The sequence below is a fragment of the Phyllostomus hastatus genome, unplaced genomic scaffold (genome assembly GCF_019186645.2).
Source record: "Phyllostomus hastatus isolate PE091 unplaced genomic scaffold, TTU_PhHast_1.1 phas_scaffold_46, whole genome shotgun sequence".
Lineage (NCBI taxonomy): Eukaryota > Metazoa > Chordata > Mammalia > Chiroptera > Phyllostomidae > Phyllostomus > Phyllostomus hastatus.
In genome coordinates, this window is record NW_025334032.1 from 2,446,947 (window position 1) to 2,591,125 (window position 144,179).

General features: G+C 38.2%; 1 protein-coding gene and 2 pseudogenes across 2 annotated transcripts; 1 reads left to right on the plus strand and 2 right to left on the minus strand.

Annotated features, from left to right (window-relative positions):
- Positions 1-3,966: 3,966 nt before the first annotated feature.
- On the minus strand, positions 3,967-113,154 carry CDADC1 (cytidine and dCMP deaminase domain containing 1). Of its 2 annotated transcripts, XM_045821700.1 has the most exons (10): positions 112,964-113,154; positions 111,195-111,292; positions 78,037-78,214; positions 69,039-69,608; positions 63,378-63,427; positions 47,014-47,183; positions 44,460-44,649; positions 38,276-38,336; positions 23,227-23,307; positions 3,967-5,177 (listed from the first exon to the last, which is right to left on the minus strand). In XM_045821700.1, the coding sequence occupies exons 1-9, from the start codon at positions 113,043-113,045 to the stop codon at positions 23,267-23,269; spliced, it is 1,440 nt and encodes a 479-aa protein (XP_045677656.1). In that variant the 5' UTR covers positions 113,046-113,154; the 3' UTR covers positions 3,967-5,177; positions 23,227-23,266. The 2 variants fall into 2 exon arrangements, with proteins under 2 accessions (XP_045677656.1, XP_045677655.1); XM_045821699.1 differs by lacking the exon at positions 23,227-23,307.
- Positions 8,322-8,745, plus strand: LOC123807712 (annotated as a pseudogene).
- LOC123807713 lies at positions 73,469-74,687 on the minus strand (annotated as a pseudogene).
- Positions 113,155-144,179: the final 31,025 nt, after the last annotated feature.

Consider the following 144,179-nt stretch of genomic DNA (forward strand, 5'->3'; position numbering starts at 1 on the left):
AAACAAATGACTAAATTCTAGCAAAGGCAGTACAACTACTTTAGAATACCAGTAAAGGGTTTTCTGGTACGTCACTCAGGTAGAATTTTGAATAACTTATAGCTTTAAATTTGCGCTAGGAGGTAAAGGTATATTGTCAACTTTAGAATGTAAAACAGTTTTTTACTGTTATTGAACACATTTTTTAAACTTCTCAGAATTCAATTTATGAAATTTGACATTTAAATTTTTAATTTCCCCTATTTTAAAAAATCTCCAAAGTAAATTTGGCATCTATGTGCTCAGGAGTTGAATAAATGGTACCACACATTTACATGTTGGCCAGAAATAACAGAGGCCTAAGTTCCATGGTCAATAAGTTATAAAAGTGTCCTAAGCCATAACTCAGAATCACCTTCTCAGGTGGCTGAGGCAGTCCTCCATTACTCAAGTTAGGACATTTTCTTCAATATGTTGTACAACTGGTAGGAGACCAGTGTGCTCAGCTACAAAGAAGTTAGATATCCCTTAAGAACTGGCCCAGATAATCAGAACCATGTCACCCAGATTAGAGCAGCTGGTGTTCTTTTCCTACTAGGAAAACTATTTCAGGCTAAGAAAAATGAAGAAATTTAACAAACCAAAGGTAAAAAAGTAAATAAAACCAATTGGCTATATAAAGTCGCTCTTAGAAAGAGGCACAATCAGCTTTCTTGGTAATGGTCCTAAGGGGCCCTTTGGCCCCTGAAAGAGTGATCCTGCAGAAAGTGTGGACCTTCTTTCAGGAATCCAGGATGTGAGCTTGGAAAAAAAATGTAGAAAAGATGCAAAATAAGGCTCTAACCTAGATCTCAAAAAATAACTAAATTACTTATGATAAAGACTCTAATGGTCAGTATATATTAATTCTTCATATTGGGTACACAAGTATTTGTTATATCTGTATACTTTCTTATGTCTGAAATATGATATAATTAAAAATGATACCAAAAAAAAGATAGACTTCTGTGATGTTACACATGAAACAAAGGTATTAAGCTGATGCTTAATCCTTAAAAGCAATAGTAACAGCTTCAGTTAAATGCCAAGTGGCCACTATTGACAAAACTAAAACTTAAAAGAAAATTGGTGTTTAATGCCAATTGTTTTATAGTGTGTACAGAGAAGATTGTTGTGGCAGTTCCCAAAGCAGAACTGTTCATGCTTAAAATCAGGAAAATTTATGAGACAGGGGTATATTTTCAAACTAATTGAGGAATAAAAACTCCCAGAAAAGCCAGAAAAAAGAAAAGCATCAGCAGTAATACAATACAAAGCAATACACATAAACCTGTGTGTAGTCTACACTGCAGTCTACACTGCAGTCTGAACCAGGCCTATGCTTATCCAACCTTATGTCAGCATATTCTTTCACTTGGTAGTAAACAAATGCAGAGATATTCTTTATAAATTATGGATTTATTATTATTCTCTCAATTTTTCAAAAGAAGACATTATGTTATTAAAGTGAAAATTCTGATTTCTCAGGCTAAGAGATAAAAGCTCTTAACTGTGAATTACTAGATCTTAGTCAATATGGCTATCCCAGGGACTTGGGTACAGTTTAACAATCTTTTCATGCACCCTCAGTCACTGACCTTTCCTGTTTTCCAGCATGACCACCTATCTCTATTACTTTCTCTCAGAAGGTCCTCTCATCTCCAGTTTGCTGGCAGTCCCCTGGGCCCCTTCAGAACCCACTGTAAGCACCTCCACTTCTACAAGGCCCTTTCTCCATGACTCCCCAGGTTCTACGCTTCTCCACCTTTGTGTCACAGCTGCTCCTACAGTAAATTCACAGGGTGGTTCTCAGTCGTGAAGGTCATGAGAATCACATGGAGGACCTGTGAAGAAAACAGACTTCCAAGTCCCACTCCCAGTGTCTGATTCAAGGTCTGGGTGCACCCTAAGTATCTGCATTTCTAACAAGTCCCCAGGTGACATAAAGCTGTTGGGTCAGGGACCACATTCTGAAAATCCTATTCTACTATCTGATTACACATTTGTATCTTATTAGGCTGTGAGCTTCTTGAAGGCAGGGAGCATTTCTCATACATCTCATCTGCAGCGTCTAGAAGGCGTCCAGCAGCCATTTGATCAGATAGTAAATAGTGAATGCCTATTATGTGCCAGGCACTGTTGTAGGCAGTGGATTTAGCAGTTAAAAAAAAATCTCTCTATATATGGGGTCTGTCCAGAAAAGTCCAACCATTGTTAATATAACAAGAATGGTTTATGCAACATTGATATAACCTGGCAGCCAAGGGGAGTGGACTGGAATGTGCATGCGTGAATAATGAAGACTTCATTATACTAGTCAGTGGGGGTGGTAGATGCTATTGACTGAGCATGTGTACTGTGTGACTATCACATTCAAAATGACTGAGGGAGCAGAGCAACAAATCTGCATCAAATTTTGTATTAAGTTTGACTATTCCTCCATGGAAACTACTTGGATGATTCAGAAGGCTGCAGCTATGGGCAACTGGTGATTGGCAGCTTCATTACAACAATGTATCTGCTCACGTATCACATCTCCTGCAAAGTGTTTTGGTGAAAACACCAAGTCACCCAGGTGAACTCAGCCCCTTTACAGCCCAAATTTGGTGCCCTGCAACTTCTGTCTTTTCCCAAAACTAAAATCCTCTTTGAAAGAATGTTGATGAGATTCAGAAAAATATGAGGGGAAGTTTATGGACATTGGGAGAATTGTATGAGGTCCCAAGGTACCTACTTTGAAGGGGACCGAGGTGTGATTGTCCTATATATAATGTATCTTGTATCTTCTTCAGTGTTTCCATTTTTCATATTATGTAGCTGGATACCTTCTGGACATACCTTGTATATCTATATGTATATATGTCACTGACCACAGAAAGCTTTCCTTCTGGTACTACACAGTAAACGCTCAATAAATTCTGAAATCTGACCAGTTGTACAGAAGAAAAAATGGCATTATCCTGATCATTTTAATAGTGCTATAGAAGTATCAATTTTTAATTTCCTAATCATACTTTTTCCATTTTTATGTTTCTCCCTTCTGATATCCATCCCCCAAACACCCAACACATGAATCCATAAACCTGGCAATATTCCAAGATTTTGGGTCCTACAAAATACTTACTGATTAATAAAATATTTGTTGGACTTGTCCTGGTTGGAGTGGCTCAGTGGATTGAGCACTGGCCTGTGAACCAAAGGGTCACTGGTTTGATTCCCAGCTAGGGAACATGCCTGTGTTGTGGGCCAGGTCCCCAATTGGAGGCATACAAGAGGCAACCAATCTATATTTATCTCACATCAATGTTTCTCTCCCTCTCTTTCTCCCTTCCTTTCCCTCCCCTCTCTAAAAAGAAATAAATAAAATCTTTAAAAAGTTTTTGATGGACTTGATGTATTAGTAAAAAAATAAATCCAAGAAAAAAATTTCAGTATGTATAATTAATGTATAAACACAATTGGAGAAATGTAAGCAAATCTCAGTGTTTTCATACTGATGAGTAAATATTAAAGAAGAGCTTACTGTAACCAATGATTATCTCTAACCAATAATTACCTCTCCTCCCTTCCCTCTCTATTCCAAATCCTGTATCTTATGTTAAAATGTTTATGACAGTTCTTCACTGCTTGCTATGAATTTGAATTCCCAGTGGACCTAAGCAGCCTGTTATATAAGCAGGGCATCTGGTCAATATTTCAAATGCCCTGCATAATTCTGAGAGGCCTTTGAAGCCATATGATGTCATGGAAAGGCAATATAGAGGCAAAACTGATTACCTGTCTGTAGCCAGTAGAGTCATTTTTCAGGATGGCCTGCCACAGGCCTGAGGGCCATTGACCACTGCAACTGCCTCTCTAACCATAGGAAAGTGCAAAACAGAAATCTTTATCTTTGGACTAATTTTCTGCAAGTTTCTCACGAAAAAACTTCTGAAGAGCAGTTTGGACTGTAACTGAACTACCATAATGTTTACTTCCAGTATGCTTAAGGTTTGCAAATGTTTTTAAAAGGCCTTGCACTCAAAGCCATGAGACACTTCATGTTAATTATATGGAGGGAAAAATGGGCAGCATTATGTACAGACTTCTGAAAAGTTAGGTTCAATATTACAGACTAAATATTTCTCATCTGTTAAGATCAAAACCAAATTTAAGATTCACTGTAGCCCTGGCTGGCGTAGCTCAGTGGATTGAGCGCGGGCTGTGAACCAAAGTGTCACAGGTTCGATTCCCAGTCAGGCCACACACCTGGGTTGCAGGCCACGGCCCCCAGCAACTGCACATTGATGTTTCTCTCTCTCTCTTTCTCCCTCCCTTCCCTCTCTAAAAATAAATAAAGTAAAATAAAATAAAGAAATATTTGCTTTAAAAAAAGATTCATTGTTAGTGATTTCAGGAGTAAGTGCTATGAAATACTAATACTGTCTCAGAATAATCTTTTCCCATTGCTATCCCAAATTAGTGATACAATATCATAGTCAAACAAATCATTATGATTTCCACATATCAACTTAATAAAAATAACCTTTTAAAAATATACTTTTAATAATGCAGACTAGTTCCACCAACTTCATTTTTATGATTCAATCTTAAATCAGTTCTGGTTATTAGAAAGCTTTGGGTATAACTGTGAACTTCTGGTGATCTATACATTGATTCTTAAAAATGGCAAAGTTGTTATTTACATTCCTAGAGCAGTTTACTAACTGTCCCTGTCATAATCCAAAGGAATTAATATTTCTTAAAATATGTGCATTTCTCTGCTGAAATGTGACCTCCAGTGAACTGGCTAATATAAAGCAAACAGAGGGAGAAATCAACCCCTCTGGGCAATTAAATTGGTCTCATTAAATCACCACTACCCCATTTAGTATAATAAAAGAGCATAGTTTTATATTTTGAAAAACAAATATATCGCAAATAAAAATATTTTCATTAACATCATTCATATACTAGTAATAAATTAGCTTTCTTAAAATTTCAACTATTTACAAAATCCACCCTTATTTTCTGAGTTAACAAGGCTGACTTTTAAAAGTGTAATAAAACTTCTTGAAGTCTTCCCTCCAATTTAGATGGGACTTCTTAGTGGTTTCCAAGACAAAGCTTCTTGTTCTGGTGCAGCTCTTCATTCAGAGGGATGGGTCTCATCACACCATCTAGTGTTCAAGGATAACAATGTTAGAAAAAAGTCACTTCAAATATGTGGGTATTTGTTGAAGTCATATAGGTTGCAAGATCAAAATGATGCTTAAGTTAAAAATAAATATCCATTTATTTTCTCTTAAAATTCTCAATTGTTGAGAAACAGATCTAGGTAACTCACTCAGGTCATACAGTATCTGACCTTTAAAAAACCAGGTTCACTCTACAGTGTGAGGCTAGCAATCTAGCAATTCATCAAGTATTTTTTAAGGTGGTGACTGATGAGGGGGCCAACATGGAGGCATAGGCAGAAACACTTCACTCCCTTGCACAACCAAAATAAGGAAAGCAACCAAATTAATAACAAAAAACAACCAGAACTGCCAGAAAAAACATTTGCATAGAAGTCCAACAACCAAGGAGTTGAAGAAACATTCAACCAGGTAACAGCACCACAACACAGCAAGAAGGGTTTCCTGGCCCTGGTGAATACCCAAGGCTCTGCCCCTTACATGTAACATGTGCCAAGACAAAGAAATATGGCCCAGATGAAAGAACAGATAAAAACTCCAGAAAAAGAGCTAAGCAATGAGGAGATAGACAACCTATCTGATGCAGAGTTTAAAGTACTGGTAATCAGGACGCTCACAAAATTGGTTGAACTCGGTTTTAAAATGAACAAAGAAATGAAGGCTCCCCAAAGTGAAATTAAGGAAAATATACAGGGAACCAACAGTGAAGGGAAGGAAACTGGGACTCAGATCAATAATTTGGAACAAAAGGAAAAAAATAAGCATCTGACTAGAACAGAACGAAGAAACAAGAATGCAAAAAAAAAAAAAAATGAGAGGCTTAGGAACCTCCAGGACATCTTTAAACCTTCCAACATCTGAATCATACAGGTGCCAAAAGGAGAAGAGCAAGATATTGAAAACTTATTTGAAAGAAGAAAAACTTCTCCAATCTGGCAAAGGAAATACACTTCCAGGAATTCCAGGAAGCTCACAGAGTTCCAAAGAGGTTGGACCCAAGGAGGAACACACCAAGGCACATCATAATTATGTTACCCAAAATTAAAGATAAGGAGAGAATCTTAAAAGCAGCAAGAGAAAAGGAGACAGTTACCTACAAAGGAGTTTCCATAAGACTATCAGCTGATCTCTCAGAAGAAACCTTATAGGCAAGAAGGGGCTAGAAAGAAGTATTCCAAGTTATGAAAGGCAAAGACCTGTATCTAAGATTATTCTATCCAGCAAAGCTATCATTTAGAATGGAAGGGCAGATAAAGGGCTTTCCAGATGAGGTCAAGTTAAAGAAGTTCATCATCACCAAGCCCTTATTATATGAAATGTCAAAAGGACATCTTAAAAAAGAAGATGATCAAATATATAAACAGTAAAATGACAACAGACTCATAACTATCAACAAACTGAACCTAAAAAAACAAAAACTAAAATTAAGCAAACAACTAGAACAGGAACAGAATCACAGAAATGGAGATCACATGGAAGGTTATCAGTGGGGAGCCAGGGGGGGACAATTGGGGGAAAAGGTACAGGGAACAAGAGGTACAGGTAGGAACAAACTAGACAGGGGGAAGTTAAAAATAGTATAGGAAATGGAGAAGCCAGAGAACTTATATGTACAACCCATGGATATTAACTGGTATGGGGGGCGGGGTATGCTGGAGGATGAGGGGGATAATGCAGTGAGTAGGGGGATACAGGGGAGGAAAAAATTTGGGACAACTGTAATAGCATAATCAATAAAATATACTTAAAATATTTGGGGGGCAGTTATTATTTTTTTTTGGTGGAAGAAACAAAATGTATCTCCTTATCCTTCAGGGAGAGGAAGGAACTGCCTATAGGGCTGGGAGAATATGAGAGAATGCTGTCCCGCATTCCATACTCCTCCACTGGAAGACAGTCTTACCTCATTGTTCAGACAGAAGAGCTTGGCTTCAACCTCTTTCTGTATTTTGATTTTAATAGCTTAATTGGTCCAATAATTGCATTTGTTTAAAGTATACAATTTGATGAGATTTGAAATTAGTATACATATGAGCAACCATCACAGAAGTCAAGATGATAACATATCATGTCCAAAAGTTTCTTCCTGCCCCTCTGCATCTTTTTGGGTATCTGCCTGCAATCCAAACCTGTATATCCTGCTCTGCCCTGTCTTCCTAGTTATAAAGACACCTGGATCAGGTATAGTCTTGCCTTCATGAGGCAGATCTGGAAAGCCTATTCCCTCTCTTATTATGTAATACTTGAAACATAAAAAATATATATGTAATACTAATGGAAGTTTTAAAGTCTAATAATAAAATGAGTTATCAAGAACTTAATTCACAACCTAAAACTTAGAACAAAATTACTTCCTGTGTGCTTCCTGTGTGTGATCTTATCCCATCCCTCTTTATCCCCTTTAGAAGTAACTGCTATCTTAAATCCTGTGTTTATCATCCCATTGCTTCTTAAAAATAATTTTACCACATATAAACATATTATTTGGCTTCCTTTTGAACTTTATATAAAAGTTGTATCATAATGAATTTAGTCTTCTGCAACTTTATTTTTCATCAATATTACATTTCTAAGATCTATCCATGTTTAAAAATAGATGTAGTTCATTTATTTTCATTGCCATATAATATTCCACTGTAGGAATATACCGTATTTTTATCTAATCTCTGGAGATAAACATTTGTGTTAATTCTAGTTTTTGTTTTTAAGAACAATGTTGCTCTTTGTCTAAAAGACAAACTTTTATACAATATGTTGAGTCACAGAGTATACGATGTTCATCTTCACAAAGATAATGTCAAATTGGTCTCTAAGGTGGTTGTATACATTTTCAGTCCAACCAGCAATACATTAAAATTCCTAGCTGCCAGGACTGGGGCCATGGGTGCCCAGAGCTGCAGGCTAGACTCTTGTCTCCCGGGCCATGGCCAATCTCTATTGTCCCTCAGTGGCCTCCCTGCAGCCACCTCCAGCCTTCTTGAGCTGGGCCTTCCCTGCAGGGCTGATCCCGAGTTTTCTTGAGCATTCCTGGTGGGAGCATTGTGTGTGGACAGTTCAGTTCCCTGTAAAAAGAAACACAGGCTAGAGGAGGAGATGACTGTCTGATAAAAAAGAAAAGGCTAACTGATGCAGGGCTCTGTGCTGGTCCCAAAGACTGGAGAACTGCAGTGTGAAGTGGTCAGGAGGCTTGAGGAAACAGGACAGGATAATTGATGAAGAAGTCGAAGGTGACAGAAATACTAACCATTTCCCCAGTCTTGTCCTTTCTGATACCATGAAAACAGGTTCAAAGAGGGAATTTGATGAAGTCTACAAAGAAACTGATCAAATCCATGAGCCGTCCTTCCATGGAGTTTGTGCTCTGGAAACCTCTCCCTGAATTCCTTCATCTAATGCTAAGAACTACACAGGAGAGAGCCAAACTAAGCCTGCCTCAGCTGGCACTTCCTTCTCTAGAACCGAACTGTTTTTGGAACCTTGGCAAGCAGGGATGCCTATTTACAATAGTTTAGAGACAGCTGCTTGCACAGAGAAAGAACTGGAATTCTAGAAACCTGTTTCTATATTAAAGTTGTCAAATTTTAGAAGGGTCATGTGTTCAGTGGTGAGCCTACTTATATAATATAGGGACTTGAAAATTTTATGAAATGGGTGCAAGAATATCTCTGTCTGTGATTTGAAGTGGGACTCACATTTTGGGTAGCCATGTCTTAAATTCAACTTTCGCCAAGGAAGCTTGCCTCAAGGGAAAGCTGTTTTCTAGAGGGGTTATTATTGTGAGATTACAGTCTGTAAAGGCAAGTATGGTAAGTATATGTTTAAGTGTGGCTTAAATCATGTCACAGCGTAAACCATTCAAATAGTTGGAGAATACTCAGACATTTGAGATGAAAATGATGCACTAAGAAGGAAAGTGCTACTAAAATTGTACCCTGATGGTTGAATCACAACTTCATCTATAGATGTAAGCTCTGTTTATAGTGGTGAATGTCTATGCTCAGAGAGGAGGGAAGAAAGCAGTGGTTTAAGTCTATTGCTAAGAAAGTTAATAAACACTCTGACACTTGAACATTAGTTGTCAATTCAACATAGTTTAATTGATTAAAAGTCAGTAGCATTGTGGCTCACCTCTTTGCCTCTGAAAATACAAAGAAAAGCTTTTCCCTCGGGCTTTTTTACTTTGTGCTACTGTTGTTCCTTGGATTCCCTTGCATACTGATAAGCTGACCTATTCAGTAGTATTTACAACTTAATTAACTTTGAATGATAATTTAAAAGATTTTTTAGGTAAGCCATATGTAAAACGGCTATAGGAGAAGAATCTCCTAGGTAATACTGAGAAACTGCTTTGTCAGCTATGCACAGAATTGATAACCGGTAATTTTAAAAAATGTACTTGTATTAGCAAGTTGAGTTTTTAATGTTAATTTAGAAAACAATGATGAATAATTAACTGAGAACATATGAGCAAGTGATGTTGAGATTTACTGAAATAGCCAATTTGGTACTTCCTGTTACCAGGAAGTCTTCCTCTTGCAGACTTAAACCAACTCAAGGTATCCTTTGGGGATAATTAAAATTCTATTTTTTTTTTTTTTTTTTTTTTACTTCTCAAGCAGAAGTCTTCTGTATGGCAAGGACTCAGTAGTGCTAAGTGAAATGACAATTCCCTTAATGCTACAGAATATTCACCCTAACTTATTAAATGAGTGTAACTGTAATATTGGCACTTTCCTCACACAACAGGAAACAACCCTAGTTCTTTGTTTTCTAGGTTTCCTAACTCTTTGTAGGTGTGTAAAAAAAAAATGATTTAGGCCCCATATAGCTCCCAGGCATTTTTGGAACACATTCTGAAATAAATCTCCCTGCTTGCGGGAGATCGCATAAAAGTCACAAGCCTGTTTATTGGACTGCTTCTTCTGTTGCCTTTTGTTCCTGCTTTCTCTATTTCTGTCTGGATATTTTTAAAAAAAGATTTAATGTTTAATATTTAAACAAAATATTTAATGTCTATACAGTAAAATTACTCAAACTTTAAACCAGTATTGAAACCAGTTGGAAACCTACAAATTGTTTCTTAATCACAGATTTAGAGATGAATGTAAACTGTATTCAGTTGAAATCTGCAAGAGTTTGATTCACGCCATTTGTAGAACTCTTGCCTTTAGGTCATTGTTTAATGGGACCAATTTGCAAAATTTGTAGCCTTAAAGAAATCTCAATGCTAAAGAAATTTGTTTTAGTACAACCCCAAAACATGAAGCAACAGCCAGATTTTGGAGTTAGTCCCAGGGTCAGGGTCAAAGGGGATGATGTAACAGCTTTCCCACAAGAACCAGCAAACATACTGATTATCTTCTATAGGAATTGTTGGTTAGGCCTCTGATGAAAGGTCTGTGTGATGAAAAGGAAAAAGAAGAGCCCCCAAACAAGGCTCTGATACCAATGGTTAACATAGGAGATAATTAAGAGCTGTTAATTAAGATCTAAACAACTTGCTTCAGGAGTCAAGCTATCTGACATAATAATTTCTGTAGGAAAATGGATGTTTAATGCTCCTTTTTAAACTTCTTACATATGTTTGCATAAAAATTATCTTCGTCTTTGTGGTACTTATTCATCTGAGTTGAGTCCACAGTCCTCATGCTCTGCTTTGTTTTCTTTTGTAGCACAAGGCTTTTGCCTTAAGGTTTCTCTAGGGGAAAAATGGGTCTTTTCATTTTGTACAGCTTTTGCAGCATGTATCAAACACTGGCTTTCGATGCTGATATGTGAAAAGAAAAAATTATCTAAAGCAGGTGAATTCTTTGTTTTGTTTGTTTTTTTTTAAAATATATTTTATTGATTATGCTACTACACTTGTCCCATTTCCCCCCTTCACTCCCCTCTACCCTGTATACCCTCTCCCATCCATATTCCTCCCCTTTAGTTCATGTCCATGTGTCATAATTATAAGTTCTTTAGCTTCTACATTTCCCATACTATTCTTACCCTCCCCCTGTCTATTTTCTACCTACAATCTATGCTACTTATTCTCTGTACCTTTTCCCCCTCTATCCTCCTCCCACTCCCCTGTTGCTAACCCTCCATGTGATCTCCATTTTTTTCCTGTTCTAGTTGTTTGCTTAGTTTCTTTTGGTTTTGCTTTAGGTGTGGTTGTTAATAATTGTGAGTTCGCTGTCCTTTTACTATACATGCTTTTTAAAAAAATCTTTTCTTAGATAAGTCCCTTTAACATTTCATAAAATAAGGGCTTGGTGATGATGAACTCCTTTAACTTGACCTTATCTGAGAAGCACTTTATCTGCCCTACCATTCTAAATGAAAGCTTTGCTGGATAGAGTAATCTGGGATATAGATCCTTGTCTTTCATGACTTGGAATATTCTTTACAGCCCCTTCTTGCCTGCAGGGTCTCTTCTGAGAAAGCAGCTGACAGTCTGATGGGAACTCCTTTATAGGTTACTGTCTCCTTATTTCTTGCTGCTTCTAGGATCCTCTCCTTCATTTTTACCTTGGCTAATGTAATTATGATGTGCCTTGGTGTGTTTCTTCTTGGGTCCAACTTCTTTGGGACTCTGAGCTTCCTGGACTTCCTGGAAGTCTATTTCCTTTGCCAGAATGGGGAAGTTCTCCTTTATTATTTGTTCAAATACATCTTCAATCTGTTGCTCTTCCTCTTCCCCTTCTGGTACCCTTATAATTCGGATGTTGGAATGTTTAAAGATGTTCTGGAGGTTCCTAAGCTTCTCATTTTTTTGAATTCTTATTTCTGCATTCTTTCCTGTTTGGTTGTTTCTTTCTTCCTTCTGGTCCACTCTATTGTTTTGAGTCCCAGTTTCTTTCCCATCACTATTGGTTCCCTATGCATTTTCCTTCATTTCTTTTATGGTGACCTGCATTTGTTCATCTCATTTGCAACCAAAATCAACCAATTCTGTGAGCTTTCTGATCACCAGTGTTTTGAACTGTGCATCTGATAGGTTAGCTATCTCTTGGTCGCTCAAAAGGATGAGTTCTGGGGCATTGATTTGTTCTTCTGTTTGAGCCATCTCTCTCTCTCTCTCTGTCTCTCTCTTTTTTTTTTGGTCTGGTCGCTCCTGTTGTGGTGAGGGGCAGAGCCTTAGGTGTTCACCAGGGCTGGGCACCCCAGTCGCTAGATGGTGATGTTGTGTGTGACGGTGGGGTTGAGAGGGAACAATGGCGGTAGCTCCGTTCTCTGTGGGACCTCAGTCCCTTCCCTGGGATCCTTGGTTATGTGCTCTTCCCTGCTCCACTATTGCCGCCTCACTGGGTCTGCCAGCTGCTGCTTGCGTACTCAGGGTCCACCCGCTGCGATCTTGCTCGCCCCAGATGCCTTATGCACTCCCAGTTGCCTTATGCGCCCAATTCTCCCAGTTCTCCGCACCATGACCAGTGTCCAGCTGTTCTTCTCCGCCCCTCCTACCGGTCTGGATGAACGGGTCTATTTCAACTTCTTGGCTGTCTGACTTCCATTCAGATAAATTTTCTGTCAGTTCTGGGTGTTATTCTGCCTCTAAGTTGTTGTTCCAATCTTGGTTGTGCATGGAGGTACAATGTGTCCACCTATGCCTCCATCTTGGCCGGAAGTCCTAAAGCAGGTGAATTGTAATGAACAAATGTATATTTTCTCTGCATTTAGTAAGGGGTGTGTGTGTATGTTTTAATATGAAGAAAGTAAGTCCAGTTCTCACAAATATTAATAAAAAATTTTAAAAACCTTCAGTATTGAAAAGGTGCAAGTGTAAAATTCAGAAAAATAGCTAGAATGATAAGAATAATGCTTTCCATCAAAATTCATTAATTATTTTGGATCCGAAACTTGGTTTTGTTTTCTAGTAGTGATAAGAATGGTGAGGTACTAGGAACATTCTGCAAATGCTGTCAATTTTACTTTAAAATGAGAACTGATGCTTCTGTATATTATTGTTTCCAATGATACTTCATAAACATTTTTGGACTTTTTGAAAAAAATTCTTAATGATCTACATCCTGATCAGCACTTGATACTGGCAAACTTTAGTTTTGCAACTCTAATGGGTATAAAATATTGCTGCAACATGATCTCATGATCTTCATTTGCATTTCCCTTACTACTTATGATTTGAAGCATTTTTCTTGTTTATTAGACAAATGTGTTTCTTCTGTTGTGAAATACCTGTAATTATCCATCCTCTATTAGATTTTCTTCCTTATCAATTTATAGGAGTTCTTTATATGTTACGAAAAACAATTCATTGTCATGTGTGGAAAGTATATTTTTCCAATGGATGGCTGGTCTTTTCACTTTATAATGTCTTTTGGAAAAGAAAAGTCCTTAATTGTAATGTATTCTAATTTCTTAATCTTTTCTTCTGTGGTCAACATTATTTGCATCTGGTATAAGGTATCCTTTCTACTCCAGAACAGAAAGACATTCAACAATTTCTTCTAAAACTTAAAAAAAATAATCACTAGACTTCTTGTTTCTGTTCCCACATGCAATGAGTACAGAAGTTGCAATGCAATTCTAAGGTCAAGTAAAAAGCTAAACAGACTGAAAAATCACAATTTTCTTAGATACCCAAGAGAGGGGAAGACCCAGGACAAATCCCTGCCCCCAAGATTGGAGAGACAGACAGAAAGTACAGGGAGCTGTGGCTTACAGAAGCAGAGGCTCATGAGGGAAAACCATAAGAACCAGAGTGGAGGTAGGAAAACCTGAGCTGTAACTGGTGAGCTGTTGGAGACACAGTGCAAATCAGTTGCGGGGGCACCCACAGTGTGGTAAGATTTACCTCCAGGACTTTGACCAGGTTTTCACAATAGTATTGGAGAATAATTACCTCATGCTTCTGGCAAAATGATAAAAAGGAACCATTTTGAAATATGCCAGAGAACTCTGTTCTTCTCAGCAAGGTCTGTCCTCAGGGAGAAACTAGTTGACCAGAGCCTAACCTGCTAGGGTTTTATCAGAGCCTAACTTACCAAGCTGAAGGGAAATACCCAGCTCTAGCCCATTCTAGCAACCTTGTCCCATCTAAAGGAGAGGAAAAAAACTGAGAAACTCTTGTGAAACTCACTATCCAGAGGCATCGGCTCCATACAAAACTGAGACCTAATCAAAGGATTATAGAATGCTTACTCTCCTCTTACACTTCACGAACACATTATTATAGGACTATTTATAGCTGTTCCTTTTACCTGATACATCATATCTGGCTATCAAGAGAAAATTACAAGGCATAGTAAAAGGCAAAAAAACACAATTTGAAGAAATGGTAAGCATCAGAACCACATATGGTAGGGAAGATGGAATTATCACACTGGGAGTTTGAAACAACTATGATTAAAATGTTAAGGGCTCTGATGGATCAAGTAGACAGCATGCAAGAAGAGATGGACAATGTAAACAGAGAGATGGAAGTCTAAAGAACTAAAAAGGAAAGCTAAAGATGAAAAAAATACCCCATTGTAACAAAAATGAAGAGTGCCTTAGGCTTAGTAGTAAATTGGACACAGCTAAGGAAAGAATCTCTGAGCTGGGAGATATATCAACAGAACCCTTGAAAAGAGAAAAGCAAAGAGAACAGAGACTACAGAAAATAGCAGAATATCCAGTAACTGTGGGACAAATACATAAGATGTAACATGCATAATGAGAAATACCAGAAGGAGAGACAAAGAAACAGAAGAAATATTTGAAACAACTGAGAATTTACCCATTAATGTCAGACACCAAACCACAGATCTAGGAAGCTTGGTGAACAGCAAGTGGGATAAGTGCAAAAAAACTATACCTAGGCATATCATTTTTTTCATCTTTAAAATATTATTGTTGTTCACATACAGTTGTCTTCATTTTCCCCCCACCATACTCCCCCATTCTACCCCTTCCTACCTCCCACCCTTGATCCTATTGCCTTAGGCTTTGTCCATGTGTCCTTTATATGTGTTCCTTGACGGCCCTCCCCGCCCCATTATCCCTCTCCTCCCTCCCCTCTGATTACTGTCAGTTTGTTCTTTATTTCAATATTCCTGGTTATATTTGGCTCATTTGTTTGTTTTGTTAAATTCCACTTTTAGGTGAGAGCATATGGTATTTGTCTTTCATTACCTGGCTTATTTCACTTAGCATAATGCTCTCCAGATCCATCCATGCTGTCATGAAGAGTAGGAACTCCTTTCTTTCTGCTGGGTAGTATTCCATTGTGTAAATGTACCACAGATTTTTGATCCATTCATTTACTGATGGGCACTTAGGTTGCTTCCAACACTTGACTATTGTAAATTGTGCTGCTATTAACATTGGGGTGCATAAATTCTTTGGAATTGAAGTTACAGGATTCTTAGGGTATAATCCCAGCAGTGGAATTGCTGGTCAATTTTTAGTTTTCTGAGGAAATTCCATACTGTTATATTTTCCTTCTCTCTAAAGAACTGCTGTTAACATTTCTTGCAAGGTAGGTCTGTTGACAATAAAGTTCCTCTTTTTCTTGTCTGAGAGAGTCTTTATTTTTCCTTCACTTTTGTTCTTTTTTTTTTTTTAGAATTTATTGATTTGAGGGGGAGGAAGAGAAATATCGATCTGTTGTTCCACTTACACATTCATTGGTTGCTTCTTATATGTGTTCTGACTGGAGACTGAACCTGCAATCTTGGTATATCAGGATGATACTCTGATTAACTGAGCAACCTGGCCATGGCTTTCCTTCACTTTTGAAGGATAATTTCAGAGTATAGAACTCTAGGTTGGTGGTATGTTCCCTCTCAATACTTTGTTTCACTCCATTTTTGCTCTTATGGTATCTGGAAGTCAGATGTAATTCTGTTTGTTCCTCTGTGAGTAAAATATCTTCCTCCACCCACACCCATGGCTTCTTTCAGAATTTTTAATCTTTGATTTTCTACAGTTAGAATATGATATGATATGCGTAAGTGACTTGGATCTACATAAAGTAAGGCAGAACATCAGAGGGAATAAATGAAGGTGAAATAAAAATTTCTCTCATTCTTTTCCTTTTTCAAATTATATTTTATTGAGTATGCTATTAGAGTTTTCCTGATTTTCACCCTTTGGACCCCCTTCCACCCAGGATCCACCACTTCCTCATGTAATCTCCCCTCCACTTCTATGTCCATGGGTAATTCATATAAATTCTTTGACTACTCCATTTTCTATACTGTACTTTACATGGATATTCTGTAACTATCCATTTGTATTTCTTAATTCCCTCACCTCTTCACACATTCCCCCACATCCTCCTCCCATAGAACAAAAGGCTGTCTGTATCCATATTTTGTCTCTGTTCTTCTTGTTTACTTAGTTTGTTTTTTTAGATTTCATTGTTGATAGATTTGTACTTTGTCATTTTACTGTTCATAGTTTTGATCTTCTTTTTCTTAAATAAGTCCCTTTAACATTGGTAATGATAAACTCCTTTAGCTTTTTCTCATCTAGGAAGTTCTTTATCTGCCCAATTCTAAATGATATCTTTGTTGGGTAGAGCATTCTTGGCTATAGGTCCCTGCTTTTAATGACTTTGAATATTTCTAGCCAATTCCTTTTGCCTACAAAATTTGAGAAATCAGCTGACAGTCTTATGGGAACTCCCCTGTAGGTAACTAACTGCTTTTCTCTTGCTGCTTTTAAGATTCTCTTTATCTTTAACCTCTGGCATTTTAATTATGATGTGTCTTGGTGTGGGCCTCTTTGCATCCATATTGTTTCTGACTATCTGCACTTCCTGTCTATTTTCTTCACCAAATTAGGGAAGTTTTCTTTCACTATTTTTTCAAATAGATTTTCAATTTCTTGCTCTTTCTCTTCTTTCTCTTCCCCTATGATGTGAATGTTGGACCTCTTGAAGTTGTCCCAGAGGCTGCTTATACTATCCTTTATATATATATATATATATATATTTTTTTTTCTTTTTGGTTGTTATTTAGTTCCTTATGTTCCATATCATTGATTTGAATTTCGGCTTCACCCCCTCTACTGTTGTTTCCCAGTAAATTGTTCTTTATTTCAGTTAGTGTATCCTTCGTTTCTGACTGCATCTTTTTCAAGCTGTTGAGGTCCTCACTCAGTTCCTTGAGCATCCTTATGACTAGTGCTTTGAACTCTGTATCTGATTGCTTATCTCTATTTTGTTTAGCTCTTTTTCTGGTTTTGACATGTTCTTTCATTTGGGCAATGTTTCTTTGTCACCTTGTTTTGGCAGCCTCCCTGTGTTTTTATGTATTAGTTAGAGTTGCTTTGACTCTGTGTCTAGTAGTGTGGCCTAATATAGTAGGTGTCCTTTAGGGTCAAGAGGCACAGCCTCTCCTATCACCCAAGCTGGGTACTCAAAGAGCACCTTTTGTGTGGACTGTAAACAGCCTCCTCTTGTAGTTGAGCCTTCCTTGCTGTGTGAAGACCAATGGGAGAAATTTACCCAGGCCACTCAGCTGCAAGGATTGGCTGTGACCCCTTACCACCAACTTCCACCCTCTGTAGATGAGAAGTTGTGCAGAGGCAGAGTGGTGTTGCTCTGGTGTGGTCTGTAGCTGTTCACTGGGTGCACTGGCCATGGAGTTTACCAGGTGGTGCAGGCCTCGGTCAGCCCCAACCTGTTTTACCCGGGGTGGGGGGGTGGGGGGGTGGTGCTGCCCTTACTGAGCTATGGAGCAATCTGAGATGGCTGCCACGTGTGCTGGGCTTGGAGATTTCCAGGTGAAACTTGTGAACCAGTGCTGTGCCTGGGTTTCACTGAGGCCAGCTGTTGTCTGTTTGATAAGATTTAGGAAGTTGTGAAGCATGAAGCAAGACCAACCATTCGTATGGAAAAGCAGCTTGGGTGGGCTCATAAGTTGGGTGGGGTGGAGTGTCTGGGGAGCTCCCAACAGTTTTAGCCAGGTTGATAGAGTTTCAGATATGGCACCAGCTTGCCGGCTCTGTAGGGGGAGGGTTTAGAAAAGGGAAAATGTCCTTTGCTTGCCTTGATGCCATACACTTTAGTTCCTCCCTGTATGTAACTGGTGCCTTTCAAGCTGCCACCCTGGCACCGGAGCTCAGAGGGAGTGAGTTTGAGTAGATGAGTGAATGTGTGGGTTCTTTACAAGGAACTGTTTAGAGCCCCAGCATTTTCTTCCACCAACTCAATCCTTGCTGGTTTTTGCAGCCAGAAGTTGTGGGAATTTATCTTCCTTGCACTCAAACCCTGAGCTGGGAGGCCTGGTGTGGGGCTGGGGCTCCTCACTCCTGAGATATCACTCCCAAATTTTTATTCACCACACATGGGTGAGGGACCAGCCTGTTCTGTGTCTCCACCATCCTATCAGTCCTCATGTATGTGGTTTCTTTAATTCTGTACTTGTCAGAGTTCCATTCAATTCGATTTCTGATGGTTCTGAGTGATGGCTGCTCTATATTTGAATTGTAATTTTGATGTGGTTGTGTGAAGAGGCAATCTGTGTCTATGTATGCTGCCATCTTGACAGAAAGCCCTATGTCTCTTATTCTTGATTGATATAACAGATGAAAGTTTATTCCAAGTAATAAAAGCAACAATGTTTTCAATTATAGATGCTTATGTGTATATTTTATGAACACATTTATATGCTTATGTATGCTTATATATAAGTGAAATAAATGGCAACAATGATATAAGGGATGGGAGGGAGGAATTAGGATTATTTTGTTATTATAAAATACACTAACTTTAAAGTGACTACTTAGAAGTTGATTTGGATTAGCTGTAAATATATATTACAAATTTTTTTCCTTTAAAAAGTAAAAAATGAAGCATAATGAGTACATTAAGAAAGGAGGAAAAATGGAACCATTTAAATTGTTCAATTACAACCACAAAAAGGCTGAATAAAAGGGAGAATAAAAATAAGAACAAAGAATGGCAACACAGAGAAAACAGCAATGAAACTGGTAGCTATTAATCCAACAACATCAATAATCACTTTGAACATCAGTGGTCTAAGTTCACCAATTAAAAGGCAGTGATTGTTACAGTGGGTCAAAAAAATAAGAGTTAACTATATATTGTCTACAAGAAACCCATGTTAGATATAAAGCCACATAAAAATTTAAAGTAAACAAATGGAGAAAAATATACCATGGCAATACTAATCAAAAGAAAGTAGAAGTAAGACCCTGGTGGGGTAACTCAGTTGGTTAGAGTATCAACTGTATATACCAAGGTTGCAGATTCAATCCCCAGTCAGAATACATACAAAAATCAACCAATGAATGCATGAGTAAGTGGAACAATAAATTGATGTTTCTCCCTCTCCTTCTAAAAATCAATAAATAAAAATATAAAAAATGGAAGCAGGAGTAGCTATATTAATTTCAGGCAGAGAAGACTTCATAACAAAGTCACCAGGACAAAAAAGGCATTACATAATGAGAAAGCCATTATTTTATGCTGGGAACTGCCCTGCCTGGTTTCAGAAGCTATAACCCCCCATGGCTAAGGCTGAGTAAAGAGACCTTGGGACCATAAGGCACTAAGGAGACAAAGCTTATCTCCCTCACAGAGGCACAGCCTCTGCCAACTTTTACTTCACCCTACTTGGCCCTGGGCAGATGACTGGCTAGCCAATGATGGGTAAGATTCCTCAAGGGAGCGATGACCTAAGATAGGCATGGTCATGAAGGGGCCCTCAGGGAAGGACTTGGGGGACTACAGAAAAAGGGGGTGATGAACCCTCATCTCACAGTTTTGACATAGCCTGAGTCCTCATTCTGTCGGAAAGCAGTCTCCTAATCTCCTGGCTGCCTTACTTCCCCTGCCTGACTTAAGCCTGCAACAATGCCAGAGCATAGTACAGCCCTGGGCAGGAATGGGCAGTTCTCGGGGGGGATCAGGCCTCAGAAAGAACGCATAAAATCCTGTGAAACCTGCTTTGCTAAATATGTCCTCAATTTTCTGATAAGCATCCAAGCATGAAATGAGTTTGTTACCCAAAGATTTATAGCCCTTTAACTAACTGACCCTGACTCAGAATAAGCCCTCATAGTTCTTTGAATGTTATCTATTGTTTGATCATTACTGCCTGACAATGATTGATGACCTGTCCCTGTGCAGACTGAACCCAATGAAAGCCCATTGAGGAACAGGCTCCTGGCCCTTCTCCTTTGAGAGATTAGCCACCTTTCCTCTCCAAGCAGATCATGTCTTGGTAGACTTATTCTGATCCATGGTGGGAAGGGGGGCCCTACAGGTGGAGCCCCTCCACAATTTTATCTTCCCTAAGACACAATATTCTTTAATGTATATCCACCTAACAACAGCATCAAACTACATGAGGCAAAACTAATAGAATTGCAAAGAGAATTAGATGACTTCACTATCACAGTTGGAGACTTCAATATTCCTCTATTAGAAATGGATAGATCCAACAGGCAGAAAATCAGTAGAAGCATAGTTGAACTGAATATAATCAATATCTATAGACTACTTGATCCAACAAGAGCAGATATACATTCTTCTCAATCTCAAATGGGACATTCATGAATATAGAACACATTCTTGGCCATAAAACACACCTTTGTGGTCCTGGATGTTTAGCTCATTTGGTAGAGCACTGTCCATATGCCAAGATTGCAGGTTTGATTCTTAGTCAGGGCACATGCAAAAATCAACAAATGAATGTATAAATAAGTGGAAAAACAAATCAATGTTTCTCTCCCTTCCCTCTCTCTCAAATCTATAAATTTAAAGCAAAACACTTTCATAAGTTTAAAAGAATGAAAATCATACAATGTCTGCTCTCAGGCAACAATGGAATTAAACTAGAAATCAAAGACAGAAAGGCAACTGGATAATCTCAGATATATCATTTATAAAACACACTTCTACATAACACATGAGTTAAAGAAGAAATCTCAAGAGAAAGTTTAAAACAGTATGACCTAAATGAAAATGAAAACACAGACAGGCTTTTCCAAGACAAAAAAAAAAAAATGACCCAAATGAAAGAACAGTTTAAAGCTCCAGAAAAAATACAACTAAGCAACGAACAGATAGCAACCTATCAGATACACAGTTCAAAACAATGGTTATCAGGATGCTCCAGGATCTCACTGGTACTTCAACAGCATAAACAAGAACCATGCAGCATTATGGTTGCATTATGTGAAATAAAGAAAAATCTACAGGGAATGAACAATGATGGCAAGGAAACCAGGGCTCAAATCAAAGGTTTGGAGCAGAAGGAAGAAATAAACATTCAACCAGAACAGATTGAAGAAACAAGAATTAAAAAAAAAAAAAGAGGACAGGCTTAGAAACCTCCAGGATCTTTAAACCTTCCAACATCTGAATCGTAGGGGTGCCAGAAGGAGAAGAGGAAGACCAAGAAACTGAAAACTTATTTCAACAAATAATAAAGGAAAACTTCCCTAATCTGGCAAAGGAAATAGACTTCCAGGAAGCCCAGAGAGTTCCAAAGAAAGTGAACCCAAGGAGGAACACACCAAGGCACATCATAATTACATTAGCCAAAATTAAAGATAAGAAAAGAATTTTAAAAGCAGTAAGAGAAAAGGAGACAGTTACCTACAAAGGAGTTCCCACAAGACTATCAGTTGATTTCTCAAAAGAAACCTTACAGGCAAGAAGGGGCTGGAGAGAAGTATTCAAAGCCATGAAAGGCAAGGACGTACATCCAAGATTAATCTATACAGAAAAGCTGTCATTTAGAATGGAAGGGCAGATAAGTGCTTCCCAGATAAGGTCAAGTTAAAGGAGTTTATTATCGCCCAGCCCTTATTATATGAAATGTTAAAGGGACTTATCTAAGAAAAAGAATATAAAAAATATGAACACTAAAATGACAACAAACACAGCTATTAATAACTGAACCTAAAACAAACAAACTAACTAACTAACTAACTAACTAACTAACTAAGCAAACAACTAAAACAGGAACAGAATCACAGAAATGGAGACCACATGGAGGGTTATCAGCTGGGGAGTGGGATGAGGAGAGAAGGCGAAAGCTACAGAAAATAAGTAGCATAACTGGTAAGTAGAAAATAGACAGGGGGAGGTTAAGAATAGTATAGGAAATGTGGAAGCCAAAGAACTTACATGTATGAGATGGACATGAACTAAAGGGGGAAAATGTGGGTGGAAGGGGGTGTACAGGGTGGAGGGGAGTGAAGGGGGCAAATGGGACAACTGTAATAGCATAATCAATAAAATATATTTAAAAAGAAAATGAAAACACAACTTGTTAAAACTTGTAGAATGCAGTGAAAACAATAGTTAAAAGTAACTTATAGCATTGACTGCATACACTAGAAAAGAAGAAAGATATATCAGTAATTTAAGTCTCCATCTTAGAAAACCAGAAAAAGAGCAAAATAAATCCAAAGTAAGCAGAAAAAAAGCAATAATAAAAATAGAAACAAATCAAAGAAATTAAAAACAGGAAATAGAGAAAATCAATGAAACCAAAGCTGATTCTTTGAAAAGATAAATAAAATTGACAAGTGTCTAAACAGGCAAATTCAGAAAAAAAAAAAAACAGTGAGTATACAAATTACTAATATCAGAAATTAAAAAAAGGGACATCACTATAGATCCTATGTACATTAAAAGGTAAATAAAAGAATACTATAAACCATTCTATGCCCACAAATTTGAAAACCTTGATGTAATGAACCAATTCCTTGAACTACACAATTTGGCAATACTCAGACATGAAAAGACAATCTGAATAGGCCTATATCTATTAAAGAAATTGAATCAATAATTACTAACCTTCCAAAACAGGGTTCACTGGTGAATTATATCAAACATTTCAGGAAGAAATGGGTACCAGTTCTCTACAATCTCTTTCAGAGGAGAAAAGCAGAAATAATAATTCTGAACTCATTCTATAAGGCCAGAATTACCCTAATACCAAAATCAAAGACATTACAATAAAACTACAGACAAATATCACTCCTAAATATAGAGGCAAAAATTCTCAATAATATATTAGCAAATCAAATCCAAAAATGCATAAAAAGAATTACATACCACAATCAAGTGGGATTTATCCCAGGTATGCAAGACTGGTTCAACATTGAAAGATCAATTTATGTAATCTATCACAACAGGCTAAAAAAGAAAAATCACAAATCATATTAATAGATGTAGAAAAAAGCATTTGACAAAATTCAGTACCAAAGAGTCATAATAAAAACTCTCAGTAAGGATGCGGAACTTCCTCAGCTTAATAAAGAATATTGACCAACCCCCCCCAAAAAAAACCCACAAAAAACTACATCATACTTAATGGTGTAGCACTAAAATAAAGGCTTTCCCACCACCATGAGGTACAAGGCCAGAATGCCTTCCTTTCTTACCACTCTTTCTTTACATCATAGTGGAATTTCTTGCTAATGCAATAAGACAAGAAAAGGTATTCAGATTTGGAAGGAAGAAATAAAATTGTCTTTGTTCACGGGTGACATGATCATCTATGCAAAAAATCCAAAAGCTTCCAGGAACTAAGAAGTGATTTTATCAAGGTTGCAGGAGAGAAAAGTCAATATTTAAATAAGATAAAGATAGCAAATAAGCATATGAAAGGACATACCATGTCATATGTCATCACGGAAAAGCAAATTAAAACAAGATTCACTACACACGTATAAGAATGGCCAAAATCCAGAACACTGACAACACTGAATGCTGGAGAGGATGTGGAACAACAGGAACTCTCATTCATTGCTGGTGAAAATGGGAAACAATACAGTCTTTTGGAAGACAATTTGGCAGCTTGTTACATACTCTTTACCATATGATCCTGTAGTCATGCTCTTTGGTATTTATTCAAAGTAGGTGAAAATGTGTTCACATAAAAAATGCACACGTTTATAGTAATTTTATTCATAATCACAATAACTTGGAAGCAATCAAGATGTCTTTCAGTAGGTGAGTTGATAAATAAACTGTGTACATCCAGACAACGGAATTTTTTTTAAAGAATTAAAATTTTAATAAAAAACCCCCCAAAAGTCTCCAAGGCAAGATAGAGAATTATACAAATTATTTTTTTTCTCTTTCTTTATTGTTCTTAAAGTACAGTTGTCTCCCTTTTCACCCCACCATGCCCCACTCATCCCGGCCTCCCACTCTTAAACCTACCCCCTTTGTCTTCATCCATGGGTCCTTTATACATGTTCCCTGATGGCCCTTCCCCTATTATCCTTCTCCCCTCTCCTCTCTGGTTACTGTCAGTATGTTCTTTATTTCAATGTCTCTGGCTGTATTTTCTTTGCTTCTTTGTCTTGTTGATTAGGTTCCACTTATAGGTGAGATCATATGGTATTTGTCTTTCATCGCCGGATTATTTCACTTACGATAATGCTCTCCAGTTCCATCCATGCTGTCACAAACAATAGGAGTTCTTTCTTTCTGCTACATAGTATTCCATTGTGTAAGTGTACCACAGTTTTTTGATCTACTCATTTACTGAGGGGCACCTAGGTTGCTTCCAGCACTTGGCTATTGTAAATTGTGCTGGTATGAACATTGGGGTGCATATGTTCTTTTGAATTAGTGTTTCAGGATTCTTAGAGTGTATTCACAGCAGTGGAAATGCTGGGACAAAAGGCAATTCCATTTTTAGTTTTCTGAGGAAATTACATACTGTTTTCCACAGTGGCTGCTCTAGTCTGCATGCCCACCAACAATGCACTATGGTACCCTTTTCTCCACAACTGCTGTAACACTTGTGTGTTGATTTGTTTATGATGGCCATTCTAACCAGTGTGAAGTGGTATCTCACTGTGGTTTTAATTTTTATCTCTTTGATGACTAGTGATGCTGAGCATCTTTTCATATGTTCTGGGCCCTCTGCATGTCCTCCTTGGAGGAGTGTCTGTTCAGTCCTTTGCTCATTTTTTAATTGGCTTGTTTGTGTTCAGGGAGTAGAGTCACATGAACTCTTTGTATATTTTGGAGATCAAACACTTGTCTGAGATACCACTGGCAATATGTTTTCCCATATGGTTGTTTTTGTTTTAGTGCTGTTTTCTTTTGCCATGCAGAAACTTTTTATTTTGATTAGGTCCCACTTGTTTATTCTTTCATGTCCCTTGCTCTAGGGGACATATTGGTGAAAATACTGCTACAAGAAATATCTGAGATTTTCCTGCCTATATTCTCCTCTAGGACTTTTATGGTGTCACAACTTATATTTGTCTTTTATCTACCTTGAATTTATTTTTGTGTATGGTGTAAGTTGGTGATTGTGTTTCATTGTTTTGCATGTAGCTGTCTAGATCTCCAACACCATTTGTTGAAGAGGCTATTTTTACTCCATTTTATGCTGTTGCCCCTTTGTCAAATATTAATTGACCATAGAGACCTAGGTTTATTTCTGGGCTCTCTATTCTGTTCCATTGGTCTATGTGTCTGTTCTTATGCCAGTACCAGATTGTTTGATTATGGTGGCCTTGTACTATAGTTTTTTATCAGGTGCAGACAACACAATCTTATTCAGTACTAAAAAGAAATGAGCTATGAAGCCAAGAAAAGACATGGAAGAACCTTAAATGCATATTACTAAGAAAGTAGCCAGTCTGAAAAGGTGACATACTGTATGATTCCATGTCACATTCTTAAAAAGGCAAAACTATCATTCATAAGTGGTTGCCAAAGGTTGGAAGGAGGGATGAATAAGTGGAGCACAGAGGAATTTTAGGGCAGTAAAAATACTCTGTATGATGCCATAATGATATATATATATATTAAATATTTATCCAGACCCATAGTATGTACAACACCAAGATTCAACCTTAATGTAAACTATAGAGTTTGAGTAATCATGATACATCAATGTTGGTTCATCAAGTGTAACAAATGTACCACTCTGGAGAAGATGTAGCTAATAGAGGAGGCTATACATGTGTGGGGACAAGGGGTGTATGGGACCTCTTTTTATCTCCCCCTCTGTTTTCCTGTGAAACTGAAACTGCTCTAAAAAATAAATCATTAATTTAAAAATTACTTTTTCCATTTAAGTTCTTAATTTTTGTGTAATTAACTTTTTATATCATGTAAAGTGTATCCAATATCATTTCTCTACACGGATAACCAATTTTTCAGCATTATAAATTAAATATCCGATTCTCAGCCTGTAATGTGCATTGCCATCTCTGTCAGAGATACTAAATGTTCCACAACTCATGGATCAGTACCCCATAAAGACTTGTACCACTCAAATAACGAATAGTGTGCCATTAATATACAGTGGTTTAAGTCAGCTACTGAATTTTTTAACAAACTTTTTTATTCCTCTAAATTCTGATTCTTTTCAAATTTGCCTGGACATTTTTCATAATTGTTTGTTCTGTGCTGCTTTTTCAATAGCATCTTTTACTTCATAAACATTTTAGAGCCTATATTTCATAACTCCAAAACATAAAGTACTTGGGGGTCTAAATATGCTACTTGTTACTTCTGTACGCTGTTACCCACAGTGGCATATTTGTGTTTGGTGATTTTTTAATTATGAGCTCATACTGTATTATATCTTGTGGGTCTAAGTTGGGATCACTTTCTTTCTGAGGGAATTTGCATTTGCTTCTGCCAGAAGGTATATCCAAGTAGGAGCATTTTAGCTTCCTTGGAGGACCCCAAGCTTCCAAGCTTAATGTGGGAGTCTCACACTTAGGTTCCCCATTTTGCAGCAGGCCACAGACTTACCCTAAAGATCCCAACTTATATGAACATTTGTCCCCAGAATAACCTGGCCTTGTGTTTACTGACTGTTGCTATTTGGATTCTAACAAACTATTCCTCTTATTTTCTCCCCAAGGGGAATAGGAATACATGGGTATTTCCTTTATTTTCTTCAAAACCCTGTGATTGCCTAAAAAGAATGTTATTGGTTATCTGAATTCTAATTATACTGAGTAAAGGCCACTTCAGAATAGTTAGTCACACTTCCTGCCTCCCTTCTATTTTGTCCCCTCTGGTGGAACTGAGATGGTATAAATCAAGTCCCCTAGAGCTGGACAGACTGTCATTGAGAATCCTTTTCAAGGTCTAGGCTTGTAACAGGTAACACATACCCCTGGAGTGGGGGAGGGGCTTGAGGGGTGAATATGTGACTGAAGACTGCCTCCTTGCTCAACAGGGAAGACAGGAGAGGGAAAAAGGCAAACATGGCAAACACTAGCCCTCTTTAGTTGGAAGGCTGGACACTCCCACTGGCTTTCAGCAAGCATGGGGATCTGGGAGAGGCCTTTTGAAACAGAGAGCTCCAAGAAGTGAAAAATTAGTTGGTTTTCTTCCCCTCCCCCAGCAGGGTGCGTATCAATGGTAACCAGCAGACCTGCCAACAGTGGCCAGTGCCTGCCTGTGAGTGGATGCCTGGGGGCACAGACTCAGAAAGATGCCTGTCGCTGAACAGCAACTGGAGACCAGCTAAGGCACCTACATTTATGATACTTTTGGGCGGGAGAAGAGCTTCCTGGTGCAATATTGAACTGAGCTGGCAGAAAGTGATAGGGTGCTTTTTCCTTGGGTGTCCTAGAGGGAATGGGCTTTGAGGCAGAAACTTGCCATTATTTCCAAAGATGTTGGTGGTAATAGTCAGCACTGTGAACAGATATTTCTTCTTGTGTTATTTTCAGTTCTTGAACCTATATAGGTAGTTGCAATAATAATATTTAAATAGCTATTTTTGATGTCATACTCCGACTTTTCCTTCCCCTTTACTTTTTAAATTCTTTTTTAAAAAGTATATTTTATTGATTATGCAATTACAGTTATCCCACTTTGTGTCCCCCTTTATTCCCCTCTGTCCTGTACCCCCCTCCCATCATCGTTCTCCCACTTTAGTTCATGTCCATGGGTCATACATATAAGTTCCTTGGCTTCTCCATTTTTCCTATATTATTCTTAACCACCTCCTGTTTATTTTGTACCTACCACTTATGCTTATTCCCTGTACCTTTTCCCACATTATTCCCCTCAACCTCCCTACTGATAACCCTCCATGTGATCTCCATTTCTTCCAGTCTGTTCCTGCTCTGGTTGTTGGCTTAGTTTGTTTTTTTGTTTGTTTGTTTTAGGTTCAGTTGTTGATAGTCATGAGTTTGTTATTATTTTACTGTTCATATATTTATTCATCTTCTTTTTCTTAGATAAGTCCCTTTAACATTTCACAAAATAAGGACTTGGTGATGATGAACTCCTTTAACTTTACCTTACCTAGGAAGCATTTTATCTGCCCTTCCATTCTAAATGATAGCTATGCTGGACAGAGTAATATTGCTTGTAGGTCCTTGCCTTTCATGACTTTGAATACTTCTTTCTAGCCCCTTCTTTCCTGCAGGGTTTCTTTAAAAAAAAAAACAAAAAATGCTGGTAGTCTTATGGGATCTCCCTTGTAGGTAACTGTCTCCTTTTCTTTTGCTGCTTTTAAAATTCTCTATCTTTTAAAAAAATGTTGTTTTTAGAAAGAGAGGAAGGGAGGGTGAAAGAGAGGCCGAGGAACACCAGTGTGTGGTTGCCTCTCACATGCCCCCTATTGGATACCTGGCCCTGCAACCCATGCATGTCCCCTGACTGGGAATCTAACCAGTGATCCTTTGGTTTGCAGGCCAGTGCTCAATCCACTGAGCTACACCAGCCAGGACATCTCGTTATCTTTAGTTTTGGGTAATGTAATTATGAGGTGCCTTAGTGTGTGCTTCCTTAGGTCCAACTTCCTTGGGACTCTCTGGGCTTCCTGGAAGTCTATTTCCTTTGCCAGATTAGGGAAGGTCTCCTTTGTTATTTGTTCAAATAATTTTCCCATTTTTTTTCTTCTTCCTCTCCATCTGGCACCTCTATGATTCTGATGTCGGAACATTTAAAATTGTACTGGAGGTTCCTAAGCCTCTCATTTTTTTTTAGTTCTTGTTTCTTCATTCTGTTCTGGTTGAATGTTTATTTCTTCCTTCTGCTCCAAACCATTGATTTGAGTCCCAGTTTCCTTCCCTTCACTGTTGGCTCCCTGCATATTTTTTCTTTATTTCATTTTGCATAGCCTTCACTTCTTCTGTTTTAGACCATACTCAACCAATTCTGTGAGCATCCCGTTTACAAGTGTTTTGAACTCTGTATCTCATAGGTTGGCTATCTCTTCATCAGTTAGTTCTCTTTCTGGAGTTTTGATCTGTTCTTTCATTTGGGCCATATTTCTTTGTCTCAGCACACCTGATACATGTAAAGGGTAGAGCCTTAGGTATTTACCAGGGCGGGGCAACCTACGTCTCTACATTGTGGGTCTATATGTGGGTGGTAGGCCCAGAGAGGAAACAACGCTGCTTCCTCAGTTCTCACCAGCTTTCAGTCACTTCCCCCTACACACAAGCAAATCAGGCCCTTCTGGTGCTGATTCCTGGGTGAGTGGGTTTGTGTATGTTCTAAGACCCTGTGGGTCTCTCCGATGAACTCTCCTGTGAGGCTGGAAGTTGCTCCTGCCGCCTCAACCCCTACAGGTTTTTCCAGTCAGAGATTTTGAGGCTTTCTTTCCCCATGCTAGAACCCTGGGTTGCATGGTCTGTCTCACTCCCCAGTTGTTCCTCCCAGTCTATCTTCATACAAATGTGGGACCGCCCAGTTCACCCCATTGCCTTACCCTGCATTCCTTCTGCCCTGGCTGTCTGTCTCCATCCCTTCTACCAGTCTGAATGAATGTTTCTTCTTTAACTCCTTGGTTATTAGACTTCCATGCAGTTTGATTTTCTGGTAGTTCTGGTTGTTTTTTGTTTTTAAATTTATTGTTGTCCTTCTTTTGGTTGTGTGAGAAGGCAAAGTGTATCTACTTACTCCTCCATCTTGGCTGGAAGTCCCCTTTCCTGTTACTTTTGTTACCCAAAAATTTTAGGTAGAAACTTGACATTAAATACAATGTTCTTTTCCACTGAACTGTCTTTTGACATTTCCCTGGTAGGTAGGTGGTGAGTGGTAGGACCCCCTCACCTGGTTGGGTTTGGTAACAGGCTTGGTTGGGCAGGTTGGCAGGAAAGGTAATGAAGGACAAATACCTTTACTAAAACCTAATCTGGCAAAGGTCAAACCCAAGTCTAGTAATAAAGTTGGTGTTTTAATTTTCATCTGTTTGATTCATATGTCTGTTTTTCAGCTGATTACAGAATTAGAAAGAACTCCATTTATATGAAATGGTCAGAATATACAACTTTATAAAATCAAAGTAGATTAGTGGTTATTTAAGGAAAAGGGTAGTGGAAACAGGAGTGACTACAAATGGGTAAGAGGTTACTTTCTGAGATGATGAACATATTATAAAACTAGGTAATGGTGAGGTTGCATAACCCTGTGCATACACTAGAAACCAGTGAATTCTACACCTGTAAGGGGCAAATTTATGATATGTGAATTATACCTCAATAATGTTGTTATAACATTGAGAAAGACAGGGATATTACTTCTTGATATAAAACACATCTTCAAAATGCATATAAAACATAAAATTAAAGTTCAGTGAATTGTCACAAAGCAAATATACATTTAACCATCATCCAAGTCAATAAATAAAACTGCTAACAGAGCAGATACACCTCTCTTGCTTTCTTATAATCATGTACCACTCTCTCCAATTGTGGAACTTCTAACTACAGCATATCTTCCTTTTCTTTAACAATCTAGGAACAATAAATCCTGAATAAAAGATGTTTTCTAATTATGAGTGGCAAGTATCTTCTCATATTCCAAGGCTTATATTTCTGCTCTTTTAATGGTACCTTTTGATGAATGATGTTCTTAATTTTAACACAGATAAATTAATATATTTTTTCATGATCAGTGCTTTTTGGGTCATTTCCCTAATAACAGAGAACTATTAAATGATTCCCTCAAATATTGTTATTGAATACATATTCTTTAATGAGATCCATGAACACAGTGGGGCAAAAGAAGGTTTATAGTTGTTCATATGGAAAATAATAGAAGAATTAATAAATAATAATACAAAAATAAACTGTTTTGTGTACTCACAACTGCAAACCTACTTTTGCCACACCCAGTATCTTTTTTTCCTTTGTTATTTTTCAAGACAAATTTTAAAAAAGAGGATATCTATTTTTCCCAGATTAGTACTTGAATAAAGTGAATTCAGATAAAGAAAATCAGATGTTTACTTAGAAATGAAATTGATAAAGATATTTATATTTCCTCATTTTTAGGATAATCAAATCACTGTTATTATCAAGAAAATATTACTTTATACATTAAATTTCTATTTACCTAGAAAAACCAAACAATGAAAAACTAACATACCTCATAATTAAAAATAATATTGTGTACCAATAACTGATGTTCAAAATTATGTGCCTAGGAAATTGCAAAGTTCCCAAAGACTCTTTTACGTTCAAAATATGTGTCAATATTTCAATAATAAAACTTTGAATAGAAGTTTTTATTTTTCTGTTTTTTCTTTTCTTTCCTTCCTTCCTTCCTTCCTTCCTTTTTTACAAACCCTTGTGTCGAGGGCTGACTTTCAAAATAGATCGCAGCGAGGGAGCTGCTCTGCTTTGTAGGAAACCCCGACCCAGAAGCAGGTCGTCTACAAATGGTTTAGCACCAGGTTCCCCACGAACGTGTGGTGTGTGACGGGCGAGGGGGCGGCCTCCTTTCCTGTGCCCCATTTCCCGGGGAAGAGGGGCTCTCTGTACCGGAGCGGTCCCGACACACGGGGGCGGGGGTGGCACGCGCGATGGCCCACTGGCCAGCGGGGACTGGAGGGGGACCAGCTATCCGAGGCCCACCGAGGCTCTGTGGCACTGCCCTATGTTCTGCCTGGGCGGGATTCTGATTTAGAGGCGTTCAATCATAATCCCACAGATGGTAGCTTTGCCCCATTGGCTCCTCAGCCAAGCACATACACCAAATGTCTGAACCTGCGGTTCCTCTCATACTGAGGATTACCATGGCAACAACACATCATCAGTAGGGTAAAACTAATCTGTCTCTCCAGGGTCTAATCCCAGCTCATGTTTCCTATTAGTGGGTGAATAATCCAATGCTTGGTGAATTCTGCTTCACGATGATAGGAAGAGCTGACATCGAAGGATCAAAAAGCGACGTCGTGAATAGCAGTTTTTTAACATTATATTTTGATTATGCTATTAGAGTCGTCCTGATTTTTTCCCCTTTGCCACTCCTCTACCCAGCACCACCCATTCCCTCAAGAAATCCCACCACAGGTCCATGGGTCGTGTGTGTAAGCTCTTTGGGTACTCCATTTTTCTACACTGTACTTTATACCCTCATGGCTTTTCCATAACTACCTATTTGTAATTCTTAATCCCCTCACTTCTTCACAGATTCCTCCACACTCCCCTCCCATCTGGCAACCATCAAAATTATATCTATATCCATGACTCTGTCTCTGTTCTTCTTGTTTGCTCAGTTTGTTTTTTACATTCAATTGTTGATAGATTTGTAATTTTTTGCCATTTTATTGTTCATAGCTATGATCTTTTCTTTAAAAAGTCCTTTTAACATTTTATATAATAATGGTTTGGTGATGATGAACTCCTGTAGTTTTTTTCTTGTCTGAGAAGTCCTTTCTCTGCCCAATTCTAAAAGATATCTTTTCTGGGTAGAACATTCTTGGCTGTAGGTCCCTGTTTTTAATGACTTTGAATATTTCTAGTCAATCTGTTTTGCCTACAAAATTTCTTATGAGAAATCAGCTGATAGTCTTATGGGAACTCCCCTGTAGGTAACTAACCTCTCTTGCTGCTTTTAAGACTCTCTCTTTACTTTATTTTTGACATTTTAATTATGATGTATCTTGGTGTGGGCCTCTTTGCATCCATCTTGTTTCTGACTATCTGTGCTTCCTGTACTTTAATGTCTATTTCCTTCACCAAATTAGAGATGTTTCCTTTCATTATATTTTCATGTAGATTTCCAATTTCTTGCTCTTTCTCTTCTCCTTCTGGCACCCCTATGATGCAAATGTTGGACCGCTTGAAGTTGTCCCAGCGGCAGCTTATACTATCTTCATTTTGGGGGTTTCTTTTTTCTTCTTGTTCTGATTAGTTATTTTTTGCTTCCTTATATTCCATATCATTGATTTCATTCTAAGCTTCATCCACGCTACTGTTTTTTTCCTGTAAATTGTTCTTTATCTCAATTAGTGTATCCTTTGTTTCTGACTAGGTCTTTTTTATGCTGTTGAGGTCCTCACTAAGTTTCTTGAGCATCCTTATAACAGTGTTTTGAACTTTGCAATCTGCTAGACTTCTTATCTCTATTTTGTTTAGCTCTTTTTTTGAAGTTTTGATCTGTTCTTTCACTTGGACCATGTTTTTTTGTCTTTTCATAATGGCAGCCTCCCTGTATTTGTTTCTATGTATTAGGTAGGCTGCTTTAACTCTGTGTCTTGATAGTGTGGCCTAATATAGTAAGTATCCTGTAGGGTCCGGTGGCACAGCCTCTCCTATCACCCAGGCTGGGTACTTCAGGTGTACCCTTCGTGTAGATTGAGTACACCATCCTCTTGTAGTTGAGCCTTGATTGATGTTGAAAGAGTGATGGGAGGGATTTATTCAGGCTAGTCAGCTGCAATTATTGGATGTAACCACTTAGCACTAACCTCCACATCTCCATGGGGATCAGCTGTGCAGTGCAGGAACAGGGTGGTGGTGCTCCAACATGGTATAGCTGTTCACTGGGTGTGCTGGGCCTTGGGTTTCCAAGGAGGTTCAAGCCAAGATCAGCCCCCACTTGTGTTTTCCCTGGGACCACCCTACTTGAGGTTTATTTATTTATTATATTTTAAAGACTTAATTTATTTATTTTTACAGTGAGGGCAAGGGAGGGGGAGATGGAGAGAAACATCATTGTGTGGTTGCCACTTCCATCCAAGAGGAGGTGTAGATAGGTACACTGTGCCTCCTCGCACAACCAAAAGAAGGACAACAACAAATTTAAAAATAAAAAACAACCAGAACTGATAGAAGATCAAACTGTACGGAAGTCTGACAACCAAGGAGTTAAAGAAGAAGCATTCATCCAAACTGGTAGGAGGGGTGGAGATGGGCAACCTGGCAGAGAGGACTCGTGGCAAGGCAGCAGCTGGTGGAAAGGGAGAAAAGGTGGCTGGCAGATCAGGAAGTCCTACATTTGTGTGCAGATAAACTGGGAGGAACAAATGGGGAGTGAGACAGATTGAGCAACCCAAGGCTCCAGTATGGGGAAGTAAAGTCTCAAAACCTTTCATTGAAAAAAACCTCTGGGGGCTGAGGCAGTGGGAGAAACTCCCAGCCTCATAGGAGACACCCACAGGGTCCTAGAATGTTTGCAAAATAACCCACCCAGGAATCAGCACCAGAAGGGTCCAACTTGCTTGTGGGTAGCAGTGGAAGTGAATTGAGAGCTGGCAGAGAGCTGAACAAGTGGCATTGTTGCCTCTCAGAACCCTCCCCCACATACAGCCCTACAAGGCAGGAACATGGGCTGTCCTTCCCTGGCAAATACCTAAGGCTCCACCCCTTACTAAATAACAGGTGCGCCAAGACAATAAAATATCGTCCAAATGAAAGAATAGATCAAAGCTCCAAAAAAAATACAACTAAGTGATGAAGAGATAGCCAAACTAGTTCAGATGTACAATTCAAAACACTGGTAATCAGGATTCTCACAGAATTGGTTTAGTATGGTTGCAAAACAGAGGAAAAAGTGAAAGTTATGAAAAATGAAATAAATAAAAATGTACAGGGAACCAACAGTTACAGGAAAGATGCTGGAACTCAAATCAATGGTTTGGGGCAGAAGAAAGAAAGAAACATTAAGCGAGAACAGAATGAAGAAATAAGAATTCAAAAAAATGAGGAGAGACTTAGGAACCTCCAGGACAACTTTAAATGTTCCAACAGTCAAATCATAGACATGCTAGAAGGAGAAAAGGAAGAGCAAAGAAACTGAAAACTTATTTGAGAAAATAAGGAAGGAGAACTTCCCCATCTAGCAAAGGAAATAGACTTCCAGGAAGTCCAGGAAGTTCAGAGAGTCCCAGAGAAGTTGGACCCAAAGAAGCACACACCAAGGCACAACATAATTACATTACTCAAGATTAAAACTAAGGAGAGAGTCCTGGATGGTGTTGCTCAATGGACTGAGCATCAGCCTGTGAACCGAAGTGTTGCTGGTTTGATTCCCAGTCAGTATACATGCCTGGGTTGCAGGCCAGGTTCCCAGTAGGGGGTGCACAAGAGGCAACCACACACTGAGGTTACTATCCTTCTCTTTCTCACTCCCTTCCCCTCTCTAAAAATAAGTAAAATTTTTATAAAAGATAAGGAGAGAACCTTAAAAGCAGCAAGAGAAAAGGAGACAGTTACCTATAAAGGAGTTCCCATAAGACTATCAACTGATTTCTCAAAAGAAACCTTACAGACAAGAAGGGGCTGGAGAGAAGTATTCCAAGTCATGAAAGGCAAGGACGTACATCCAAGATTGCTCTATCCAGCAAAGCTATCATTTCGAATGGAAGGGCAGATAAAGTCCTTCTCACATAAGGTCAAGTTAAAGGAGTTCATCATCACCAAGCCCTTATTATATGAAATGTTAAAGTGACTTATCTAAGAAAAAGAAGATCAAAAATACGAACAGTAAAATGACAACAAACTCACGACTATCAACAACTGAACCAAAAAAAAGCCAAAAACAAAAATGAACTAAGCAAACAACTAGAACAGGAACAGATTCACAGAAATGGAGATCAGTTGGAGGGTTATCAGCAGGGCAGGGGAGGGGCAGAAGGGGAGAAAAGTATGGGAAATAAGTAGCATAAATGGTAGGTAGAAAATAGACAAGGGGAGGTTAAGAATAGTATAGGAAATGGAGAAGCCAAAGAACTTTATATACGACCCACAGACGTGAACTAAGGTAGAGGGAATGTGTGTGTGTGTAGGGGGCTGTGACGGTGATGGGAAAAAAAGAAGGTGGGGAATGGGACAACTGTAATAGCATAATCAATACAATATATAAAAACAAAGTTATAAAAATCATAAAAAACAACTGTGGTACATTTATACAATGGAACACTTCTCAGTCATAAAAAGAATTTTACCCTTTGTGACAGCAGGGATGAACCTGGAGAACATTATGCTAAGTGAAATAAGCCAGTCAGAGAAAGACAAATACCATATGATTTTAATCTAATGAACAAACTGCACTAAAAAGCAAAACAAAGATGCGTAGATGGAGAGAAGATGACAGCTGGTGGAGGAAAGATTAGGGGGTGGAGGGATTGATCAAAAAGGGAAAAGGACTCATGGACATGGCCAACAGTGTGGTGATTGCTGGGGGCAAGGGGACATAAAGGGATTAAATAGAATAAAATACAATGAAGATAAATAAAAAGATGCAAAACAAAAAATGTCTGGCTGCCTCTCCTGCTTTCCCTACTGGGGACCTGGCCACAACCCAGGCATGTGTCCTGGCTGGCAATCAAACCAGTGACCCTCTGGTTCACAGGCCAGCACTCAATCCATTGAGCCACATCAGGCAGGATGAGCTTTGAAACAATCTGAAATAGCTCCTACTTGTGCTGGGCTTGGAGATTCCCAGGCAAAGCCACACTGTGAATCTAAGATGGCTGCTGCTAGTTAGGGCCTGGTACTCACTGAGGCCAGCTGTTGCTTGTTTGACAGGATTTAGGAAGTTGTGAAGCATGAGGCAAAACCAACCATTCAAATGGAAAAGCAGCTTGGGTGGGTTAATAAGTTGGGTAGGGCGGAGTCTCTGGAGATTTCCAGGGTAGAGCAAACAGTGGTAACCAGGATGATCGAGTTTCAGATATGGCACTAGCTTGCTGGCTCGGGGTGGGTGGGGAGCAATGTTTAGAAAAGGGAGAATGGCCTCTGTTCTCCTTGATGCCAAACATTTCAGTTTCTCTTTGTATACTACTAGTGCCTTTCATGCTGCCACCCCGTTGCTGCAGCTCAGAGGGAATGAATGAATGGGTGAATCTGTGTGTGGGTTCTTTAAGAGGAATTGCTTGGGGTTCCAGCAGTTTATACCACTGACTCCATCCCTGCTAGCTTTTGCAACCAGAAGTTGTGGCTACTGGAACCCTGGGCAGGGGGTCCTGTGTTGGGGCTGGGACTCCTCACTCCTAAGATATCCCTCATGAATTTGTATCCACCACACATGGGTGAGAGACCAGCCCTTTCCACATTCGATCCCCTCCTACCAGTCAGATGAATGTGCTTTCTTTAATTCCATTTTAATTTAATTCCTATTTCTGACATTTCTAAGTGTTGGTTGTTCTACACTTTATTTGTCATTTTGATGCAGTTGTGCAAAGAGGTGAGCCATGTCTGCCTACACCACGATCTTGACTGGTAGTCCTGAAGACTAGCAGTTCATTTAAGCTGTGATGACTGATAATTAACTAGATTATACAAATAACTAGAACATTTCCAGTCTCTGACAAATCTAAACAAATGTGGCTTTACTCTAATAAGAATGTATATATCTTTATAATTTGGCCTTGGGTCCATCTGTATTAATTACATGTAGTTTTCTTTTCAGACTATCCAAGAAGCTTGTGTTTTGGTATGGAAGAGCACTGTTTACTGTTTCATATAAATTTAATTTATAAAATCAATTTCTATGAGTATTTGAATTAAACTGCAGATTCTGCAGGACTAATTCTTAGCCCGCACTTTCCATCAATCACACCTAGCACATGGTAGACACACAGATGCTTATGAGCAAACTGAATAGCAAAAATTGAACCTGCAAGAAGTGTATGCTCTATGACAAGGGTGTCAAACTAATTTTCACCAGGGGCCACATCAGCCTCGTGGTTGCCTTCAAAGGGCCAAATGTACTTTCAACTCCTTAACAGTTAAGGAGTAGTTACATTTATACAGTCCTAAAATTATTTCAGCCCTGTGAAGGCAACTGCAAGGCTGGTGTGGCCCCAGTGAAAATGAGTTGGACATCCCTGCTCAATTCCCAATACCTGATCATTAAAATTCACAATGTAATTTTTCTTCTCAGCAATAAAGTTAACCTCAATACAGTACTTATAAATACTTACTCTCTTTGCTTTCAGGCTCGTTTTGTTCAAGAACACAACTTCCTGATGGATTCAGTTGCCACTGCAAAAAAGCACAAATGTTTTCTTTATATATTTATGAAAGTTTTAATAAATAGTATTATTAAATACTATTATTTAAATACTGCCACCTGCTTTCAAATATTAAAACAACTTTAAAAATGTAAGAAAAAGAGTTAGCATGTCTATACCAACCAAGCCCTAATGATGCCAAAAGCCCCTGGATGATAAGACTTCTGGGATCAGAATCAAAATTCTTAGAGAAGAAATGAAGTTTAAAGATCATTTATATTATTTTATAGGTAAGGAAGTGGAAGACTAAAAAAATGTAGCAACTTGCCCAAGGTTACACAGTAGCAATAGAATTAGAATTTGGGTCAACCTGTGCCCAATACTACAGAGTCTCTACCACCTCATAATCTATTTCCAGGTCCTACACATCTTGTAATAACTACAGAAGGCCTGGATATTAAAGAATGAAAATAGGGCCAAGATTATCTTACCTTTTAATAGAGTTTTATCATGTAATATACAATATTAATTATATCATATCACATCACATCTCTGATTAGCTTTCCATCTTAACTATTCACAAAGAAATAGCAAAGACTAAAGATTCTCAGATATTACAGAGAAGACTGAAGCAGCAGATAAAGAAACCTCAGTGTAGTCAGAATCTCATAGCATATCCCTTCCTTACTTCCTTGGTTAGAAATCCCCATCATCAGAATCACTTAATGACTTAACCAAAAAGATCCCAATAGGGCATTATTATCTCCAGAAAGACACAATTAAGTGTTTAGCATCTGGGAGATTTCTCCCACAGCATCAGTTAGTTGGTTCATTAGATAAACAAGCTAATATCATGGGCTTCAAAGGGGGAACAAAGACACAAGACTTTGTCATGTGAAATACAAGTCCTTGGAAGTGGAGCACATCAAGAACTAGTCGGTCACCTATAGAAATGGGATGGTTAGGTTTAGCACCAGGAAAAAGACTTATAAAGGATGGGAAGTTAGATATGACAAGTTTTCTAAAAGACATGTTTTAAAACATCAAGCCACTAATATCTATTAATTTTGGGGGAAAAAAGGCCCTAGTAACCCTGACTTTACATTTAAAGATAATCATACAAAGACTATTTACAACTGTAAAACTCAGAAGTAATGTAGGTGTCGAACAACAGAAGAATGGTTAACTAAGTAATATCTGTAAATTGAAATATATAATTATTGAAAATTATTTTTGGAGCCCTGGCTGGTGTGGCTGAGTTGGTTGAAGCCTTGTCTCATAGACCAAAAGGTCACAGGTTCAATTCTAAGTCAGGGCACATGCCCAGGTTTTGGGTTCAATCCCCGGTTGTGGGTTTGATCCCTGGTTAGGGTACATAAGAGATGGTAGCCATTTGATGTTTCTCTCTCACATCAATGTTTCTCTCTCTCTCTTCCTTGCTCTCCCACCTTCCATCACTCCCTTGCCCTCTCTCTCTAGAAGCAATGAAACAATGTCCTGGGGTGAGGACAAATATAAAAAAAATATTTTTGAACAATTTTCAATGACACATAAAATATAACTTTTTAACAATAGTATCTATGAGTTGTGGGCTAATATCAGTTATTTTTTATTTTCTTAGTCCTCTACAATGAGCAAATATTACTTTTATAATATAAAAACTGATATGACCTAGTAGAGAAAAATTCACATTTATTAAATTAAAGGAGTTTATGAGTAAATGGGCGTGGATTTACACTAGCAAAATCTATTCTTGAACATACTATTGCCCAACCCTAGTCTATAACCCTGGCAATAACCCTGTAGAACAGAACCACTTATCTTAAGGTGTATGGTGATACCTAAAAAACACACAAACATTTTTCTTTCAATTAATTGCAATATGCTTTAATTTGTAAAATTATCAAATTTATTGATACTCTTAAACTACTTTTGACACTATAAAAGTATAATAATTATTAAAATTCAAACTTGGAACAAATACAAGATCATGTTAGTTAGTGGTATTTACAAAATTAGGTGTTTAGTTAACTAGGTAGTTTAAATTATTTACATAATATTGTAAGCCAACAGAGATGAGGGAAAAGAAGTGAGGGTAGAAAGCTACTATTCACTAGGAAGAGTACAGAAAAATCATGTGTACCCAAGTGAGTGTGTTCCTGAGTGTTTCTGTAGGCTCTCTACTCAGAGAGCCTTTACTCCCTTTGTCTTCCTGGTTCCTTTCTCTTCCATTGTCCTATCTTAAATTCATCTGATCTCTTTTATCTTTTTATAATTGAAATACTACTAAAATCCACCCATAAAGAAGATATTTCAGAATTCACTTAACCCACCACACACATTCCTGAAATGCTAGGTTACTTAACCTTTATGAAGAGAATCTGAAAAATTCTTCCCAGCCTCAGAAGGAATGAAGAGAGAGAAAACAAAAACACAGAAGTTGAGATTTCTCCTTATTTGGATGTAAGTTTTTGTTTAGTTTTACAAAAGAGGTATCTTCTCATCTCTCCCTCCTTTTAGAGCTGCCCCCTTTTCTTTGTAAAGTAGTGATAAACTTTAAATAAAACTGGAGATAAATAAAATACAAGACAAAAATAAAAACGATGAAAATTTATGAGACCTCATACATGGATAGAAACTAAATAATATGTTGTTATTATATTATATTAAATAATATTATATATTATATAATTATATTATCTATTATATTATATTAAAATACTTATATTTTTAAAAATGTAAGTATTATGGTAATAGAAATATCTCTTTAGATGCTTTACAGAGGGACAGAAGTAGGTTAAATTACCAGTCACTATTACCTAAAAGATAAATTATAAGTAAGGATATGAAATAATAACAACAACAATAATAATAATAAAAACAAGACAAATAATACAAATTATTAATATAACAATTAACAAGTAAATAATAATACAAGAATAAACTGTTTTGTGTGCTCACTACTGTAAACCTACTTTTGCCTACCTGTATATATATTCCAGGCACACTGGCTCAAAACAGAAATGAAAAGTTGAAATTTATAAATAGTTCTATTATAGGCCTTTTTACCCACTGCAAATTTTAATATATAAATGTTACATTAAATTCCAGAATAACTGTTAAAAAGCAACATATGATTCCAGACAGGACCTTTTTGCTATATAGAACATTATTGAGACAACTGATGACTCTGGAATCTCTGGATGAAATGGCAGTGAGGTATCAATGATAATTTCCTGACATATGTGGTTGGATTATGGTCATGTGGGAAAATATACACAATAAAGTATTTAAGAGTGATTTGGGCCCTGGCTGGTATGGCGCAATGGATTGAGTGATGGCCTACAAACCAAAGGGTCGCCAGTTTGGTTCCCAGTCAGGGCGCATGCCTGGATTGCGGCCAGGTCCCTGGTAGGGGGCACATGAGAGGTAACCACACATTGATGCTTCTCTCCCACTTTCTCTCCCTCCTTTCCCCTCTCTCTAAAAATAAATAAATAAATAAAATCTTTAAAAAAAAACAGAGTGATTTGGTTTCATACCAACAACTTATTCTCAAATATTTCTGGTAAAAAGTTTCTTATAGTGTTTTCAAAACTTTATGTATATCTGTGATTGTTTCTAAAAAGATTAAGTTTTAAAAACCTAATAGTGACTTCCAGTCAACATGGAAGTATTCATACACACACTTCACTCCTTGCACAACCACAAGAAGAATCACAACTAACCTCAAAACAAAAACACCCAGAACTGCCCCAAAATTGAACTGTATGGAAGTCCAACAATCAAGGATTTAAAGAAGCTACATTCATCCAGACAGATATAAGAGGTGGTAAAAGGGAGCCACAGTGGAAAGGACACAGTGCAGTGGAACAGGTGGTCCCACATTCCCATGTTGTGGATAAAAATTGGGAGGGATACCTTGGGAGCCAGCAATCCCAGTCCCAGGACAGGATGCATAGCCTGGAGTTCCAATGCCAGAAAGATAAAGCCTCATAACTTCTAGCTGTAAAAATCAGTGTGGGTTGGACTGGTAGAAGAAACTGCTGGTTTCTCATAAGAGTCCATTTAAAGGGCCTGCACAGTCCTAGAATGTGCACAAAACCACCCACTCTGGGAATCATCATCAGGGCAGAAGCAAGAAGGGCGCTGGTCACATATGGGAAGTGGGTGAAATGATTGGAAAAGGGGCAAGTGCCAGACAAGCTTCCAGAAGCCAGGCAGCTGTCATTGTCTCTGACTCCTCACCGCAGCATAGCACCAAAAAGCAGTGAAGTAGGACGGCTCAACCTGACAAATACCTAAGGCTCTGCCCCTTACAACTTAACAGGTGTGTTAAGACAGAATCAAAGCAGCTCTACCTAATACACAGAAATAAACACAGAGAGGCTTTCAAGTTGGCAAGACAAAGAAATATGGCCCAAATGAAAGAAAAGAACAAAACCCCAGGAAAAAAAAAACACTAAGCTAAATGGAGAGAGCCAATTTATCAGATGCAGAGTTCAAAACACTGGTGATAAGGATGCTCAGAGAAATCACTGAGTATGGCAAAAACATATGGGAAGAGATGAAGGCTATACTAAGTGAAATAAAAATCCAGAGGGAACCAACAGTGAAGGGAAGGAAGTCAGGATTCAAACCACCGATTTGGAACATAAGGAAGAAATAAACATTCAATCAGAACAGAATGAAAAAATAAGAATTCACAAAAACAAGGAGAATATAAGAAGACTCTGAGACTTTTCCAAATGGGCCAACATCCGAATCATAGAGATGCCAGAAGAAGAGGAAGGGCAAGAAATTGAAAACTTATTTCAAAAAATAATGAAAGAAAACTTCCCTAATTTGGTGAAGGAAATAGACATAGAAGTCCAGAAAGCACACAGAGTCCTAAACAAGATGGTTGCCAAGTGGACCACATGCAGACATATCATAATTAAAATGCCAAAGGTTAAGAGAGAGAATCTTAAAAGTAGCAAGAGTAAAGCAGAGGCTAATCTATAAAAGATTTCCCATAAGACTATGAGCTGATTTCCCAAAAGAAATTTTGCAGGCAAGAAGAGACTGGCAAGAAGTATTCAAAGTGATGAAAAGTGATGAAAATCCAAGATTACTCTATCCAGCAAAGTTATCATTTAGAATGGAAGGGCAGATAAAGTACTTCCCAGACAAGGTAAAGCTAAAGGATTTCACCACCAAAACATTACTACATGAAATGTTAAAGGGACTTATTTAAGGAAAAGAAGAACAAAACTATGACCATTAAAACGAAAACAAACTCACAACTATCAACAACTGAATCTAAAAAAACAAAGACAAACTAAGCAAACAACTAGAATGGGAACAGAATCATAGATGTGGGGATCATTCAGAGAAGGGATGGAGAAGGGGGCGAATGGGGGATAAAGTACAGAGATTAAGAGACATAACTGGTAGCTACAAAACAGGGGGATGTTAAGATAATATAGGAAATGAGAAGCCAAAGAACTTACATGCATGACCCATGGGTGTGAACTAAGAGGGGGACTGCTGGAGGGAAGGGCAGTACTGGGTAGAAGAGGGCAAAGGGGGAAAATTGGGACAACTGTAATAGCATAATCAATAAAATACACTTGAAAAAACCTAAATAGTAAAAAAGCATAAAGAGTTAAACTTGAGTTTTACAAGAACTACCTCAGTACTTTTTTGATACGTCAAATATTAAATCCCTGGTAACCATTTCTGATTTTTCCATTGAAAAATGTGTGCACGTGTGTATACATGTTTATGTCCCCCCATCTTTTGGGCAACCTTAAACTATTTTTGCCTCTGTTGACCATTCTATCCAAGCCAGAAGGAAGGGTAAGGGAAGAGGAGGGTCACAGATTTTCTTTTGTTAAGCCACCAGATAGTACATCAAAGGGCCCACTAATTCAAGATCTGTAAGGTCAATATACAACTCTCACATATAGAAATGTAAATTCATAAGACAGAGACCCTAAACTAAACATATATGTAAATAGGCAACTGTTTTTTTGCACATAAAAATAAACTCAATGATAACAGTTTGTGGAAACTCTTTAAAACGGTGCGAATTATTAATTTAAAACATGAAGCAGGGTACCAAACAACATAATAGAAAGTACACTTGAAAAAAATTTTGTATCTTACTTACTGTAAATTTGCTAATACCCTGAAGTTCTCCAAATCGCATGTAAGAGATGTCTGCCTTCTTTTTTCCAACATCTATATCCCCTGTATAGATTTGTTTTATGCCTGCACCTTTAATTAAAGGTACACACTCATCACATGGGCATTTTGTCACAAAAATCATACTTTTTTCTTCTGGTTTTATTTCTTGACACCTATAAAAATTCATAAAATATTATGAAGGCAGTTTCTGAAAGGGTAAGATATATTTCAGAGAAATCTTTGAAAAACTAACACTGAGCTGCTTTAAGAACAGATTTACAACACTATGAACAATAATAAGTAAAACTTATTTTTGCTGAATTAGTGACTGTTCAAAATATATAAACTCATCACTGCAAAAATATAACCTGAACACTACAATTATTATAAGTAAAATTTATTTATTCTAACCAATTTGGCAAGGTTTCAGTATTAGATTACAAAATTAATTAAAACAGAAAGAGGCAGACATTTTCAGCACCAGAGAGAAAGAGAATACAATGTTTTCTAAGTAAGAACTTCTTTATAATGCCAGAATTAGGGGTGAGAACACCCTCCTTAAAAGTTTATAAGTATGTAAAAATGGAACTGCCTTTTGACCCAGCAATTCCGTTGCTGGGATTATACCCTAAGGGCCCTGAAACACCAATCCAAAAGAACCTATGAACCCCAATGTTCATAGCAGCACAATTTACAATAGCCAAGTGCTGGAAGCAACCTAAGTGCCCATCAACAAATGAATGGATCAAAAAACTATGGTACATTTACACAATGGAATTCTATACAGCAGAGAGAAAGAAGGAGTTTATACCCTTTGCAACAGCATGGATGGAACTAGAGAGCATTATGCTAAGTGAAATAAGCCAGGTGGTGAGGGACAAATACCATATGATTTCACCTTTAACTGGAACATAAGCAATAAATGAAAAAAGCAAACAAAATATAACCAGAGTGATTGAAATTAAGAACAATCTAATAACAGGCTGAGGGGAGGGAGAGGGGACAGTGGAAAGAAGGGTTTTCAGAATCTACTATAAAGGACACATGGACAAAACCAAGGGGGAGGGTGGAAGCAAGGGAGGGAGGTGGGTTTGCAGGGGGTGGGGGGAAAATGCAGGCAACTGTAATTATAACAACAATAAAATAATTTAAATAAAGAAGTTTACGAAGTATGATTAGAGATTAATTTATCATGGGAGCCAAAAGATCTACCCCTTTATTTAATGGAGTAGCATTTATTTAATAAATGCTAACTAAATTGATAAATTAATATTAAAGTTTTGGATCGGGTTATAATTCCCTTATACCCTCTCTAACACAGGATGATTTTATTTAACATTTAACAAATGATCCATATTTCCATACAAAATGAAGCAAGTATATCAGTAATGAGGAGCACAAAGAAAAGAGAAAGGAGTTGTTTGATGGGGGTAGTGTAGGACTAATGGATACTCTCTTCTGAGGCTACAGGGGCTGTACTTCCTGGATTTATAGTTTACTCTGCTCAGAGTCAGCTGTCTTACATCACCTCTAGCCTTCCATATTCATCTCTCTAGATCAGACTCTTACTCCATTCACCTGGACTACGGCAACATAATTTTATGCACCTAGTCTATTCAAACAATATACCCACAACCTAAGCAATCAGTAGTGTGGCTCTGGTAATGCTGTTCCATTTCCATACTAACTACCAAATGAAATGTAACCTCACAGTCTTCCCTATACAGTCCCAATCTAGTCCCAGCTATTCCATGGTTCAGCCTAATTACAACATGCATGTTCCTACACACAGTTTGCCTACTTCTAGACCACTGCTATGTCTGAAGCTAGAATGACTTCCCCACGAGTATATTCAATTGCCACCATCCTACCAATCCTTTAAAGATCAGCTTGAATTCTAGTTTCTCCATAAAGCTTTTCCCTCCCACTCCCACTCCATCCATAGCAGCCCTTCACAGCACTTGTGTTGGCTTTTCCCACACAACCAATTACATTAGGTTGAACGCCCTGTTATATCCCCTACTATATTATAAGCTCCAGAGGTCAGGAGCATATTTTAATCAGTTTTGAATACCCTAAAGTCACCCCCATAATGGTTAAGGCTGAGAAATGTTAGTGAAAATAATCTAAATTAACAATATAGGAGGCAATTCCAGTTACAATCTCTAACAAAAACTATGTTAAACCAATTTAATAAAATCTGTATATTCATAAATATAAAATATGTACTTTTGATTTAGAAAACAAAGGAGAGCTTACATTCCAGAAATATACAAGACCCTAAGGACATACTTCATGCAGTTTTATATTGGAGAGCAAAGGAGAAAGGGGAAAAAAGATTGCTCAATAAATCTGAAGGCTCATAGGATCTCTGATAACGGCCTGAGGTCAGGCAGCAAAAATCAAGTATGAACAAAGCTGGAAGGCTGGAATAAAGCTGCAAAACTAAAAATAAACAAACAAAACAAAAAAAAAAAAAGAAAATTTCAATAACCCTTGTTACATTTCAAAGAAATGTGTGCAAATGAATTTCATACCTAAATGTCAAGGCATTCTGTTCCGCATGGACAATGTATCTAAATTTCCTTATTTCTCTGTCTTTCTGTTTGTCATCCATATTGGGGAAGTCAGCATACTCAGATCCAACAGGAAAAGCATTATAACCACATCCTATGAAGTACATCATACCTGTCCCATCACAATTTTCCTGCGAGAGGGAGAAAACAACAAAGCTATTTCCAACATTCTGAAAAGGCAGCTTAGTACCATACTTAATACATTCAATTTTGTACAAAATATATAATACACTTAACTTCTATGAAACTGAACCATCAAAAAGTACAATCTTAGGGGGAAAAGGTGTCAAGGAACATGTATAAACAACACACAGACAAAACCAAAGGGGGGTTAGGATACAGGGTGGGAGGTTGGGATGGCTAGGGTGGGGGGGAGTGGTGGGGAGAAAATGGAGACAACTGTACTTGAACAACAATAAAAAATAAATAAAAATACATTTTGACAGTGAAAATAAATATTAGACCCTCCTACTGCAGTATGGTCTTGTCAAAGTTAAATTTCAGAAAGGCTTATCATCTCTCTAACATATAATCTCAAGGAAGACATTGGTTTTAGCAGTTAATTAAATACTAGCTTGTATAATTCACATAGTTTCACTTGATTCAAACATCTTTCCTGGAACAGGTTATAAGATTCTGTATAACAGAAACCATGACTTATTCTTTTTTATCCCTTACAGTATACCTATTAGAGAGTTTCATACATAACAGATACTCAGTAAATGATTGTTAATTTCTTATATGCTCTGTGCTGTGGTACTGGTTATCAAGCCAGAAATTTAAAATATATTTTGAACAATTTCTGTTCTTGTGCTAAAAATGTGCCATTGTGATATATCTAGAAAATAAAACATTCACTTATCTATAGTCTTCAATAATTGAGCCCTTATATATTATCATAGGACTTCTTACCTCAATGGCTCTCATGGTCAATGGCATTTTAGGTATTAATGTGAATGCTTTGTCAATTATTAGAGTGAAATATTTTATAAATCATAACTGTTTACAATAGCTTGGAATATGCTATAATAAACCTCACTACATTTCAATATATCATAATTACTCATGTGATAGTATCAACAGACTCATTACTATAGCAGCTTGACAAAAATCAGTTATAATAAGCCAACAGAAGCTTACAAATAAAATACTATCATATTAATACATAAATTAGTCTTGAGTACTTACTAAATGTCCAACAACACGCTCAGTTCTATATGTATTATTTCATTTAATCAACACAGACGGAAATTTAAGCCCAGAATGCCTGACTCCAAACCTATATCTTTCTAATTTACCATATTAAGTACATACACTGTAGATAACTTAACTGAAAACTTAAATTCTCCACAAAGTAGTTGAGAACAACCAGATTATAAGCCAAGGCCTGCTGAGCATTCATAGAAATACCAGTAGGAGTTCCAACCATAGGCCAGGCACTATGCTAGATGCTAGGAATATAGCTGTAAATAAGACAGAGAATCTCTGTCCTTGAGAACCTAATAATCAAGAGATTCTAAGAAACTGGAGACTTCTGGCCACAATGGGGGCATAGGCAGACACACTGTGCCTTCTCACACAACCAAAATAAGGTCAACAAAAACTTAGAAACAAAGTAACAACCAGTACTGACAGAAAACTGAACTGTATGGAAGTCCGAGACAACCAAGGAGTTAAAGTAGACACATTCATCCAGTCCAGTAGGAGGGCCGGAGCTGGGAGGTGGCGGGAAGAGAGGTTGAGGCAAAAAAAAGTAGTGGCTGGTGGACCCTGGGCACAGAGGTGGCAGTGGGCAGACCCAGCGAGGCGGCAGATTGTGGAGGGTCACAGGATACAAGGTTGCTTGTGGAACCTGGCGGCCCCACATTTGTTGGCAGATAAACCAGGAGAAACTGGGGAGCAACCCAGGGTCCCAATGTGGGGAAATAAAGCCTCAAAACACCAATTGAAAACACCTGTGGGTGTCGAGGTGGCAGTGGGAGAGACCCCCAGCCTCACAGGAGAGTTCATTGGAGAGACCCACAGGATCCTAGAATGTACACAAACCTACCCACATGGGAATCAGCACCAGAAGGGCCCAGTTTGCTTGAGGGAAGTGGAGGAAATGATTGAAATCCAACAGAGAGCACAGCAAGCACCATTGCTCTCTCACAGACCCCTGCCCCACATACAGTGTCACAAGACAGCAACTGGGTTGCCCTGCCCAGGTGAACACCTAAGGCTCCGTCCCTCACTACATAACAGGCTTGTCAAAAAAAAAAAAAAAGGCCCAAATGAAAAAACAGATCAAAGTTCCAGAAAAAATACAACTAAGCATCAAAGAGATAAACAACTTACCAGATGCACAATTCAAAGCACTGGTGATCAGGATCTCACAGAATTGGTTGAATTTGGTCACAAATTAGATGAAAAAATGAAGGCTATGCTAAGTGAAATAAAGGAAAATGTACAGGAACCAATAGTGATGGAAAAAAAACTGGGACTCAAATCAATGGAGTGGACCAGAAGGAAGAAAGAAACAACTAAACAGAAAAGAATGAAGAAACAAAACTTCAAAAAAATGAGGAGAGGCTTAGGGACCTCCAGGACATCTTGAAACCTTCCAACATCCGAATTACAGGGGTACCAGAAGGGGAAGAGGAAGACCAAGAAGTGGAAAAGTTATCTGAACAAATAATAAAGGAGAACTTCCCCATTCTGGCAAAGGAAATAGACTTCCAGGAAGTCCAGGAAGCTCAGAGAGTCCCAAAGAGGTTGGACCCAAGGAGGAACACACCAAGGCACATCATAATTACATTAGCCAAGATTAAAATGAAGGAGAGAATCCTAGAAGCAGCAAGAGATAAGGAGGCAGTTACCTACAAAGGAATTCCCATCAAACTGTCAGCTGATTTCTCAAAAGAGACCTTGCAGGTATGAAGGGGCTGGAGATAAGTATTCCAAGTCATGAAAGGCAAGGACGTACATCCAAGATTGCTCTATCCAGCAGAGCTTTCATTTAGAATGGAAGGGCAAATAAAGTGCTTCTCAGATAAGGTCAAGTTAAAGGAGTTCATCATCACCAAGCCCTTTTTATATGAAATGTTAAAGGGGCCAACTAAGAAAAAGAAGATGAAAAACATGTTCAGTAAAATGACAGCAAACTCACAATTATTATACCTAATAACCACACCTAAAACAAAAACAAAAAGAAAGTAAGCAAACAACTAGAACAGGAATAGAACCACAGAAGTGGAGATCACATGGAGGGTTATCAGCAGTGGAATAGAGGGAGAGAGAGGGGAAAAGGTACAGAGAACAATTAGCATAGATGGTAGGTAGAATATAGACAGGGGGAGGGTAAGAATAGTATGGGAGAAGTAGAAGCCAAAGAAGTTATATGTATGACACATGGACATGAACTAAGGGGGGTGGGAGGGGGTTTGCAGGGTGGAGGGGAATGAAGGGAGGGAAATGAGACAACTGTAATAGCATAATCAATAAAATATATTTTAAAAAAAGAGATTCTAAGAAACTGGACACATAACTGTGATGAATGTTACAAACGAGCTATAAAGAATACTATGGGGGATTTCCTCAGGGGAGCCTATTCTAGTAAGTGTTAATAGTTGAGATAGAAATAAGTCAAGTCAAGAGATACTTTGAAGGTGGAATCCATACTATTTGGTCATTGATTGGATGTGTAGAATAACAGGGAGTGGGATGGTGACCACTGATAAAGAAATAGGTCATCAGGGAAAATACTGGACATATTGGCTAGGATGAGCTTGAAGTATTTATGAAACATCCAGGCAAAAAATAGTCAAAATACTTGCTGTAAAATCTATTAAGGCAAAATTTAGGTTCTCACACATAGTTATTAAGTATCTCTTAATTCCATGTTCTCCTAACCCATCTCCATAATTCCAGGCCTTCATCATCTTTTTAATTAATGTACCTAATTTCCTGTCTAGCTCCACTTCATTCTTTTTATAATGCAAATCTGAAGCAATTATTTTCCCACTTAAAATATTATTGGATTTCACTGTCCATTATAGTTAGGTACCGCCACGTGTGGTTAGTCTGAATTGAGAAGTATGGTTAAGTATAAAACATACAAGATTTTGAAGACTCCCCAATATGCAGAATACTTAATTAATAATATTTTACATTGATTACATTTTGAAATATTTCTGCTCGTTAATTAAAATGTATTCTTAATATTAGTTCATATGATTTCTTTTTCAATATGGCTCCTATAAAATCTAAAATTAAATACGTGGCTTGCTTTTCATTTCTACTGGTTAGTACTGTGCTAGTGTATCCCACTGTCTAAAGGATAAAGTCCAAACTCTCTACATGTTTTACATGAAGAAATACAGTTCTTCAGGATCCAGACCAATTTTTTTTTGCAACAGTATAAACATAGGACTCTGGACTCCAACATGCACTTTCCCACATTGTCTCTCACACTTCCTACCTCTGCATGTTATTCATAGTCCCATGGACTTATTCTGCCTGGTGAATTCCTATTTATTTTTCAAGACAAGTGGCATCTTACATCCACCAAGAATATTTTACTCATTCCTCTAAGGAGAGTTAAGATTCCTCCTCTGCTTTCATGGTATCATGTTATAATCACACATACCAGTCTATTTTCTACTTTTCTGTGTACATGACTAAATTACAGAAGGCCATGAGGGGCAAAAAAAAAATGTGGTCTTTAGCTCCCCACTGTATACTGTGGCATAGTGTCTACCCTATAGAAAGTGTTTAATAAATGTTTGCTAGATCAATAAAGGGGACTCCAGAATGGCTGCAAAGTAGATGGAAGCTGCATTCACTTGCTCCCAGCCCCAAACTGGATTTACAGCTAAATTGCAGAGCAATCAACTTAAACTAACTAAAAGCTAGCTAATATTATAACCAAAAAGTACAGAAGATGCTATACAGACACTGTTAAGAATGGTTGAGAAGCAGGAAGGGAAATCCCCCCCCCCGCCACACACACACACAGGTACAGTGGCAGCTGAGAAGTTGGAGAGATATTGTGGCTGCGGAACTCCCTTCCCCTAGGAGGGAGGAGTCTTAACCCTATGCAGAGTTCCCCAACCCACAGCAACAGAGACAGAAAGAAGAGACTGAAGCATCTGGCTGTCGGAATCAGTGGGGATTCACCCTTCCTGGGAGATTCAGAGCGCACCTTCTCAAAGTAGAGTACTCTTACTGTTATAGCACCGGTCTGGAGAGTTCCCAGTCCAGAGTCTGCTGAAAAGTCTGTGCTGCTGTGGACGGGTCTGCTAGTTATACATAGTGGTCACTTTAGGGGGCTCTCTATTTTCTGGAGAGGATTTAGGTAGAGACCCAGACAGTGACTTAACTGTGTATCTTGAGAAAGAGGACCAGTCTCCCCTACCTTGAGTACACAGTAGGCACCCCTGCCCCTACCTGCTGCTGAGTTTGGAGGCACAAGGGAGCTGTGCAGGGTTGGGATTTTCAGCCCACCCTATTATATTACGTGGTGTGCTGTGCCAAGCTTGGACTTTTGGCCATGACCAGCTGAGTTATGAGCCCCTGCAGAGTGTGGACTTTCAGCTCTGCCCCACTGAGACCAGCCATGTGGAGATACTGGAGTGCAGTGTAGGGATGAGATTTTCAGCACCATTCCAAGCAGTCTGGCAGCAAGCTAGGGAGCCATACAGAGCTGAGATTTTCAGATTGTGTCTCCTAGGGAAGCTTCTTCTATCTGGAAGCCAGACATGCAGTGGTAGGCTATGTGGCTACATTGTGGGAAGGCAAATCCAATCTCTCCTGTGTTCAGCCCATGCTACCTGGGGAAGGGGAAAAAGTGCCCTCTGCCTTCCTACAGGTTTGAGGGCACCACTCCTAACAGAAAACTGTTTAGCTTAGCCCTGCCAAATCCTGGACACTCCACTGGGTGCAGATTCTCCACAGGGGGGAAGGAAAAGCAGCTCAGAACAGGGACTTTCAAAGTGTGAGACCCCCAGAAGCTAGTGTCTGGGCATGAGACAGACAGCCTAGCCTCCTCCTGTGAGCTGGGCTGGCATCATCCCCAGTGAGATATTCTTTTGATTTATCCCTTGAGCCCAGGGTGGCTGGCTGTACCCAATCTGAATCAGCAGCAAAATACCTAAGGGAACTAGAGTTGGAGACTTTGGTAGAGATTGAGAAGTTTAGCTTTGAATCAGGGTCTGCTTTCCCCTCACTGAATACCCCACTGAGTGACCCCCAGGTAATAGACCCACTAGCCCTATCTCAACTAGCCTGGGCTCATCCTAGAATTTCTCACTGAAAGGCTCCGAAGGAAAGCCAGGCAAGCTTAGGAGGAGACAGAATAGGGGAAAGGTGAAGGTTGGACTTCAGGGGACCTTGGTCCATTTACAGAACTGCCCCTAAACCTAAGCAGGAAAAAGCTGACCCTTTTACACAGATTAGCCCCTCACCCACACACTCAAGTCCAGTAGACACTGGCACAAACAGTGAATAGATTGGTAGCTACAGACAGGGAGCCCAAGGCCAGTTACACACAATGTCTGACAGCTACATTTTCCTGAACTCCACCCATGTGAACCCAGAACCAACAAGGTCAGTGGTGAGCTTCAGACCACATCAGAGCTCTACCCAACTAGGCACACAACAGGAATACCCAAAGAGGAATTCTCAAAAGCACCAGACTCTGCTGGAAACAATGTCAAGGGGCAGTTCCTGCACACTGGCTCATACATGGTGGTCAAGGTTTACCCTTACAGTCTCCCAGCTTGAATGGTTAACTCTACCCACAAAAGGGCCAACAGCACTCAAGATTCAACTACAACAGGGGGTGCACATAATCCAAAAGAAATACACCTAAAGCATGGAGTTCAGGTGATCTGTAAGATTGTGCCACTGAGCCCGACAAGCCACCTTCATCATGAAACCATCAAAATAAGTTGAGGAGACATAGATGTACCCAACACAGAGAGACCAAATGGGGAGACGAAGAAAAATGTCCCAAACAAAAGAACCAGAGAAATTCTCAGAAAAAAGAATTAAAAGGAATAAATGAAATGGAAGCAACCAAAATACCAGATTTAGAGTTTAAAATAATCATTATAAGGAAGCTCAAGGACCTTAGGGGAAGAATGGATGACCTCAGTATGAACTTAAACAAAGAGATAGTAAATATAAAAAGGAAACAGAAACCGTAAAGAAAAAGAACCAGTCAGAAATGAAGAATACATTAGAAGGAATCATTAAAAAAAAAGAGAACTAAGAGAAATGAGGAAGGTCTAGGGAACCTGTGGGACAACATCAGTGTAACAACATCCACATCACAGGGGTACCAGAAGGAAAAGAGAGTGGGCAAGGGATAGAGAGCCTATTTGAAGAAAATAATGGTGAAAATTTCCCTAACCTGGTGAAGGAAAAAGTCACACAAGTTCAAGAAGCACAGAATCCCAATCAAGACGAACCCAAAGAGACCCACACCAAGGCACATAATAATTACAATGGCAAATGATAAATACAAAGAGAGAATCTTAAAGGCAGCCAGCAAGAGAAGACTGTTACCTACAAGGGAGTTCCCATGAGGCTGTCAGCTGTATTCTCAACAGAAACACTTCAGGACAGAAAAGACTGGCATGAAAGATGCAAAGTTATGAAAAATAAAAATATGTAACCAAGACTACTCTACTCAGCAAGGCTATCATTTAAAATTGAAGGTGATTAAAAAAAAAGCCAAAGGAGTTCATTAACACCAAATTAGCATTTCAAGGAATGTTAAAGGAACTGCTTTAAGAAGAAGAAATAAAGAGAGAGGATATAGGTATAAAGGAAACAATGGAAATAAATAAGCACCTATCAGTAATAACCTTAAATGTAAATAGGTTAAATGCTCCAATCAAAAGACATATGGTTGCTGAATGGACAAGAAAACATGACACTCATCCCAAAGCCACAAAATATACATTCTTCTCAAGTGCACAGGTATCATTCTAAAAGACAGACTTCATGTTAGGACACAAAATATCTTAACAAATTCAGGAAGACTGAAATCATATCAAGCATTTTCTCAGATCCCAATGGCACTAAACTAGAAATCAACTTCAATAAAAAAAAAACTCAAAAATATTCAAATACATGAAGGTAAAATAGCATGTTATTCAATATGAATGGGTTATCAATGAGGATGAGGAAGAAATAAACAATTACCTGGAAACATATGAAAATGAGCATACAATAATCCAAAATCTTTGAGATACTATAAAAGCAGTCCTGCCCTGGCTGGTGTGGCTCAATGAATTGAGCACTGGCCTGTGAACCAAAGGGTTGCCGGTTCAATTCCCAGTAAACATACTTGGGTTGCTGGCCAGGTCCCCAGTAGGGGGCATGTGAGAGGCAACCACATATTGATGTTTCTCTTCCTCTCTTTCTCCCTCCCTTCCCCTCTCTCTAAAAGTAAATAAAATAGTTTTAAAAAATAAAAAAATAAAAGCAGTCCTGAGAGGGAAGCTCATAGCATTACAGGCCTACTTCAAAAAGGAAAAAAAAAAAAAATCTCAAACAATCCAATCCCATACATAAAAGAACTAAAAATAGAACAACAAACAAAGCCCAGAGTAAGCAGAAGAAAATAATAAAGATCAGAGGAGAAATTTAAGAAATACAATACAAAAGCTCGATGAAACAAAGAGCTGCTTCTCTAAAAAGATTAACAAACCATTAGCCAGATATATCAAGAAAAACAGAGGACCCAAATAAATCAGAATTGAAAGAGGAAAAATTACAACCAATATCATAGAAATAAAAGGACTGTAAGAAAATACTATGAACTATACACCAAAAAAATTGGACAATCTTGGCAAAATGGATAAATTTCTATAAATGTACAATCTTCCAAAACTAAATCAGAATCAGAAAATCTGAACAGACCAGTAATAACTCATAAAATTGAGGCACTAATGAAAAAACTCCAGCAAACAAAACTACTAGACTAGACAGACAAATTTTACCAAACATTCAAAGAGAACTAACACCTATCCTTCTCAAACTATTCTAAAAAATTCAAGAGGAGGGGAGACTTCCAAGCTCTTTTTATGAGGCCAGCATTATCCTAATTCCAAACCAGATAAAGACATTACAAGAAAGGAAATTATAGGCCAATATCCTTGATAAACTTAGATACTAAAATCCTCAACAAAAATTAGCAAACCAGATCTAGCAACACATTAAAAAGATCATACCATGATCAAATGAGGTTTTTACCAGGGATGCAAGGTTAGTACGATATTTGCAAATCAGCAAATGTGACACATCACATAAACAAAATGACAGATAAAAATCACATGATTATATCAAATAAGCAGAAAAAGCATCTATAAAATTTAGCACCCATTTATGATAAAAACTCAGCAAAGTGGGAATAGAGGGATCTTACCTCAACATAATAAAGGCCATATATGAAAATCTACAACCAACATCATACTCAAGAGGGAAAAATAAAAGCCTATAACTTAAGAACAGGAACTAATCAGAAATATCTGCTTTCACCACTCTTATTCAACATAGTACTAGAAGTCCTAGCCACAGTGACCAGACAAGAAATAAAAGGCATCCAAATTGGAATGGAGGAAGTAAAACTGTCATTATTCACAGACAACATGGTATTGTACATAGAAAACCCTAAAGACTCCACCAAAAATATACCAGACCTAACTTGGTAAAGTAGCAGGATACAAAAGCAATATTCAGAAATGGATATTTTTATACACCAATAATGAACTATTTGAAAGAGAAACTAAGAAAAAAATCCCATTAACTATTGCAACAAACTAATTAAGTTACCTAGAAATAAATATATTTTTCTATCACACAGACAACCTCCACACCATTGTCCATGTCCATGGGCCCTGTGTATATGTTCTTTGGCTATTCCATTCCCTACGTTGTACTTTACATCCCCGTAACTATTCCATAACTATCAATTGTACTTCTTATAATCCCTTCACCTTTTTCACCCAATCCTTTGGCAATCATCAAAATGTTCTTTGTATCTATAATTCTGTTTCTGTTCTACTTCTTTATTTTGTCTCTTTTAGATTCGATTGTTGATAGATATGTAACTATTGCCATTTTATTTTTCACATTTTTGCTTTTCTATGCCTTCTTAAAGAAGACCCTTTAACATTTCATATAGTACTAGTTGGTGGTGATGACCTCCTTTAGCTTTTTCTTGTCTGGGAAGCTCTGTGTGTCCTCTGATTCTAAATGATAGTTTTGCTGGGTAATCTTGAGTTGTAGGTCCTTGCTTTACATCACTTTCAATACTCTTGCCAATCCCTTCTAGCCTGCAATATTTGAGAAATCAGCTGACAGTCTTCTGGTAGCTCCCTTGTAGATAACTAACTGCTTTTCTCTTGCTTTTTTTATGATTCTCTCTTTGAATTTAACCTCTGGCATTTTAATTATGATGTGTCTTGGTGTGGGTCTCTTTGCACCCACCTAGTTTGGGACTCTCTGTGCTTCCTGGACTTGTATGTCTATTTCCTTCACCAAGCCAGGGAAGTTTTGTTTCATTATTTTTTTGAATGTGTCCAATTTCTTGCTCTTTCTCTTCTCCTTCTGGCACCCCTATGAGGCAAATATTGGTATACTTGATGTTGTCCCAGAGGCCCCTTACACTATCCTCATATTTTGTATTCTTTTTTCTTCTTGCTGTTCTATTTTTTGCTTCCTTATCTTCCAAATCCTTGATTTCAACTTCAGCTTTATCCCCTCTACTGTTGTTTCCCTGTAAATTCTTCTTTATTTCAATTAGTGTATCCTTTGCTTTTGAATGGATCTTTATGCTGTTGACATCCTCACTGTATTCCTTGAGCATCCTTATAGCCAGTGTTTTGAACTTTGTATCTGCTAAACTGCTTATCTCCATTTTGTTTAGTTATTTTTCTCAAGTTTTGACCTGTTCTTTCATTGGGGCCACATCTTTGTCTCCTCATTTTGATAGCCTCCCTCTGTTTGTTTTTATGTATCATGTAGAGTTACTATGTCCCCCAGACTTGATAGAATGGCTTAATTCTGTAGGGTTCAGAGGCACAGCCTCTCTTATTACCCAAACTGGGTACTCAAAATGTGCCCACTGCCTGGGCTGTGTACACCCTCCTTTTATAGTTGAGACTTAATTGCTGTAGGAATGTCCAACTCCAGCCACTGCCTATGTTCTGCCTCAGGTCACACAGCATTAGCTACAAAGTGATCTGCAGATGGCTGCTACTTGTGCTGAGCTTGGAGGTGTCCAGGAGAGGCCAAGCTGTGAACCAAGGCCAGCTGCTGTTAGTGCCAGGTTTGGGGCAACGTAGCAAGAGGTTTGCTTGTTTGAGAGAGTTTAGGAAAATCTAAAGCATAGGTCAAGACAAGCCATTCATATGAAGAAGCCACTGAAAACAGCTTGGATGAGCCTGAAAGATGGGTGGGGCAGGTCCTCATGGAATCACCAGGGTGGAGCAAACAGTGTGAGACAGGTTCATGGAGTCTCAGATATAGCCCTCACCTGCTGGCTGTGTGGTTCTGTGGGGGAAGGGCTCAGAAAAGGAAAATTACCCTCTGCAAGTGGTTCTGTCTAGGAGAAAGGTGCCCCTCAGCTCGACAATTCAATTCTTCCCTGTTTGTGTCCAATGTGTTTTAATCTGCTGCCCCAGCACTGGAGGGAATGAGTCCGAATAAGTCTGTTCATGGGCCTTTTAAGAGGAACTGCCTGGGACTCTAGCAGTTTGTCTTCCACAACACCAATCCCTACTGGTTTTTACAACTAGAAGTTATGGAGACATCTTCCTGGCACCGGACCCCTGGGCTGGGGCACCTGGTATAGGGCTAGGACCCCTCACTCCTTAAATAAAAATCTCAATTTTTATCCATGACACGTAGGTGTTGGAACAGCTTGTTCTTCATCTTTGCCTCTTCTACAGTCTCAATGACGTTTCTTCTTTAATTTCATAGTTGTAGGAATTCCATTCAGCTCAATATCTGACAGTTCTGAATGATTCTTATTCTCTAGTTTAGTTGTAATTTTGATGTGGTTGTGCAAGGAGGCATGCCATATTTACCTATACTGCCACCTTGACTGGAAATTGCACGGAATTATTTAACAAAGCTGTAAAAGACCTGTACTTAGATATTATAGGATACTGAAGAAATAAATTGAGGAAGATACATAAGTGGAAGGAGATATTGTGATCATAGATTGGAAGAATTAACATCATTAAAATGTCCATACTACCAAAACCAATATACAGACTCAATGTGACTTCCATTAGAATACTAATGGTATTTATCACAGATCTAGAATAAATATTCCAAAAATTTATATGGAATCAAAAAAGACCCCACATAGCTTCAACAATCTTGAGAAAGAAGAACAAAGCTGGAGGTATGACAATACCTGATATCAAACTATATTATAAAACCAATGTAATGAAAACAGCCTGGTACTGCATAAGAACAGGCATACAGATAAGTGGAATTGAACACAGAGCCCAGACATAAGTCCATGCCTTTATGGTCAATTAATATTTGACAAAAGGGGCAAGAGCATATGAGAGAGTACAGAGAATTTCTTCAATAGTGTTAAAAAATAGAAAGAAAGAAAGAGAAAGAGAGAAAGAGAGAGAGAGAGACAAGGAAGGAAGGAAGAGAAGACAGGAAGGAAGGAAGGAAGGAAGGACGGAAGGAAGGGAGAGAAAGAAAGGAAGAGAAAGAAAGAAAGGCCACCAACTTAAACCATACAAAACAATAAATTCAAAATACTTCTGGCCAAGATGGGGGCGTAGGTAGACACACTTTGCTCCCTTGCACAACCAAAAGAAGGACAACAACAAATTTAAAAACAAAAAAATAATCAAAACTGCCAGAAAATCGAACAGTATGGAAGTCCAACAACCAAGGAGTTAAAAAAAGAAATATTCATCCAGACCAGGAGGAGGGGCAGAAATGGGCAGCTGGGGTAGAGAGAATGCATGGCAAGGCAGGAGGAGGGTGAGTGAGGTGGCAGCTGGCAGACTGGGGGAGGGGGGCCCATATTTGTGTGTGGATTAACCAGGAGGAGCAACTACGGAGCAAAACGGACCACACAACCCAGGGTTCCTGCACAGAGAAATAAAGCCTCAAAACCTCTGACTGAAAAAAAACCTGTGGGGGTTGCAGTGGTGGGAGCAACTCCTGCCCCACAGGAGAGTTCATTGAAGAGACCCACAGGATCCTGGAATATACACAAAATCACCTACCTGGGAATCAGCACCAGAAGGGCCCAATTTTCTTCCAGGATTGGGCGAAGTGACTGAAATACTGCTGAGAGCTGAGCAAGCAGAATTGTTCCCTCTCTGACCCCTCCCCCAGATACAACGCCACAACACAGTGAAGTGGGTTGCCCCACCCTGGTGAATACCTACTGCTCCACCACTTAACAGGTAACAGGCTCACTGAAACAAAAAAAAAATATGGCTGAAATGAAAGAACAGATCAAAGATCCAGAAAAAATACAACTTAGTGATGAAGAGATAGCCAAACTATTAGATGCAGGTTTCAAAACATTGGTAATCAGGATGTTCACAAAAATGACTGAGTATGGTCACAAAATAAAGGAAAAAGTAAAAGCTATGAAAAGTGAAACAAAGGGAATTAACAGTGAAGGAAAGGAAACTGGGACTCAAATCAATGGTGTGGACCAGAAGGAAGAAAGAAACATTGAACCAGAACAGAATGAAGAAATAAGAATTAAAAAAAATGAGAGGCTTAGGAACCTCCGGGGCAACTTTAAACATTCCAATATCCAAATCATAGAGACGCTAGAAGGAGAAAAGGAAGAGCAAGAAACTGAAAATTTATTTGAGAAAATAAGGAAAGAGAACTCCCCCAATCTAGCAAAGGAAAAAGATCCAGGAAGTCCAGGAAGCTCAGAGAGTCCCAGAGAAGTTGGACCCAAGGAAGCACACACCAAAGCACATCATAATTACATTACCCAAGATTAAAGATAAAGAGAGCCCTGGATGGTGTTGCTCAGTGGATTGAGCACCAGCCTGTGAACCAAAGTGTTGCTGGTTGAATTCCCAGTCAGTACACATGCCTAGATTGCAGGCCAGGTCCCCAGTAGGTGGCGCACAAGAGGCAACCACACGCTGATGTTACAATCCTCTTTCTCACTCCCTTCCCCTCTATAAGAATAAGTAAAATTTTTATAAAAGATAAGGAGAGAATCTTAAAAGCAGCAAGAGAAAAAGAGACAGTTACCTATAAAGGAGTTCCCATAAGACTATCAACTGATTTCTCAAAAGAAACCTTACAGGCAAGAAGGGGCTGGAGAGAAGTATTCCAAGTCATGAAAGGCAAGGACGTACATCCAAGATTAATCTATACAGAAAAGCTATCATTTAGAATGGAAGGGCAGATAAAGTGCTTCCCAGATAAGGGCAAGTTAAAGGAGTTCATTATCACCAAGCCCTTATTATATGAAATGTTAAAGGGACTTATCTAAGAAAAAGAAGATCAAAACTACAAACAGAAAAATGACAACAAACTCACAACTATCTCCAACCGAACCTAAAAAAACAAACAAACAAAAAACAACAAAAACGAACTAAGCAAACAACTAGAACAGGAATAGATTCACAGAAATAGAGATCACATGGAGGGTTATCAGCAGGAAGGGGGAGGGGGAAGAATGTGGGAAAAGGTACAGGGAATAAGAAGCATAAATTGTAGGTACAAAACAGACAGGGGAAGGTTAAGAATAGTATGGGAAATAGAGAAGCCAAAGAACTTACATGCATGACCCATGGACATGAACTAGGGTGGGGGGATGATGGTGGTTGGGGGTACGGGGTGGAGGGGAATAAAGGGGAGGAAAAAATGGGACAACTGTAACAGCATAATGAATAAAATGTATTTTAAAAAAGAGAATGAACTAAAAATGAATAACAAACTTAAATGTAAGTTGCAAAACAATAAAAATCCTAGAAGAAAACACAGGCAGTAAAATTTCAGATATCTCACATAACAATAGTTTTGCTGATATGTCTCCCAGGGAAGGTAAACAAAGAAAAAATAATCTACATCAAATTTAAAAGCTTTTGCACAGCTAAAGAAACCATCAACAAAAGGGAAAAGGAACCCATTATATGGGAGAACATATTTTCCAATGGCAGATCTGAAAAGGGTTTAATTTCTAAAATGTTTAAAGAACTTATAGAACTCAACACCAGGAAGACAAACAATCAAACTAAAAAACAGGCAAAGGACCTGAATAGACTCATCTCCAAAGAGGACAAACACATGGTCAATAGACATATGAAAAAATGCTCAATGTCACTAATCATCACAGAGATGCCAATTAAAACCACAATGAAGTATCACCTTACATCTGTCAGAATGACTACCATCAATAAATTGAGTCCTGGAAAGCATGTGGAGAAAAGGGAACCCTAGTGCACTGCTGGTGGGAAGGTAGACTGGTGCAGCCACTGTCCTAAACAATATGGAGTTACCTCAAGAAATTAAAAATGGAACTGTGTTTCAGCCTAGAAATCCTACTTATGGGAACATGTTGTAAGAATCCCAAAACATCAATTCAATATGCACCTCTATGTCATAGCAGCATTATTTATAATAGCCAAGTCTGGAAACAGCCAAAGTGCCCATAAAAAATGAGTGGTACAAAAGCTGTGGAACAGTTACACAATGGAATGCTACATGGCAGTAAAAAAGAAGGAATTCACACTGTGTGTGACAGCATGGATAGACCTGGAGATTATTATGCTAAGTGAAATAAGCCAGTCAGAGAAAGACAAATATCATATGATCTCTTCTATATGTGGAATCTAAAGAAACAAAATAAATTAACGTACAAAATAGAGGTATAGATACATGGAACAGACTGACAGCTGTTGGAGGGGAGTGGAGGGACTAGATGAATGAAGGTGAAGGGATGAGTCAAAGAACATATATACATGACCCATGGACATGGACAACAATGTGGTGATGGTCTGATTTGGGGGGGTCAATCTGGGTGAATGTGGGCAAGGGGGGAAATAGTGAGGGCAACTGTAATAGTGTAAATAATAAAAAAATAGGAAAATAATTATGAACCTGAATAAAATATAATAAAACATCAAAGAAATGTTTGCTAAATGAATGAATCTATCCAGAAAATTGTTGAGAGTTTAAAGAAATGCTTATAGAACATAATAAAATCACCAATACAAAATATTAATGCAATGGGTCAATAAAATATATTAAAGGCTGAACTATGTTTAAAGAAAATCAAGGTTACATGTTTAAAGAATTATTTTAATACTTACAGATTTTCTTTCTGCCCAAATTACTGCTCCAACTCCTATTTTATGATCCTCTAAAAGATAAATGGCATTTAACTCAGAAACAGTCAATGATTTGTTAATTTCAGAAATAACATTTTTCCAAAAATAATAAAAACATTTATTGAAACATATTTTCTAAATGTAGCTGCAATTTTTGACACTTCCCAAATTACAGAAAACCACTAAAATAAACACTTTTAAGCATGGAATATGGAAATTAGGTAATAAATAACTAGACAGTGTCACTACCAACCCAGTTACATGGGATCTATATGCGAAGATCATTAAATTGGCAGCGTCCATGGTCAGGTCACTTCAGAGCTGTAACCAGAATTGAATGTAACTATCAATTCTCCACTCAGAAGTCAGTTTGTAAATAATTGGTTCTAACAGATGATAAAATTGATTAACACACAAGTTTCTGATTTAATATAACTGTTCACAACAATCAAATCTGTTTTCTACCAGTTTTTATCACTCTGATCACAGAAAACAGATTTCATGCAAATGTTCTTGCTAAGAAAAATGTCCAGATTTATAATACAAACATAAATAAATCTTTATGAGCTTTCATATATTTATATTGCTGGTAAATGCATGAAAGGGATTTTGATTTAAACAATATGTTGTCCTTTCCCTGATCTTCATAATTTGCTTTTAGGCGAGTTAAAAGCCAAGTTAGTGACATGTTTATTTCTAAATCAATTATAAGATTATAATTTTCCTGTAAAACTAAAATCTCTGCAACAAGATATACTTCTGAAAACCATTAATATGAAACAGAAAATTTAGTAATCAAAATAGAAATTCTGCATATAAAGAATTTACTTTTTCCTTGTACCAACATAAGGGTGAGTTCCAAATGTCTAGGACAAGTATACATTAATTATGAAAACCAAACTATTTATCCAAATTTTAATAAGGGACTAATGTAGTTAAGTAGGTACATTTACACAGAATACATAACAATCATCGGTCAACTTAGTCTAGAATAATTTAATATTGGTGAGGATTAAATGAAACTGTGGCTTCACCCTACAATTTCCTTAAAATTAGTCCTTGCAGTGATAACATATTTAAATACTTATTTTTATAATAAAAGTACAAAGAAACTTTATTACACTTATGCATTAAAAACTAGGATGCTCCATAATTTTTAAGCTATGATACTATAATAAAATTCTCCAAATTCAGTTCAAGCAAACTTGGGTTTTCAAAATTATATTACAAAGTACTTGTGTAATTTATTTTAAGCACTTTTTATTCATCTTCTTTTTACCCAAAGGTAAAGCAGATACAATTTCCTTTTCTAGATGAGAAAACAGGTAAAGAAATTAAGTGACTAAAATTTAGTCCTCCAGACCCAACCTATTTGCCTTTCTTCTACCACTCCCTTTGATACTATTAAGAATTTTATAACAAACATTTCCCTTTATTGAATACCCAAGTATACAGTGGTGAGGGAAACAGAAGTCCCTATATCACAAAACTTACAGTCTGATGATAGATGAAGACAGGAACAAGAAAACACATATGCGCTGTGCAGGAAATTAACACAACCCTGAGGAATGGAGTGAATGAGAGGAGGGCTTACTCTACAGAGTGGAAACTGTCATGAAAGGGATTTTAGTGTAACCAAAATACTGTTTCTTGTAAGACCTTTATAATAAAACATGTGGGGGAAAGAATAAAATTATGGATTTATGATAATTTCTAAGGCAAGTGGCAGAAGTTATAAACATAAGAGTATATTTGTCTGCAAAACCAAAGCCTTTACTGGAAGTAAAATTGTGCTCAATGTATGTATAAATTAAAAACAAAAAATGAAAAACTGAAATAGAAATTCTTCATATTAAGAGCCTACTTTTCCTACCATCTACACTGAGTGTTTTTCATCTTGTGGGTTTTTTTTTTTTTTTTTAAGTCTCAGGAGTCACTTTTTCTGTTTTCAGTTCGGAGACAGACTAAACCTTGTCAAGAGGGGAAAAAATGTGATTTTTGATCAGCATGCTGCTCTACTGCTATCTAAGGTAAGTATACCAAGATAATATTCTTTCCAATGTATATTTTAAAATTAAAATGAAATCTCATCCATGTTAGATGGAGTAGATTTCACACAGCCCCAACACTAGCTGACAAATTAGGTAGTTTCTCAAAAATCTTTTCATATATGTAATTTTTACAGAAACTGCTCTAGTCATTCTCAGGTTGTTCCTGTCTTCATTAGTGTACCACTGAAGGAGATCAACTTATAATCATGAACCAAATTCCTGAGACTCTGACCACTAAAAGTTAGAGAACTCTTTATCCTTTGGTTCTAGAACACAGGCGTCGTTATCTTAGCTCCCAATTCTGTCATGTCAGGGTTTGTCCATGTGGTCCACAGGCCACTTGTATCAGAACCACTGGTTGCTTGTTAAAAAGGCAGACTCCTACCTCTCCATGGAAGTGCCCTGAATCAACTTCTCCATGGAAGTTGGGCAGACACAGGAATTTGTATTTGCGTAAGCATCCCTCTGTACTAAAGCTGAGAACCACAAAGTTATAATTTGAAACATTAAACTTTCTTGGCTACTCCAATCTACTTTTGTCATCAACACTGTGGTTCAGGAGGAAGGTATAATCCTCAGCTTTGTAAAATGTTAAATCTAATGGGAAAATAGGACCCAAATCAGAGATTAAAGTATCACACTTAAACCAGGTAGATTAGATATAATCCCCTCCTAACTCTTTTTCCCCCTAGAGCCTAAATAAATTTTGTCACTGTTTTGCTACCTCAAAGCATCATAGATACATACTTATAATGAAACCTTTGTGGATCGTATTTACTCAGCATTCAAGAGGCAATTCTTAAGCACGTACCATCAATTACTTTTAGAAAACTCTATTGGAGGTTTTACAATTCACTTTAATCATAAGTATATTTTTAAATGAAATGGTTTAATAGAATGATTTCTTCATCTACTAAGTAGAATAAAATAATGCCATCAAAGCAAACTGAACAGTGTGAAATGAAAAGTCTGAGTTATTAGAACACTCTATCGTGGGGATACTTACCTTGCAGGATTGTCCTCCATGTTAAACAATATCAGTATATAAATAGCCTAGCTCTGTACCTGACATATAGGTGTTCAATAAATTTTTATTGTTACTATTTATCATCAATGAAGAGTATAGGTCTAGAATTCCTTACCTGAAATCCCTTACATCAAGATTTTTTTGGACAGCTTGATGCATTTATTTTGTGACCACACCTGACCAAATGTTTAATGCAAACATTCACACATTTTACTCCATTTGTGTAAATGTGTTTGATTACATGGTATTTTCCCAGATCCCCCAGAAGTGCTAGTTAATATATAGTATATATACCATAGTACCTTTCTAAAATCTGAAAATCTCTGAATTCCTTTTCATCTGGCTCCAAGGCTTGTTTTAGATAAGGGATTGTGAACCATTTATCTTCGGATATATAAAGATTTCCTTTATTCATTCAACACATTGCACTTAGTGCTAAGGAAAAAATGGCAATGAAGATGTGATCTCTTCCCTGGAAGAACTCCCAGTGGAGTGGTGTGCATGCCACAGTTGAATTCTATTTAGGATTTGGATTCCAGGCAAAAAAGTCACACATGATAAAAAAATTAGCCTTGAAAAATCTTTTAAATTGCCCATCAAGTGCAGAAGTACAGCTTTATGTAAAAAACTGCACAGAAATAGCACATAAATTTATAATTAGAGTATCTAATAAAGAATATATAGCCCTTGACTGGCATAGCTCAGTGGATTGAGTGTGGGCTGCGAACCAAAGTGTCACAGGTTCGATTCCCAGCCAGGGCACATGCCTGGGTTGCAGGCCATGACCCCCAGCAACCGCACATTGATGTTTCTCTCTCTCTTTCTTTCTCCTTCCCTTCCCTCTCTAAAAATAAATAATAAAAATAAAATCTTAAAAAAAAAAGAATATATACACAAACTTATATCAACATTTCTGCATCTTTAAACACTGGAATCATACACTATATGAACTAATTATACATAGTTCTATGAGAAGCAAGAAATACTGAGATCAAGTAAAAGAACAGCATATTCATATATCCCACCTTATGTTCACTTTGGAATGTTCTGAATTCTAACTAGCAAAGGGGAATTTGTGAATTATAGCTGTAACAGCTGTTCCCATTTATGTTTGTCTTTCCTGGTTTAGAGAAGAATTATTTATAAAGTTGGTTTTGACAAAGAGACTAATGAATTGCCCACGTACAAAGTAATTACATTAAGCCCTGGCTGGTGTGGCTCAGTGGATTGAGTGCCAGCCTCCAAACCAAGCGGTCACTGGTTCAGTTCCTAGTCAGGATGCATGACTGGGTTGTGGGCCAGGTCCCCCGTTGGGGGGCACTAGAGAGGCAAGTGCACACTTATGTTTCTCTCCCTCTCTTTCTCCCTCCCTTCCCCTCTCTGTAAAAATAAATAATCTTTAAAAAAATAATTACATTAAATCAGACTGTTATGCTAGAGTTGTTTGGCAGCATACAGCTTTTGCCTGTTGTAGTAGAATCAAATTCTTTAATCAGAACTGAGTGCCTATTAACCTTCCTGAATGTCAGAATTCCTCCTATAACTTTAAAACTTCATTAGCCTAGGCCACACCCTTAGGGACTTGGTTTAGTCTGAGTTGGAATTTGAGCATTTGTCCTCTAATAAAATTTCCATGGTGATTCTGATATGCTACCAGTTGAGAACTTCAATTCTACTGAAATTACTTTGACCTGTGGTCTTTGTCTAGAATACACTACAGACTACAGCCCAGTGGCATTTATCTGAACCTTTTCTGAAGATTTTCTCTCTTTTCCTTCTTTTTGGGGAGAAGTTTAAAAAAAATCCTATTATAGCCCACTCATCAAAGCTTACTCTACTGCTCCTCCTGCCTGCATTTTTTCCTTATTTCAAACCTGCATTTTAAAAAGTGATTCTTCTTCTACTTTGGAAAATTCTATATCTGGTAAGATGTAAAAACAATGCTCTGCAATTGGAAATACAAAGGCCACATTTTATCACAATAAAGAAAATTCCCCCAAAATATTTTCTTTTCACAAATGTGCCCATATATAATTTAATAAAGTAAAAATGTTTGATTTTTCTACTTGCTGATTGAATACATACTAGCAATCAGAAAAAAAAAATCTGCCAGTGTTTCTTTACTTTGATTCTTTTGGTTACTTTGAATTCATATATTGTAAAGATTTTTAAAGTTTGTATTAATATTACATACACATAAAATATTGAAGAGTTAACAAAAATGAATGATTTGCTTCTCTCTCTTTCTCTTTTGTCCCATCTCTAGTAGAGGAATCAATGAACAGTGAAATGATAAAAACAAGAAGCAGAAAAGAAGGGTCTAGACAATCAGGCCCTGATTTATAAATGTAGCACCAAATTATAAGGCCACAAAAAAATCTGAAACTGCTCTAAGAGTTGTCTACTCAAGGGTCTCACTAAATTCTCTATATTGTACAGCCAGCAAAACTTTAGGATCTGAGAGTAAATGAACTGTACCATAGATGAGATGAACCCCACTTTACTTCTGAGATAAATACAACCCATCCAATAAGTCCCAGTGTATCAATTAAACACATAACTTACCAGTTCGATATGCCAATAACCTGGCCTGAACCATGCAGTGTCTTGCAATTTCTTGTGGCAAACACTGATTGTGAATTTCATTAATCTGTTCAGGATTGTCACAATAAAATCCATAGTGTTTAAAGTTAGGCACACTGGAAGCTACTGTAGCCAAAAGCAGGATAAGGTCTTTCATGTTTTGCCTTAGATTGCTAAAGTATGGATTTTCACATAGATTTTCCAAACCTATAGTCATTAGTATCTGCTTATGTAGTTCTTCATTTGAAATCAAAAATAACATTTCATATTCTTTTACTCTTTCTTGTCTACATTCAGAATAAAAGTCAGTGTTAGCATCTGGGAATGCCTTTGCAATTTTTTGAATAAAATCACATTTGTAAGAGGTTTCCTCTACAAACTGCATCATATAGCACACCAAAGGCTGAAGCAAGACACACACATGGGCCCTACTGTTCGATTTCAATCTTTCCACTGCTTTGGCATCTAACTTTGCATCTTCAGAACTACAAGCCTCAGAAAGCAAACTTATTTCTGGATCAGCAGGCCAATATGAAATTCGGTTAACTCCAGCTGAAATATAAAATATGAAAGGTAGTTATCAGATACATGCTGAAATTAAGAATTTTCTTAATAAATCCACCATATCATTGCAGTAGATCCAGAAGTCCCAACATAATAAATGTCTATTACCAAGTCAGCAATAATACAACCTATGACAAACCATAGCTCATAAGCCACATCCAACCCATTGCCTATTTTTGTATGGCTTGCAGGTTAAGAATGGATTTTATAGTTTTAAATTCTTGGAAAATAAAAAACAAGAATATTTTTAACACAAAAATTACATGAAATTTAAATTTCAGTGTCTATAAATAAAGTTTTATTGGAACATAGGCCCATCATTCATTGACATAGTCTCTGGCTGCTTTGGTACTGCAATGGAGTAGCTGAGTTGAGAGCTGGGTAGATGTATAGACACCATGTGGCACACAAAGCCCAAAATATTTATTATCTGGCCCTTTACAGGAAAAGTTGTCTAACCCCTAACAAAGCCCATGGGAAGTATTTGTATTTGTGGAATCATTGGCCTTGCTAAGTGTGAACCCAAAGCCCAGTGCTGGGACTATATGCCAGAGTGGTAGAAGTAAAAAAATGGCTGCTTTTAGAAATATATCTGACAATTGATAGTGTCTAGTTTTGTTTCTGAAATAAACTATTCAACCATGCTTTTAAAATATGAGGTCTGTCCAGAAGGTATCCAGTCATGTAATACTGAAAAACAGAGACATCTATTGAAGAAGATAGAAGAACAAGAAACACTGTACACAGGACAATTACCCCTCAGTCACCTTCAAAGTAGGCACCTTGGGACGTCACATAGTTCTCCCAATTGCCATCAGCTGCCCCGTCATATTTTCCTAAATCTCATCAACAGTCTGAAATCTCTTCCCTTTCAAAGATGATTTTAGCTTAGGAAAAGGCAGAAGTTGCAGAGTACCAAATCTGGGGTATAGGGGGGCTAAATCATCTGGGTGATTTGATGTTTCACCAAAAAACTGCACAAGAATGCGTGCGCTGTCGTGATGAAACTGCCAAACACCAGTTGCCCACAGCTGCGGGCTTCTTAGTCATCTGAATAGTTTCTGCAGAGGAATGTTCAAGCTTAATGCAAAATTTGATGCAGATTTGTTGCTCTACTCACTCAGTCATTTTGAATGCAATAGCCATACAGTACACATGCTCAATCAATGGCAGCTACTACCCCCACAGACTAGACAGTGAAGTCATCATTGTTCACACATATGCATTCCAGTCTACTCTCCTTGGCTGCCCAATTACATCAGTGTTGTGCAAAATCCTCTCATCATATTAACAATGGTTGGACTTTTCCCAGACAGACCTTGTAAACCTGTACTCTGAATTTTTCCTCTGGGAAGCTATTCTGTGAAAATATTCTAAATAGAGACAAAAAAGAAAACATGCATGGCTAGTGCAGCACTGTTTAAAACAGTAAAAACATAGAAAAATCTAAATGGACAAAATAGGGGAATGGTTAAACAAATTAGGATCCTCCTCATAATGAAATATTATGCTGTTATCCAAAATGTCCACAAAGAACTTATAATGTGAGAACAGCAATGGGGGAGGGGCATGATATTATTTTTTTTTAAGTCCACAGAATTAAAGACAGAACAACAAACTAGAAGGATCATTTTTCAATCAATGTGACAGAAGAAAGGTTAGTAATATTTAACATACAAATTGAATGTTAATTCATTAAAAGCATATACAGGTATCAATGGATAAGAACAAGGCCTCAAAAGAGCCCCAAAGAGATGAACAATTTACAAAAGGAAAAACAAAACTGGATAGCAAACATACGGAAAAATATTTTAATTTGTATTTAAGATCAAATGATGAGAGAACTCTTATACAGAGTTAGGCACCCAAATATTCATCAATTAAAGGTATTTTACAACAGAGATCCCTTTGCCAGTATCTCATGTAATTGCAGCTAAGAGAGACTTTTTAAAATTTTATGTTTCTAATCTCACCTGAGCACATTTTTTTCACTGCTTTTGGAGAGAGGGGAAGGGAGAGGGAGAAACATCAATATGAGAGAGAAACATCAATTGTTTTCTCACACGCACCCTGACTGGAGATCGAACCCACAACCTGGGTATGTGCGGTGACGAAGAATCAAACCTGCAACCCTTTCAGTCTATGAGACAACGCTCCAACCAACTGAGCCACACTTGCCAGAGCAAGAGTCATTTTTTATGATTCTGCCCTGAAGTGACTAAACAGATGGCACACAGGGTGTTGTACGTTCAAAGTAATAGATAAACTAAAAAGTCTTAGTTCAACAAACACACATTTTTATCCATTCCCTGCTACTTCTGACTCTTACTGTGGCTTAGGCTGTGATGCAATTTGAAAGCCTCAAAGCTACTATCAGAATGTGTCCTCTGCCTCCATTTCACCTACTTTCTATTGGCATTTTCAAAATTCATTTCCTAACCAGCAGTAATGGTCACTCTTTCATTGAAACATCCCAATTCAAGTAGAAGGCATGACCAATCTCTAAACAAATATTCATATACCAGTGATAAATGCTACCACAGTTCTCTAGTTTTTCTTTTTTGTCTCAGACCCAATCACACTCTTTAAAATTAATAAGGACTCCAGTGAGCTGTGGATTGTATCTACTGATACTTACTGTATTGGAAAATTAAAACAAAAATTTAAAAATATTAATTCACTAAAAAACAATGAGGAATTTATTATACATTAATATAAATGATACAGTTCAATGAAAAACAACTACTTTCCAAAACAACAACAAAAACTAGTATAAAGGAGTGATATTGTTTTAAATTTTTAAAAATCTTTTATTTTCTGGCTCAAGAGAAGATATCTGGATTCTCAAATAGGTTGCTGCTTTCAATCTGCTGCAATAGGTTGTTTTCTTCATTGACGTACTTGCAAAGTATCCAGCCTCATACAGATAAATATGTAATTGAAAAGGAGTATTTTAACAGCAATTTCAGATAGTTGTGAATATTCTCCTTTGACACCATATAAAAATTTGACAAAGAATAGTATCTTAAAGGTTAGTTACAATGTAGAATCTGAAATTATAACATTTTTGTAGTTATGTTAAAGTCCATTATTTTTTTAAGAATTCTATTCATTAATATTATCACCAATTTCATTCAGAAGAGTCTTTAAGTACTGAGAAGCTATAAGCTCATGATAGTTGATACTAGTTTTTCAAAATTTTAATTTTCACTTGAAGACTCTTATTTTATCATTGGCAACAAATACTGTCAGTTGTCTTCCTGGAAGTGACAGGTTCACTTAATTTATCTCTGAGACAATGTCTGCTAAATAGCCAAGTGTAAATAGTTACAGTTCGTCAGATCATGGTGTTCCATGAAAAAAAAATGGATAATTCAGTTCATAACTCAAACATTTGTAGAGGTGGTTTTTCACAAGACAACCTTCACACTTTGGATTGTAGCAAAAGTGCTTTATGTCTACCTCCTATTTTCTCATGCAGAATATTATAAAGATGTGTACTCAAGGATTGGAATTTAATAAAATGAATAATTTTTACTGTATCATCAAAGACATTCTTACATGAAACCTTTTTTTTTTTGAAAAGTTAAAAATTCCTTAATTTTTTATTCTTGGTACCATTATTACAATTTACAGGGCAATATACCTGATGTAATGAAAAGAAAAAGAAAAAGCTACAACAGATAAAAGACGTCAGGAATGTACATCTAATTGACAGTACATTGCATTAATCAATAGCTGTACTTTTTGCGAACTGTGGCTATGACAGTCCTAAACAAGAAGGGTTTCCTGTGCAAGCTGCAGTAATTTTTCTGACTATGGATCATCATTCCTTCTGTGGCAGACTTTTACAGTTCCCCTAATGTATTTGGGATGACTGTCTTAAAGTAACCTGCAAGTTTCCTGACAACTCCTCGCTCTCCTAAGAGCTGTAGCCCTTTTCTGCTGAGTTTTTGGAACCTTCTGCTACCGTATCCACCACTTCCACCACCAGATCCATAACCACCACCATAGGGGCTGCCCAAGCTTCTTCCACTAAAACTGCCCCCTATCATGGGTCCATAGTTTAACTGCTGTTGTCCACTATAATTTCCAAAATCATTATAGTTCCCACCACCACCGTAGTTACCACCAAACTTTCACCCTTCATTGTAAGCATCATATCCTCCACCACCACCATATCCACCACCACCACCTTGGTTTCCATATCCCAGTCCACCACCACCATAGCCTCCTCTACTACTATTACCAGGTCCACTGCTATAGCTGCCACCATCACCTCCAAATCCACTATATCCACCATCACCTCCTCCATAACTACCTGTGCTGCCACCTCCACCATAGCCTCCTCTTCCACCAAAGTTTCCACCACAGCCAAAGTTACATCTATCACCTCCAAAGTTTCCTCGATGACCCATAAAGTTGCTAGATCCACCTCCACGGCCTCTTTGCAATCCAGCAGACTGCATTTCGGCCCTTTTCACTTCACAATTATGCCTATTATTAGTGTGGTTATTTCTGAACAACAATTTTATCAACTGTATCATGATCATCAAAAGTTATAAAAGCAAATCCTCTGTTTTTCCCCACTCTGCCTATCTTCCATAACTCCTTTGGTTTCAATCTTGCCATACTTTTCAAAGTAGTCTCTCAAATTATACTCTTTAGTATCTTCTTTATGACCACCAACAAAAATTTTCTTCACCGTTAGATGGGCACCAGGCTTTACAGAATCCTCTCTAGAAACAGCTCTCTTTGATTCCACTACATGCCCATCAACCTTGTGTGGTCGAGCACACATTGCTGCATCCACCTCCTCAACACAAGAGTAAGTGACAAAACCAAAGCCCCGGAACTTTTTGTTTGGGGGTCTCTCATCACCATACAATCTGTGAGTGTGCCACATTTCTAAAAATGTTCTCTTAAACTATCATCTGTAGTTTCAAAGCTCAAATGACCAATAAACAGTTTTCTCAATTGCTCTGGTTCCTTTGGACCGTGGTCCTCCTTCCCCTGGCAACAGCCAAAGTCGGGCTGGGGGCAACTGGGCAGTGGTTTTACCTCCATTTTGAGACCAGACTCACCTCTTCCAACTCAAGTTCAATGAAACCTTTTTGTTTTTTAATTCCAAATACGTAGCCACAAAGAGTACAGTGACCACTACTGCAGTTTGGCCATGAAAAGTACAATGATTTCTACTGCCTTGATTCTTACTAGGCAACAGTAGTTTTACTCACCACTGTTCTGCTACTATTAGTGTAAATGCAGTAGTATTATGAAAATAGATTTGACCTTGTGGAACATCAGGAGTCCACAGACCACACTTTGAGAACCACTGTGCTTTGGAAATGTTTGCTATGTAACAATAACTGTAATTTAAATAATTTAGCAATAGCACGGAGTTAAACTAAGCTGCTTCCCAAAATATATATAAACCTAAACTAACATAGCAATTTTATTTATATATGGGTCTAGCTCTAACGTAAAAGCATTTCTGTTGTAGGTTCTTTCTGATTTTCCCACATTTCATTCTTTCTCTTGGCTGGTTTAAGTATCTTAACACAAAGACATTAAGCAGTTGTCAGTAACTTGCACTTCACTACTTTTCTTATGCTTGGAGGCTAATAAGAGTGCTCATAGCATAGCCAACTCAGCACAAAACACAGCTATCTTTTACTAACTTTTTTCCCTTGACTCTAGAAGAGACCAGTTAAAAAATGTTTTGGTTCTTTCACAGTCTTCCTTTTTATATCAATGTCAACCTCTGAATCCTATTTTATACCCTGCCTAATGCAACAGTCTCCTAATTAGGTTCTCAACCTCTTGTCCTTTCATGCTCCAATTCAATAACAAAAAAGAATAATAATAGTTTTAATCTTGTTATATCCTGCTCAAAAATCTTCAATGGCTGACTCCACATTATCTGTAATAGGATTTATAGATCAATTAACACAAGTGATACAGCAAATATCCAGTCTGCCCAGTTAATTGGGAAAAGAAGAAAAAAAAAGCCATCACCACCTTAAATATTTTCTGTACTTGTAACTGCAGGGAAAAGACTATAGAATCTAACAACTATCATAGATACCCTACCTGCTTGAAAAACTTGTTGCAGGCCAGGAGGTTGTAACCACCTGACCATTTCTTCTGCAAGTGCTTCCACTTGTAGCTCAAGGGCACAGCCTTCACCATTGACCTGGATCATTACTCTGAAGACATTGATGTAAATAAAAATAGTTCATTCTCAAAACAAGTTTAGGAACTCTGTTCCACAAGATAAAGCCAAAGGGCCATACAGTTTTCCAAAGTTCTCAACTAAAACCCCAACTTACTATAATCCATCTGCCACTCTTATCCCCAAGAATAATTATCTATTTGAAACAATGACCCTCCCCAGAGCCTTACATCTCACATATGCTGCCCCCCTGACCAGGGATGTGTTCCTCTTCCTCTACCTCTGACCCATCAAAATGCAGCTTAAGCCCTAGCCTTTCATAACATGCCAACCTATAGGGATCACTATTTCTCCTCTACTCTCCTGTCACTTATAGCCTGTATCACTCATTTGGTACTAGAAGATGTACTGCATTATTATTTTTGGCCCCCAATAACTCCGTAAGGAAAAGGATTAGGTACTATGTTATCCTTTTTATCCAAAACACTCTCTGAAGGCATGATTGATTAAATCACTGATTTTGGTAACTGAACTCAAATTCTAGCCCCTCTCTCCTTCACAGAGGTCTAGAATGTAAGGCTGAAAAGTTCTAATCCTCTAATTACCTGGTTGGCTCCCCTGGCTACCAAGTCCTATCCACAAGGGCTTTCCGAAAATCACTTCATTAACAGAAAGTCGGGTGTGGTTGAAAGGAGCTTGTTATGCCCATGGCCAGGTAGCTCAGCTGGTTAGATCACTGTTCCAATACACCGAGGTTGTGTGTTTGATTCCCAGTCCAGGCACATACAAGAGGCAATCAATGAATGCATGAGTAAGCGGAAAAATGAATCAATGTTTCTCTCTCTCCTTTCCTCTCTCTACCTCTTGCTCTAAAAAGCAATCATAAATAAATAAACACCTTTTTCACTCTTATCACTCAGAAAATTCCAAGGGATTTTACTTGTGCTGTGACAGAAACAGGATGAAGAACAAATATATAATTCATATTATGTCACAATATCACAGTACCTATGTAAAAGATATAATTTTTAAAAAATAGCAAAATGGTCTGCATACATAACTGGGGACAAAAAATATCATAAGCACAAGGAAGTTTAGTGAGTAGCCTGATATGACAGAGATGGATAGATATACATTAATAATTTGTGTTCCTCTTTTCAAAATCTAAAATAGTCATTGGGAGGCAGCTGCCCAGTCAGGAACTACAGTTCCCTCAATGCATACGAACAGAGGTAATGTATGTGACTTATGGGCCAGGATTTTTAAGAGCAGGTATGCCTTCTCAATTTTTCTTTCTCAGTCTGGATGAAGAGGACTCAAGGTCCTTGGGGATGACAGCAGCAATACCACAGAAGATGCCTAGACCCATGAATCAACCACATGGAGAAAGTTATCTGCTGTTCAGCAATATCTGTATTGGGATATTACAGTTGTAACCCCTTATCTGCAATTTCACTTTCTGTGGTTTCAGTTACCCATAGTCAACCATAGTCCACAAATATTAAATAAAAAATTCCAGAAATAAACAATTCATAAGTTTTAAATTGTACACCATTCTAAGTTGTGTAATGAAATTTCTCCCTGTCCCACTCCATCCCACCCTGGATGTAAATCATCCCTTTCTACAGCATCTCCACACTGTATACACTGCCCACTAATTAGTCACTTAGTAGCCACCTATGTTATCAGATCGACTGTTACAGAATTCCAGTATCTATCGCAGTGCTTGTGTTCAAATAACTGTTATTTTAACTTAGTAATGTCCGCAAAGTGCAAGAGAGATGCTGGCAATTCAGATATGCCAAAGAAAATTGGTAAAGTGCTTCCCTTAGGTGAAAAGGTATGTATCATAGAAAAAAAACAACAAAACAAAACAACATATGTAGGGTTCAGTACTATCTGTAGTTTGAGGCCTCTCCTGGGGGTCTTTGAATATATCCCCCATCAATAAAGGGTTACTACTGTACAAGGGTTATAAATGCCTAGTATGTTAAGCCACTGAAATGTTACAGTTTCCTTATAGCAGCAAACATTAGTCTACTAATACATAAAACATCATCTAACTAGTTAGTGACAGAGATGAGACCAGAATCCATGCTTTCTGACTCACAGTATATGAGACTGTCTTCAGATACATTATATATTTCTAAATTACCTCTGTGGTATTTATTCCATTTGTTTTCACTAACTATTCTCAAGATAGATGCTAGTAATCCCTAACAAAGCTTTATCTGCACTTACCATTTACGATCATTTTCAAACAAGCAGAACATGGTTTTCTAGAAAAATAAAGATCACAGTTTTTCAGCCTTGACCCATGTTTTATAAGAGCAATTTTCCCAGCATGTAAATCTTCACTCGAACAGTGAAGATCAATAATTTTCATGTTTTTCACCACCACAAGACCAGTTTTCTTCACCTACATTAAGATACAAAATAATAATTTATTAATTATAATTTCTAATGACTGTATCATGGACTATATTTAATTTATTAATAAAATGAAGTTTTTGTTTAGTTCTTTATCTGAACAGTTTAAACAAAAGCACATTTTCCACTAGATCCTCATTTGTTTCTGAATGTTTAATGTTGACTTTAAACATTATACCAGAAATGTTCTAAATTTGGATTTCTTAATCAATTAAGTATCTATTTATCATTAATTTGTCCTAGTAAAAAGTGAATATATTTTGACGTAGTAAATTATAAAAACCAAGGCAATTTGACTTTTTTTTATAGGATCTAGTCTAGGACTATTTAATATTAAGTTTCTAGGGGGAAATAAAGAAAAAATTGGAAAACTCTGACTTTACACGTGAATATGTGAAACCCAGAAAATTCAGGTGACTTTCTGAAAGACCCACAGACTGTAAAAGGCAAAACTAAAGCAGAGGTAGTTTTAAATTTTAAAATATTTAAAATACTGATTAAAATAAAAATAATTTTCAACTTCATTCTTAAAAACAACTTTTAGCACATTGGAAGTCTAGATTAATGTGGTTTCACTTCAACAAATATATTGGTTATGTATAATAAAAGACTTTTTAGACTTCTGGTCAAGATGGTGACATAGGAAAACATGGTTCACCTTCTTGCACAACCACATCAAAATTATAACTAACATACAGAAAATTCATCACTCAAAATGTAAGAAATTGAGTTGAATGGAAGCCTGACAACTATGGAATTAAAGAAACCACACCCATCCAGATTGGTAGGATGGGTGCAGATGTGGAACTGTCTGGTCCCACATCCACTTGTGGTGAATAAAAATTTGGACAGGGTATCTTGAAAGTGAGGAGTCCTAGCCACACAGGAGCCCCTCCCCCACCCCCCACCCCAAGCAAGGTTTCAGTGCCAGGAAGATAAGTCCCTATAACTTCTGACTGCAAAAATAAGCAGGGATTAAGTCAGTGGAAGAAACTTCTGGAACCCCAAGCAGTTCCTCTTAAAGAAACCACATATGGACTTATTCAGACTCACTCCCTATGAGCTCTACCACCACAGTAGCAGCTTGAAAGGCACCAATCATGTACAGGGAGAAACTGAAGTGTCTAGCTAGCATCAAGGCAAGAGCTAGGGGACAGCTTTCTCCTAGACAGAAAGGTGGGCAAAGACAATTGTCCCTTTCCTGAACACACAAATTTCCTTTGCAGCACATACCCTGGGTTCCAGCAAAGGTGGAAACAGAGTGGGTTAGAGACACCTGAGGAAAGACTAGGGATAGAGGCTTCAGGAAGAGAACTGAGTGAGTAGCCCCTGGGATCCTGGTGCTGAGTCATCCCCCATATGGCAGTAGCCACTGTGTTTAGGCAGGCCACTGCCCTACGAGTGGCAGCAGCCTGAGGGGAAACAACAGCCCCCACCCCAAGAGGGACTCTGCCCTAGCTCTGTGGTGCTTAAGTCTCACTGCTGGGTGCAGAATGAGTAGATTAACAACCAAAGTAGTCAGCCACAGAGAGTAGATCACTGACAAAGGGAGGGAAGAGTAGGCTAGAGACACTTGAAGAGAGACTGGGGATGGAGGCTTTGGGGAGAGAACAGAGAGAGTAGCTGCAAGGATCCTGGTGCTGAGTCATCCCCCATATGGCAGCAGCCATTCTGCTTAGGCAGACCACTCCCCTTCAAGCAGCAGCAGCCTAATGGGAAACAGTAGCCCTGACCTCAGGAGGAATTCTGCCCCAACCTATGGGGCTTAAGCCTGACTGCTAAGTGCGGAGTGACCACATTAACAATTGAAGGTGACAGCCACAGACAATACATCCTTGGCAGTCTCAGATCAGGCTACTTAAGGTCAGACAGGGTCAACATTTGACATCACCGGAGGGGGATCAAGAAAGAAAAAACAGGTAAATACTAAAGGCTACTGAGATGAAATCCACTGTGGTCTTCTCCATGATTTACGATATTTTTTTCCTCCCTAGCTTTTTAACATTCACTTCTTGTCCTTCAAGTTTGTACATATTAAGTTACTAGATTTTATACTATAGTTTATTTTTCTCATTTCTTATAATAGTTTTCTCTCTTTATACCCTTATAATACTGTCTCATTTGCTGTTCATGATGGGATCTCGTGGGGAAGAAGTGATTTTTATGGACATGGGTTTGTTTCCTGGGCTTTATAGTTTTCTTCTGGCAGCATATGGACAAGAGCATACAAGACATTGTGGGCAGAATGATCGTCACTCAACAAGCTAGAGGGAAGGACCCACCAAAGAACAACCCAACAACTATCAAAACCCAATTACATCCAGAGAGCCGACATAAATGGCATAAAGTGTCTACCAAGAGAATCAAGTTCAGGAGATCAAGGACACTGCATCACTGAATCTCACAGTTCTTCTACCATAGAAGTTGATACCACAAACTCAGGGAGTCAAAACAGATCAATTTATGAAGGAGAAGCAAACAAAAAGAGTCTCCCAAATAATGGGAAGATAAAGAAACAACCCCCAATCCAAAGGAAAGGAGGAATCCTCAGAAAGAATGCTAAATGAAATATAGGTAAGTCAACTATCAGGTATTGAGATTAAAACAATAGTTATAAGGAGGCTAAATGAGCTCAGCGAGAATTACCAAAAACTACAGAGAATCTATGAGGAACTTACTGCAAACTATATCAGCATGAAAAAGGACACAGAAACAAACAAGAAGAGCTAGGAGGAGACAAAATATAAAATCTCTTCATTAAAGAACATAGCAGAAGGAATCAAAAGCAGGCTAGATGAAGCAGAGGATCGAATCAGTAAGCTGGAGGAAAAGGTAGAAAAAACCTCCCAGAAAGAGCAAGGAAAGAAAAAAAGACTCAAAAAGAATGAAGAGGGGTTAAGAGAACTACAGGACTGCATGAATTATAATAATATCCATATAATAAAGATACCAGAAGGAGAAGAGAAGAACCAAAAAATAGAAAACCTGTTTGAAAAAGGAATGATGGAAAACTTCCCTAATTTGATGAGAAAGAAAGTCACACAAATCCAGGAAGCACATAGGGTCCCAATCAAGAGGAAATCAAAGAGACCTACTTCAAGACACATAATAATTAAAAGAGAAAAATTCAGTGACAAAGAGAGAATCTTAAAGGCAGCAAGGAAGAAACAGAAAGTAACACACAAGGGAGTCAAGACAAGGCTAGCAGCTGATCTCCCAACAGAAACACTACAAGCCAGAAGGGAATGACAAGATATATTCCAAGTAATGAAAAGCAAAGACCTGCAACCAACATTACTCTACCCAGCAAGGCTACCAATTAATATGGAAGGCAAGATAAGGTCTTTCCTAGAAAAAAGAAAGCTAAAAGACTACACCTCCACCAAACTAGTACTGCAAGACATGATAAAGGGACTACCTTGTGAAGAGGAAGAAAAACAGTGTGAGAGAGAGGAACACAGGAACAAATGGGGAAAATGAATAAGTACCTACCAATTATAACCTCCAATGTAAATAGATTAAATGCTATAATCAAAATACATAAAGTAGCTGAATGGATAAGAAAACCTGACCTATACTTATCTTGTCAACAACAGACACACCTCAGAACAAAGGACCTACACAGACTGAAAGTTAAAGGTTGGAAAAAAATATTCCAAGTAAATGTACAGGGAAAAAAAACCAGGATAGCAACTTATATCAGAAAAACTAGACTTCAAAACAAACACCATAAAAAGAGACACAGGACATGTTCATTATATGTAAGGGAAGAATCCATCAAGAAGTCATAAACATTGTAAACATATATGCACCCAACATAGGAACACCCAAATATATAAGGAAAATCTTAGAGGACTTCAATAAGGATAGAGGCAGTCATACACTTATACTAGGGGATTTTAATACCCACTGTCAAAAATGCACAGAATTTCTAAAGGAAATATCAACAAGGATATTGCAGCATTGAACAACGCCCAAGAACAAATGGACTTAACAGATATATAACATTTCATCCCAAACAAGCAAAATATACTATCTTTTCAGATGGACATGGAACATTTTCAAAGACAGACCATATGACGGGACACAAAACAAGCCTCAACATATTAAAAAAACTGAAATCATATCAAGCATCTTTTCAGACCACAAGGGCCTGAAACTAGAAACCAACTTCAAGGAAAAAACTCAAAAACACTCAAAACATGGAGATGGAATAGTATACTATTAAAAAATGAATGGGTTAATAATGAGAACAAAGAAGAAATCAAAAAGTTTCTGGGAACAAATGAAAATAAACACATAATAGTCCAAAACTTATGAGATGCAGGGAAGACAGTCCTGAGACATGAAGTTTATAGAGACAGACCCTACCTAAAAAAGATACAAACATTTCAAATAAACAACCTAACCCTGCATCTACAAGAACTGGAGGCAAAACAACAAACAAAGCCCAGAGCAAATAGAAGGAAGGAAATAACCAAGATCAGAGCATAATCAAACAACATAGAGAATAAAAGAACAATTCAAAGGATCAATAAATCAAGAAACTGGCTGTTTGAAAATATAAAAAAAATGGGCAAGTCTTTCAGTAGATTCATCAGGAAAATAAAGAGCATCTAAGTAAATAAAATCAGAAGAATGAGGAGAAATTACAAGTGATACCACAGAAATACAAAGGATTTTAAGAAATTACTGTGACAACTATTTGCCAAGATATTTGAAAACCTGGGTGAAATGGACACATTTCTAGAAAAATATAATCTTCTAAAACCGAATCAAGTAAAAGCAGAAATCTTAAACAGAGAAATAACAGCTGATGAAATTGAAGCAGTAATCAAAAAACTCCTGGCACACAAAAGCCCTGGACTGGACACTTTCACAGGAGAACTTTACAAAATATTTAAGGAAGAACTAACCCCTATCCTTCTCAGACTATTCCAAAAATTAAAGAAGAGGGAAGACTCCCAAATTCCTTTTATGAAGCCAGGATCATTCTAAACCCAAAACCAGACAAAGACACAACAAAGAAAGAAAACTATAGGCCAATAATTGCTGATGAACACAGATGCTAAAATCCTCGATAAAATATTGTGAAACCACATCCAGCAATATGTTAAAAAGATCATACACTGAAATGCACTAAGATGCAGAAGATAGTGGTGAGGTAGGTGGGAGTGGAGCCCAGTTCTCCCTGTGCACAGCTGGAACACCTAGCTGATCTTCTGAGGAACAGGGTCAACAGCCAATGGCATCCCAGCATAGAAGACATTGAAAAACAGACAGTGAGGAGATTGGGCTGGAACGGTAAAGTCCCTGGGATCTGCACAGGGACCTAGGCCACTGTGGTCCCCGGCCCAGTACCTGCCACAGGATATGGGGAGGAGAGTTTGATCACGAGCTCCCTACCATACCAAAGCAGGAAGGTAGCCCAGCACAGGAGGACCAGGATGCTGGAAGTCACTGGGAGGAATAGGGTCAAACTGGGAGACAAACAGAGGCAGTATACATCCACTGGGACTGTGGACAAAGGCACCAGAGAAATTGGGGTGCTGGATGACATCTGGAGAAGGGAAAAATTGGGCCATGTTGGACCCTGACTCAGATAGTCTCTGGACTGGTTGGAAAGTCGGGCTGTGTAAAGCTATGCACTTACTAAGAACCGCGGGGAGCTGCTTTGTAAGCAACTCTCAAGCAGCAGCTGGCTCGCCCCTGGGTGATTTCAGCAGCATGTGCAGAGACTGAGTAGCTGAGAGGAACTGAACATCCAAGCTTGCTCACACTGAGCATTCAGAGCCTGAGTGGCTGAGTGGAAGCACGCGTGCAAGCTTGTCACATGCTACGCACCCAGAGGCTCAGTGATTTAGTGGAACAGTGCACCTGAGATTGATTCTTGCTGCATGCTCAGACACTGAGTGGCTGATTAGCCACGCACCCGAGACTAAGTGGTTGAGTGGAACAGCATGCCCAAGATTGACTCATGCTGTGCACCTAGAGACTAAGTGGCTGATTTGACCCTGGCAGCTGACAGAGGACCTGGGCCAGAGGCTGGCCAACTGTGAATATTGTGGCCCAGACCTAGTCCTAATCCTCTCAAAACCGTAGGAAGGGAGAAAAGCGAAGGCCCACCACTTCCTGTGCCATTGATGAAGAGCAGCAAAACTTGCTGAATAGCTTTAAAATCAGCAGAAGGCTTATTTTTTTTCCTCTTTTTTTCCTTTTCTTTCTTCCCCAAAATGAAACAATAAGACAGGAGCTACGAAGAGTCCAGAAACAGATCCAAAGGGACAGCACAAGGCTAACCCCTGAAAATGAGAAACTGAGACAAATGTCACTTTGCTATCCCATAGAGCTGGCATTTTATTGTTTATGTGTATTGTTATTATTTTTTTCATTATTTTACCACTTTTATTTTATTAGTATTTTTTAAATTTCTCTTTAGTTTTCCTCATTTTATTTGTCTATTCAATTGCATTGCTTAACTGGTTTCCCTTATTCTCTCTTTATTGTATTTTAATTTTCCTTCTTTCACTTCACTCATGTTCCAAACACACTACTCTTGATCATGTATTTTCTATTCTGGTTATTCAAATCATATATTTCTCATCATATTACTGTTGTTCCAGTACTACTGTAAATAGTTGTTGTTCCATACAATTGTACATACTACACACCAACCCTTCCTGATCTTAGCCCACATCACTTTATTCCTCAGCATTATTATCATTCTGATTAACTCTATTTTCTCGCACACTATGCCTATTTCCCATTCTTTATTCTCACAATATCTCTTCATCTAACCTTGCAAAAGTTCTGTTTTCTGGATTCAGCTCACAATCCTCCTCCACTCTAACAAGAGTCTTATCTCTCTTTTACCTTTGATAAAAAGTGGCTAGTTGGGTGAAATAGCACAGTTAATGCTATATTTAACCAAAGAATCACCTGTCTCTTCCCTACTTCCTAGTACTTTAAATCTCAAAAAATACTCTCCTGCTGTCTTAATCCATTTTGCCTACCCCCTGCCACTGATCACATATAAGAATAGGTGGGAGCTGCAAACATCAATACACCTATTGGAGGAGAGAAACCACCAACAAAGGAAAAACCAAAAGGTAAAAACACAAGTACAACAACAGCCCACACAAACAGAAGAAAGGGCAAACCTAGAGCATCCAGACAAGGAGATCAAAGAGACCACACCCCTGTACCCCATAGAATTCCTACCTAGAAGTTCACCCTACAAAGACAGCTAGCAAAGCAAAAATCAGTAAGAGTAGAAACAAACAAAAAGAATCATCTAAAATGGGGAGACAAAAAAGAACATGCAATCAAAAAGACTGGAAGACTCCCCACTGAAAGAGCTAAATGAAATAGAGGTAAAGCAAATTATCAGACATAGAATTCAAAATAATGGTTATAAAGTTGCTCAAGGGACTCACAGACAACTACAAGGAACTGAGTGAAAACTACAACAGTATGAAAAAGGAAATAGAAACTACAAACAAAAACCAGGAGGAAATGAACAATAAAATCTTGGAAATACAACACATTAGAAAAAATTACAAACAGGCTGGATGATACAGAGGATCAAAACAGTGAGCTGGAGGACAAAGTAGAAAAAAATAACAGAAAGAGTAGGAGTTGGAAAACAGACTCAGAAAGAATGAACAAGTGGTGAGGAAACTGCAAGAAAACATGAAATGTAATAATATATGCATAATAGGGATACCAGAAGGAGATGAACAAGGGATAGAAAACCTGTTTGAAAAAGTAATGATGGAAAACTTCCCTAATTTGATGAGATAAAAAGTCACACAAATCCAGGAAACACTGAGAGTCCAAATCAAGATGAACTCCAACAGGCCCACTTCAAGACAGACCATAATTAAAATAGCAAAATTCCAAGACAAAGAGAGAATCTTAAAGGCAGCAAGGGAGAAACAGAAAGTAACATACAATGGACCCTGATGAGACTAGCAGCAGACTTCTCAGTGGAAACACTCCAACCCAGATGAGAATGGTAAGAAATATTCCAAATTATGAGAACCAGAGGCCTTTATCACGACTACTCTATCCAGCAAAGCTCTCAATTAACATGGAAGGCCAAATAAGGAGTTTCCTAGAAAAAAAGAAGTCTAAAAGAGTACACCTCCATCAAAGGAGCTCTGCAAGAGATGCTAAAGGAATCCTTTAAGAAAAGGAAGGAAAAGAGTGAGAGAAAGAAACACAGGTACAAAAAACTGGCAATGAATAAGTACCTATCAATAATAACCTTAAACATAAATGGATTAAATGCTCCAATCACAAGACATAGAATAGATGAATGAATAAGAAAGCATGGCGCACACATTTTCTACCTCCAGGAGACCCACCTCAGAAAAAAAGACTTACACAGACTGAAAGTGAAGGGCTGGAAACAAATTTTCCAGGTAAATGGACAGGGGAAAAAAGCCGGGTTAGCAATACTCATATCACACAAAATAGCTTTCAAAAAAAGGGCCATAAAAAGAGACCCAGAAGGTCACTTCATAATACTCAAGGAAAGAATCCACCAAGAAGACATAAACATTGTAAATTTATATGCACCCAAGATAGGAGCACCCAAATACATAAAAAAAAAAAATTGGAGGACTTCAAGAAATATATCGACAGCAACACAATTATGGTAGGAGACTTCAACACTTCACTATAAAAAACGAATAAATCTACCAAACAAAATATGAACAAAGACATTGCAGCACTGAACAATGTCCTAGATCAAATGGACTTAACCAATATATATAGAGCCTTTCATTTCAAAGAGGCAAAATACACATTTTTTTAAACACACATGGAACATTTTCAAAGATAGACCACATGATAGGACACAAAAGCCTCAACACATTCAAGAAAACTGAAATCATATCAAGCATTTTCTCTGGCCACAAGGGACTGAAACCAGAAACCAACCTCAAGGAAAAAACATCTAAAGCACTGAAACTCATGGAGCTTGACTAGCATACTATTAGACAATGAATGGGTCAAGAATGAGATCAAGGAAGAAATCAAAAAATTTCTGGAAACATGAAAATGAACGCACAGGAACACAAAATGTATGGGACACAGTGAAGGCAGCTCTGAGAGGGAAGTTCATAGTGATACAAGCCTACCTAAAAAAGATAGAAACATTTCAAATAAATAACCCAACCCTATGCCATAACTCGAGGAACAACAACAAAGACAACCCAGAGCAAGTAGAAGGAAGGAAATGACCAAGATCAGATCAGAACTAAATGACTTAGAGAGTGAAAGCACAATTCTAAGGATCAATGAATCCAGGAGCTGGTTCTTTGAAAAGATAAACAAAATGAACAAGCCTTTAAGCAGGTTCATGAAGAAAAAAAGAGAGGGAACGCAGATAAATACAATCAGATATGAAAAAGGAGAGATTAAAACTGATACCACAGAAATACAAAGGTTGGAAGAAATTACTATGAAGACCTATATGCCAAGAAATTTGAAAACCTAGGTGAAATGGGCAACTTCTAGAAAAGTATAATCTTCCAAACTGAATGAAGAAGCAGCAGAAAGCCTGAACATACCAATAACAGCATATGAAATTGAAGCAGTAATCAAAAAACTCCCAAGATACAAAAGCCCTGGACCAAATGCTTTCACAGGAGAATTCTACAACGCATCTGAGAAACAGCTAACCCCTATCCTTCTAAGATTATTCCAAAAATCCAAGAAGATGGAAAACTCCCAAACATTTTTTATAAAGCCAGAATCATCCTAATCCGAAAACGAGATAAAGATATAACAAAGAAAAAAAACCCGTCAGGCCAAAATTTCTGATGAACATTAACACTAAAATCCTCAAAGAAATATTGGCAAACTGCAAATGCCAATACTTTAAAAAGATCATACACCATGACCAAGTGGGATTCATCCCAAAGGTACAAGGATGGTACAATATATGCAAATCAATAAATGTAATACATCACATTATGAAAAGGAAAGTCAAGAATCACATGATCATATCAATAGATGCAGAAAAAAGCATTTGATAAGGTACAGCACCCATTTATGATAAAAACATTCAGCAAAGTGGGAATGGAGGGAACATACCTCAACATCATAAAAGCCATATACGAGAGACCTAGACCCAACATCATTATCACTGGGTAAAACTAAGAGCTTTCCCACTAAGTTCGGGAACAAGACAAGGTTCTCCACTTTCACCACTTCTATTCAATATAGTATTGGAAGTCCTGGTCACAGCAGTCAAACAAGAAAAGGAAATAAAAGGCACCCAGATTGGAACAGAGGAATCAAAACGGTCATTGTTTGCAAATGACATGATAGTGTACAAGGAAAATCCTATAGACTCCATCAAAAAACTACTCGACCTTATAAATGAACTTGGCAAAACAGCAGGATACAAAGTCAATATTTAGAAATCAAAGGCATTTTTTGTATACCGTCAATGAAATATCAGAAACAGAAATCAGGAACAAAATCCCATTTGGTATAGCAACAAGAAAAATAAAGTACCTAGGAATAAACCTAACCGAGGAGATAAAAGACCTGTACTCAGAAAACTACACAACACTAAAGAAAGAAATTAAAGAAGGCACAAACAAATGGAAGCATATCATGTGTGTGAATTGGAAGAATTAATATTGTCAAAATGTTCATACTGCCCAAAGCAATTTATAGATTCAGTGCAACACATATTCAAGTACCAATGACATATTACATAGATATAGAACAAACACTTAAAAATTTATATGGATCCATAAATACCCTGAATAGCTGCAGCAACTTTGAGAAAGAAGAACAAAGCAGGAGGGATCACAGTACCTGAAATGAAACTGTATTACAAGGCCACTATAATGAAAACAACATGATACTGGCATAAGAACAGACACATGGACCAATGGAACAGAATAGAGAGCCCAGAAATAAACCCAGGTCTCTATGGTCAATTAATATTTGACAAAGGGGGCAGCAGCATAAAATGGAGCAAAAATAGTTTCTTCAACAAATAAACAGTGTTGGGAGATCTGGACAGCTACATGCAAAAAAAATGAAACTTGATCACCAGCTTACGCCATACACAAAAATAAATTCAAGGTGGATAAAAGACTTAAATATAAGCCGTGACACCATAAAAGTTCTACAGGACAACATAGGCAGGAAAATCTCAGATATTTCATGCAGCAACATTTTCACTGACATGTCCTCTAGATCAACAGACATAAAGGAAAGAATAAACAAATGGGATCTCATAAAAATAAAAAGCTTCTGCAGGGCTAAAGAAAACAGCATTACAATGAAAAGAGAACCAACTATATGGGAAAACATATTTGTCAATGATTCCTCGGACAAGGTTTTGATCTCAAAAATATATAAAGAACTCACGTGACTCCACTCCAGGAAGACAAAAATCCCATTTAAAAAAATGGGCAAAAGACTTGAACAGACACTTCTCCAAGTAGGACATACAGAGGGTTGAAAGGCATATGAAAAGGTGCTCAAATATCACTAGCCATCAGGGAGATTCAAATTAAAAGCACAATGAGATACCACTTCACATTAGTGAGAATGGCCATCACAAACAAAGCAACAAACAAGTGTTGTAGAGGATGTGGAGAAAAGGGAACCCTAGTGCACTGTTGGTGGGAATGAAGGCTGGTGCAGCCACTGTGGAAAACAATATGGAATTTCCTGAAAAAACTAAAAATAGAATGTTCTTTTCTCCCAGCAAATACACTCCTGGGATTATACCATAAGCATCCTGAAACACCAATTCACAAGAACCTATGCACCCCAATGTTCATAGCAGCACAATTTACAATAGCCAAGTGTTGGAAGTAACCTAAGTGACCATCAGGAAATGAATGGATCAAAATAGTATGGTACATTCACACAATGGAATACTTTTCAGCAGAAAGAAAGAAGGAGAACCGATCCTTTGGGACAGCATGAGTGGAACTGGAGAGTATTATGCTAAGTTCAATAAGCCAGCCAGTGAAAGACATATACCATATGATCTCACCTGTAAGTGGAACCTAATCAACAAAACAAACAAGTAAGCAAAGCATAGCTAGAGCCATTGAAATAAAGGAGAGACTGACAATGGGTAAAATCATGGGTGGGAGTCGGGGATGGGTGGTGTGGGGGGTAGTGGTGCAGTGAAAATGGAGACAACTGTACTTCAAAAACAATAAAAAAAGAAAAATAAATATATAAATTTTGAAAAGAATTAATTTAAAAAGTAAGGAATACAGACACAAAAGTCTGATATTGATACTGCATGTATATGAAATGCACAGAATAGGCAAATCCAAAGATACGGAAAGCAAATTCATGGTTGCCCGGTACTGGGGGAGACTGCAGTGGAAAGTAATTGCTATTGGGTGTGGGTTTCTTTGTGGGTGATGAAAATGGTCTAAAATGTATTGTGGTGATACAATTTAGTATGTGCTTAGGTCTGTGATCATACTAAAATGCAGTGGATTGAATACTTTAAAATGGTGAATTTTATGCTATGTGAATTATATTTCGATTAAAAAAAAAAGAGCCCTGGCCAAGTAGCTCATTTGGTTAAAGCATTGTTCTGATACACCAAAGTTGCAGGTTCAGTCCCCAATCTGGGCACATACAGGATTCATGGACATGGACAACAGTGTGGTGACTGCTGGGGGAGGTGGGTAAAAGGGGACTAAAAGGTAATGTAAAACATACAATAAAGATTAAAAAAAATAAGTACACATAAGTAGTTACAGAATAGCCATGGGAATGTAAAATACAGTATAGGAAATGGAATAGCCAAGGAATCTATACATGACACATGGACATGATCAATGGTGTGGGGTTTGCCTGAGGGAGAGAAAAAGAGAGTGAGAGAAACATCCATCAGTTGCATTTTGCCCACCTGCAAACAGGCACCCAGCTAGCAACCCTGGCATTGTACCCTGACTAGTATTCAAACTGGCAAAATATTGGTTTGCAGGATGATGTCAAATCCATTGAGCCACACCACGGTTAAATTTAGTTTTAGATTTTCTATTAAAGGCACAGAAAGAAAGCCAGAAACCAAGACCACTAGAGACTTAAAAAAAAATGTTCCTCATATATGGGAAACATATTCATCAATTTATTTTTTTGTTTCTCTTTTCAATTTCATTGACTACTATTATACTTGTGATTTTCCCCCGTTGCTGCTCCTCCATCCAGCAGTCCCCACTTTCTCAGGCAATCCCCCAACCATTTTCACATCCATAGGTTATGCATAAAAATTCTTTGGCTACTCCATTTTCTATACTGTATTTATATACCTATGGCTATTCTTAACTATCTATTTATACTTCTTTTTTCTCCTTTTTTCTATTGTTGTTCAAGTACAGTTGTCTCCATTTTCCCTTCAACTATTGCACCCCCATCTCAGCCATTCCCACTTCCCAGCCTTGATCATATCCTCCTTTGGTTTTCCCATGTGTCCTTTATACATGTTCCTGAAAATCATTCCCCATTTCCCCCCATTATCCCCTCCCACCTCCCCTCTGTTTACTGTCACTTTGGTCTTAATTTCAATGACTCTGGTTATATGTTGCTTGCTTGTTTGTTTTGTTGAATAGGTTTCACTTGTAGGTGAAATCACATGGCATTTGTCCCTTACCACCTGGCTTATTTCACTTAGCATAATGTTCTTCAGTTCCATCCATCCTGTTGCAAAGGGTGAGAGCTCCTTCTTTCTTTCTGCTACATAGTATTACATCATGTAAACATACCACACTTTTTTCATCCATTCATTTGCTGATAGGCACTTAGGTTGCTTCCAGCACTTGGCTATTGTAAATTATGCTGCTTGCTATGTGCATAACATTGGGGTATATAGGTTTTTTTGAAATGGTGTTTCAGTGTTCTTAGTGTATAATCCCAGCAGTGGATATGCCTGGTCACAAGACAGTTCCATTTTTAGTTTTCTGAGGAAATTCCATACTATTTTCCACAGTGGCAACACCAGTCTGCATTCCCACCAACAGTGCACTAGGATTCCCCTTTTCTCCACATCCTCTTCGACACTTGTTGTTTGTTGATTTATTTATGATGACATTCTCATGGGTGTGCAGTGGTATCTCAGTGTGGTGTTCATTTTTAAAAATTTATTTTGAGAGAGAGAAAGGGAGGGACAAAAGGAGAGAAACATTAATATGTGGCTGCCTATCACACGCCCCCTACTGGGGACCTGGCCAGCAACTCAGGCATATGCCCTGACTGGGAATGGAACCTGTGACCCCTTAGGTTTGCAGGCTGGCACTCAATCCACTGAGCTACACCAGCCAGGTCTCACTGTGGTTTTCATTTGCATCTCTCTGATGGGTAGTGACACTGAGCATTTTTTCATATGTGTCTGGGCCCTTTGTATGTCCTACTTGAAGAAGTGTCTGTTCAGGTCCTTTGCTCATTTTTTAATTGGGTTGTTTGTCCTCCTGGAGTGGAGTCACGTGAGTTCTTTATATATTTTCGAGATCAAAACCTTGTCCGAGGAATCATTGACAAATATGTTTTCCCATATAGTTGGTTCTCTTTTCATTGTAATGCTGTTTTCTTTAGCCCTGCAGAAGCTTTTTATTTTTATGAGATCCCATTTGTTTATTCTTTCCTTTATGTCTGTTGATCTAGAGGACATGTCAGTGAAAATGTTGCTGCATGAAATATCTGAGATTTTCCTGCCTATGTTGTCCTGTAGAACTTTTATGGTGTCACGGCTTATATTTAAGTCTTTTATCCACCTTGAATTTATTTTTGTGTATGGCGTAAGCTGGTGATCAAGTTTCATTTTTTTTTGCATGTAGCTGTCCAGATCTCCCAACACTGTTTATTTGTTGAAGAAACTATTTTTTGCTCCATTTTATGCTGCTGCCCCCTTTGTCAAATATTAATTGACCATAGAGACCTGGGTTTATTTCTGGGCTCTCTATTCTGTTCCATTGGTCCATGTGTCTGTTCTTATGCCAGTATCATGTTGTTTTCATTATAGTGGCCTTGTAATACAGTTTCATTTCAGGTACTGTGATCCCTCCTGCTTTGTTCTTCTTTCTCAAAGTTGCTGCAGCTATTCAGGGTATTTATGGATCCATATAAATTTTTTAAGTGTTTGTTCTATATCTATGTAATATGTCATTGGTACTTGAATATGTGTTGCACTGAATCTATAAATTGCTTTGGGCAGTATGAACATTTTGACAATATTAATTCTTCCAATTCACACACATGATATGCTTCCATTTGTTTGTGCCTTCTTTAATTTCTTTCTTTAGTGTTGTGTAGTTTTCTGAGTACAGGTCTTTTATCTCCTCGGTTAGGTTTATTCCTAGGTACTTTATTTTTCTTGTTGCTATACCAAATGGGATTTTGTTCCTGATTTCTGTTTCTGATATTTCATTGACGGTATACAAAAAATGCCTTTGATTTCTAAATATTGACTTTGTATCCTGCTGTTTTGCCAAGTTCATTTATAAGGTCGAGTAGTTTTTTTGATGGAGTCTATAGGATTTTCCTTGTACACTATCATGTCATTTGCAAACAATGACCGTTTTGATTCCTCTGTTCCAATCTGGGATGCCTTTTATTTCCTTTTCTTGTTTGACTGCTGTGACCAGGACTTCCAATACTATATTGAATAGAAGTGGTGAAAGTGGAGAACCTTGTCTTGTTCCCGAACTTAGTGGGAAAGCTCTTAGTTTTACCCAGTGATAATGATGTTGGGTCTAGGTCTCTCGTATATGGCTTTTATGATGTTGAGGTATGTTCCCTCCATTCCCACTTTGCTGAATGTTTTTATCATAAATGGGTGCTGTACCTTATCAAATGCTTTTTCTGCATCTATTGATATGATCATGTGATTCTTGACTTTCCTTTTCATAATGTGATGTATTACATTTATTGATTTGCATATATTGTACCATCCTTGTACCTTTGGGATGAATCCCACTTGGTCATGGTGTATGATCTTTTTAATGTATTGTTGGATGTGGTTTGCCAATATTTTGAAGATTTTAGCATCTCTGTTCATCAGAAATATTGGCCTATGGTTTTCTTTCTTCGTTGTGTCTTTGTCTGGTTTTGAGATTAGGATGATGCTGGCTTCATAGAAAAGTTTGGGAATCTTCCATTTTCTTCCAATTTTTTGGAATAATCTTAGAAGGATAGGGGTTAGCTCTTCCTTAAATGTTTTGTAAAAATTCTCCTGTGAAACATCCAGTCCAGGGCTTTTGTCCTGTTTGTACTTCTTAATCCCTTCACATCTTCACTTATTCCCCTACACGCACACCCTCCCATCTGACAACCATCAAATTGTTCTCTGTATCCATGATTCTGTCTCTGTTCTTCTCACTTGCTTAGTTTGTTTTTAGATTCAGTTGTTGATAGATTTGTATTTGTTGCTATTTTTTTGTTCACAGTTTTGATCTTTTTCTTACATATGTCCCTATAACATTTCATATAGTAATGGCTCAGTGATGATGAACTCCTTTAGTTTTTTCTTGTCTGGGAAGATCTTTATCTGTCCTCTGATTCTAAATGATAGCTTTGCTGGGAAAAGCAGTATTGGCAGTATGTCTCCGTTTTGCTTGATTTTGAATATTTCTTGCCAATCACTTGTAGCCTGCAAAGTTTCCTTTGAGAAATCAGCTGACAGTCTAATGGGAAGTTCCCTGTAGATAACTAACTGCTTTTCTCTTGCTGCTTCTAAGATTCTCTTTATTTTTAACCTTTGGCATTTTAATTACATATTTTGGAGTGGGACTCTTTGCATTCATCTTGTTTGATACTCTCTGTGCTTCCTGGACTTGCACAACTATTTCCTTCACTAAATTAGGGAAGTTTTGTTTCATTATTTTTACAAGTAGATTTCTAAGTTCTTGCTCTTTCTATTCTCCTTCTGGCATCTCCTATGATGTGAATGTTAGACCTCCTGAAGTTGTCCCAGAGGCTGATTATACTATCCTTATTTTCTTGAATTCCTTTTTCTTCTTATTGTTCTGATTGGTTATTTTTTGTTTCCTTATGTTCCAAATCATTGATTTGATTCTGAACTTCATCCATCCCACTATTGTTTTCCTGTAAATTGTTCTTTACTTCAATTAGTGAATCTTTCATTTCTATCTACAACTTCCTTATTCTGTTGAGGTCTTCACTAAGTTCTTTGAGCATCCTTATAACCAGTGTTTTGGACTATACATGTATAGATTCATTTTCTCTATTTTGTTTAGCTCTTTTTCTAGAGTTTGATCTGCTCTTTCATTTGAGCCATGGTTCTTTGTTTCTTCGTTTTGGCAGCCTCCCTGTGTTTCTTTCTGTGAATTAGGTAGAGCTGTTATGACTCCCTTTCTTGGTAGCATGGCCTAATGTAGTAGGTGTCCTGTAATGTCTAGTGGCATAGCTTCTCTATCACCAGAGCTGGGTCCTCAAGGTGCACCCTTTTTGTGGGTTGAGTATACCCTCCTCTTATAGTTGAGCCTTGACTGCTGTTGGTAGATCAGTGGGAGGGATTTACCAAGGCTAGTCAGCTGCAAGGACTGTCTGTGACCACTGACCACCTACTTGTGATTTCCATGGAGGATCAGAGGTGTCAGGTCAGGGTGATGGTACTCAACATGGTCTGTAGCTGTCCACTGGGAGCTCAGGCTCTGGGATTTCTCAGGTGGTGTACCCAAAGCCAATCTCTACCTGTGTTTTGCCTGGAGTCACCCTTCCTAAGCTATAAAGCAAACTGAGATGGCTGCTACTTGTGCTGGGCTTGTTGATTCGAGGCAAAACCAAGCTGTGAATTTAGCCTGACTGTTGGTAGTGGTGGACCTGGGGCCAATTAGCAACAGGTACAAGGGCTAGGGCATTACTGAGGCTAGCTGTTGCTTATTTGAGTGGACCAAGGAAGTTGTGAAGCATGCAACCATCATATGGAAACATAGCTTGGGTGAGACAGTAAATTGGATGGGACAGAGTCTCTGGGGATCTCCAGGGTGGAACAGCATTAGCTAGGTTGATGCAGTCTCAGATATTGCAGCAGCCTGCTGGCTCTGGGGTGGGAGGGTTCAAGAAATAGATAATGGCTTCAGCCCATTTTTTTCCTGGGAAATAGCTGTCCCCAACACTTGTCTCAATGCCAGACACATCAGTTTCTCCACTGGTGCCTTTTAAACTCTTACCCCAGTGCTGGGGCTCAAAGGGAGCAAGTCTTAATAAGTCTCTGTGTGCATTGTTTAATAGGAACTGTTTGGGACTCTAGAAGTTTTTCCCACCGATTCAGCTGTTTTTTGCAGCCAGAAGTTATGGGGACTTATCTTCCTAGCACTGGAACCCTGGGCTAGGAGGTCTGGTGTGGGGCTTGAACTCCTCACTCCCAAGATATCCTTTCTGATCTGCATCTACCAAACGTGGATTTAGAACCAGCCTGTTTCACATCTGCACCCATGCTGCCAGTCTGGATGGATGTGGTTTCTTTAATTCCATAGTCGTCAGACTTCCATTCAACTTGATTTCTGACAGTTCTGAGTGATGGTTGTTCTATATTTTAGTTGTAATTTTGATGTGGTTGTGTGAGAGGGAGAGCTGTGTTTACCTACGCTTCCATCTTGACCAGAAGTCTAAAATCAGAATAGTTTTGAGCAGTGGAAAAGTCCAGAGTATGGCCAGCACTAAAAAGGACTAGAGGGGAATCACTATTCCCCTTTATCAGTGTAAATTAACTCGATTTGGAAAAAAACTATGTAGTAAAAGCATTAGATATGGATTGTGGTTGGTAGAATAATGGCCTCTCAAAGACCTACTTGTCCCAATTCCTGGAGCCTGTGCCTGTGTTATGTTACCTTGGCAAGTTTTACAGATGGAAATAAGGCTGCTAATCATCTGGCCTTGAGTTGGAGAGATTATTCTGTATTATGTGGGTCAGCCCAATGTAATTACAGAAGTCCTTATAAGTGAAAGAAGGAGGCAGAGAGTCAGTGTCAGAGTGATGAAACATAAGACTTGTGCTTGCTATTGCTGATTTTGAAGATGGTGTAAGGGTTCCATTGTCTAAAGCATGTGGACAGCCTCTAATAGCTGGAAAAGGCAAGGAAATGGATTCTTCCAGAACTTCCACAATAAATGAGCCTGCCCATATTTTGACTTTAGCCTAGTGAGATCCATTCTGGTCCTGACTTCCAGAACTAAATAGGTGTTGTTTTAAGCCACCAACTTTTTTGGTCATTTGTTATAGAGGCAATAGGACACTAATACAGATATGTCCATAAGTCTCCTCTAAAGGCAGAACTTGAAGTAGAAACCTCTGAGCCAGGGCCAAACTCCTTAATCTATTAATTCAACAAACATTTATTGAACACTTGCTATATGGCAGCCATAGACCTAGTTGCTCAGGATGCAGCCCTTATAGAGCTTATAATTTATGAACACAGGCAAGTGACTATGAAGTAAGTAGGTGATTAAGACAGGATGATAAAGCAGAATTCTGTAAGTCCCAAAGTAGAGAGTATTTGTAACAAACTCGAGAAAGTTTGAAAGTTGGAATGTCAAACTTGGTGAATTTCTTAGTCTTATGAAACAAATGCTGGATGCTAGAAAAGGAGTAACATCTAAGTAGTCTATAAGAAAGGCCATGTCCTGGGAATGAGGTTTCTGTTCCAAAAGAAGAGAAGATGGAAGTGATAATGTTGGTAGTGAAATGATAGGGCTGTCGATATTAGTAGTGGTGATGATTATATGAGTTATAATAATAACAGTACTTAACATTAAGTGAGTATTTACATGTACCAAGCCCTAAATCAACTCATTTAATCCTGACAACTTTACAAAGTAGCTACTACTGTTCCCATTTTACAAACAGAAAATTGTGACTGAGAAAGTTTAAATAACTGAACCATGGTCACATAGCTAATAAGTGGATAAGCCAGAATCTGAGCCTCAAATCTGTTGCCTTACTCATTATGCCACACTGCTTCTGTTTTGGAAAATTACAGTAAGACCCTTAATAATGAAAATAAAGTAGCAGAGGGAAAAATGAGAAGAGTTGGGAGAGAGGGACAATGTGTGATATATACAGAAACAAATGAGGAAACAATGAAGTTACCCTATTCTATTCTATTCTATTCTATTCTTTTATTGTTGTTCAAGTACAGTTGTCTCCATTTCCCCCCACCCTGACCCCACCCATCCCTGCCTCCCACACTTGATCCTATCCCCTTTGGATTTGTCCATGGGTCCTTTAATTATATTCCTTGATGTCCCTTCCCCTATTTTTCCCTGTTATTCCTCTCCCCACACCCCTCTGGTTACTATTGGTTTCTTCTATATTTCAATTGCTCTGATTATATTTTACTCACTTGTTTGTTTTGTTGATTAGGTTCCACTTACAGGTGAGATCATATGGTATTTGTCTTTCATTGCCCAGGTTATTTCATTTAGCATAATGCTCTCCAGTTCCATCCATGCTGTCCCAAAGGGTCAGAGTTCCTTTTTACTTTCTGCTGCAAAGTATTCCATTGTGTAAATGTACCATAGTTTTTTGATCCACTTGTTTACTGATGGGCACTTAGGTTGCTTCCAATACTTGGCTATTGTAAATTGTGCTGCTATGAACATTACATTAGGTTGTTTTGAATTGGTGTTTCAGGGTTCTTAGGATATAATCCCAGTAATGGAATTGCTGGGTCAAAAGGCAGTTCTATTTTTAGTTTTATGAGGAAATTCCATACTGTTTTCCACAGTGGCTGCACTAGTCTGCCTTCCCACTAACACAGTTATCCTAATTCTTATGCTACAGTAATATTTAGGTAGTTTAAATACTCTAACTTTACTAAAATAAAACACTATAATCCTTACGAGAGAGAATTACTTTTAAGTGACAGGCATTTTCAACAGTGCTTAATTTCCAGTCCAAATCTTTTCATTATGTTTTTCCCCCAGATGACTCAAAAATACTTTCTCTCCCACTCATTTATCTACTGTTGCACAGGATTCTTAAAAGTTATTAGTTTTTATACTTGGTATATATCTTCCTGAAAAATCCCCAAGGAGCACCCATACAGTATATATATTTGACAACAGAAAATCACAGATCTCAGTTATACAGTAGTCCCCCATTTATACATAGGAGATATGTTACACGATCCCCAGTAGATGTCTGAATCCACAAATAATACCAAACCCCATATCTACTATGTTTTTCCTGTATATACATTCCTAAAATAAAGTTCAATTTGTACATTTGACACAATAAGAGATTAACAACAATAATAAAATAGAACAATTATAACAACATTCTTTAATAAAAATTATGTGAATATGGCATTATTAAGTAAAATAAGGGTTATTTGAATGCAAGCACTGTGATACTACAACAGTCTATCTGATAACTCAGATGGCTATTAAGTGACTAACAGGAGGGTAACATATGCAGCATGGACCGATATTCTAGGCAGGGTGGCAAGAAATTTATCATGCTACTTAAAACAGCATGTAATGGTTTTTTCTGAAATTTTCATTTTCATTTTTTTCTTTTTAAAAATATTTTATTGATTATGCTATTACAGTTGTCCCATTTCTCCACCTTCACTCCCCTCCACACTGCACACCCCCTTCCACCCACATTCCCCCCTTTAGTTTATGTCCATGTGTCATAAGTTCTTTAGCTTCTACATTTCCCATACTATTCTTACCCTCCCCCTGTCTATATTCTACCTACCATCTATGCTACTTATTCTGTGTACCTGTTTCCCCTCTCTCCTCCTCCCACCCCCCGTTGGTAACCCTCCATGTGATCTCCATTTCTGTGGTTTTGTTCCTGTCCTAGTTGTTTGCTTAGTTTCTTTTTGTTTTTGTTTTAGGTGTGGTTGTTATTGATCATGACTTTGCAGTCTTTTACTGAACATGTTTTTTATCTTCTTTTCCTTAAATAAGTCCCTTTAACATTTCATATAAAAAGGGCTTGGTGATGATGAACCCCTTTAATTTGACCTAATCTGAGAAGCACTTTATTTGCCCTTCCATTCTAAATGAAAGCTTTGCTGGGTAGAGCAATCTTGGATGTAGGTCCTTGCCTTTCATGACTTGGAATACTTCTCTCCAGTCCCTTCTTACCTGCAAGGTCTCTTTTGAGAAATCAGCTGACAGTCTGATGGGAACTCTTTTGTAGGTAACTGTCTCCTTATCTCTTGCTGCTTCTAGGATTCTCTCCTTTACTTTTACCTTAGCTAATGTAATTATGATGTGCCTTGGTGTGTTCCTCCTTGGGTCCAACTTCTTGGGGACTCTCTGAGTTTCCTGGACTTCCTAGAAGTCTATTTCCTTTCCCAGAATGGGGAAGTTCTCCTTTATTATTTGTTCAGATAACTTTTCCACTTCTTGGTCTTCCTCTTCCCCTTCTGGTACCCCTATAATTTGGATGTTGAAACATTTCAAGATGTCCTGGAGGTTCCTAAGCCTCTCATTTTTTTTGAAGTTTTATTTCTTCATTCTTTTCTGTTTGGTTGTTTCATTCTTCCTTCTGGTCCATTCCATTGATTTGAGTCCCACTTTCCTTTCCATCACTATTGGTTCCCTCTGCATTTTCTTTCATTTCACTTAGCGTAGCCTTTATTTGTTTATCTAATTTGTGACCATATTCAACCAATTCTGTGAGCATCCTGATCACCAGTGCTTTGAACTATGCATCTGATAGGTTGGGTATCTCCCGGTCTCCTACATGTATTGGCTCTGGGGCTTTGATCTGTTCTTCCATTTGAGCCATCTTTTTCTGGGTGGGGAGTCTGGTCATGCCTATTACGTATGAGGGGTGGAGCCTTAGGTGTTCACCAGGATGGGGCAACCCACTTTGCTGGGTTGTGATGCTATATGCGGGGACAGAGTTTGAGAGGGAACAATGGTGCTTGCTCCTCTCTCTGTTGGATTTCAGTCCCTTCCACCGCTTCCCCCAGGAAAATTGGGCCTTTCTGGTGCTAATTCCTGTGTGGGTGGGCTTGTGCACATTTTAGGACCCCATGGGTCTCTCCAACACACTCTCCCGTGAGACTGGGAGTCTCTCCCAGCGCCTAAACGCCCACAGGTGTTTTCAATCGGTGTCTGAGGTTCTAATTCCTAGTGCTGGGACCCTGGGTAGCACGGTGTGTCTCACTGTCCAATTTTGCCTGGTTTATCTGCGCTCGAATGTAGGACTGCCTGGATACCCAGCTGCCTTGCGTACAATGCCTCGCTTCACAATCGCCGCCTCGCTGGGTCTGCCCATTGCCACCCCACTTCTGGGGTGTGCCAGCCACTTGCACGCCTAGGGTCTGCCTGCTGCAGTCTTGCACCCGGGATACCTTACGCACCCAGTGTCACCACTTTTTGTGCCCTGATCCCTCTCCGCCTGGCTGTCTGACTCCACCCTTCCTACCGGTCTGGATGGATGTGTATATTTTAACTCCTTGGTTGTTCGACTTCCATACCGGTTCAGTTTTCCATCAGTTCTAGTTATTTATCTTGTTTCTAAATTGTTGCTGACCTAAAAAAGGTGCCTTTAGGTTGAGAAGAAAAAAGAAATGTATGGTTCCATTACAACTTCCAAAGGTCTGGGTAAAAGGAGGTGGCAAAGAGAGAAGATGGCAGCGTGATAGGAGGGAGCAGATTCCACTTCCTCCTACACATGGGAGAAAACCTAGCCGATCTACACAGGAACAGAGCAAACAGCCAACAGTACCACAGCATATATGAAAATAGGAGATCAAAAATTATATCAAACATTGAAAAACCAGATGGTAAAGAGAGAGCTTCAGGATAATAAGGGCCCAGGGATCAGAGCTGGGACCAGGGAGTTTGTAGCCCCAGGCTTGGCGCTACCAGGTTTGCCTCAGGGGACTCGGGAGAGTTGGGTCAACTGCTCCCTCCCTGGCCAAACAAGGATTGAGCAACACCGGGGGAGGCCTGGTTGCTTGAAGGCACAGAGAGGGGAGTGAGGACTGAGTGACAACCACACAGGGACTGTGAGCATCCACGAATAGCCCTGGGAAGAGCGTGCACAGGAGCCCAGCCTGTGCGATAAAGGGTGGCCTGGAAGTGCGCCTCTGTCCACAACCTAGGGAGAGTGTGTTTTGTGGAAGACCCGAGTTCACAGCTGTGAACTCGAGGGAGTGTGCTTAAGAGGGCCTGGATTCCACACCCAAGGCCCTGCGGAGAGGCACCAGATGGGCTATGGGGAGAATGTAAGGCTAGCCCTGGGAAGAGTATGCACTGAATGGGAAGGGAGAAAAGCAATACCAACTGCCCCTCAGCCTGCTGAAGCCAACAAGACCAGAAAAACTGCTTTGGCCAGTTTGAAACCAAGAAGTTTTTTTGTTTGATTGTTTGATTTTTTAAGTAACTTTTATTTTTTAATTCTTATTATTTTTATATATCTCAATTCCTTTTGCTTCTCTTTCCTTCTTTCTAGTGTTATTCCTTCTTCCTTTCTTTACAATTTTATCTCTTCTTCCTTCCATCTTCTGCTTTTTTTTTCAAACCTGCAAGTTATTGCATATTGGTATTATCATTTTTTCATTATTCATACATTTTTTATTTTAATAGTATTTTGGTATTCCTCTTCTTTCTGAATTGTCTTCTTTGCTTGGCTGCTTATACTGTATCATTTGATAGGTTTCCCCTATTATCTTATTTACAGTGTATTGCTAATTTACTGTCCTTCATTGCATTTGTGTTCCATTAGTGCACCTCTCAAGGTTCTATTCTCCCTATTCTTATCTAGATCTCACAGATTCTGTCATGACTGTTGCTCTACTATTACTGTAAATAATAGCTGTTGCATACAATTGTAAACACTACATAACACCCCTCCCAGATCTTACCCTATTTCACGGTTTCCTGAACTTTATTACTGTATTGGTTAACTCTATTCGCTCAACGCACTACACCTATTTACTATCATTTACTCTCACCTTACCTCAGAATCTGACCTCCCACAACCTCAGTGCTTTCTAGATCCAACTCACAATCCTTCCCGCCCCAACAAGAGTCTTATCTTCTTTCCATCCTTTCTAAAAAGTGGCTAGTTAGGTGGAAGATCATGGTTAACACTATACATAGCCAAAGGATCTCCTATCTCTTCTCTACCAGCTGCTACAGTAAATATCATAGAATACTGTTTTGCTGTCTTAAACCATTTTGCCTTACTCCTCCAACTGATCACAAAAAAGAGTAGGGGGAAGCTGTGAACACCAGGATACCCGAAGGAGACTGCACCGCTGAATCTCACAGGTATTCTACCACAGATGTTCACACCATAATCACAGAGAACCAGAACAGATCAGTTTAAGAAACGGAAACTAACCAGAAGAATCTCACAGACAATGAGAAAACAAAGAAACAATCCGCAAATGAAGGGAAAGGAGGAAGCCTCAGAAAGAATGCTAAATGAAATACAGGCAACTCAACTATCAGATATTGAGTTAAAGCAATGATCATCAGGCTCAACAAGCTCAACAAGCTCACAATGAGCTACCAGAAACTACAGGGAAACTACAATGCACTCACTGCAAACTATATCAACATGAAAAAGGAAATAGAAACTATCAACAAGGCCCGAGAGGAAATTAAGAATACAATTTCTGAACTGAAGAACACAGTAAAAGAAATCAAAAGCAAGATCAATGAAGCAGAAGATCTGTTCAGTGAATTGGAGGACAAAGAAGAAAAAAACAACCAGAAAGAGCAAGAGAAGGAAAAGAGGCTCAGAAAGTATGAAGAGGGATTAAGACAAATGCAAACAATGTGAAATGTAATAATATCCGTATAATGGGTATGCCAAAAGGAGAAGAAGAGCAAAGGATAGAAAACCTATTTGAAAAAGTAATGGTGGAAAACTTCCCCAATCTGATGAGAGAAAAAGTCACACAAATCCAGGACACAGAGAGTCCCAATCAAGAGGAACCCAAAGAGGCCCACCTCAAGACACATCATAATTAAAATGGCAAAATTCCAAGACAAAGAGATACCTTAAAGGCAGCAAGGGAGAAACAGGAATTAACATACAAGGGACCACCAATAAGGCTAGCAGCTGACTTCTCAATGGAAATGCCCCAAGCCAGAAAAGAATGGCAAGAAATATTCCAAGTAATGAGAACCAGGTCTGCACGAAAGGCTACTTTACCCAGCCAGGCTCTTAATCAAGACAGAAGGCCAAATAAGAAGCTTCCCAGAGAAAAGAAGTCTAAAGAATACACCTCAACCAAACCAGCTCTGCAAGGGACGCTAAAGGGACTACTTTAAGAAAAGAAAGGAAAAGAGAGAGAGAGAGAGAGGAACAGAGGTACATAAATGACAATGAATAAGTACCTATCAATAATAACCTTAAATGTAAATGGATTAAATGCTCCAATCAAAAGACATAGAATAGCAGAATGGATAAGAAAGCATGACCCACACATATGCTGCCTACAGGAGACCCACCTGAGAACAAAAGACCTATGCAGGCTGAAAGTGAAGGGCTGGAAACAAATTTTCCAAGCAAACGAATAGGAAACAAAAAGCTGGGGTATCAATACTCATATCAGACAAAATAGACTTCCAAAAAAGGGCCATATAGAGAGACTCAGAAGGTCACTTCATAACAATCAAGGGAAGGATCCATCAAGAAGACATAAATATTGTAAATATATATGCACCCAACATAGGAGTACCCAAATACATAAAGAAAATCTTAGAGGACTTCAAGAAAGATATTGACAGCAACACAATTATAGTAGGGGATTTTAATATCCCACTCTCAAAAATGGACAGATCTTCCAAACAAAATAACAAAGATATTGTGGCATTGAACAATGCCCTGGATGAAATGGACTTAACTGATATATATAGAGAGAGCCCTCCATCCCAAAGAAGCTAAATACACATGGAACATTTTCAAAGATATACCACATGATAGGACACAAAACAAGCCTCAACAAATTCAAGAAAACTGAAATCATACCAAGCATCTTCTCGGATCACAAGGGACTGAAGCTAGAAACCCACCCTAAGGAAAAAAAACCAAAATACTCAAAATCATGAAGATTGAATAGCATGCTATGAAACAACGAATGGGTCAAGAATGAAATTAGGGAAGAAATCAAAAAGTTTCTGGAAACAAATGGAAATGAACTCAAAACAACCCAAAACTTATGGGACATAGTCCCATAAGGCAGTCCTGAGAGGAAAGCTCATAGCGATACAGGCCTATCTAAAAAAGATAGAAACATTTCAAACAAACAACCTAACCCTACGTCTACAAGAACTCGAGGAACAACAACAAAGACAGCCCAGAGCAAGTAGAAGGAAGGAAATGACCAAGATCAGATCAGAACAGAACTAAATGACATAGAGACTAAAAGCACAATTCTAAAGATCAATGAATCCAGGAGCTGGTTCTTTGAAAAGATAAACAAAATGAACAAGCCTTTAAGCAGGCTCATCAAGAAAAAAAGAAGACCCAAATAAACACAATCAGAAATGAAAGAGGAGAGATTACAACTGATACCACAGAAATACAAAGGATTGGAAGAAATTACTACCAAGAACTGCATGTCAAGAAATTTGAAAACCTAGGTGAAATGGTCAAAGTTCTAGAAAAATATAATCTTCCAAAACCGAATAAAGAAGAAGCAGCAGAAAGCCTGAACAGACCAATAACAGCAAATGAAAGTGAAGCAGTAATCAAAAAACTCCTGACACACAAAAGCCTGGACTGGATGGTTTCACAGGAGAATTCTACAAAGCATTTAAGGAAGAGCTAACCCCTATCCTTCACAGACTATTTCAAAAAATCCAAGAAGATGGAAGACTCCCAAACTCTTTTTATGAAGCCAGCATCATCCTAATCCCAAAACCAGATCAAGACACAACAAAGAAAGAAAACTTCAGGCCAATATCATTGATGAACTTTACGCTAAAATCCTCAACAAAATATTGTCAAAAGACATCCAACAATATGTTAAAAAGATCATATACCATGACCAAGTGGGATTCATCCCAGGGATGCAAGGATGGTTCAATATTCTCAAATCAATAAATGTAATACATCACATAAACAAAAGGACAAAAATCATATGATCATATGTATAGATGTGGAAAAAGCATTTGATAAGGTACAGCACCCATTTATGATAAAAATACTCAGCAAAGTGGGAAAAGAGGGAGCATTCCTCAACATAACAGGACCATATATGAGAGACCTACAGCCAACGTAATACTAAATGGACAAAAACTTAGAGCTTTCCCCCTAAGATCAGGAAGAAGACAAGGATGTCCACTTTCAGCACTCCTGTCCAACACAGTATTGGAAGTCCTAGCCACAGCAATCAGACAAGAAAAGGAAATAAAAGGCATCCAGATCAGGAAGGAGGAAACAAAACTGTCACTGTCTGCAGATGCCATGAGAGTGTACATAGAAAATCCTGCAGACTTGGCCAAAAAACTGCTTGACCTAGTAAATGAATTTGCCAAAACAGCAAGATACAAAGTCAATATCCAGAAATCAAGGCATTGTTGTACACCAACAATGAAACAGCAGAATCAGAAATCAAGAAAAAAATAAAGTATCCAGGAATAAACCTAACCAAAGAGATAAAAGACCTGTTTGATATAGCAAGAAGAAAAATAAAGTATCCAGGAATAAACCTAACCAAAGAGATAAAAGACCTGTATTCAGAAAACTACATAACACTGAAGAAATCAAGGAAGACACAAACAAATCGAAACATATATGGTGTTCATGCACTGGAAGAACTAACATCATCAAAATGTCCATACTACCCAAAGCAATTTACAGATTCAATGTAATACCTATTAAAGTAACAATGGCATATTTCACAGACATAGAACAAAGACTTCCAAAATTTATATGGAACCATAAATGATCCCGAATAGCTGCAGCAATTTTGACAAAGAAGAACAAAGTAGGAGGGATATAATACCTGATACTAAACTGTATTACAAGGCCACTGTAATCAAAACAGCCTGGTACTGGCATAAAAACAGGCACATGGACCAATGGAGCAGAATAGAGAGCCCAGAAATAAACCCAAGTCTCTATAGTCAATTAATATTTGACCAAGGGGACAACAGCATAAAGTGAAATAAAAATAGCCTCTTCAACAAATGGTGTTGGGATAACTGGACAGCTACGTGCAAAAACATGAAACTCGAGCACCAACTTACACCATTCACAAAAATAAATTCAAGGTGGATAAAAGACTTAAATATAAACCATGACACCATTAAAGTCTGAGAGGAGAACATAGGCAGGAATATCTCAGATATTGCACACAGCAACATTTTTACTGATATGTCCCATAGAGCAAGGGATATAAACAGAAGAATAAAGAAATGGGATCTCATAAAAATAAAAAGCTTCTGCAAGGCTAAAGAAAACAGTGTCAAAATAAAAAGAGATCCAACTGTATGGGAAAACATATTTGCCAATGATACCTCAGAGGAGGTTTTGATCTCCAAGATATATAAAGAACTTACACGACTCCACTCTTAGAAGACAAGCAACCCAATTAAAAAATGGGCGAAGGACTTGAACACACATTTCTCCAAGGAAGGCACACAGAGGATCCAGAGACACATGAAAAGATGCTCAATATCACTAGCTATCAAAGAGATGCAAATTAAAACCACCATGAGATACCACTTCACACTAGTGAGAATGACCATCATGAACAAAGCAGCAAGAAACAAGTGTTGGAGAGGTTGTAGAGAAAAAGGAACCCTAGTGCACTGTTGGTGGGATTGCAGACTGGTCCCACCACTGTGGAAAACAGTATTAAATTTCCTCAGAAAACTAAAAATGGATCTGCCTTTTGACCCAGCAATTCCACTGCTGGGATTATATCCTAAGAACCCTGAAACACCAATCCAAAAGAACCTACACACCCCAATGTTCATAACAGCACAATTTGCAATAGCCAAGTGCTGGCAGCAACCTAGGTGCCCATCAGCAAATGAATGGATCAAAAAACCATGGTACATTTACACAATGGAATTCTATGCAGCAGAAAGAAAGAAGGAGCTCCTGACCTTTGTAACAGCATGGATGGAGCTGGAAAGCATCATGCTAAGGGAAATAAGCCAGGAGGTGAAAGACAAATACCATATGATCTCACTTTTAACAGTAACCTAAACAACAAAACAAACAAGCAAAATATAGCCAAAGACACGAAAATAGAGACAGGCAGACAGTGACCAGAGGGGAGAGGGGAGGGAATTTCAAGGGAATTTCAGGGTAGAATCGGAAGGGTTTACTGTAACAAATATAAAGGACACATGGACAAAAACAAGGGGTGGTGGAAATGGGAGGGAGGTGGGGAGGAATGGGTGGGTGGGCTGAGATGGTAGTAAAGGACAGAAAACTGTACTTGAACAATTATTAAAATAAAATTTTTTAAAAAAGGAGGTGGCAAATTGTGAGGGACACCACACACAGTAGAAACTCCCTGTGCCAATGTGAAGAGGACATATGTGAACTTATATGTGACTCAGGAGAAAAGTAAAATGTTTTTAACTCACCTGAAAAATAAATAAATAAATACATACATAAATAAATTGTTGCTGACCTTATTTTGGTTGTGCGAGGAGGCACAGAGGGTCTACCTACGCCTCCATCTTGGCTGGAAGTCCATTTAATATTTTTAAACTTTGGTTGACTGTGGGTAATTGAAATTTCAGAAAGCAAAACCATGGATGAGGGGGGACTACTGTATTTAGAAGTGGCTGTTAGTTAATAATACACTAAGGCTGGTAAATATTACAATTTAAATGTCCAAGAATAAAGGAATATTTATGGTACATTCACACAATAGACTCTTATGAAATCATTAAAATAATAACAAACACATACATACACACACACATATATATTATACTAATATATATTCAATACAAAAAATTTAAATGGGATCAAATCTTGATATTAAAAGGTTTCTTCAAAATTAGTACTCAATCTCTATGAAGGGTTCAGAACAGGCCTCCCCAAGATATGTCACTTTGGCATGTAAATTATTTTGAGCTGAAGGCAATCGAGACCCTGAGGGCTCATGAGAAACTTCTACCTCACCCTTAAAGAATTTAAAATAGGGGCCTTGCCAATAATACAAGTTATCACCAGAAATTACTTTTTATGGACCATCTACAGGGTAAACTTCTAATTACTGAGTATTTTCTCTTATAATCTTGAGAATGACCTTCCTCCCTTCTGATACCCCAAGGCATCTTATAGCATCCTTAGCTGAGAATATTATATATGTACTTCTGTCTCTGAAATTCTCATGTATGTGGAATTCCCGTGTGTGTGTGTGTGTGTGTGTGTGTGCGTGTGTGTGTATAAACATATATAATTAAATTTGGTCATCTTCTCGTTAGCCTGTCTCATATGTATGTTATTTTTAGACCAGCTAAAAGAACATAGAACATCAAAGCTTTTACTTCCTTCACACTAAGAAACCCAGATTTTCAAATATATTTTTAAAAAGTCTTAAGTTTATAAACTATTTGCTTCTGTCTCTTAAAAACAAATTTTTTCTGCAAAGAAACAGAGACAAGCCAAAAAACCCCATGAGCCTGAAAATCTTCTACTTACACAAAATATTATGCTATCAAGAAGTAAAAAGAATAAAGAACTTCAAAACCATGAAAGAAAAAGGATTTTGTCAAAGCTATTAATGACAATGTAGAGCCAGGATAAATACCAACTCATTCTTCATGTACCCTGTGAATCCTTCCCTCATTTCCACATTTAGAAACTGCCCCTCAGTCTCAATCTTGGTAGCATCTTGTATTTTTAATTGACTCCACTGCCTAATTGTATCTTATTTGTTTAAATGCTTTGTTTTTGTCCCCATTAGAAAGTAAAGATTATGTCTTTTCTTTTTGTATATCCAGTGGCAAGCACACAAATTCATCCACAGTGAAAAATGAAAAAGGAAAGAGGATGGTTATGAATGGCCTCATAATGTGAGAATTTAAGGATTTACAAAGTTTTTCTGTGGAAAATCTGAAAAAACCTTTCCATAGAATTATTGGCAAGTTGAAAACTTCAATAAGCATATGCAGAATACAAGTACAATTTCATAAAAGGAAAAAAACCCTTATACTTAAAAAAGATTGAAGAGAAACACCAAAATGTTTAAAGTGATGTTGTTAGAAGCCATAGGTAATTCTTCCCCCTTTTCTTGTTTTCAAAAATGTCTTAAATGCTTAATCTAATCTATACTATTTTCCATAATGACTTTGGCTCCCTAAAAATTAATGACAACATTCTACACTTCCAAATCTATCAAACCAAAATGGTGAGAACCATGCTATTCCATACATGGAGGAAAATGATGAGAACAGAGTACCCTGCCACCCTAAGGGCAGGAGAAAGAAAAGATATAGACTGACTATATTTCTAATACATTAGCTTTTATTATTATTATTCCGGTATATTCCTAACCTGTTTTGATCATCTCTTTTGAGATCCCAAAAAGAAAAGAGACTATTTACATGGAGCAATCACATTCTTAGATTACCTATTATGACAGTATATGCTTATTTTACCAGGTAAAATAAGTCATGGTCTCTATTTTCAAATAATTTACAGTTTGGTGAGAGAAGGGAAAAACTACCCAGATGAAATGCAAACGTATACATCGGAGTGATAAATTATGTGGTATAGGTAATAATCTAACTGGCCTAATCAACATATAAATACCATTAATATCTGATAAACAGCACAGCCAGAGACAGTAACTATTCTATTTTTAGATTGGATAGATGAGCTATTTCAGCTAAGAGTTACAAATATCACACTCAACTGTAAAGATATTTTACAAATTGTAAAGTTTTTTAGTTCGTTTTTGACATAAACTAGAGCAATAAAACCAAAATTTAGACCATATCTTTTCTAAATGGTTAGAATTATCTAAGAAAAAAAAATATACCTGAGATTTTTGTCTTCGAGCTTCTACTGCTGGGAAGAGCTCCATCCAGAGACTGAGCAGAGTGAAAAGGTTAACTTTAGAAAGCCTTGGTATTTGACCTACAAAAGAGAAGGCAGACACTTTAAAATGTTGCTAACGACTTAAATAGGAACTAAGCTCCGTGCCGCTAGGGTGCTGCAGCTTTAGCTCAGCTGCTTTAGCAGGAAGAGAAGGATAAAAGGACAAGAGAATCAAAGTGCTTTTTTATCAGGAAACTGGCCACCATCTCACTTGTGGTGACCTCCTCTGGCACTTCCCAAAGTTAAGACCTCTTACTCCAGCCCTCACACAACTGGGGAGACAAAAAGATACCAGCTATGGGAACAATCCAAGGAAGTTATGAAAGGTCCTTGCATCTTATGTCATCACGGAGCAAGCTTTTCTTTTTTCTTGAAATTGTTGACACTATTACAGATGTACTCCATTTCCCCACCCCTTTTTCCCTCTCCACCCAGCCCCCTCCACCTCACCCCAACCTTCACCACATTGTTGTCTGTGCCCATGGGCTATGCATATATGTTCTTTGGCTGGCTTTTCTTTGGACTGTGGTGTTGCAAGGGCAGTGGTTACAGTATGGTACTGCAAATGCAGTGATCTCTGAGGGTAAAGCAGCTGAAATATAGGAAAGTGAGATGTGTGGTTATGGACAGCAGGACCAATAAAATGGGGTTGTTTGGGTCGAGATAGGATAAAGTATATAAAATAAGAAGGCATCACTCATGTCAACCAAGATGGCTGCCAACCAACCATGACATTTTAACTCAAGAAGGAAATTAAGTCAGCCAGGCAACATGCCAAATGCCTGCCAGGGCACCACACCCAAGATGTGGGCACACCTACTCACAGAGCGCTGGGAGCTTTTGGCCGGGAGCCATGGTATTTCCCAGCTTAAATGCCATGTTTTCAGGTATAATTGGGGTGGACTTCAAACGACCACGGAGACAGCTGAGCTCCACATACCAAGGTGCTGTACCACACCGTAATGATCTCCAGACTGCTGTGCCGCCCACTTGGCTCCAGAAATTCTGCCTTGTAAGCCACGGACGGCTCCCCAGCCTGCTGTGGTGTCTCCCCTGTGCCCTCTCCCCGGCCGTGGGCTAAGACTCTAGGATCCAGGTTCCTTAACCCCCAATTCTCTTGTGTGATGTTACTATTGTTACTAGATTAGTACAGGTTTGGATTGACTCTACATTAATAAAAGCTGAGTGAATAGCATAGTCACCTGCGTTGGTTCCCTGTTATTTCTCCGTGCCAAGGTCACCTGTGGGACTAGTGGTCCTACAGGCGACTGGGCGCTTTCGGTTCTTAAGGCCTGGATCAGACCACAGGAGAGGGAATCAAAGCCTGGCTTACAGGAAAGATTCTGTGGCGAAAACATTTGCTCGCGCAATTTGGAAATCAAGTCAAAAGCACGGCTTGGGGAATTTTCAGGCTCGGGGAATTTCCAGCCTCGTCATTTTCCCAGATGCCAGCTATAGGTCCAGGGAGGAAAAGTAAAGTGAGGCGGTGGGGCAGTGGAGCGGTGGGGGCGAGCGCGCGATTTTGAAAACAGGTGCATCCAGGCTAGGCAATCCCGCTGAATGAAGCACGGACACGCCCAGGAGGTCATAAAACATCCAGGGGCAGAACTGCCAGTGAAGGGGAAGGCAGGGAACCCGGAGTTGAACGGACTGCAGAAAAACAGGACAGAGCAAAACGCTGCGGTGGTGGGAGCAGTCAGAAGCACTCACCGATCATGCTGTCAGTCTGGGTGCTGACTGACCGCCCGGGCCCCGCGCTCTCCAGATCTTGCATCTGCCCTGCTTCTTTCATCCCAAACCTAGCGGTCCCTGCAGCCCAGAAAACCTCTCGCTATTAGGCATGATCTATGTCCCAGAAGCTCCACCTCCCTCCTCCTCCGAGGTGCTGTATAGCAGGAGCCAACTGGTCTCAGCAAGATGACATAAGCAGCCCGACTGCCACTTCCGGGCGCTTTGTGTGACGTCATAGCAAGGCGGGACACAGTGGTGAGGGCTGCCCCGCCTGCCCGCGACTGTTTGGGTAGGATACTCTGTGCAATAAATCATCTGGGGCCGGTTTTTGGCTGTCTTGGTATTTGGCTGCCTTCTTTGGTTTTGCCGAAGTAAGGTTGGGAGAGGAGGTCGACTTGAAGTCCCAGGTTGTCGTAGGTTGATGAGGCCTACTCGGTCTTGGGTTTGAGTCAGAGAAGGAATAGAAATGGAAATCTACCCTATCTGTCATGGTCAAGGCGTTAGAAAATCTCTGAAGGGAAAGGGATAGGAAGTGGGAGATACAGGTAGCTGTTAACATCCTGAGAAAGAATATACGTACTAAGAAAGACTCCTGGTGGCCAACTGGGCTCAAATTTAGTAGCAGAGCCCAGCAGCCATTTCTAAACAGGGGCCTCTCATGCAATGGCAATGGCACTTCAAGGAGATGACTACACTAACAGCCTGCCTGTACTGTGTTCCTGCCATCTGACCCAGCCCTTAAAAAGGAGTTTCTGGAATTGTATTTCATCCAATAGGACTGAGACTTTCCCCCAAAGAACAGGAGCTGTGCAGCTGTATCCCTATTAGTATTTGCACTGACCAATCAGGACAGTGCTTTTTTTTGGACGCCAAATTTCAGGAATTTGAAGTCCTCATTTGCAACCAAGGACCAGAGGCAGCTCCCCTCTGACTCTGAGAGTGCACTTTCCTTTTCCAACAAAGATGGAAGACTGAGTTTCCCCAGCTGAGTGAAACACCTCGTGGCCTTACTGCTTTATAATTGAGCTGTAACAATATTGAGCTGTGCCGTTCCACAGCAGTGCTGTATTGCATTTGAGCTGTTTGCACCAAATAAAGTTTCCTTCTTCATCACACCTCAAATTGGGGATTTCTGTTGACATTGAATTGGCACCAACAAACATTGGCTGACAGCTTCTTACCAAACACATAAAGACATTAAGAGGTGGAACTGTGATTATGAGAGGTGAGGGTAGGAGGTGATAGCAAGCAACCCCTAGAATATCTGAGAAGTACCTGACATTGTAGATTTGTACCCAGTGCATTATATTTTGTTTTATAAGTATCCAAGTCATGACTCAAAACGAAGATCCTGCCTCCCTGCCTCCCCTCAGCCCAGTTTCCATCACCAACTCATTTTGTTATCACAATTTGAAATACTGACAAATATGACATAAAAACTGCTTTTGGAAAGCAAAAGCTGAATGTTATTAAAGTACATTATTTTGTAAAGAACTAATGTGAAGAATCTTCAGTGTTGAAGGGTATGGGTCTGGTTCATTAATTTTCACTACTGTATAGTATTTCATTGTAGCTATACACCACAATTTATCCATATTTGACTTAGAGACATTTTCACCATCTCCAGTTTTATGTTATTGTAAACAGTACTGCTGCTATAAACATTTTGGTATCTATTTCCTTATGTTCTCATAAAAGCATTTCTTTAGAGACTGTACTTAAAAGTAGAATTTTTGTGTTGTTACTATCAATTTACCAGATACTGCTGAAAAGTTATCCAAAGAGATTAGACCAATTTATTACATAACTCTCTATCCCCACTAATTCTTGTTATTGTCAAGCTGTTAATGTTTGCCAGTTTTGGTTGGTATAAAAGGGTATCATGATTTTGATTTTCCGATTTTTAAAATTAAATATATTGGGGTGACATTGGTTAATAAAATTATATGGGTTCCAAGTGTACAATTCTATAATATATCATCCGTATATTGCATTGTGTGTTTACCACCCACCTCATTTTTACTTTAGTTGAACATCTTGCCATATACTGGTTAGTCATACATGTGTCTTCTCTATGAAATGCCCATTAACCACTTTTCTATGTGGTTGTTTTTTATTTCTTTATTTGTTTTTAAGAATTCTTTATATATTCTGGATATTTATTCTCAGTTGGGTGCACATATGATAAATGTCTTCTCCCCATTTGCCACTTGTTTTTTCACTTACTTTATATGTCTTTCAGTATACAATTCTTTATTTTAATATGTCAAGCAGTAATCATTTTCATTACTAGGTTTTATAACTCAATATCTTTTGAAAAATGTTTCCTATCCAAAGTTACAAAGATATTCTTTTACATTTTCTCTAAAAGTCATAAGATTGTCCTTTCATATTTACATCCTTGTTCATGTAGAATTTATTTTTGTGTATGATGTGAAGTAGTGGTCTGATTTTATTTTCCATTTGGATAATCAATTATCCTAGCACTATTTCCTCATTGATCTTCACTGTCACCTCTCTCATAAATCAAAATTCCATTACACATGAGTCTTTTTCTGGGCTTTAAATGTTATGTTAATGACTTACTACAATACTCCTTCCAAAAACACCTTTTATTTTCTTCAGAGAAATATTGGATATTTTTGGCCCTTTAATCTTCCATGCAATTTTAAAAATCATGTTGTCACATTCTTCAAAAAATTCCAAAGAAATACTGATTGGAAGTGATTGAATTTTAATACATAGATTTCCTATTCCTGAACATGGTATACTGGTGTGAACATGATTTCCAAATGATTTTCTAAAGATTTCATAATGTATCTCCACAAAGATTATATATAATTCTATTTTTGTTTTAATTCTATTTTGTTGCTATTGTAAATGATATATTGTAACAATTTTTATTTGTAAGTATTTGTAGCTAGTATGTAGAAATACAAGTGATTTCATGTTTCTCTTAAATTGAGTCATCTTCCTAAACTTTCTTATTAATTTTAGTACCATTTCCTTTTAGTTTCTCTTATTTCTAGATCAAATCTACATCATCTGCAAATAATGACCACTTTATTTGTATCTTTCTATTATTCGAACCTTTTATTTCATATGATTATCTTAACTCTTTATAGGGTCACAGGGAAATATTGAACAGAGGTAAAGGATCCTTGCTTGTTCCTGATTTTAAAGGAAATGTTTTTATTAAATATTAATATTAAAGTATATTTGTTTGCTGTAGATTGTTGATAGCTGTCTATTGTCAGATTCTGCAAATTTCCATTTTTTATTTTTATTGTTGTTTGAATATAGTTATCTCCATTTTCCTCCCACCACTTTCCCCTACCCCACCCACACCCACTTCCCACCCTCAATCCTAACTCCTTTGGTTTTGTCCATGGGTCCTTTATACAGATTACTTGACAACCCTTTGCCTTCTTTCCTCTGTTGTCTCCCTACCCCCTCCCCTCTGGTTACAGTCAGTTTGTTCTTCATTTCAGTGTCTCTGGGTATATTTTGCTTCCTTTTTTGTTTTGTGGATTAGATTCCACTAGTAGCTGAGATCATATGGTATTTGCCTTTCACGTCCTGCCTTACTTCACTTAGCATAATGCTCACCACATCCATCCACGCTGTTGTAAAGAGTAGGAGCTCTTTTCTTTTCTTTTTTTTCTTTTCTTTTTCTCTTTTCTTTTCTTTCTTTTCTCTTTTCTCTTTTCTTTTCTTTCTTCTTTCTTTCTGCAGTGTAGTATTCCATTGTGTAAATATACCACTGTTTTTTGATCCACTCATTTACTGATGGGCACCTATGTTGCATCCAGCACTTGGCTATTGTAAATTGTGCTGCCATGAACATTGGGGTGCATAGGTTCTTTTTATTAGTGTTTCAGTTTTAGGGTACAATCCCAGTGGAATTGCTGGGACAAAAGTCAGTTTCATTTTTAGTTTTCTGAGGAAGCTTCATACTGTTTTCCATAGTGGCTGCACCAGTGTTCATTTACACCAACAGTGTACAAGGGTTCCCTTTTCTCTACAACCTCACCAGCACTTCTTGTTTGTTGATTTGTTTATGATAGCCATTCTCACTGGTATGAAGTGGTATCTCATTGTGGGTTTAATTTACATCTCTCTAATGGCTAGTGATGTGGAGAATCTTTTTATATGTCTCTGGGCCCTCTGTATGTCCTACTTGGAGAATTGCTGTTCAAATCTTTTGCCCATTTTTTAATTGGCTTGTTTGTCTTCCTGGAGTGGATTTGTGTGACTTCTTTATATATTTTGGAGATCAAACCCTTGTCTGAGGTATTATTGGCAAATATGTTTTCCCATATAGTTGGTTCCCTTTTCATTTTAATGCTGTTTTCTTTAGCCTTGCAGAAGCTTTTTAATTTGATGAAGTCCCATTTGTTTATTCTGAGACATATTGGCAAAAAGGCTGCTACATGGAATATCTGAGATTTTCCTGCCTATGTTTTCCTCTAGGACTTTTATGATGTCACAACTTATAGTTAAGTCTTTTATCCACCTTGAATTTATTTTTGTGTATGGTGTAAGTTGGTGCTCGAGTTTCATTTTTTTTTTGCACGTAGCTGTCCATATCTCCCAACACCATTTGTTGAAGAGGCTATTTTTGCTCCATTTTATGCTGCGGCCCCCTTTGTCAAATATTAATTGACCATAGAGACTTGGGTTTATTTCTGGGCTCTCTATTCTGTTCTATTCGTCTAAGTGTCTGTTCTTATGCCAGTACCAGGCTGTTTTGATTACAGTGGCCTTGTAATACAGTTTAGTATCAGGTATTGTATCCCTCCTACTTTGTTCTTCTTTCTCAAAATTGCTGCAACTATTTGGGATCATTTATGGTTCCATATAAATTTTGGAAGTCTTTGTTCTATGTCTGTGAAATATGCCATTGGTCCTTTAATAGGTATTGCATTGAATGTGTAAATTGCTTTGGATACTATGGAAATATTGATGATGTTAATTCTTCCAATACATAACCATGGTATGCTTCCATTTCTTTTTGTTTTCCTTAATTTCTTCAGTGTTTTGTAGTTTTCTGAGTACAGGTCTTTTATCACCTTGTTTAGGTTTATTCCTGGGTACTTTATTTTTCTTCTTGCTATATCAAATGGGAGTGTGTCCCTCATTTCTGTTTCTAATATTTCACTGTTGGTATACAAAATTCCCTTCAATTTCTGAATATTGACTTTGTATCCTGCTGCTTTGCCAAATTCATTTATTAGGTTCAGTAGTTTTTGGGTGAAGGCTATAGGACTTTCTTTGTACATTATCATATAATCTGCAAAGAATGTTAGTTTTACTTCCTCCTTTCCAATTTGGATGTCTTTTATTTTTTCTTCATGTGTGATTGCTGTGGCTAGGACTTCCAATACTATGTTGAATAGAAGTGGTGAGGTGGACATTGTTGTCTTGTTCCCAATCTTATTGGGAAAGTCTTTAGTTTTTGCCCATTCAGTATGATGTTGACTGCAGGTCTCTCATATATGGCCTTTATTACTTTGAGGAATGCTCTGTGTAGTCCCACTTTGCTGAGTGTTTTTATCATAAATGGGTGCTTTACCTTATCAAATGCCTTTTTGCATCTAATAATATGATCATGTGATTTTTGTCTTTCTTTTTATTTATTTGATGTATTATGTTTATGGATTTGTGAATATTGTACCATCCTTGCATCCCTGGGATGAATTCCACTTGATCATGGTGCATTATCTTTCTGGTGTATTGCTGGATGCAGTTTGCCAATATTTTGAGAAGCATTTTAGCATCTATGTTCATTAGTGATATTGGCCTGTAGGTTTCTTGTTTGTTGTGTCTTTGTCTGGTTTTGAGATTAGGATGATCCTGGCCTCATAAAAGGTGTTTGAGAGTCTTCCCTCTTCTTGGTATTTTTGCAGTAGTCTGAAAAGGATGGGTGTTAATTCTTTCTTTAATGTTTTGTAAAATTCTTCTGTGAAATCATCTAGGCAAGGGCTTTTGTGTGATGGGAGTTTTTGATTACTGCTCCCATTTCACCAGGTGTTATTGGTCTGTTTAGGGTTTCTGCTTCTCCTTGATTCAGTTTTGGAAGATTATAGTTTTCTAGAAATTCATGCATTCACCCAGGTTTTCAAATAGCTTGGCATATAATTGTTTGTAGTAATTTCTTACAATCCTTTTTATTTCTGTGGTATCAGTTATAATTTCTCCTCTTTCATTTCTGAGTTTATTTATTTGCATTGTATCTCTTTTTTTCTTGATAAATCTGCTTAAAGGCTTGTTGATTTTGTTTATCTTTTCAAAGAACCAGTTCCTGGATTTATTGATCCATTGAATTATTCTTTTAGTCTCTATCATTTAAGTCTGCTCTGATCTTGGTTATTTCCTTCCTTCTCTTCACTCTGGGCTTTGTTTGTTGTTGTTCCTCCAGTTCTGGTAGATGTAGAGTTAGATTGTTTTGATGCAGACTCCAGCCCTCCAGAGTCTGTGTGTTCTGGATGTGGTACACAAACTCACATGGACTACCAAGTCCTGTGGAGAAAAAGAGACGGTATGGCCATTCTCTCAAGATGAGAGCACCCTGATCCTTGCCTGGACAGGCTTTTATTGGTTTCCTTTTGCATTACATCAAAGAAGGTTCTCATTATTTCTAGATTTAGTTAAGTGATTACTTCTTACAGATAACCAAAAAGGAGAAAAAGCTACAAATGCAAGAGAATGATAAAAATGATTGATTTGGTCACATTTCATCCTTGGGACATCTTAGCACAGACTTTAGGGAGTTGTTTCAGAGATATACATTAAACATCTGCAGTCTTAACTCAGGGTGAGGGAGTTTTAGCAAAAGCAAGTCTCATAGCAGCCTAGGTACAATGCAGGCCTGATTACCCATGGGAAAGCTGATCTGCACACCTGGCTCCTGTGTGCCACCTTGCATAGATCGGTTTTCCAGATCAATACTGGTCTACATTCACCATTGCCATGCTGATCAGTTCCCTATATTATTTATTCAAAATGTTTCTATCTTTTTTAAGTAGGCCTGTATTGCTATGAACTTCCCTCTTAGGAATGCCTTCAACTGTGGCCCATAGGTTTTTGACTTTTGGGGGTTCATTTTCATTTGTTTCCAGAAACTTTTTTATTTCTTTCTTGATCTCGTTATTAACCCCTTCATTGTTTAATAGCATGCTATTTAGTCTCCATTAGTTTGAATATTTTTGGCTTTTTTTTTTTAGAAGTTGGTCTCTAGTTTCAAGCCCATGTGGTCCAAGAAAATGCTTCATATGATTTCAATTTTCTTAAATTTGTTGAGGCTTGTTTTTGTCCTTTTATGTGGCCTATTTTTGAAAATGTCCCATGTGCACTTCAAAAGAATGTTTATTTTGCTTCTTTGGGATGAAAGTTTCTGTGTATGTCAGTTGAGTCTATTTGATCTAATGCATTGTTCAGTTCCACAATACCCTTGTTAATATTTTGTTTGGAAGATCTATCCATTGTTGAGTTGGGTGTTAATCCCCTTCTATAATTGTATTGCTGTCTATATCTTTCTTGAAGTCCTCCAAGAATTTCCTTATATATATATTTGTTCTCCTATGTTGAGTGCATATATGTTTACAATATTTATGTCTTCTTGATGGATTCTTCCCTTGAGTACTATGAAGTGTTCTTCTGTGTCTATTTTTATGGCCTTTGTTTTGAAGTCTATTTTGTCTGATGTAAGTATTGCTACCCCAGCTTTTTTTTTTCCTGTCTGTTTGCTTGGAATAGTCTTTTCCAATTCTTCACTTTCAGTCTTAGTAGGTCTTTTGTTCTGAAGTGGGTGTCTTGGAGGCAGTATATGTGTGGGTCATGTTCTTTTATCCATTGAGCCATCCTATGTCTTTTGATTGGTGCAGTTAATCCCCTTACGTTTAGGGTTATTATTGATAGGTACTTACTCATTGCCATTTTACCCCCTTTGTACCTGTGTTCCTCCCTCTCTCTCTCACACACTGTTTTTCTTCCTCTTTTTAAAGGAGTCCCTTCAGCATATCTTGAAATGCTGGTTGGGTGGAGGTGTGTTCTTTCAGGCTTCTTTTGTCCAGGAAGCTCCTTATTTCACCTTCCATTTTAATTGAGAGCCGTGCTGGGTACAGTAGTCTTGGTAGTAGTCTTGCAGGCCTTTGCTTTTCATTACTTGAAATATTTCTTGCCATTCCCTATCTTATAATATTTTTGTTGAGAAGTCAGCTGCTAGCCTTTTCTTGACTCCCTTGGATGTTACTTTCTGTTTCTCCTTTGCTGCCTTTAAGTTTCTCTGTCTTTGAATTTTTCCATTTTAATTATCATATGTCTTAGAGCAGTATTCCTTGGGTTCCTCTTGATTGGGACCCTATGTGCTTTGTAGATTTGTGTGGCTTTTTCTGTCATCAAATTAGGGAAGTTTTCCATCATTACTTTTTCATGCAGGTTTTCCATCCTTGCTCCTCTTCTTCTCCTTCTTGTATCCCTATTATACAGATGTTATTATGTTTTGTGTTGTCCTGCAGTTCCCTTGACCCCTCTTCATTTTGGGGGGGTCTTTTTACCTTGCTCTTTTTGAGAGTTTTTTTTTCTCCCTTGTCTTCCAGCTTGCTTATTCAATCCTCTATTTCATCTAGCCTGCTTTTGTTTCTTTCTACTGCATTCTTCCGTTCAAAATTGTATTCTTCATTTCCTCTTGGCCCCTGTTGATTGTTTCTATGTCAATTTTTACACTGATAGAGTTTTCAGTAAGTTCCTCCTAGGTTCCCTGTACTTTTTGGTAATTTGCACTAAGCTCATTGAACTTCCTTATAACCATTGTTTTGAACTCAATATCTGATAGTTGACTTGCCTCTATTTTTTTTAGCATTCTTACTGAGGATTCCTCCTTACCTTTGTTTGGGGTTTCTTTGTCTTTCCATTATTTGTGAGATGACTCTTGTTTGCTTCTGCTTCTTAAATTGACTTGTTTTGACTTCCTGACTTTGTGGAGGCCTGTGAGATTCAGTGGTAGTCTCCTTGACTGCCAACTAGATGCTGTTGGGATGCACTTTATGCCATTTATGTTGGTTCTATGGATGTAATTAGGTTTTGATTGTTGTTTGGTCATTCTTCAGTGGGTCCTCCCTGCAGCTGGTTGACTGAGGGTTACTCTGCCCACCATGTCTTCTGTGCTGTTGTGTAGGTACAGATAGATTGTACCAAAGCTGATTCTTCTGTCTTTCTGAGGTTATATGGCTTTTCTCTCACTATTGTTTGTCCCTTGCTGCCTTTAAGTTTCTCTTTGTCTTTGAATTTTTCCATTTTAATTATCATATGTCTTGGAGTGGTCTTCTTTGGGTTCCCAGTTGTTTGTTCCCAGTCGTTTCTCCATGATTGAGTTGTAATTCCAGATTGGCCTTGGGAAGAGGTTCATTTGACTTTCATTCACTCCTCTGCCATCTTCCTCCCTCCAATTTCTATTTCTTTTTGAAAAATCAAATGTTGAACTATATTATGTGCTCATGATGATAGATGCCTTTTATCAATTTAAGAAAGATCCTTTCTCTACTGGATTGAGAGAATTACCATAAATGAATGTTGAGTTTTATTAAATGTGTTCTCTGCATCTCTTATGATGATCCTATAGTTTTTCTTTCTCAATGTGGTGAATTATATGAATATATTATTGAACGCTAAATCTGCTGATGTTTCTTTGGTAGACCCATATTAGTCATTATGTGCTATTTTAAATTCATTGCTGGATTGAATTTGCTATATTTTACTTAAGATTTTTTACTCCATGAGTGAACTTAGTGTATAATTAATGCTCTTTGTTTGGTTTTGATGCTGTTACTAGGCCATCCTCATAAATGAGTTACATAGTTTTTCCTATTTTTCTTTTCTCAGAAAATAAAATTGTATAAGATTGGAATTACTTGTTCCTTCAATGTTTACTAAAAGTTTCTTGGAAAAGCCACCTGAGCTTGGTGCTCTCTAAAGTAGAAAGACACTTTGCTACTAATTCAATTCTTTATTGGTTAAGTGACTACTCAGACTATTTCTTCTTAGTCAATTTCAAGTAAGTTATATTTTTCTTGAAATGTGTCCATTTTATATTTTAAAATTAGCTGGGATGTATGTGTTTAAAATGCTCTCTCACTCTCTTAATTTCAAGAAATTTTTAAACTCAAAAGTAAGAAACAATTTAAAAAATGGCAAAAAGACTTGAATAGTCATATTACAAAAGGAGGTATACAGATGACAGTTAAGGACATGGAAATGGTTCACCATTGTTAGCCAGGGAAGAAATGCAAATTAAAAACACAGGCAGATACTGTAACCAAGCAAATTGAGCTTCGCAACGTGGTTTCTTGATACATGACCCAACAATTAATGTTGAAGGAAACAGGTTTTTATTTACGAGATTCCAACTTTGGAGGTGCCAAAGGTACTCCTGCTCAGAGCCCTGTTCTCCCAAAATACCCAGCACTTCCCTTGATCCCCAAAAGGTTATAAGCCAAAACCATGCCCAGAAATTCCCCATATCCATATCTGTTTTTAAGCCAGCTGTATAAACAGGTCTTCAACCCCTCTGGAATGTGCACATATGGGTTTCAGTCTCCATCCTTTTGCAGCAGCTCTCACCTTTGGAATCTATACATTTTTCTCAGCCTCCATGTAGTAGTTCAGGGAAATATGTGTCATCTTATGCTGGATAATGGAGAAGTCCAGGGAGGCACACATCCCAAGAGAGTGGCTTCTCCATATATCCTTCAGAAAAATTGAAGTTTATAGATCAGCATTTCTGGTAACAGTCCAATTCCAAACATCCCCCATGAATCCATGCTTGATTAGGCAGCTCCCTGCACAGCTCCATCAGCTCTGCTGGGTCGTCTTCTTACCTCAAACCTCATAGTGGGGCCCTCTCCTCCATATTGCATACCTTCTGCTTCACTAGAGACTGCATGGTTTCTTCTTCCTTTCTACACTAGGCTGCATGGTGGAATCCCGTTCTCTTTCAGCCCACCTTTGTTTAAATGCTTGGACCAGAACTTCCTTTGTGTCCTTATATCTGGTCCCTTCTGCGATGTGCCATTTGTGGTACTTCCTCTGTATCTTTTACCTTCTTTTGGCTGCCATCTTTACTTCTAGCAAGAGTTCTGCATGACACATGAATGCATCCACCTCCAATGTCAAAGTCACTATATGCTTTTAAAGTTACATATATCTTTTCCAAGGCTGACAGCACAGCTATTAACTTGACATTGTTATGCAAAGTATCTTTTTAAAAAAAATACATTTTATTGATTATGCTATTACAGTTCTCCCATTTCCCCCCCTTTATTCCCCTCCACACTGCACACCCCCTCCCACCCACATTCCCCCCTTTAGACATGTCCATGTGTCATACTTATAAGTTCTTTAGCTTCTGCATTTCCCATACTGTTCTTAACCTCCCCCTGTCTATTTTCTACCTACCATCTATGCTACTTATTCTCTGTATCTTTTCCCCCTCTCTCCTCCTCCAATTCCCCTGTTGCTAACCTTCCACGTGATCTCTATTTCTGTGGCTCTGTTCCTGTTCTAGTTGTTTGCTTAGTTTGTTTTTGTTTTTGTTTTAGGTTTGGTTTTTACTAATCATGAGTTTGCAGTCATTTTACTGTACATGTTTTTTATCTTCTTTTTCTTAGATAAGTCCCTTTAATATTTTATATAATAAGGACTTGGTGATGATGAACTCCTTTAACTTGACCTTATCTGGGAAGCACTTTGTCTGTCCTTCCATTCTAAATGAAAGCTTAGCTGGATAGAGCAATCTTGGATGTAGGTCCTTGCCTTTCATGACTTGGAATACTTCTTTACAGCCCCTTCTTGCTGTAAGGTCTCTTTTGAGAAATCAGCTGACAATCTGATGGGAGCTCCTTTGTAGGTAACTGTCCCCTTATCTCTTGCTGCTTCTAGGATTCTCTCCTTCATTTTTACCTTGGCTAATGTAATTATGATGTGCCTTGGTGTGTGCTCCCCTGGGTCCAACTTCTTTGGGACTCTCTGAACTTCCTAGACTTCCTGGAAGCCTCTTTCCTTTGCCAGCTTGAGGAAGTTCTCCTTTATTATTTGTTCAAATAACTTTTCCACTTGTTACTCTTCCTTTTCTCCTTCTGGTACCCCTATAATTTGGATGTTGGAACATTTAAAGATGTCCTAGAGGTTCCTAAGCCTCACCTTATTTATTTTTTTTTAATTCTTGTTTCTTCATTCTTTTCTGTTTGGTTGTTTCTTTCTTCCTTCTGGTCCATTCCATTGATTTGAGTCCCAGTTTCCTTTCCATCACTATTGGTTCCCTGTGCATTTTCCTTTATTTCACTTAGCATAGGCTTCATTTTTTCATCTAATTTGCAACCAAATTGAACCAATTCTGTAAGCATCCTGATTACCAGTGTTTTGAACTATGCATCTGATAGGTTGGCTATCTCTTAGTCGCTTAGTTGTATTTTTTCTGGAGCTTTGATCTGTTCTTTCATTTGTGCCATTTTTTTTGTCTTGATACACCTGTTACATAGTGAGGGATGGAGCCTTAGGTATTCACCCGGGTGGGGTAACCCGCTTCGCTGGATTGTAACACTGTATGTCGGGCAGGGGCCTGAGAGGGAACAATGGCACTTGCTCCACTCTCTGCCAGATTTCAGTCACTTCCCCCAATTCCCACAAGCAAATTGGGCCCTTCTGGTGCTGATTCCTGTGTGGGTGGGTTTGTGTACGTTTTAGGACCCTGTGGGTCTCTCCACCAAATTCTCCTGTGAGGTTTGGAGTTTCTGCCACTGCTGCCTCATCCCCCACAGGTGTTTTTCATCAGTGGTTTGAAGCTTTATTTCCCCGCATTTGGGCCCTGGGTTGTGCAGTCTGTCCTGCTTCCCAGTTGTTTCTCACGCTTTATCTACACATGAATTTGGGACCACCCAGTCCACAATCTGCCACCTTGCTGGGTCCACCCATTGCTGCCTTGCTGGCCAGCTGCAGCCTTTTGTGCCCCACTCCACAATCCTCTGCCTCACTGGGTCTGTTAGCCAACAGCTTGCTGCAAGTCCTCTCTGCCCAGCTGCTTGTCTCTACCCCTCCTACCAGTCTGGATGAATGTGTCTTCTTTAACTCCTTGGTTGTCAGACTTCCATACAGTTTGATTTTCTGCCATTTCTGGTTGTTTTTTTGTTTTTAAATTGTTGTTTTCCTTCTTTTGATTATGTGAGAAGGCACAGTGTGTCTACCTATGCCTCCATCTTGGCCAGAAGTCTTGTTATGCAAAGTATCTTAAACACCATATCATCCACTTCCCAATTCCCTCAATCATGGTTTGTGAGGAATATACTGTGTCATTTTCTGGGAACCTCTGCTCTGCATCCCTTTACAACACCACTGCCTATATATTAGAATGGCAAAAATAAAAAGTACTGGCAAGGGTTCAGAGCAACTGGATCTCTCCTACACTGCTGGTGGGAATATAACATGATACAGCCACTCTGGAAACAGTTTGACAAATTCTTACAAAATTAAATATATGCTTATCATATCACCCAGCAATCATATTCCTGGGTATTTATTTTATTGTACAGAGTGATGCCACAACCAAATGAGCCACCTGACCAAGGTCCCCAGGTATTTCTTTTCAAAGAATGAAAAATTCTGTTCACACAAAGCTCTGTACATAAATGTTCATAGAAGTTTTATTTGTAATAGTCAAAAACTGAAAACAAGCCAAATAAATACCAATGAGTGAATAGAAATCAAACTAGAGAATATCTATGCAATTAAATACTACACAGAAATAAAAAGGAAGGAACTATTGATACATGCATCAATTTGGATGAATGTCCAGGGCGTTGTGCTGAATTTGAAAAGCCAGTGTTAATGGGTCAGATACTGTGTGTTTCTATTTATATTCCATTCTCAAAGTGAAAATATTATCATGGTGGATCAGTGGGTGCCAAGTGTTATGTTTGGAAGAAGAGTATGACTATTAAGGTAAGTTGAGGGAATTTCTTTGTGTTGATACTCACTGTTATCTACAGATGAAAAACTTTCATAGAACTGAGACAAGAACCTGGGTCTGGGTAATCAAAAATAGAGGGAGGTCAGAAAGCCAAGTTAAGACCAGGTGGTCACCATAAAAGTCCTATAGTAAAACATAGGGAGTAAAATTTCAGATATCCCACACAGCAGTATTTCCCCCATACATTGCCTAGGGCAAGGGACATAAAGGAAAGAATAAACAAATGGAACTACATCAAATTAAAAAGCTTCTGCATGGCTAATGAAAACATCATCAAAATGAAAAGGATACCAACTTTATGAGAAAACATATTTGGCAATGATACCTCGGACAAGGGTCTGATCTCCAAAATATATAAAGAACTCTTATGACTAAACATCAGAAAGACAAAAAATCCAATTAAAAACTGGGCAAAGGACCTAAACAGACACTTCCCAAGTGAGGACATACAGAGGGGACATAGGCATATGAAAGGATGTTCAACATTGCCAGCCATTAGAGAGATGCAAATTCAAACCACAATGAGGTAACACCTCCCATCAGTCAGAATGGCCATCATAAACAAATCAACAAACAATAAGTGCTGGCAATGATGAAGAGAAAAGGGAACCCTAGAGCACTGTTGGTGGGAATAAAGTCTGGTGCAGCCACTGTGGAAAACCAGTATGGAATTTCCTCACAAAATTAAAAATGAAACTGTCTATTGACTCAGCAATTCCTCTGCTGGGAATGTAACCTAAGAATCCTGAAACACCAATTCAAAAGAACCTATGAACCCCGATGTTCATAGCAGTGCTATATTCAACAGCCAAGTGCTGGAAACAGCCTAAGTGCCTGTAAGTACATGAATGGAAAACTGGATTACATTTATACAATGGAATACCATGCAGCAGAAAGAAAGAGGAAGGAATTCCTATCCTTTGTGACAGCATGGATGGAACAACAGACTAATATGCTAAGTTAAATAAGCCAGGCAGTGAAAGACTAACACCATATGATCTCACCTATAAGTGGAACCTAATGGAAAAAAAACAAACAAGTGAGCAAAACAGAACCAGAGGTGTGGAAATAAGGAACAGACTGACAGGGACCAGAGGGGAGGGGGATAAGGGAGGAAAGAAGGGGAAGAGCATAAAAAACAAGTATAAATGACCCATGGACATGGACAACAGGACCACATGACTGTGGAAGTGGGACAAGGGTGAATAGGAGACAGCAGTGAGGGGAAAATTGAGAACCATAAAAAGACCAGGTGGTCAGAAGGAACTTGGGATAAACTAACCACAAAATGTCAACACTCCTCCTTTCTCCACTCAAAAACACACAGGTAGCTGATTTTCTTTTTAATTTTTAATTTATTGACTGATTTTTAAAAACATATTTTATTGATTATGATATTACAGTTGTCCCATTTTTTTCTCCACTTTATTCCCCTCCACCCTGCACACCCTTCCCACCTGAATTCCCACCGCTTAGTTCATGTCCCTGGGTTGTACACATAAATTCTTCTTCATTTCCCTTATACTCTTAACATCCCCTGTCTATTTTGTACCTAACATTTATGCTTCTTATTCCCTGTACCTTTTCCCACATTCTTCCCCCTCAACCTCCCTGCTGATAACCCTCCATGTGATCTCCATTTCTGTGATCTGTTCCTGTTCTACTTGTTTGCTTATTTTGTTGTTTTTTAGGTTCAGTTGTTGATAGTTGTGAGCTTGCTGTCATTTTACTATATATGTTTTTTATCTTCTTTTTCTTAGATAAGTCCCTTTAACATTTCATATAATAAGGGTTTGGTGTTGATGAACTCCTTGAACTTGACCTTATCTGGGAAGCACTTTATCTGCCCTTCCATTCTAAGTGATAGCTTTGCTGGATACAGTAATCTTGGATGTAGGTCCTTGCCTTTCACAACTTTGAATACTTCTTTCCAGCTCCTTCTTGCCTGCAAAGTCTCTTTTGAGAAATCAGCTGATAGTCTCATGGAAACTCCTTTGAAGATAACTGTCTCCTTTTCTCTTGCTGCTTTGAAGATTCTCTCCTTATCCATAATCTTGGGTAATGTGATTATGATGTGCCTTGGTGTGTGTTTCCTTGGGTCCAATTGCTTTGGGACTCTCTGAGCTTCCTGGACTTCCTGGAAGTCTATTCCCTATGCCAGGTTAGGAAAGTTCTCCTTCATTATTTGTTCAAATAAGTTTTCCATTTTTTTTCTTCCTCTTCTCCTTCTGGCACCCCTATGATTCAGATGTTGTAATGTTTAAAGTTGTCCTGGAAGTTCCTAAGCCTCTCCTCATTTTTTTGAATTCTTGTTTCTTCAATGTGTTCTGGTTGAATGTTTATTTCTTCCTTCTGCTCCAAACTGTTGATTTGAGTCCTGGTTTCCTTCCCTTTACTGTTGGTTCCCTGTATATTAGTCTTTATTTTGCTTTGCATAGTCTTCACTTTTTCCTCCATTTTGCAACCATATTCAAACATTTCTGTGAGCATCCTGATTACCAGTGTTTGAACTGTGCATCTGATGGGTTGGCTATCTTTTCATTGCTTAATTCTATTTTTGTAGCTTTGATCTGTTCTTTCATTTGGGCCATACTTTTTTTTGTCTTGGCATGCCTGTTCATTTTAAGGGGTGGAGCCTTAGGTATTTGCCAGGGTGGGGCAACCCACTTTTCTGCATTGTGACATACTGTATGTGCGGAGGGGTCCGAGAGGGATCAATGCCTCTTGCTTGGCTTTTGGCCGGATTTCAGCCACTTCCTCCACTACCCACAAGCAAATTGGGCCCTTCTGGTGCTGCTTCCTGGATGGGTGGGTTTGTATACATTCTAGGATCTTGTGGGTCTCTCCAGTGAACAGTCCTTTGAGGCTGGCAGTTCCCCCCACCATCATAATTCCCACAGGTTTTTTCAGCCAGAGGTTTTGAGGCTTTATTTTCCCACTCTGGAACCCTGGGTTGTGCAGTCTGTCTTCCTCCCCAGTTGCTCCTCCCCAGTTTATCTGCATGCAATTGTGGAACAGCCTGTTCCTCCAGCTGCTGCCTTGCCATGCATCCTCTCTGGCATGGCTGCCCATCTCTGCTCCTCCTACCAGTCTGAATGAATGTTTCCTCTTTTACTCCTTGGTTGTTGGACTTCCATACAGTTCAATATTCTGGTAGTTCTAGTTATTTTTTATTTTTAAAATGTTGTTGTCCTTCTTTTCATTGTGTGAGGAGGCAAAGTGTATCTAACTACATCTCCATCTTGACCAGAAGTCTTATTGATTGATTGATTGATTTTAGAGAGAGAGAGAGAAGAGAGAAAAAGAGAAATATCAATTTGTTGTTCCACTTTGTTACACATTCATTGGTTAACTCTTTATGTGCCCTGACCAGAAATTGAACCTAAAACCTTAGCATATTAGGAGAACACTCTAATTAACTAAGCTACCAGACCAGTGCAAGCAGATGTAGCTGATTTTTATCTCGCTTCTAACTGCCTGCTTAAACTACTGACTTGCATGCACAGTAGATCAAGGTTTGACTGCTATATGACTTTCTGAGGATGGTGGTAATGAGCAAATGCCATCTTGTCCCCATTTTGCCCCCACAGCTGGGCGGGGGGTTAATGTAGTTACCAGGCAACACAACTGGAAGAGTCACCCAAACCTAAAATGGAAAATTACTCAAGCCTGCTTTTCAAAAAGGCTACCTTTTTACATAAGCCTGCTTTGTCCCCAGCTTATAAAAGTGGCCAAGCAGAGCAAACTGCTGAGCCAATTCAGAGGACCTTCCTTTCCTCTGTGCTGACTCCCATGTACTTGAGTATAAGCTTAATAAAATCTGTCTGGAAATTTCTCTGGTGTTTCCTCTCAATTTCTATCTTGGAGAACCCAAGAACTCCAACACCAATATGAGAAGTATACACCTAAAACAAAAAGTAGTGCATTAAAAGCTAGTGAAATCCAAGTAAGGTCTATATTCAAATCAATAGTATTGTACTAATGTCAGTTTCCCAGATTTTCCCATATACTGTGATTATGTAGATATTGTATTGCAAAAGGTACATAGGAACACTGTTATTTTTGAAACTTGCTTTGAGTCTTAAACTCTTTCAAAATAAAAAAATATATAGACATCTATATATTGTCTATATCTTATATATGTATATATATAACAGAACTGCTGGGTTCTATTGCTCACTGCCAATGAAAACTGTGACTCCCAATGCCAGAGTTTTATTGATAGGAAAGGAACCACTTATTCAAAATTATATAGGTTTAGGATAATGATAGAAATCTGCTGTTAAATCTCGCTCCCTTTATAAACAAAGAAATACCCATTAATGCACAGTCCTAACCCTCTCTTTTGCCCAGCCAGGCCAGTCAGAGGTACCATCCCTCAGGGAAAGGAATAGAAGTCTGTAGCTTAGCTGGGCAGATTACTGTCTGTATTTTGGCTTCTTCAGTTGTCCACTCTGCTACTAGGCTCCTGCTTTTAATCTAAAACTGTGTCCTCATGGTGAGCCAGTGGGGGTCCTTCTACATCCTTTAAAACAACATGGCCAAGATCCCACAAAACTGCTACATCTTCAGGAGGCTTCTCCTCCCCAAGCCACATAGTTAAGAGAGCATGGTTGCCCCACACCTAAATTGAAATCCCATCATGGATCTTCCTCGAACTCCTCCCACACTCAGCTACAACTGCCAGCACACTGGTCTCTTCTGCCTTTCTCATCTGTCATTGTTAGTCCAGGCAAGCACAGCCTCCTGACATAGAGCTAACTGCCTTCCTGTTCTTGTGCAGGCACAGCAAGCCCCTCTGGCTACATTGCATGCATCCCATGTTGTGCTCATCTCCCTGGCTCTAAGTGGGCAGGCACAGCTAGAACACTGGCCAAGTTCTTTAGATGTGTAAAGTAACTCTCAATGGCCTTGCCCTGCTGTCCTCATCCCCCAAGTGAAAGTTGTGGGGGCTTTCTCTGTTTCTGGGGCTGTAGCTCAGCACCCTGTTACATATGTGTGATTATATATATGTATAATCTTTTCATCTCTAGGAGTAAAATCTACCTGTGGAACAACTATTAGCTTTATCGCTCACTTTGGGTTCTGGTTTTCATTCAATTTTCAGTCCTTTAGTAATTCAGAGTATTTTAACTACTCAGGACTAGTTCCTTTACTTTTTTTCTAGCTCAGTCATATTTTATCTAGCATTTGTTAGGTGCTTTGTAGCAGAAACAGTTTTTCTTGTGGGGTATCTTATCTATAATATTTCTACAAAGAACAGTAAGAGAACTAAAAAAGATTATAAGAAAAAATGCTACCTAAGTGCTAAGAAATGGATAAGCTCAGTTCAGCTGAGTATCACAAAGTCCAGCTTAATCAATAAAATGGCTTTTAAATCAAATAGTTCTTTATGTAAACTGGAAAGAGCATGTTGAGGTCAGATAGACAAACCATATTCACAGTCTAACCAGACAAGTTATTTACTAGTCAACTATATGAGTCATATGAGATTGAGTTTGCTGTGGGTAGAAAATAACCACCAAATCTCAGTGGCTTGTCACAACAAATGCTCCCTTCTGGCTTACGTTACATGCTGCACCCCTGCTCCTATGGATTGCTTTTGGGATGCAGACTAAAGAAGCAGCCTCTTTATGGGTATTATTTTCTTCTGAGAGAGGAAAAGAGATGGCAGAACTAAGTGATGAGTCTTTTTATTTTAACCTTTGAATATTAATTTTATTTTAATTTTTAAAATTGGATTTATTGGAGTTACATTGGTTCACTAAACTGTACAGGTTTCAAACTGTACAACTTAATAAAACATCATCTGTGTTCTGCATCGTGTACCCATTGCCCCAAGCAAAGTCTTTCTTTTAGTTCCAATTTCCCCACCTTTGCCCATCTCCACTCACCGCCCACCCGCCTTTCCCTCTGGCTATCACTACACTGCTGCCTACCTCTATATGTAATGATAGATAGATTATAGATATAGATACACATATATATGTTTTGTGGCTAAACCCTGTACCTTCTTTCATGCAGTCCTTTCCACCCTTTCTCCTCTGACATCCATCAGTATTTTCCATGTAATCATGCCTCTGTTTCTATTTTGTTTGTCAGTTTATTTTGTTCATTAGATTCCACACATAAGTGAGATCATATGGTACTTGTCTTTCTCTGACTAGTTTATTTCACTTAGCATAATAATGTGCAGGTCCATCCATGCTGTCACAAAAAGTAAGATTTCCTTCTTTTTATGGCCAAGTAGTATTCCATTGTGAAAATGTACCATAGTTTTGTTTTGTTTTTTACTACTTATCTACTAATGGGCACTTAGGCTGTTTCCAGATCTTGGCTATTGTAAATTAACACTGCAGTGAACACAGGGGTGCACATATTCTTTTGAATTAGTGTTTTGAGATTCATAGCATATATTACCAGCAGTGGAATCACTGGTCAAAAGGTAGTTCCATTTTTAATTTTTTAGGAAACACCATATTATTTTCCACAGTGGCTGTACCAGTGGCATTCTCACCAACAGTGCACTAGGGTTCCCTTTTCTCCACATCCTCACCAGCACTTGTTGTTTGTTGATCTATTGTGAGATGATATTGTTACACATGGGGAGAGAGATACCAAGTCAGGAGGCCTTCCTTCTCTTCCTCAGTTCTTGTTTCACTTCAAGAGGTGAGTTCAAATGAGAGATAACACATACAGTGGAAATGAGATAGCAAGTTTATTTATAAAACATACATGAGCACAAAGCTGGAAGCAGGTACCTGGCTAGTCTGAATGCTTTACATGTAGAGGAAAGAATGTTGTTAGGAAGCTTTTTAGTAAGTTAGTGAGTTTATTCTGGGATGTCTAACCTGTGGTATCTGGGCTGCATGCGGTCCAGGATGGCTATGAGTGTGGCCCACACAAAATCATAAATTTACTTAAAACATTCTTAGATATTTTGTGATCATGTGTCACAATGTAACAGAAATGTACATATTCTCTTGCTATTTGTACTCATGCATGGCTTCAGTTTAACAGCAGTGTGAGACTTCTAGTGTGTTATCTTCCAAGCGCAGACAGTACAATTGACATCATCAGACATTATGTGTGCTCATGGTGACTTGGTGAGGCAGTGATTATCAATAATATTTCAACCTACCATTGCAACATTAGGCATTTAATGTTATTTAGAAGTCAGGTAAGCATTCTTATTTGATTATTAAAGGTCCTTCCACACCTTGGTAGTGCTTTACACATTGCTAGTCATGCTTTACAATCAGCCCACTGCCTCACCCTGCATCAGCAGCTGAGAGGGCTGTGAAAAAGCCCAAACCTCACTTCCTATTTTTCTGTAAATTAATTTTTATAATAAAAGTAAATAAAGTCCCTTATCTATTTTTTTAAATCCTAGCATGGCTTCTATAACATCTCAAAAGAAAAAAAAAACCCCAAAAGAAAAATTACGGATGAAGGAAGATAGTCCAATGACAAGTAGATAACTACTTTTTGTTGAGGCAAACAGTAAGGCACTCTGTTTAATTTGTATGGAATTAGTGCAATTTTTCAAAGATTATAGTTTGGAAAGGCATTATATGCAAAAACATGCTGCCAAATTCAATGAATATGAAGGATTGTGTTGTAAGGACAAATGAACTGAAAAAAGTCAGTCTTCTCAGCAAAATTTTTTTCAAAAAGTTGCAGCTCAGGTGGATTCCATTGTAAAAGCTAGTTATGTGACAGCATATTTAATGGCAAAAAATTAAAACCATTTAATGATGGTGTATTTATTAAGCGATGTATAGAAAGTGTGGCAGATATAATTTTCCCTGAAAAAAGGGGAAAAATATAGAATATTTTTAAAATCAGTTTGTTTCACCAGACTATATCCAGGTGAACTGAAGAAACTGAAAAATATATCAAAAGAAGTTTGGAGAGTAAAGCTGCTAATATTAAATTTTATGCTTTGACGATGCATGATAGCACTGATGCTACAGATATGGCTGAACTTGCCATTTTTTAGAGGTATTGCTGATGAATATAATGTTTCTGAGGAAATGGCTTCTCTAATGCTATTAAAGACACAACTAAATCAAGAGATTTATATGAAGCAGTAAACGATATGTTAAAGTGATTTTCAATGTCCATTGTCAACATATCCGGTATAGTTACTGATGGTGTTCCGGAGATGGTAGGCAAAAAAACAGAGATTTGTAAAATTAATAGAAGATGATGCAATTGCCATCCAAAACTCACATTTGGTGAAGTAGCACTGCGTAGTACATCAAGAAAATTTATGCACGAAAGCTTTAAAAATGGATAATGTCACACAAATCATCAACTGTGAGTTTCATAAGAGCCAAAGGATTGAATCATCACCAATTCCAGGAATTCCTTAAAGGACTAATGCTGACTATGATGACATCATTTACTTTTTGGAAGTAAGATGGCTAAGTTGAGGCCAAATGTTGAAAAGATTTTATGATTTGAGACATATTACAAATTTGTGCCAGAACTTGACAATGAAAACTGACTTACAGATTTAGCATTTTTAGTGAATTTAACTGCTCATTTAAATGAGTTAAAGATAGAGGGGCAGAAGATGGCAGCAAGATAGGTGGCAGGAGACTCCACTTCTCCCCGGCGCATGGGTGAAACACCTAGCCCACCTTCTGAGGAACATAGCAAACAGCCAAAGGTATCCCAGCATATATGAAGATTGGAAGCCAAAAATTGTAAAGTACATTGAAAACTCATATGGTAAGGAGAGTGCTTCAGGACAATAAGGTACCTGGGACCAGCACAGGGACCAGGGTAGCTGCAGCCCCAGGTCCGGCACCTGCTGGGTCTGCCGCAGGATTCTTGGGAGAGAGCCAGGTCAATGGCTCCCTCCCCTGCCAAACAAGGTTTGAGCAGCACCAGGAGGGCCCTAGATGCTTGAAGTCGCAGGGCAGGAATAAGGATGAAGTGGCAAACACACAGGGGCAGTGGGCACCCACTGAGACTGTGGACACTGGCTGGGGAGAGTTGGGCAGTGATGAACCCTGACCTGGTCAGTCCCCAGTCTGGTTGGAGAGTTGGGCTGTGTGAGAGGCCAGGTGCTGTTGAATAGGAGGAATTTTTCAAAAAGAAAAAGAGAAAAAAGCTGTTTGGGGAATTCTTCACAGCAGCTGAGCCCGCCTCCTGCACCCCAGCCCTGCCTGGCTGTGACCTCATGCCTGCAGCCCCAGGGATGGTGCACACCTGATCACTTGGCCCAGTGGCTGCTCATCATGCCCTAGCAGTGAGGCCCAGTGCTTAGGCCCAGCAGCCCCAGGACTGAGTGTTCCTGACCCTGCCGCCCAGACGCAACTTCCACCAGGCCCATGTGCCTAGGGCCCTGCAGGGCCAACTGGCTCTCAAAAAAGGAAGGTGGAGATGCCCCTGCAGAGGAGAGCTGTGGGGCTCAGGGACTCAACAATCCCCAGGAAGACTTAGCTCAGTAGGGGGGGACTGAACTATCCTGAAGGGGTAGTCCCTACCATCTAGGACAGCAAAGAGTGAGAAAGTGGTATGTGAGTTGCCCCTAATTGATGCACCTCAAGGACAGCACAACTGGTGGACTGAAGATGTAGGCTGGGTGCAGAAGGGCACTAGGGGCCCAGCAGCAAACTAAGGAACTAGGTTGGAGGCTGGGCAATTGTGGAGAGTGTGGCTCAGGAAGGGAGAAAAGCAAAACCAATCCCTCCTCAGCTTGCTGCAGCCAAGAAGACCAGCAGAACTGGCTTGGCAGGTTTAAAACCAGCAGAAGGCTTTTTTTTTTGTTCCTTTTTCCTTCCTTCCTTTCCTTTTTTACTTTTTCTTCCTTTCCTCTCCCTCCCCGCAACAAGTGAGACAATAAACCCTGGAGCTGTGAAAAGACCAGAGTTAGACCCAAAGAGGGGTCACCCCAACAACGGTGACAGACAAATTTGCAACTCCAGAGAACTTGCAAGTTATTGTATATTTGTATTATTATTATTTTCATTATTCTTACATCTTTTATTTTATTAGTATTTTCGTATTTCTCTTCTTTCTGTTTAGTCTTCTTCACTTGGTTTGTTAAATTGCATTGCTTCACTGTTTTCCCTTGTTCTCTCTTTCATAGTGTATTTTTAATTTTTCATCTTTTACTTCGCTTGTGTTATAATAGCACACTACTCTAGGTCCTGTACCTCCCATTCTTGTTATTCAGATCACATAGATTGATTCGGTCATATAATTGTTGTTCCATCACTATTGTAAATAATGGCTGTTCCATACAATTGTAAATACAACATAGCACCACTCCTGAATCTGAGCTCAAGTCACTGTTTCCTGAACTTTATTACTGTGGTAGTTAACTCTATTCTCTCTCACACTATGCCTACTTTCTATCCTTTACTCTCACTTTACCTCATACTCTGACATCCCATAAGCTCACTGCTTTCTATATCCAATTCACAATCCTTCTCCACCCCTAACAAGAGTCTTATCTTTTTTCTGCCCTTTCTAAAAAGTGGCTAGTTGGATGAATCACGATTAACACAATACATATCCAAAGCATCTCCTACCTCTTCTCTATGGGTTGGTACTTTAAATACCATAGAAAACACTCCCCATGTCTTAAATCATTTTGCCTTCCCCCTCCAACTGATCACATAAAAGAGTAGGTGGGAGCTGTGAACACCAGTATATCTGCTGGAAGAGGAAACCCACCAACAAAGGAACCACCAATAGATAACAATGGAAGAACATGAAAGAGAAAGTGGAAACTACATTAACCTCAATCCAGGACCTACCTGGAAATACAACTAAATGGTGGAGAAATTACCCAGAGCAAACAACTGAACAATAGCAAGAGAGAATCCTCAAAACCTTGTACACACAGAAGAATCAGCTGCAACACAACCTATCCAAACCTGCACAACAGAATGCAAGACATGGTGGACAGAGTGACCCTCAGTTAACCAGCTGGAGAGAAGGACCCACCAAAGAACAACCCAACAACAATCAAAATCAAAAGACATACAGAGAGCCAACATAAATGACAGCCTCAGACCAGCGAGCTCAGGACATCAAGGAGACTGCACCACTGAATTTCACATGCATTCTACCATAAAACTTCACACCAGAAACCCAGGGAGTCAGAACAGATCAATTTAAGAAGCAGAGGCCAATAAGAAGAGTCTTGTGAAAAATGGGAAAACAAAGAAACAATCCCCAAGTCAAAGAAAAGGAGGAAGCCTCAGGAAAAATGCTAAATGAAATACAGGCGAGTCAACAATCAGATACAGAGTTCAAAACAATGGTTTTAAAGAAGCTCAATGAGCTCACAGAGAATTACCAAAAAGTACAGGGAAACTACAGTGAACTCACTGGGAACTATATCAACATGAAAAACGAAATAGAAACTATCAGCAAGGGCCAGGAAGAAATGAAGAATACAATTTCTGAACTGAAGAACACAGCAGAAGGAATTAAAAGCAGGCTAGATGAAGCAGAGGATTGAATCAGCCAGTTGGAGGACAAGGTAGGAAAAAACACCCAGAAAGAGCAAGAAAAGGAAAGAGACTCAGAAAGAATGAACAGGGGCTAAGGGAGCTGCAAGTCAACATGAAACATAACAATATCCACATAATAGGGATACCAGAAGGAAAAGAAGAAGAGCAAGGAATAGAAAACTGGTTTGATAAAGTAATGATGGAAAACTTCCCTAATTTGGTGAGAGAAAAGGTCATACAAATCCAGGAAAGACAGAGTCCCAATGAAGAGGAACTCAAAGAGGCCCACTTCAAGACACATCATAATTAAAATAGCAAAATTCCAAGACAAATAAAGAATCTTAAAAGCAGCAATGGAGAAACAGGATGTAACATACAAAGGAGCCCCAATAAGGCTAGCAGCTGACTTCTCAATGGAAACGATCCAAGCCAAAAGAGAATGTCAAGAAATAGTCCAAGTAATGAGAACCAGAGGCCTGCAACCAAGGCTACTTACCCCAAAGGAGCTCTGCAAGAGATGCTAAAGGGAATGCTTTAAGAAAAGGAAGGAAAAGAGTGAGAGAGAGAGGAACACAGGTACAAAAAACTGGTAATGATTAAGTAGCTATCAATAATAACCTTAAACAATAGAATAGATGAATGGATAAGAAAGCATGACCCACCTGGCTGGCGTAGCTCAGTGGATTGAGCGCGGGCTGGGAACCAAAGTGTCCCAGGTTCGATTCCCAGCCAGGGTACATTCCGGGGTTGCAGGCCATAACCCCCAGCAACCTCACATTGATGTTTCTCTCTCTCTCTCTCTCTCTCTCTCTCTCTCTCTCTCTCTCTCTCCCCCTCCCTCCCTTCTCTCCCTAAAAATAAATAAAATCTTTAATAAAAAAAAAAAAAGAAAGCATGACCCAAACATGTGCTGCCTCCAAGAGACCTGCCTGAGGACAAAAGACCTACACAGACTGAAAGTGAAGGCCTGGAAACAAATTTTCCAAGCAAATGGACAAGAAAAAAAAAGCCAGGGTAGTAATACTCATGTCAGACAATATAGCCTTCAAAAAAGGGGCTATAAAAAGAGACCCAGAAGGTCACTTTATAGTACTCCAGGGAAGAATCCATCAAGAAGACATAAACATTGTAAATATATATGCTCCCAACATAGGAGCACCCAAATACATAAAGAAAATCTTAGAGGACTTCAAGAAAGATACTGACAGCAACACAACAATTATAGTAGGAGATTTCAACACCCCACTGTCAAAAATGGACAGATCTTCCAAACAAAATATGAACAAAGATATTGGAACACTGAACAATGTCCTAGATCAAATGAACTTAACTGATATATATAGAGAGTCATTCTTTTCAAAGAACCAAATACAAATTCTTTTCAAATGCACATGGAACATTTTCAAAGATAAACCACATGATAGGACACAAAACAGGCCTCAACAAATTCAAGAAAATTGAAATCATATCAAGTATTTTCTCTGACCACAAGGGACTGAAACTATAAATCAACCTCAAGGAAAAAACTAAAAAACACTCAAACTCATGGACATTGAATAGCATGCTATGAAACAATAAATGGGTAAAAAACAAGATCAAGGAAGAAATCAGAAATTTTCTGGAAACAAATGAAAATAATCTCACAACAACCCAAAACTTATGGAACCCAGCTAAGGCAGTCCTGAGAGGAAAGTTTAAAGAGATACAGGCCTACCTAAAAAAAATAAGGAACATTTCAAATAAACAACCTAAGCATACACCTACAATAACTTGAGGAACAACAACAAAGATAGCCCAGACCAAGTAGAAGGAAGGATATTGAAGATAAGAACAGAAATAAATGACATAGAGGCTAAAAGCACAATTCTAAAGCTCAATAAATCCAAGAGCTGGTTCTTTGAAAAGATAAACAAAATCAACAATCCTTTAAACAGAGTCATCAAGAAAAAAGAGAGAGGACACAAATAAAAACAATCAGAAATGAAAGAGGAGAGATTACAACTGACACCACAGAAATACAAAGGATTGGAAGAAATTACTATGAAGAACTATATGCCAAGAAATTTGAAAACCTAGGTGAAATGGAAAAGTTCTAGAAAAATATAATCTTCCAAAACTGAATCAAGAAGAAGCAGAAATCCTGAACAGACCAATAACAGCTGGTGAAATTGTAACAGTAATCAAAAAACTCCCAACACTCAAAAGCCCTGGACCGGACACTTTCACAGGAGACTTCTGCAAAGCATTTAAGGAAGAACTAACCCCTATCCTTCACAGATTATTCTAAAAAATCCAGGAAAAAGGAAGACCCCCAAACTCTTTTTATGAAGCCAGCATCATCCTAATTCCAAAATCAAAGACATAACAAAGAAAGAAAACTTCAGGCCAAAATCACTGATGAGCATACATGCTAAAATCCTGAATGTAAATATTGGCAAAATGCAACTGGAAATATATTAAAAAGATCATACACCATGACCAAGTGGGATTCATCCCAGGGATGCAAGGGTGGTACAATATTTGCAAATCAATAAACATAATACATCACATAACCAAAGGAAAGACAAAAATCACATGATCATATCAATAGACATGGAAAAAGCACTTGATAAGGTAGAGCACCCATTTATGATAAAAACATTCAGCAAAGTGGGAATAGAGGGAGCATTTCTCAACATGAAAAAGGCCATATATGAGAGACCTACACACAACATCATGGACAAAAACTAAAAACTTTTCCACTAAGATCAGGAACAAGACAAGGTTGTCCACTTTCACCACTTCTATTCAACATAGTATTGGAAGTCCTTGCCACAGCAATCAGACAAGACAGGGAAATAAAGGGCATCCAAATTGGAAAAGAGGAAACAAAACTGTCATTGTTTGCAGAAGACATGATAATGTACATAGAAGATATAGACTCCACCAAAAAACTATTCAACCTAATAAATGAATTTGGCAGAACAGCAGGATACAAAGTCAATATTCAGAAATCAAAGGCATTTTTATATAACAACAATGAAACATCAGAAGCAGAAATCAGGAAAAAAATCCCATTTGATATAGCAACAAGAAAAATAAAGTACCTAGGAATAAACCTAACCAAGGAGGTAAAATACCTGTACTCATAAAACTACACAACACTGAAGAAAGAAATTCTTCCTTAGACACAAACAAATGAAAACATTTACTGGACAAAACTGTGTTCATGGATGGGAAGAATTAACATCATCAAAATGTCCATACTACCCAAAACAATTTACAGATTCAATGCAATACCTATTAAAGTAACGATGGCATATTTCACAGACATAGAACAAACACTTCAAAAATTTATATGGAACCATAAATGATCCCGAATAGCTACAACAATTTTGAGAAAGAAGAGCAAAGTAAGAGGGATCACAATACCTGATATCAAACTGTATTACAAGCCCATTGTAATCAAAACAGCCTGATACTGGTATAAGAGCAGACACATAGACCAATGGAACAGAACAGAGAGCCCAGAAATAACCTAAGTCTCTATAGTCAATTAATATTTGACAAAGGGGGCAACAGCATAAAATGGAGTAAAAATAGCCTCTTCAACAAATGGTGTTGGGAGATCTGGGCAGCTACATGCAAAAAAAATGAAACTTGAGCACAAACTTACACCATACACAAGCATAAATTCAAGGTAGATAAAAGACTTAAATATAAGTTGTGACACCATTGAAGTCCTAGAAGAGAACATAGGCAGGAAAATCTCAGATATTCCATGCAGCAACATTTTCACTGATATGTCCCCTAGAGCAAGGGACATAAAGAAAAGAATAAGCAAATGGGATCACATCAAAATAAAAAGCTTCTGCATGGCTAAAGAAAACAACATTAAAGTGAAAAGAGAACCAACCATATGGGAAAACATATTTGCCAATGATACCTCAGACAAGGGTTTCATCTCAAAAATATATAAAGAATGCACACAACTGTACTCTAAGAAGAGAAGCAACCCAATTAAAAAATGGGCAAAGGACTTGAACAGACACTTCTCCAAGAAGGACATACCCAGAGACACACAAAAAGATGCTCAGTATCACTAGCCATCAAAGAGATGCAAATTGAAACCACAATGAAATACCTCCTCACACCATTGGGAAAGGCCATCATAAACAAAGCAACAAGAAATAAGTTTTGGAGAGGTTGTGGAGAAAAGGGAACCCTAGTGCACTGTTGGTGGGAATGCAGACTGGTGCAACCACTATGGGAAACGGTATGGGATTTCCCCAAAAGAGTAAAAATGGAACTGTCTTTCGACCCAGCAATTCCACTGCTAGGATTATATTCTAAAAATCCTGAAACACCAACCCAAAAGAATCTATGCATCCCAATGTCCATAGCAGGACAATATACAACAGCCAAGTGCTGGAAGCAACCTAAGTGCCCATCAGTAAATGAATGGATCAAAAGACTATCGTACATTTACACAATGGGATTCTATGCAGCAGAAAGAAAGAAGGATCACTGAACCTTTGTGACAGCATGGATGGAACTGGATAGCATTATGTTAAGTGAAATAAGCCAGGTGGTGAAAGAAAATATCATATGATCTCACCTTTAACAGGAACCTAATCAACAAAACGAACAAGCAAGCAAAATATAATGAAAGACACTGAAATTAAAAATAGTCTGACAGTGACCAGAGGGGATAGGGGAGGGGATTATAGGGGAAAAGGATGAGGGGTTTAGAGGAACACTTGTAAAGGACACATGGACAATAACAAGGAGGTGTGGAAACAGGGGAGGGAGGTGGGAAGGGCTGGGGTAGTAGGGAAGGTTCGTGGAAAAAGCCAGAAAACTGTTCTGGAACAACAGTAAAAAAAGTTTAAAAAGTGAAACCACTAAAAAAATTAAAAATAAAATAAAAACAAAATAAAAAATAAATGAGTTAAATGTTCATCTTCAAGGTGAAAACCAACTTAACAATACCATGTTTCAAACCATAACAGTGTTTCAAATGGAACTGAAATGATGGCAACCTCAATTTAAGGCTAATATCTAAACACAGTTCAATGAAGAGCAAAAAATATGCAGCCTTGCTTTTTGACTTGATATAAGAATTTAAAAACATATTTCAAGATTTCTGGAAAAATAATATTTTGCTATATTTGTAACTCCATTTTCAGTTGACATAAATATGTTACTTGCCAATTTTCAAATGGAATGTATAGAGCTGCAATGTCACACTCAAAGAAAAATTTGATAGTGTCTTTTTACTGGACTTTTATAGGTCCTATCTTCCCAGAGGCAAATATCCCTTGCTTCAGAATCATACCTAATTCATGCCCTCACTACTTTGTAGCACCTACATTTTTGAGCAACTATTTTCATGAAAAAACACATTAAGAGTAAAATTAGAACCAAAATATCTGATGAGCACCTTGAGAACTCCCTGAGAATTGCAACTACTTCTATCAAACCAGATATTGATGCACTAATTTCTCAAATACAATGTCAAACATCCCATTAGTTTTATGTTGCCCTCTTTTACTTTTATAATAAAAAATATATTAAAAACATCAATTACCTTTTATTACTTAGATGTGTACATTTTCTATATTAGTGATCACAAACTTGGGACCTGCTCAACAATTTTAAAAGATTATCAAAAGGGCTGCTGCATAATTAGGGTTATATTGTGAGAACTTTTTTG

Excerpts from the sequence above, each read along its gene's own strand:
- CDADC1 (XM_045821699.1), bottom strand. The coding sequence starts at position 113,045 with ATGAAAGAAGCAGGGCAGATGCAAGATCTGGAGAGCGCGGGGCCCGGG. Across the intron at positions 69,609-78,036 it reads TTTGAAAATGATCGTAAATG|CTGGAGTTAACCGAATTTCA; the intron begins GTAAGTGCAGAT and ends TTTATATTTCAG. Across the intron at positions 38,337-44,459 it reads AGGGTATTAGCAAATTTACA|TGGCAACTGAATCCATCAGG; the intron begins GTAAGTAAGATA and ends GCTTTTTTGCAG.